General features: G+C 48.4%; 10 protein-coding genes and 2 long non-coding RNA genes across 23 annotated transcripts; 4 read left to right on the top strand and 8 right to left on the bottom strand.

Annotated features, from left to right (window-relative positions):
* The first annotated feature begins 18,601 nt into the window (after positions 1-18,601).
* PARP16 (poly(ADP-ribose) polymerase family member 16) lies at positions 18,602-25,092 on the top strand. Its single transcript, XM_054837162.1, has 7 exons — positions 18,602-18,610; positions 19,254-19,715; positions 20,398-20,532; positions 21,337-21,543; positions 22,696-22,867; positions 23,622-23,763; positions 24,413-25,092. The coding sequence occupies exons 1-7, from the start codon at positions 18,602-18,604 to the stop codon at positions 24,555-24,557; spliced, it is 1,272 nt and encodes a 423-aa protein (XP_054693137.1). The 3' UTR covers positions 24,558-25,092.
* Positions 25,093-29,732: 4,640 nt separating this feature from the next.
* Positions 29,733-34,972, bottom strand: LOC129210645 (gonadotropin-releasing hormone II receptor-like). Its single transcript, XM_054836626.1, has 4 exons — positions 34,384-34,972; positions 32,616-33,128; positions 31,844-32,045; positions 29,733-31,565 (listed from the first exon to the last, which is right to left on the bottom strand). Exons 2-4 carry the CDS (start codon positions 33,120-33,122, stop codon positions 31,156-31,158), a joined length of 1,119 nt encoding a protein of 372 aa, XP_054692601.1. The 5' UTR covers positions 33,123-33,128; positions 34,384-34,972; the 3' UTR covers positions 29,733-31,155.
* A 10,054-nt stretch (positions 34,973-45,026) lies between these two features.
* On the top strand, positions 45,027-56,696 carry CILP (cartilage intermediate layer protein). Its single transcript, XM_054836623.1, has 9 exons — positions 45,027-45,113; positions 46,832-46,955; positions 48,179-48,262; positions 49,265-49,318; positions 50,482-50,667; positions 51,816-52,130; positions 52,258-52,366; positions 52,826-52,983; positions 53,624-56,696. Exons 2-9 carry the CDS (start codon positions 46,898-46,900, stop codon positions 55,963-55,965), a joined length of 3,306 nt encoding a protein of 1,101 aa, XP_054692598.1. The 5' UTR covers positions 45,027-45,113; positions 46,832-46,897; the 3' UTR covers positions 55,966-56,696.
* LOC129210646 (uncharacterized) lies at positions 50,070-52,819 on the bottom strand. The gene is made up of 3 exons (XR_008578600.1): positions 52,435-52,819; positions 51,805-51,943; positions 50,070-50,920 (listed from the first exon to the last, which is right to left on the bottom strand). It is a non-coding gene; the product is annotated as an uncharacterized LOC129210646 (long non-coding RNA).
* On the bottom strand, positions 52,862-57,563 carry LOC129210647 (uncharacterized). The gene is made up of 3 exons (XR_008578601.1): positions 57,435-57,563; positions 54,409-54,513; positions 52,862-52,974 (listed from the first exon to the last, which is right to left on the bottom strand). It is a non-coding gene; the product is annotated as an uncharacterized LOC129210647 (long non-coding RNA).
* A 6,107-nt stretch (positions 57,564-63,670) lies between these two features.
* MTFMT (mitochondrial methionyl-tRNA formyltransferase) lies at positions 63,671-69,519 on the bottom strand. Its single transcript, XM_054836625.1, has 9 exons — positions 69,000-69,519; positions 68,271-68,483; positions 67,723-67,845; positions 66,801-66,903; positions 66,165-66,240; positions 65,606-65,697; positions 65,009-65,090; positions 64,424-64,506; positions 63,671-64,100 (listed from the first exon to the last, which is right to left on the bottom strand). Exons 1-9 carry the CDS (start codon positions 69,146-69,148, stop codon positions 63,900-63,902), a joined length of 1,122 nt encoding a protein of 373 aa, XP_054692600.1. The 5' UTR covers positions 69,149-69,519; the 3' UTR covers positions 63,671-63,899.
* Positions 69,520-73,551: 4,032 nt separating this feature from the next.
* On the top strand, positions 73,552-81,767 carry SLC51B (solute carrier family 51 subunit beta). Its single transcript, XM_054836218.1, has 6 exons — positions 73,552-73,765; positions 77,291-77,396; positions 78,557-78,931; positions 79,235-79,378; positions 80,230-80,320; positions 81,129-81,767. The coding sequence occupies exons 2-6, from the start codon at positions 77,357-77,359 to the stop codon at positions 81,346-81,348; spliced, it is 870 nt and encodes a 289-aa protein (XP_054692193.1). The 5' UTR covers positions 73,552-73,765; positions 77,291-77,356; the 3' UTR covers positions 81,349-81,767.
* RASL12 (RAS like family 12) lies at positions 81,721-90,157 on the bottom strand. 7 transcript variants are annotated; one of them, XM_054836212.1, is made up of 6 exons: positions 86,597-86,728; positions 85,526-85,642; positions 85,359-85,415; positions 84,147-84,220; positions 83,874-84,064; positions 81,721-83,030 (listed from the first exon to the last, which is right to left on the bottom strand). In XM_054836212.1, the coding sequence occupies exons 2-6, from the start codon at positions 85,632-85,634 to the stop codon at positions 82,646-82,648; spliced, it is 816 nt and encodes a 271-aa protein (XP_054692187.1). In that variant the 5' UTR covers positions 85,635-85,642; positions 86,597-86,728; the 3' UTR covers positions 81,721-82,645. The 7 variants fall into 7 exon arrangements, with proteins under 7 accessions (XP_054692187.1, XP_054692185.1, XP_054692191.1 ...); XM_054836216.1 differs by lacking the exon at positions 86,597-86,728 and adding an exon at positions 90,145-90,157 and having other exon boundaries at positions 81,855-83,030; XM_054836214.1 differs by lacking the exon at positions 86,597-86,728 and adding an exon at positions 87,444-87,551 and having other exon boundaries at positions 81,855-83,030.
* On the top strand, positions 87,873-90,074 carry KBTBD13 (kelch repeat and BTB domain containing 13). Its single transcript, XM_054836202.1, has one exon. The coding sequence runs from the start codon at positions 88,275-88,277 to the stop codon at positions 89,655-89,657; it is 1,383 nt and encodes a 460-aa protein (XP_054692177.1). The 5' UTR covers positions 87,873-88,274; the 3' UTR covers positions 89,658-90,074.
* A 2,111-nt stretch (positions 90,158-92,268) lies between the features above and the next one.
* On the bottom strand, positions 92,269-106,617 carry UBAP1L (ubiquitin associated protein 1 like). Of its 5 annotated transcripts, none has more exons than XM_054836206.1 (6): positions 106,514-106,617; positions 102,902-103,056; positions 100,265-100,993; positions 98,593-98,802; positions 94,678-94,779; positions 92,269-93,675 (listed from the first exon to the last, which is right to left on the bottom strand). In XM_054836206.1, the coding sequence occupies exons 2-6, from the start codon at positions 103,031-103,033 to the stop codon at positions 93,541-93,543; spliced, it is 1,308 nt and encodes a 435-aa protein (XP_054692181.1). In that variant the 5' UTR covers positions 103,034-103,056; positions 106,514-106,617; the 3' UTR covers positions 92,269-93,540. The 5 variants fall into 5 exon arrangements, with proteins under 5 accessions (XP_054692181.1, XP_054692180.1, XP_054692182.1 ...); XM_054836205.1 differs by having other exon boundaries at positions 105,640-106,580; XM_054836207.1 differs by lacking the exon at positions 106,514-106,617 and adding an exon at positions 103,267-103,342 and having other exon boundaries at positions 102,902-103,053.
* A 140-nt stretch (positions 106,618-106,757) lies between these two features.
* On the bottom strand, positions 106,758-111,170 carry PDCD7 (programmed cell death 7). The gene is made up of 5 exons (XM_054836204.1): positions 110,314-111,170; positions 109,166-109,304; positions 108,624-108,860; positions 107,931-108,018; positions 106,758-107,542 (listed from the first exon to the last, which is right to left on the bottom strand). The coding sequence occupies exons 1-5, from the start codon at positions 111,079-111,081 to the stop codon at positions 107,425-107,427; spliced, it is 1,350 nt and encodes a 449-aa protein (XP_054692179.1). The 5' UTR covers positions 111,082-111,170; the 3' UTR covers positions 106,758-107,424.
* A 217-nt stretch (positions 111,171-111,387) lies between these two features.
* On the bottom strand, positions 111,388-133,751 carry CLPX (caseinolytic mitochondrial matrix peptidase chaperone subunit X). 2 transcript variants are annotated; one of them, XM_054836200.1, is made up of 14 exons: positions 133,568-133,751; positions 129,185-129,345; positions 127,526-127,643; positions 122,269-122,423; positions 121,276-121,435; positions 120,021-120,062; positions 118,707-118,883; positions 117,685-117,849; positions 117,251-117,339; positions 116,543-116,707; positions 115,334-115,633; positions 114,747-114,839; positions 114,403-114,509; positions 111,388-113,290 (listed from the first exon to the last, which is right to left on the bottom strand). In XM_054836200.1, exons 1-14 carry the CDS (start codon positions 133,635-133,637, stop codon positions 113,200-113,202), a joined length of 1,893 nt encoding a protein of 630 aa, XP_054692175.1. In that variant the 5' UTR covers positions 133,638-133,751; the 3' UTR covers positions 111,388-113,199. The 2 variants fall into 2 exon arrangements, with proteins under 2 accessions (XP_054692175.1, XP_054692176.1); XM_054836201.1 differs by lacking the exon at positions 120,021-120,062 and having other exon boundaries at positions 133,568-133,729.
* Between the last annotated feature and the right edge of the window lie 331 nt (positions 133,752-134,082).

The following is a 134,082-nucleotide window of genomic DNA, read 5'->3' as shown; positions in this document are numbered from 1 at the left end:
TGCCCCGTCCTCCACACATGTTTTTCTGATAATGGCCAAACCTAAATCACTTCCCTTTCTCCTAAGTGCTGGGCACCAGCTGTCTTGTGACATTTAACTACAACAAGTCCTTTTGCAGGACCTCCAGGTTAGTTCCTGGGGCTCCGGACCTCAGTTCCTGGGTCCTGGCTCCATCCCGCATCCGGGCATCAGATCTGAGGCATTAGGGTCACAACAACCCCAGGCAACGTTACAGGCTTGGGGAAAGCTGCCTGGTGGAAAAGGACCTGGGGGTGCTGGTCAACAGCCAGCTGAATACGAGCCAGCAGTGTGCCCAGGTGGCCAAGAGGCCAACAGCATCCTGGCTGGTATCAGGAATGGTGTGGCCAGCAGGACCAGGGCAGTGATCGTCCCCCTGGACTGGGCACTGGTGAGGCCACACCTCGAGTACCGTGTTCAGTTTTGGGACACTCACTGCAAGAAGGACATTGAGGTGCTGGAGCGTGTCCAGAGAAGGGCAACGAAGTGGTGAAGGGTCTGGAGCACAAGTCTGATGAGGAGCAGCTGAGGGAACTGGGGTTGTTTAGTCTGGAGAAAAGGAGGCTGAGGGGAGACTTATCACTCTCTGCAACTCCCTGAAAGGAGGTTGTAGCCAGGTGGCGGTTGGTCTCTTCTCCCAAGAAACAAGTGATAGGGCAAGAGGAAATGGCCTCGAGTAGTACCAAGGGAGGTTTAGATTGGATATTAGGAAAGATTTCTTCCCCAAAAGGGTTGTCAAGCACTGGAACAGGCTGCCCAGGGAAGTGGTTGAGTCACCATCCCTGGAGGTATTGAAAAGATGCGTAGACAAGGTGCTTAGGGATATGGTTTAGTGGTGGACTCAGCAGTGCTAGGTTAATGGTTGGACTTGATGATCTTAAAGGTCTTTTCCAGCCTAAACAACTCTATGATCCCTGTCCCGTGGGATTTCCCTGCTTGGACTCACCCAGGAGGTACATTGAGGAAAACCTGGGAAACGCCCCGGTTCTTGGTGCCACTGGCTTTGCAAACCAACATCTCGCTGCATCGGCGGGGATGATGCTTGAGAGCACGCACGATGCATCAGCTCGCGCTGGGGTGAGAGGTTCCCCCAAACCTGCGAGCGTCACGTTGCAGAGCAGGTTCAGTTTTGGCAGGGAAAAAATCGGGGGGGGGGGGGGGGGGAAATCTGCTTCCAACGGTGTTTTTCCTCCCCGTGGAGCTTAGCTCGTAGTGATCCATCGAGGTGGATTTAAAGCTTCCTGAGCAGCATGCTTAAACGGCCAATTTGACCAAAAAATGTGCTTGATTCACAAGCGTTTCTCCAGTGCTGAGAAATCACAGCTATATTTCATTATTGTTACTAATTGCTATAAAGTATTACGGGGAGGTGATGGCACAGGCAGAAAGAAATATATACCATTTGCAGTATATTGACCCTGGAGAAAATTTCCCAAGCTTGCTTAGGGGTGCAGAAATCGGTGCTTGGTGCAAATAAATGAGCAAACGCATTTTCTGAAGGAATTAGCGCATGGCACAAGCAAATTGCAGCAATTGTCTCTCTCCTTTCTAAGAGCTGAATTGCCTCTACAATTCCCCATCATTTAGTTGCATAAATCTTGCACAAATAAACCGGCAATTTGCATATGCACAGAAAAGAAATTATAGAAACACAAGGAAAGAAGTTATATTTTTTTCCTTCTTGAGCTGGAAATAAATATGCATTGCTTACTGCCTAAGCTGTGTTTGGCTCAGCTCAGAAATAAAAATTTAGGAAACCCTTTAATTTTCAATAATAAATACATATCAGAGGATGAAAAAAATAATTTGTGGCATACAGAAGCCCACAGTTTCTGGGTTGTTGCATCACGAAGCGCGACGGCGGTGGCGGCAGAGGATGCAGCATTACGGGCGATACTGATGCCCTTCCTGAGCGTGGCCAAGGGCTGCAGCTCACCAGTGGGGTAGCGCAGCCCCACGGCTGATGGGAAGAGCGATGCTCTGGAGTGCAGATCCCTCCGGAGTGGTTTGATCCAGCCCTTACCAAAATAAATGGAGAGGCTTTGGGGGAAGCCAAGGTCTCTTGAAGGCAACGGGCCTTTACAAATCATCTCGATTTTCAGTCCATGAAATGCCTATTCATTGCAATTTTTGCAGAGGACTTTGAGGTCTTCACTCCTACAGAAAGCCCAGAGTCAAGCCCAGAAGTAATTAAATTATTGAGCCATAATGCACCGGCTGGCCTTAGACCCCACGGGGGGAAGAAGTCACTAGTGGGTGGTGGGAGAGACTCCAGCAGTCCGACTGTTTGTCATGGTGGTGGAGGCAAAATAGCTGTTTCCGATTAACTCCCTGTGTGACTGATCTCATTCTGGAATAAGAGGGGGTTATTCCAAAACACCATAATCCTCTTCCAAATGACTTAATCGCATTCGGAATAATGTGCTTTTCTTCCAAAACATTCATATAGGGGGAAAAATGGGGAGGTTGGGGGAAAAAAAAAAAATCAATCAGAAGCAGCCCTTTGCAATACCATCTCATGCAGAAGAGCTCTCCGTGGGGACGTGCGATACTGCGCTGGTTTACAAAGATTTAATAAATCACTGTTTGCAGTAATTTCTGCAGGCTGGGAGAGCGGCGCAACCGAGAGGCGCGTGGCATCTCCTCCTTCCTCACCGCGTCTCCAAAGCTATGGAGCTCCAAAGCGATCCCTCTATGGATATTTTTTTAGCGCTGGTGCTTCAAGCACCCACCCGTGCCCCTCGTGGTCCCTATGGGCCATATAACGTGGCACGTCCCCACGCCACGTGGCTGCAGCATTGCTGCAAACCCGCTGCTCGGGGATGCGCCAAGTCGGGAAGCTAAAAGAAGGTGACATTTTAGCCTTGGAGGTGAAATGAATTACACTTCTTTAAAGTAAAAGATCTTTGGAGAGAGGGAGAGAGAGAGAGAAAATTCAATTTAAACCAGTAGATCTTTACTAAAGCCGCTCGTTAGCAATTTCAGTTGGTGTAATGACACTAATGCTGCGTGCAGATGAATGTCCCACGGACCTATCCGGTTTGGATGGGCACAGTGGGAGCGACGTTCGTTGCCCTGCTCAGCGGGTTTGGCCGAGCTGCAGGGGCTGTGTTGCAGATGAAAGGGCCATTTAAGCTCCATGGCACTGGTGGAAAACAGGAGAAAGACTTTATTTCATGAAGGGAAACATGGCCTCCTGTGCTGTCCCCTGTACCAGGTCCTCACGGTTTCACTGCCACGGACCAAAGCAGCGTTTCATTTCACCTTCCCCCTCCCCAAAATCCTATTGCCAACTGTGGCGGTGCCACCGGGAAGGACCCAGACTGTGTCCCCAGGAGAAGGTGCCACCAACACCTGCTGGGTCCCGTCCTGGAGCCCATCTCTCGCTCTCCTCCGCGTCTCCCACACCGCCGGCCGGAAAAGCCTTGCGTCGGGGAGGAGGAACAAACAGCGACCCGGGATGAAAGCACGAGCTCTCACATCTTTCATCCATTAACTGATCGTTCCTCCTGCATGACACATGTGCCAATTCATCATACGTGATCAATACCTTCCTTCAGGCCCCAGGATGATGAACGTCTCTGCTGATATTCAAAAGACCTTGAGAAAATGGGGGCAGCTCCCCCAGGCGCAGGTCAAAGAGCCAAGACTGAAGCGCTATGTAAGGCGATACACGGTCCCTAGATCATAAGGCACAGAAAAATATTTTTGGCTAGAAAGCTTCTCCAGCAACATGAGGGAAGATTTTAGCTCATGCAGAGGCTGGAAGCCGACACTGGACCAAGAGGACCTGGATTTTGTGTGCCAGGCTGGAGCAAAAGGCTGTGACACCCGCCTGCAAAAGGGCAACGTGGTTCCCATCTTGCCCTGTGCTTAAGGTCATCTCACGGCATCGCTTTGGGTGCAGAGGTGGAGTCAGAGACTGCGAGCTGACCCAGTACCACCGTTCTCGTGTGTTTGTGTAGACCATCGGCCCCACGTGCTCCTGCGTGGTTCCTCTCCGGGGTGCAGTCCCTCGCTCGATCCCACGCCCAACCCGAGGTCGCATAACGAGCCCGTGGCAGGGTAAGGACCAACTCTCAGACTCTCCAACTCCCCGTGCTAACCTTCATCTCACCAACTCAGCACGACCCAGGGGCTGCCCTTGAACTACGGGAGGAATTGCTGTCTTCGGCCACGGGGCTCTCTTTTGCCCATTTCCAGTGGTGTCACCAGGAAAATAAAACCCCAGTGCCCCTCCACAGGCAACACAAACACGGCTCAGCACTGCGGGCTGCCTGTGCACTACGACACATGGGGTTTACGTTTCTCAGAGAGGGGGAAAAAAAATGATAAAGCGAGCAGTATCTCCACCAAAGTGAAACCGACCCTTTAAGACAGCTGTTTGTCCCGCAAAGCTCTGTTTTGTCCCCAAAATGATAATTAAAAGAAATGTTGAGAACCAGCAAAGCTCCTACAGTAGTTGTTTGCGTGATTTAGGTTAAAAATAATTGCTGTCCAGACATATCTGCCTGACATAAGTAATTAGATAACAGAGCACTTATAAGCTGTCATTTCCTATGAGCATATTTTAACATGGCCTTTATAATTTGACCTTTATATCTGCAGCGGCTTCATCCACTCCCTGCCCCTGTGATGGATTTATTTTTGAAGATCGGACGTATGCTTGCCAGTCCTCGGGCGAGGATGCGGCACAGGAGACACGTTACAGACCCAGCGGTTTCTGCAGCGAGGAGGAGAGACCCTTCTCCCAGCTGCTCGTGGTTCTGCTGGTGGCAGATGTGCCAGACCCGGACCCCGCTGCAGCTCCACCAAAATTAATCTACAGGGGTTAAATTTATTGTTTGCACCAAGGGAAATTATATATTCGTATATCTCATATAGTCATACTTTCACCCTAAAAGTATTCATACTTTTCCCCCCAAAACTGGAGAAGCCTGAAGATCCCTTCTCGTACATCTCAAAGAGCAGGAGCTGTGCACCTACCTGCCCCCAACACCCGAAGGATGCCAAAAGCAAAATGCTGAGAAGGAAAAGGACCCAAGAGATTTAAATCACCGTCACTATCTTCAGACATCAAAACAGCTACGGGGAGACGCCGATGCCCACACACACCAAACCCTACAGATGCACAGCAGGGACTAGAGTCCTTCACGGCTGAACGGCTCTGAGTAAATAAAACCCCCCAAAATCTAAGACAATGTAGACTCTTTCCTTTTTTATGAATCCCAGACTTGGGGAGGCTCCCTCTTCCCGTCAACGTCCCTTGAGAAGCAATTTGACTTTGCTGGAGTTGTCAGATTTCTAAAATAAAAGATTTCATTTTTACACCTCACTCAATATTTTTTATCAAACCTTCCTTCCTTTTAAAAAACATTTTCAAACTCCCCTCACGACTGATGGATTTGTTTTTCTTTCATTGTCATAACTTCCTTAACGACATAAAGACCTTAAACTTGAAGAGTAAGCAGGGATTGCTAAAAAAGATAGAGTTTGTATTGATTGCAGTGGTGTCCGGGAGGCTGCTGCTAAGACAATACTTCTTTGCATCTTAAAAATCTACACGTCGACCAAAAGGCATGAACCTGCTATGGGAAACCAGCCAATGCATAGCCATTTTCAGATTCGGTACTCAAAAATAAATTCTCTATTTATTTGTTTTGCCTCTAAGAAAAAGCACCAAAAGGTTAAAACAAGCCCCCCACGATTAAAGAGCAAATCACAGGAGAAACCTGGGTTAAACCCCAGACCGCCACGGTGCAAAGGGCTCCAAGGCTTTCATGTCTGAGGAGCTGTAGTAATGCAAAATATTGTTATTAATAATAAACTCCTGACTTAAGCAGGGTACAAAACTGTGCTTCAAGCGAATGTGGATCCTAATAACCTCCTCTGGCTCCCTGGAGCCCGACCTCCACCGTGTATTATTAAGCTTCCTCTCTGCAAGGCTCCTCTTTAATCCCAGGCACGGGAAGACCTGGGTATCTTGACAGAGAGAGGTGGTATTTATCTGAGTTAGGGATGTTTGTTACTGATTTTATTTATTCATGGGAAATCAGCAGCACTGTTACCACATTTTTCTATGAGAAAGGAAAGACAACGTGTTATCGCGTCAAGAGAAAGAAGGCCACCAAGCACCCGTCAACCACAGAATCCTAGAATGGTTTGGGTTGGAAGGGACCTCAAAGATCATCTAGTTCCAACCCCCTGCTACGGGCAGGGACACCCTCCACTAGACCACGTTGCCCAAAGCCTCATCCAATGCAGCGATCCTTTTTCCTCGCAAACCAAGAAGCCAAGCCAAGATGACAGCGTTTGCACACGCAGTTTTCGATGGCTGACGACGCTGCACCCAGGTACGTGAAGGGCACCGAGCAGCCTTGTCCTGGCCATGCTCAGCATCTCCACACGGTCTCGGCTAAATGTGTTTTGCATCAGGCTCCTCTGAGAGGAGTCAGAGCACCAGCTCAACTCCCACCAAGGTTCACCTTCCAGTTTGGCCACTGAGATGGCTTTCGTGGGGTTTGCCATGGCACCCCTGGGTCCCTTGTTTGCTCTGTACCCAACAAAGCAAGGGAAAGGATTTCACTGCTCCTGTTTGGGTGGATGGTGCTGGGGCACGTGGTTGGGACAGATGGCCTGGGGGCACGGAGCTGGGAGGGAAAGAGAGGAGAGGGGGCATGGACTGACCTGCCCATGTCATGAGCTGTGGAGGGCGCAGCATTGGCCAGGTTGCTGGTTTTGACATTTCCTCAGCCATAATAAGCAGCAAATATTCCCTCTGCAGCCCCTTTGCTAAAGCAGAGCTTCCCAGGGTGGTTTAAAGGGCCTGAAACATCAGGTCTTACAGTGGCTTTAATGTTCGCAGAGCCATTACACATCTCCAAGGATGGAAATCTCTATGTTATGAAACTTGAAAGCTTTAAAGAGCTCTGTCCCTCTCTTCAGGCAGATAAAGCCAGACACCAGGGTCAGAGGTATTTTGGGAGGAGGACGCATAGACTAAGAGGTCTGACACACAGACTAAGAGGTTGTCTTTAGGGGACCAAGCTGAAAATTCTGGAAGCTGCCAGCCAGGTACTATTCCTGCTGAGATTCCTCAAATTATGAAGCACAACAATAAAGCTGAAGCTCACCTCCGGCTGGCAATGGTGGGAGCTCTCCTGCCCAGCTCCTCTAGCACTCCACACCTTCAGGGTACATGGAAAACCCAATGGGGCAACTCATCCCTTGGCATGGATAGGACCTACCTTTGATTGAAACGGTGCTACATCACCCACTCAACCAGCCTTTCCACCGAGTGCTGCCATCCTACCACATCTCAAGCAAGCCCCCAGTATATTTGCCATGGTTTCCTGCTGGTAGCTCAAGGCGGATTTGATGAACTGAGAAGGACTCTCAGTCCCATAGAAAAGCCGGGGGGCTGTGTTAGATCTTCAATTGCTTTCAGAAGCGGTACAGATGGAAACGGCTGCTGCAAAACAGAGCTGCTTCCCATCAGGTAGACAAAGCTAAGGGTCTCTTCCGAGTTTTCCAGGAGTTTGTTTCATCTGTGAGTTTGTCTCTTTTCAGGGGAGGCAGAATAGCTCTTAATAGGATTTCAGGACCGGTTTATCTATCAAGGACAAAATCCCACAATGAGACAATATCACGGAGAGATTATCCTATGTTCTCTGAAGGAGAGATCACAAGATTATCCTGAAACGAGGCTTGTTTATGTTGAGCTAATGACAGATAATTGGTAACCCCCTTTGCATAGCTGGGTGACCCAGTGAGCGCTCGGAAAGTAGAAAAGCAGCAACATTTCCAAAGGGAAGGAATCCAAGGTTTGACGAGGATTCAATCTGAAAGAAAAACTTCTGGAAAGGATCAGGGCAAGGCCATGAATTTATGAAGTAGTTGTTCGGCTGACTCTAATTTTTAAAGCATTATTATCCTTTTAGCGGGACTGTCGGGTAGATGGAAACCAGAGCTTGGCGTGATGAAGAGCAGCTGAATAGCGATTTGCAGCAATTCCTGCCTTTCACACTTTTTTTTTGCAGAGCGGCGAGCCAAATTGCTTGTAAACAGCTTACTGCAGCCCAAAATGCTGCAAAAAAGGGAAATTTCTGGGCTTGTTGTGTGAGGAACGAAGGGGGAGAATGAAAAAGGAAGAGAAACACCAATGGCAAGCCCTGAGATCCACCTGTGTTCGAAAGCCCGAGGCCAGACAGAAGGTGACGGGAACATTTACTTGAAATCCATGGAGATTCCTTCTAGACTGACCCAAACGGGGCAAACCAAAGAGCCATTTCTTCAGATTTAAACGCAATCTGTGTCCCCTTGCAGCAAATCCTCGCCTTGCTCACGACCGTATCATCTGCATTTCTCCTCTGTCGCGTACGTGCAAAAGCAGCTCAGGCGGATGCTGCATCTCTCTAACCTTCCAGGCGCTCAGATGCCACCTTCCAAGTAATGCAATCAAAACAATCCAGCTAAAAGCATTTCATCTGGCCTAGACTGACATGAATTGTTTCTAATAAAACTAAAGCTCTGTGGGACGACTAATGGGTGCTTATTAGTACAGGCAATGGACTATTCAATCAACCATATAGGGAAACTAATGGGGATTGATGACCAAAATACAAGATGAGGACTTACCTCTTTAAATAAATAGCTGATGGGCTGGTGATTGGATTAATCTTAGGTTTCTATGGGGAAAGTTTATACCTAGCTAATAAAGAGAAAAACAAAATGTGTGGAAAACAGCATCGCCGGGTCCCTGGAGGTTTTAATGTTATTGCTTTTGCAGCCGTGGCAGCAGGTGGGTTTCCAGAGACACCCATCGTTCCAAACAGCACTAGTTTGGGAGAGAGTTAGCAGGTGGTGTAACCCAGATAATGCAAAAAATTCACAGAGCAGCTGGAAAACCTCTCCCAGCTTTTTTAGGTCTCTGACTGTTCTTTTCATCTTCACTTGCAATGGTCCTGGGAGTCACTGCCGCAACCTTTGCACGGGGATCACGAGCAGCAGGCTCTGGAGACGCGCTGGCACGCGGCGTGCTGCAAGGGCAGCCTGGGGAAGGCAAGCTTTAACCTCGCTTCATTTTGGAAGTCAAAGCCTGACGTGTGCAGGCTGCAAGTGGGGCAACACCCCTCTCCAGGCAGCACTTTTATTTGCTTTCTGTGCTGCAGTGGTTTGCACCAGACCTCAGAGCTTGGTTGATCCTCTTCAACTCAGACATCCCACATCTAACCTGGAAAGTCCCTGAGCACAATGGAGGCTGCAGAGCACACCAGGAACACCCTGCATGTCTCTCTTCTGCTTTATTCTCCTCTGAGCATCACCCTCATCTTCTGCTGGGGAGAGGGTTCAGGTCTGGATGAACCTTCACGTGTATGGCCTTTTTTTTTTTAATCACCTTGCAGACAATCCTACTTTTCCCTGCTTCATCTCTTCCTTTCAGCAAAGGTTTCCCAAGATTTCTCCAAAACACAAGATTTTTCCACCTTTGTCCTCGAGCTGATGGAGGAATGGAGTGATTTGCAGAGCTGAAGGAAGGACACGTGCACCTCTGGGGCTTGCAAGTCCCTGTTCCCTGCAGCAAACCATTCCTTGATCTCCACCCTCCCGTTTCCTTCCCTTTGAAAGGTCTCCAACCGGATCACAGATGGCAATTCCTAAGTGACACATCCTAATGTCATTATTGACGACCGACCAGATGTCCAGGGAGACATATTGCTCCTATTAATCCAAAATTCATCAAGAGCCTCACCTTTGTAGTTTAGGGTGAGTGTAAAGATCTCTTCCTGGGAAGGCGTGGAGGGAGCACACATTATTTTTTTTTTCCTTCTTGCCTCATTTTTCCTTTTCCTTTGAGGAGGGGAGATCTTTGCACAGCATGGCTGGAACCCGACACCAAAGAGGCCCTGTTCTCAATAGCAGTGTCATTAAAATGCTACAAAAATCTCTCCTGAACTTTACAAGGACGCGGGAAGGGATATACGGTTTGTGTGGCAGGGTATGTACGCACCTTGAGCCGTGATAGCATGCTGCCCCTGCTCCTTGCTGCATCTTAGGTACCTAATTCCTAGTCAAGAGAAAGAAATCATTCCTCTTTTGGGTTACGGAGCAATCCTGACTCCTAATGTATCGGTTTGCCTCCCAGTACTCGACAATACCTGGCTGCTCTCCGTTGGATGTAAATCAGATCTAACACTCACTCGCAGACACTGATTACGCCAGTGCAAAACTGCTCAGAGACTCCATCTACACAATCGCCCTGCACGTTTTTTCTTCTTTAAATCACACAACTGCAGTTGTTGTTGTGAAGGTGCAGGCTACTGACCTGGCTCATTTCGTCTTTGCCTGTCAGCCAAATACGACGTATTTTTCCTGTAGATTAAGCGCCGCACAGCTCTCCTGCTATCGGGCATGGCAGTTGCATAAAAAGGAAACTACGTGGGATCAGCCGTAAGTGGGAGATGCGGTGAGGACCGCAGCTAGTTAGCACCAGGTAAAAAACCACAGGTGACTTGTTTCCACTAATATTTTCAAGCAAGAGCTCTCATGCTCGTTATCTCTCTTAGAAACAGGGAAAAAAATCCCAACAGCCTTTGTGGCAGCGAAGACAAGGCTTTGCTCGGTGGGAGATGTCCTGTACAGCATAATGTACGCCGGGAGCAATCCTGTTGTTTTATGGGCCCGGTTAGTGTGAAGTGCAAAGCAGGCTTGGGGCTGAAGCTGCATTATTCATGGGGGAGCTTAAATATTTCAGCGTGAGGCTGAGGTGGGGAACAACAGAACAATAGCGTATTGTCCTCTTTCTTCCCCTAAAATCGTTGGTTATGTTTCAGAAGGCAAGAGGGGAATATTCTTTTCCTTTAAACGTAACGCCACGCACTGACACATCCCAGGGAAAAGCAGGATAACAGCGGGGCAAACCCCACGGCCCCTCCAAGGGAGAGGGAATCGCCCCGTCGCCTCCCGGCTCCCGAGGAAATGTCAGTCCTGTCTTTACAGGAGGAACGACTCGGCGCCTGGCATTTGTTTCTGGAGATGATTCATCGGTTCTGCTGCGCTTGAAGGGGACAAATCAGCAGGTGGGTGCACAGACAAGGAAAGTTTCTCGCAGTTTTTCCCCTCCGAAGCTGCAGATTTATTCCCACGCCACTCTCCGATAACGCTCCTGTGCACAAACTTATTTGATGAGAGGCAACGGCCGGTTCACACTAGGGCAGCGGGAAGCCGCGATATAACCCAAAGTTGCGATATTTGGGACAACGTGGTCAGAGCAGCAAAGGGCAGAGGCATGTGAGCAGGCAGAGCTGCCTGTTGCAGCCCTGCCTGCCTGGCCCTGCCTGCTCCGTCGCGCCGTGCAGATGCACTGCTGCCATCAGCCGGCAAATGGAAACCAGGGCACGATCCCTGGTACGGGGAGAGCTAAAGCAAGCGCGACACACGCCACTTAACGTGCCAAACCCTCCTTTTGCTGTTTTCACTCCGAAGAGGCATCCTTCGGCGCAAAAAAAGAGCAACGCAGCAGATGGGATGCTCAGACGCAGGGGGAGGCTGGACTTCTCCAAGCAAAACTCACCGATAAGGGCCGCTTCATCGCAGAAGCTTAAGGGTGGAGTGAGGGTGTGAACAAGCCTCTCTGGGTCCTGGGTTGGGTATTTTGGAGCTCAGCAGAAGTGGGATTGCTCGGGCAGCTCCCTACACGCTGTTCACGCAGTGCTGAGGTTGCACCAGAGCTATGCACCCCATCTGATACAGAGAATAAACAGTCCTGAGAAACAAGCAGGTTCAGTCATCTTCATCAGTTCACGGATCTTTCGTTTAGAGGGGGTTTTTTAACTCATTCACTTTCTATTTTCCAGTTCCCCTCCTCTGTCACCTCCTGCCGAGGCCCGCAGGACCCCGCTGTCCCCAGGAGCTGCCCCTTGCACAGGCTTATGCCCTGTGAAATTGCTCACCGTGCCACCCCACCGCGGGCTGGCACCTCCAGCCGACAGCACGAGTGCTCCCCGTGCCAGCAAAAGTGCCCACCTCCCACCGCTGACTGCATTGAGACCTCCAGCTCCAAACGGAGGCAGTCCAGACTGCTTTTCAGGGCTCAGAAACCCATTTTTTAGGTGCGGAGTCCCCTAGCAGACAGCCTGGGTCTTGCCATTTATCTCTACACCTCTAGCCTGACGTTGGAAATCTCGTCCAGAGAGGGGTTTGGCCAAACTTCAGATAACCAGTTATTTCAGATAACATGATTTTGGCCAGAACTACATGAGATTCCAGACCTTTCTCACTTCTGTTTCCCTTTCTGCAAAACATCGCACAAAGATAAATCTTGGCAACTATCTCTTGTACGAGATAAAACAGAACCAGCTCCCAGATCTAACACAGTCGAAGTGCAACAAAATCCTGTTGTTTCTGTTCTTTTTGGAACCACCAGAAAGAAACTCAAGCGACTTCCCCAGCAGTAAGAAACCTCAAGCTTTTCGGTTCTCACATTTAATTTGTTTCTCTCCCACGTTCCTTCTCAGCTCAGATTCAGGTTCATAGCCAGAAGTTCATATTTCATAGCCAGAAAACCTTACGATAATCCATTGTGCTTGCCGTGAGCTCGGTTTATTTGTGACCTGGTACATGCGCCGCAGAACTGTCCCTTTGGAATCAGCCCTCCAAAGGCGGGGAGACATAGGGCCTCAAATATTCCTCAGTAGACAGCCCTTTCTGATTTGTGTCAGGGTCATGGAAAAATAACACTTCAGAAGAAATACCCTGGGGCTGTACACAACATCCTCAGTTTGGGGCGTCGGGCAGTGCCACACTTGGAGGACGGGCAGGGTGGCCATGAGCCCCAGCCCCGGGGCTGCAAAGCTGCATTTCCCATCCGGGCACCTGCAGCATCCAGGGTCTCCTGGGCATGGACAAATCCTTGCCACCTCTCTTTGCCTCACCTGCAGCAGGAGCAGGTGATGGAAAAGCATTTATGGTTATCCCCACGTTGCCAAGAGTAGGCTGGAGGGGCAAGTTAGGCAAGCTTCAAAGCAGCTTTGTGTCACTGGGCTCTGCAAACCGTTTTTATCAGACGGTGGGAATCTGGGAACGCTGTCACCTCGTGCCGTAGCGTGGCAATACCAGACTAAAGAGCGATGTATGGAGCTGCCCGACTTTTGCCAAGGAAGCAGTCGGAACTGCACCTTGCCAGGAGGTGCTGCTGCCTGCAGGACAACTGTTGCGCAGTCCCACAGGTCTCTTCCTGCAGCACTGATACGACTACTCTCAAGACATCTCTTTTGTTTAGATTACCTGATAAGCAACAGGCACAGCTCACGTTGCATTTCTGAGAAGCCGGAGGAGAATACAGAGATTGCAGTGAAGGGCTGGGCACGACCTGCATGTGTCCCACGCCAGAGCACTCAGCTTCCCCCAGCCAGAGCGTTCCTGAGAGCCGAATCCTGATGCAGCCCCCGTGCTGCCCCGGGCATGCCCCACTGCCTGGCTAGGTGCAGGATCAGGGCATTCATCTCCTTGGAAAAGCTGCTAAGCTCTCATTTGGGAATGGGGAAGAAGCAATAGGTCCCTCCTGGATTCCGGGGGTTCGGTGGCGGGTGGCAGCGGCCGGGCGGCCCTGCAGACCCGCACTCCCCTGTGCTCACCACGCAGGTGCAGCACAGACGTCGGGGGTGCTGCCATCCCCAGCTCCCACCAAAGGTGACCCCGAGGCTCGCTCCTGACCTGGCTTGGATTGGAGCCCGTGACCGAGAGGTGAACCGCTCTACAGCCCATATCCAGTCTCCCACTGAGTTTATTTTCTAGCGTGGCAGATCAAAGACTGCTGTAAGGAGCAAATCTATCAAAGGCTCAGCACCCTAAGATAGATCCAGCTCGCTTTTATGTTTACTTTTAACAAGCATACTCCTTCCTATTGTTTAGCAATTGCTTTAAAATGGATAATTATCAGATTTCCCTATTAATGGGAAAAAAATCAGGTGATCATAAATCTTAAAACGTGCTACTATCTGCACACTGCATGTCTCACATTAGGGAAAAAACAATCTGTGGAGCAAAGCTATTACCGAGTGACCGCGTCTTGGCTCAGCAGCTGGTTTTAATTTCAGCAGGCGAACCCCTCTGCTTCCCAGCAACGCCACCAGCTCTGCTCTTCCCACCGCCTCGCCGTAAACGCTGCAAAATTCCAGGGTCAGCTTGCACATCATATGCTAAAGCAATTCGAACGGGGAGAACCTATGCATCTGAGACAACGAATGCCAGCTCATGACTGCATCTGCCTTGCCTTTCTATACATTGCAAGCCCAGCTCTCTTCACACGCCGTTTTTTTAGTCAAAACTAGTCTCGCTTTAGCGGAGTTGTTCCTGAATTTCACCCGAATAACTGAACAAGGCTTCTCTGGCTGTCTGATCACAAACACAAGCCATCAGAAAGCCCTGCAAAATTGCCATCTAGTGGGAATTAACTGACAGCACTTTCTGTCCTCTGATGGGTTTGGAAGAAGTGAAAACTTCCTTTATTTCCCCTATCTGGTGACCTAGACAGAGCTGAACACGGACCCAAAAGGCTGGTGGAGACTCCACCTTTCACGTCCTGCTATCTTCCTTATAGCACAAAGAGCAAAAGAATAAGGGAACGTGGGCCAAAAGATGAGGGACAGCCTTGTGGTTAAAACAGCAGGCTGGCAGTCAGGAAATTTGAGGTGAGATTCTGGCCCTTTCCCCCAAAAAGTGTTGGAATCAACCGTAGCCTTGAGAACTAAGCCGAGTTTTGCTACACATGATGAGCAGCTTTGGGAAAATTGCTTAATCAGCCTCATTTCCCACTCCCCATGCTAGCTGGGACACTCGTGCCTGTTTTGCTGGGATGTTGCATGAATTATCTGGTATTTGGGAAGCTCTTAAATCCATGTAACTCACATGTAGCAATTAAATGTGGTCCTGCTTTTAGATCAGAACTACAATAATTCAGAGCTGAGCACATTTTGTTTTGATTTTCTTATGACTATATGAATTCACCACGACAAGCGACAGAGAGATGTGATTCATCACATTCATATGACTATTTCCAAAACAGTTCTTACTTTTATCTGAGCAACTGGATAAATGTTAAAGGCAAGACTATTTTACCCAGCTGACTTAAGAAGGTTGTTTTATTCCATATTTCTGTTTTCAATAAATCTCTCAGGACAAAAACATCCCCTGCAGCATATATATGCAAAGGACAAAAAGGCGTTAAATCCTAAGGGAGGGGGAAGAGATAAATAGTTTACTTCTATTATCTTTACCATATGTTCTATTCCAACTGGATACACATAAACAGCATGTAATCTTCAAGCTCAGCTTTAGACTCTTTGAAGTGACCTGAGCATACTACTGATTTATTTCAAACTAACCTTTCTCTTTGAACCCTAGGTCAAGGTTAATTCTATAATAAAACATACCTTATACAGCTGGCTTTTCCAGTGGTGCTAGCAAGTAACAAACCCCTCAGTCATAAGCATTTGTTTCGCTGACTGTAGTATTGTATTTCTATTTTCCCTTCCCTATATTAATTTCCTTCACAGACCCTAGTTAAGAGGAAAAAAAATCTCTTTTCCGGTCCATGAGATCAATTTTAAATACACTGGAATTAAATTAAGACATTTAAGCCACACTTCTTCACTGAAATGCATCCACCTACACCAGAAACTATTTTTATTACAGTCTATGTTAAATAATCAGATCTTCAAATTCATAAGAAGCCATACAGCTACGTTATTCAAACTCCTCCACTAGCAATGACCCCGTCAGAACCTTTTACAAAACCATCTTTGCACTGAACCATAGCAAACCACCAAGGATAGCTTTCCTCTCTAGGAAAATAAAATTGGAAAAGACAAATACATTTGAAGGGCACTCCTCAGAAAAAAAAAAAGAAAAGAAAGAAAAAAAAAGAGCTTTTTGCAAGTGCCCCCAGCCAGTCTTGCTTGCCTGTAGGTATCAAAGGGGAGAAGCTCTCCAAGCAGGGGTGCGCAAGTGTGCAAGCGAGCTTGGCAGCATGGGATGCAGCCGTTAGGAGATGCTGAGGTGCACGCCGTATTGTTCAAAGGCTGCTGATCGGGTTGTTTTGAAGAGGACTGGAAAGACGCTTTTGAATCTCAGCCACCAGCCCACGGCACATACTTGCAGCACTTAATTAAAAAGCAGCGACGCACAAGCTAAAACAGCAGCTGTGATGTATTTCTTCTGACTCCAAAGCCTTGCCAACACGGTGCCTGTTAGGGCTGTGGGGAGAGGGGTTAGAAGAGATCTTCTGGGTTTGGGGCTTCCATGAGGCACAGGCTGGAAGACCTTTTCTGCTGTAGCTGACACCCGGGGGGAGTTGTGCTTCCCCTCCAAATGATGCCTTTTTCCTGCCTTATCCTCACACAGTTTGAAGGCCTACAGCAGGTTGATGTTCAGCATCACCAGCACACAAAGGTGCGGCTCCCTTAAAACCGGCACCAAAAGCTTTCAGTATTTATCTCTGGCTTAGCGGCTGCTTTGTAAAACAGGGTTTTAGTCTGGTGTTAGATGAGTTTCATCAGACAGCACTCTCGGTCAGCGTCGATAGAGCAAACTTGTTATCTCATTAATATCCGTCATTGCCTAACTCGGCTGAGCTTGCCGTAACGGAAGCGCCATCCATTTGAAATCCCAGAGGCAGGCATCAGTTTTGGATCAATGCTCTCAGAATCTTCATTAACTATTAGGATGCCAGTGATGTTTTACAGCTATTTTAGGTTCATTTCTTCATGCCAGGACAAGTCCACAAAAGGCCTTCACACACTTGAAGTGCTACGTGAAGTGTCTCTGCCCATCCCAGGGATATCAGAGGTACTCTTCCTCTCTTCTCCACCACAAGTGGTATTTTAAACAAGGGCACTGGAATTACACCAAGAGTTCAAAATAGCAATGTAAAATTCCACCCAAAGGCGTTGAAAGAGACATCTCTACCATTTTCTAATATTGTTCTTTAACAGGCGCCGAAAATTATTACATCTAATGATTTATTAGTGAATGAAATCAGCCAATTAGACAGCCAACGACTGATTTTCAAAGGGATCGCACAGAACAATTTAATATAATGCAAGATAATAAACATGTCCCGAGCTGAATCACTGAATGATGTCGCTAGCAGCCTGTCAGAGATACCAGATATTTACAGCAGAATAAGGCACCACATCAGATAAAGTAAAATACATCCTCTCAAGGATATAGAAATATGGAAAAGAATCTCTCTGGCTGGGTAATTTACATAACTCCTGAGAAAAAGCTTTGTGTGGTGCTAAACCTCTTAAAAATCGCCCATCCATGCTGGTGGTGTGTGGGAGACCCTCTGGACCAAGTGCAGTGTGGCTGCTACCCAGTCTAAGAAAGCCAACAGCACAAAATACAGCAGGGAATTGGAAATGTGCTGGTTGTGCCACTCAGAAAGACCTCTATCGTGCGAGAAGTTCCACAAAGAGCAGACAGAAACTAGATTTCACGGTTTCACCCAAAACCTGCACAAAATAATCCATTACCAGTATGTCAAGAAGGAAAAAATAGCAAGGACCTCAGAGGCTGGATAATGTTTTAAAGATAAAAACATGTACAGATATCTAGTAAATCAGGTAACCTAAACCAAAGGTATCTTTAAAATCATTTTGTCTACGTGTCACCATTAAATACGACAGACTCAAGTACGTATTTGCGCTGTCCTAGAATTGATGGCTTCATATTACAGGCTTGTTCATGCAGCTGTTATTGAAAGATACGTTTTTGATGAAACGGTAAAAAGCAAGTAAACAAACCTACAACTCAATTCAATTTATGTACGTCATTGTGAAATCATTTTCAATTTAATGTAACTGTGCACAGTCCATGATCTATTCAGTTCTACCCAGAATTACAAAAGCTCCTTATACTCCCAAGCCATTTAAGTGGGTGAGTAAGAATATGAACTCTGCACTTAGGAATGAAGTTCACATTTTGTTTGCTTTGATATGTTTGCTCTTAGATGGTATTTAATATAGCTGGTGTTCCAGTTCGTTATGAGTAAGGCTGCAAATTACAGCTCAGAAAAGGAACAAGACGGTCTTTGGAGACCCAGCTGCAGGATGAGAGCCCGGTAACAGGTATCCACAAGTGACCTTAACATTTTTCCCAGCATCTGCAATAGTCTACATGTGTGGCGCCTGTATCAGTTACTCCATGGATACGTGCAATATCCCTCCTGAATGAAGAAACCAAGAAAGATGTTAGAAGATATCTAGTATGGCTATACATTTCCAAACTTGGTCTGCCTAAATAACTTGCACTCAGGAGATCCAACAGTCAGGGTTGAGGAGACCTCCGCCCCGTTGATGGTGACTTCTAATCCATCGTGGAACTGGAGACGTGCTTCAGAGCGCTGCGCCCGTATTTCAGAGGAAGATCAAGCCCCAATCTCAGGCAATGTAATGAATGCAACCTGGTGAAACCACTGGTAAGAGGTTCAATTAAAAAGTAAATCCCTCTCCTTTAATTCTGCAACGCCAGCCTGCAGAAGATAACTCGAACCTGGATTCATTCTTCGAGCCTACAAGCTTGGATGATAAAGGTAACAGCTAAGGACTAATGGCATCTATGTGCTTCTGACTTACTATCACGTAACAGTCTGTTAAAATCAGAGCTACAGAACACCAAATTTTATGTGAAAAGCAGTCTTCCTGGATGAGAGGGCTAATCCCATCTCCATGAATTAGCCACTCTGGCTAACCAGTGTTGCTGTTTCACGTGAACGCAATGCCCGAGCTGGGAGTTTGCATCTGCCAAGGCCCAGCGGCCGGGAACAAGGGCCTGGGACCCTCGACACCGTGCAGGGGATGGGGCACAACCCTTCTGATGGGGCCATGGTGCAAGTGGCATCCCAGCCCAGTGCCGCCATCCCTGCCAGCTGCCATCCCCTGCCTCGGGGTTGCGATGGCATGGTGGGGACGGAGAGTGGGGCTCCCCTTCCATGTTCCCCCTGCCCCACGGACCTCTCCCGGTCTCCTGCTGAGGGGAAGGCATCATTTCTCCCCGTACCCCTCTCCCGGTCTCTACCTGAGGGGAAGGGGCCATTTCTCCCCCACCCTGTACCCCTCTCCCGGTCTCTACCTGAGGGGAAGGCGCCATTTCCCGCCCCGCCGCACCCCTCTCCCGGTGCGTACCCGAGGGAAAGGCGCCATTCCCCCCCAGGCCTCCCTCCTCCCCCTCCCCAGGAAACAGGCACAGCCGCCACCCTTACGGCCCCAGCAGCCCGGCCGTGCAGGGCACGCAAACCTTGGCGGGGCGCGGGCAGGGCAGACCGAAGCTCCGGAGCGGCACGGGGCAGGCGGAGGCGGTCGCCCGGCGGCGGGGCGGAGCGGAGCGGCGCGGCGGGGCCAGGCCGCGGCCCCGGCGGTGAGGCGGAAGGGGCGACGCCGCCCGGGTGGAGAGCTTTTGCCTCTTCAGAGCGGTCACCGCTCGACAGCCCCCCGCCGGGCATGCCGCCGCCCGGCCCCGGCCCCGGCCCCGGCGAGGCGGCCTCCCGCGTCAGGGAGGCGGCGGGGAGGGACCCGCTGGCCGCCGACCTGCGGTGCAGCCTCTTCGCCGCCGCGCTGCAGAGCTACAAACGCGACTCGGCGCTGAGGCCCTTCCCGGGCCGCTACGCGGGCGGCGACGCCAAGGACTTCGAGGGGCTGGTGAGTGCCGGTGCCCCCGGCCCGGGGGGGTGTATCCGGGCCGGTATACGATGTTCTGCCTTTGGGGTGAGAGAGCAGGCTTGTGAAAGGGCGGGTTAGGTGGGGGAGCCCGGCCTGGGCTGCTCGGGGGGAGAAGGTGAGGTTGCCCCTCTGAGGTGAGGGCAGCGGCGGCCCAGGGTTACAAATAAAGCAGAATTAATTGTTTATCCAGTCAAGGAATTCGGTTTTTAAAGTGCATTTGGGATTCTGACCTATAAGCCCGCACTTGAAAACTTCCAAATCCGGTGTTGGGATACAAAGCATTTTAAGAGCTTGACCAAAGTGAAATTCAAATTCATTTTGAAGGGTTTGTATTATATGGCCTGAACACCCTCTGTGTTTATCCCACTGCAGATGCTGCGTTGTGGTGGCTTGTTTTCTTTCAGGAGCTTGTTTGGTTATTCTTACAGACACCTTACAGATATTGTTGGTAAATATAACTATTTTATAACTTGTTTGGTATTTGGTTTTAGGAAAAGTGACAAACTTTCCCACAAACTGGATACAAATGTTTATATCTCACAACAGAAACTGATTTTTGGTTTACAGCCTATTAGGGTGAAATATTGGTTTTTTTTCACTAGAGGTCTCTGTTTAATCATAATGAAAAGAAGGAGCTTGTACTAAGTGCCTGTCTTGTTAGCTTGCAGATACCCATGCTCTACCAAGCCTGAAAGAACTAGAGTCTGTTCCAAACACAGAGAAAAGGACCTGGGATTTGTTTAGTTGGATTTTATCATCTAAGGTCTTCGTGATACAAAGTACTAAGAAACGCGAGGTAAGTTTTGAATTCTGAAAGTCTTGATTAGAATTTGTCTTTTAAGGCAACCTTGCACTTCAAAGAGTATTTCCTCCTGGCAGAAGTTAGTTGGTTGTTGTGAGAGCTTGACAGTTCAACCCAAGTGCATTTATTTCTATATATAGAGAGGGGTTTTTTTTTAAATAAAATTTTCAGGAACACTAGTTGGAAGAAATAGTTACCACTGTCAGTAGCTGATGATGGGCAGCGATTGTGGGTAGTTACTCCCATTAATGTAGCATGTACCTGCATGTTCTAGCTCAAGATAGTCCAACTCGGGTGTCATGGAGCTAGGTCCTGCTTTTCACTGAGAGAGACAACTTTGTATTTCTGCATTCTGCCCCAAAAATGGAAAGATTGAGAGCCACTGAGGTACTTCTGTAACAGGGATCAAAATAGTTGTGGAGATTAGTGGCAAAATGAAAACAACTTCTGTTTTCACTTTTTTTCCTTTTCCAAGATCAGCTGATGAATATATCATCTTAGTAGCCAAAGTGGCATGGTAGAATTGTGATACTGTCCTTACATCATCAATTAATTCATAATCACAGTTCAGGTTTTTTTTCTGTAAAGAAGAATTGGGATTTAGCTTTGATGGAATGAAACTGTCAAAATATTTACTGTCCACTTACTCCTTCTGAATTGTGACGGTGTTGAATTCTAATGCGGAAAGCGTAATCAAAATATGTAAAGCAATATGAAAGCCTAAGGGACAGTAAGCAAAATTTCCAGTGAGTAAGCTAAACCCATAAACCAACACTCATATTTGTTCCCGTTTTTAAGTACGAGAAGATCCAAGAACTGACAGGGATGTCTGGGGCTGCAGTTCCTGCTCCGGACTACCTCTTTGAGATCGTGTATTGCGATCAAATGAATACCAAGTTTGCCGAGACCAAGGGAGAGCGGGATCTCATCTATGCCTTCCATGGGAGCCGCCTCGAGAACTTCCATTCCATACTGCACAACGGCCTGCACTGCCATTTGAACAGGGTGAGGCTCCTGGTGTTCCTGCTGTTGGCACCATCTTCTGTTGGTCATTTGTAGCTAGTGACACTTTAAAACTAGACCCAAATTCCTTTAGGGATATGAAATGCGCTGATGATTTTATACTGCTGTTTTTACTTCAGTGTAGGCCTTTGTGGATGGTTGTGTTGGATTTTTCTAGTGCAGCCTGAGGGTAAAAACTGGAAGCGGCGTGAAACCCTTTTCTCCAGCGTGACGAATTATGGCTATCCTTTGCTGCTTTGTAAGGAAGTGTAATGCCTCTGAAAATACTGGCCTGTCTGACAGCCTGCAGCTGGAAAGTGCCTGTGCACAGAGGAGGGGGATAGCGACCCAGGCAATGCAGAGATTCTATCTTTCTGCCTGGCCTCAGGTTTAGATCAACTAAGTTTTAGGTGCTACTTGCAAATGGAGCCTTCTTTAAATGTCCTGGTTAAGGGAGACATCCTGTAGGATTTGCACCTCTTCCGATTTCAGCGGAAGGGCAGTTTTGACTCCTGGCTTTTTGTGCCATCTGTAAAGCAGCTTTGATGCGGCAGCTGCTTAACCTTCCAGTCAGCCTGGACCATGTTTTTCCCCCGTGTTCTTTATGAGTAATGGCTTATCAGGTACAGCGGACTTACTGGATTAATAATTTTAGCCAGTGTGGCAAATCCTCAGATTCAAGGTTATTAAAACAGTTGCATTTGAAAGGAATTCACAATTGAAAAGTACTTCCCTCTTTTCCAGTAAAGCATGGATTTAAACGCAAGTAAAGCCTTGCCTTGTTTTTGGAGGCTGGATTATTTGAATGATGGCAGTCTCAATAAATCAGTGAAATGCTTCTAACAGCAGTGCAGTCATGTTGATATAAAATACTTATGCTGGCAAACTAAATCCAAATCTGGGAAAGCATGAATCTGTCCACACCAAGGGCTGTGCCAAACAGCTAATTTGAGGGATGGGAGAGGGCAGCTGCCCCACCCCGGGGAAGTTGTGCCAGGACAAAAACAGTGCGTGGACCAGGCCCAACACGGATCAGAAACGCCTTTCTTAATTTACCTTCAGAAACAGAACTGCCAGTCAGAAAGTAAGGAACACTTGTGCGCTGTTTTTAGTTTGCACTACGGGATTTTAGGATCTATTTCTGCTCCGTTTCAGACGTCCCTGTTTGGTGAAGGTACCTACCTCACCAGTGACCTGAGCCTGGCTCTCCTTTATAGCCCTCATGGTCTTGGTTGGCAGCGAAGCGTGTTGGGCTCTGTCCTTAGCTGCATAGCTGTTTGCGAGATCATTGACCATCCAGATGTAAAGTGTCAGGTGAAAAAGAAAGGTGAGCCTGTTGCAGTAATAATTACATGTAGTTCATCTCTTAGCACTTCTCATATTTCAGCTTTGTGCATATATTTTACCATATACAAACAGTGTAGTGTATGGAGTGTGGATACCCTTCAGCAGAAACTAGCTTTTTCGATTGACCCCTCACCAAATGCACAACAGCCTTGTTGTCTGTGAAGCTTCTCTTAAAATAGTATATTTAAGGGTGGAAAATATTTTGGTGGCATCACTTGTTTTTTCTAGTTTCAGTAATACTAGAAAATCTTGTTCCATAATGCCTGATCACGTAACCTGTGATGGTGGAGCAGAAGCATCACAAACCTATCAAGAATGAGCTACGTTAGATATCTAGGAAACCTCTGCTCAGATCGTTCTTCTGCTTTGACTGCTTCCTACTTGCAGGGCTCAATCAGTCCTTCGATGTTGTTTTTCTTTCCCTGTTAATATTAGCAGCTCCTCAAACTTTGTGTGGGAGAGCCGCCTCCTTTTCACCCTGGTCTGGGCCGTAATGCCATCCATACCGAGGATGACTAGGAGTGGTATAGCCTCATGCAAACTTCTCGGTCTATTCTTGGATGCTAAGGGATTCAGGGGAATACCAAGACTAGATCTTTGGTTATCTCATTCCTGCTCTTGTGATTGTATGTGGGGGGGGTGTTGGTTGTTTGCTTTTTTTAGTTACGTGAAGTTGTGCTTTTCTTTTACTTTTCTGTTCCCCAAAAGACCATGTCTGTTCTCTTCCCATGCAGATTCAGAAGAAATAGACAGAAAGAGAGCGAGAGTGAAAAACAGCGAAGGGGGTGACGTACCACAGAAATACTTCGTTGTCACAAATAATCAGCTCTTACGAGTTAAATACTTGCTAGTATATTCACAGAAACAGCATAGGAGGTAAGAGCTCAGCTGTCTAGAGTGATGAGCATGCTATGACAGCCAGATAAGCACATCTCATTTTTGAAAAAAAAAAAAAAAAAAAAAAAAACAAACCAGAAAACAAGCAAGAAAGATATGCTGCGCTGCCAGAATCTGGTTTTAGTCTGTTTCCTGTGAAATAAGGCTTACACCATCATGTTGCCTCTGTCTCACTCTTTGACACTCCCAGGCTCAGCTAAATTTGCTTTTTCCCCAGACCTGTAAGGACTTCATATCTTTCAGAGCCCCAATAATCTGTTTGTGGCAGGAAACAAAGAGTGATACTCTGCCGAGTGCAGCTCTTAAAACCAGGGCAGTTTTAACTCTGCCCTTAATCTGTCCTGCGTGGCAGCATTCCCCCAGCTAATCAACATGTGTGTGTACAGGCCAGGCAGTCACAGCTCCAAACCACAGGGAAAGGTGTGAACATGGGGAGAAAGGACAGGATTGTGCACGGAGACGTGGGGAAAAGGGATGGGGAATCAGGCATTGTTAGTTACGAGGATTGTGGAACAACTTTCTGGTTTTACGGCATTGGCTTAACCATTTAAAATACCAAAACCTAAGATACTCTTTGCCAAGGCGTTCGTGCATCTCTTACAGAATTCATGCACTTTTCCCTTTTCAGGCCTTCTAGTCAATCTTCCTGGTTTTACACCCACCGTTTTGCCGTCATGATGATGCTGTACCTACTGCTGCTAATACTGATAGGGGCCAGCAACTCGCCCACCTTCATCTACTACTGGCACAGAATGTTTGACTCGGAGAGATGAATTGCCCAAGATGATAAACTGTTATTTTCACCACGTGCCTTAATAATAGCCAAATCTGCAATGCACTGCATCTGTTCCAGAGCTCTGGAAATAAAGGTGCCTGGAGCTTTCCGGTTCTGTCACCGATATAGTATCCTCGTGGCATCTTTCCATTTATTCTTATTTCTCTCTTCCAGTGATTCATGAGGATGCCCAGTACAGCTGAAAAGGATCACAATGGTGCAGCTTAGCATGAACCAATTGTTAAGGGTCCATGGGGAAAAAAAAAAAAAAGAAAACTAAATGTGGAAACACTCAGGTGTAACTATTTTTCTGTCAAACTGAGGTATGTCTGCACAAGTTGCAAAGGAGGGTTTTTCTGCATGTCAGGCAAAGCAACCAGTCTGTTTACAGAAACTGAATTTCGTGATGTTTAGTATGTAGCGATGCAGATGGGATCACTTTTAAAATTGACTTTGGCTTTGGCCAGTTTTTATATTTGAGCATAATGATTGTAAGAAAACAACAAGAAATAAAACAACCACCAAAACGGAAGAAGTTAAATGGTTTCTCGTATGTCTGGGGTTTTTTCCCGCTTGTAAAACATCTACAAGGTTTGTGCTCTCAGCCATGATCTACCTTGTCCTTGGTTAATGTGCAGATCAGAGTCGGGCCCTTCAGCATCAATACTGAGTAAGGATTATTCCTACCAAACCACCTTCCACTTGTATTTTCTGCACCAAGAAGAGGGAGGGTGAAGGTTCCACTTACACCTGATGGGCTTTTTTGGGGTTGTGGCTGCCAGGGTTTTGGGATCTGCTTCAACATTTTTACCAGTATTGAATTGTTTTCAGCCTCCTTTTACAAACAAAGGGACTGGCAGTAACATGCCAACTGTTACCTAAAATGCCTTTCTAAGCAATGGAGTAAAATGGCAGCAGAACTACTAGGGTTGTATTTGACGTCTGTGAGCATTTGTAGTACAATTACCTGCACGTAGACTTTGCTTAGGCCCTCACATGACAACTTGTGGAGGCACAATACTATATGTTTGTAAGATATGTTGTCCACTCAAGTTTTCACAAAGAGGTTGAGCTTTCTGTGGTCAGAATTATGGCGGTTACACTGTTTGTGAAGTGCTTTGGCTTAATGCTGGCGTGTAAAACCTCAGTATATCTCAGATTCATCTTTTCTGATCTTGAAGAAGGGCATTTTTTGGGGGGGTTGCTTGAAAACACACATATAGGTATACGCAAGTTAGTTGTGCAACACAAACAGGGCAACACTCTCCCCGCTCCTGAGTCCTTTGATTTTGCTGCTGTTGCAAAGCAACCTGCAACTGAAAAAGGAGCAAAGGACCATCCTCTGATGAGTGCCTGGGCATGGGATAAACCTGATGAAGACCCCAGGGATTCTAGGCAAGGAAAAGCTAGATACATGCCACAGTTTAAGCTTGCAGTCCGGCTTTTAGCAGTAGACTTGATAAACGCAGGTTTTCATTGCACAGTGAACCCTAACCACAAAAAGAAAAGAAAGAAATCTCATCACATATTTCCAGCAAATGAGTCTACAATTACTACCTTACTCGTTAAAATATTTCAAAGAAAATCTCTTATTTCTCTGATGTTGTTCTGGTACCTAATTGCCAGAAATAATGAACTAGTGATCAGGTTTTTCTAACTCAAGGCTGAGAACAAGTTCATTTACAGCACCCCCTCTTCTTGGGGGATGGCACTAGAAGCATTTATTCCAGTTAATTTTGCTGCCAGAACAAATTTATTTATTCACCATACAGCTTGCAAAACAAGAACATTATAATCCAATTCCCCATTGCCTTTTACAGTCCATTAATAATGCTCACTGTTAAAGCACATTGCATTGCCTCAGCCCAAGAAATGTATGTGCTAATTATAGCGTTGATTTGCAATTAAAATATACATAAACTAACAATTTATTGCACAACAGATTCAACTTTAGTAGTTTACTCCTTGATATTCCAATGCAGAGACTTGGGGTTTGAGACTGTGCATGGGCTTCCTGGGAGAATTTGCTGATTTTTTTGGTCCACCTCAGCACGTTATATATAATGTGCCATGTACGTGTCAGTTTAGGGTAAAACCAGCCAGAAAACCTAGAGATATTTGATGCAAAGGGTATCGTGGTGTTAAAAGGCGTGTACATCTGCTAACGAAACATCTTTTGGAACAGATGGGCTGTCGGAGGGGGTGTCCTTTGGAAAAGGAGGGGGCTCGGCAGCAGTCGTGGGATGGCTGGCTGTTTGCGCTGCGGGGAAAGGTCCAAACCTGGGAGTCAGAGGAATGGAACAGATGGGGAGGAACGCAGCAGGGGTTCGAGGTTCTTTTCTTAGGATTTCTTTGCATAGGAAAGTTTCTGAAGAGTAAGCAAAAGGAATGAATGCAGAGCGGCCGTTCAGCGCTATCTCCTAATGTCTGTCTGGGCTTTTACTTGGCCTTAAGCCATTCAGCCGAGTTCTCTTCCAAAGCGCGGGGCAATAACATCTGTGGAGGGAGCTAGTTCCCAAGCTGATCTTCTGCACCGCCTGCTCCAGGCTATATCCCCAGGGAGAAAAGTATTGTGGGGGCTCTCACGGCAAACATGCACAGTCCAGCCCTGCAATTAAATCAGCAGGTATCAAAAGAAAGAAAAAAAAAAGCAGCTTTTTCTGCTTTGAACAGTTTGAATAGACCCAGAAGAAAGAGGTGGCTGCAGGTAGGGGCTGAGTCCTGATGGACATGTCTCAAGTGCCCCTCGCAGGGCTCGGAGCCCATCCCTCACCCTCCCAGGTCTGCAGGGATGCTGGGCACAGCCTCCCCCGTGCTTCCGCCCCACACCTGCGGAGCGGGGTAACGCCATCCTCAAAGGCAATGGGTAAATAAATACGTTTACGGCGCTCAGATTCTACCTTAGCGGGCCAGCAAAATACTTCATATCCTACTCCCAGGCTTGTTTTCTCTGCTCCCTGCTGATTTCAGCATGTGTTCCCCAACGTGGGGAGATGCAGTCAGCTGAATTAATGCGAGTATTGTGCCGAGTAACTAACAATATTATGAATTAACCCAAGATTCGCGTTAACCTCTTAAGCCACTTGCGTGGCTCTTTGAACATGCCCAGTACTATAAAAAATGCTAATGGGGAATGAATCAGAATTTCCTCCCGAACAAAGGACCGCTGTGTCTGAAGCAGGCAGCCCAGGGTGAGGTCGAGGAGTTGTAAAACATAGAGCTACCTGCGCTTATTACTATGTTCGTTGCATTACTCTGGTGAATATTAAGGAACTGTTACAGAGTCAGACAAATCTGATCCCGCTGTGACTGCAAGGAGAAGCGTGGCAGCTTGTGTTTCCTGGGGGGGAAGGGGAAGATTTTGGGGAAGTAGGAGAATTTTCCTCCTGTAAGGGGAAATAGATAATATATATATATAAAAATAATTATTTTTATATGGTGGGTTTTTTTAAAATTTTAATACGTGTGTGTATAAGTGTGTGTGTATATATATATGGAGAGATCTTAGGAGCCAGCTGAGGAGGAGGGCAGGTGCTGTTGGAGACCAGGGGTTCGAGGCGATGTGGGGAGAGAGGGAGCCACCGCAGAAAGCAGGACCACCCCCAGGGCGAGGCTCCGGGTTTCACACTCCTGATGAGAGATGCGAAAATCTTTTGCTCTCTAAAGTACGAACAAATTTAAGAAATGCAGAATCAGAAATGCAGGGACGTTCAAACCAGGCCTGAGCTTTGGTCCATCTCTGGATGATCCCCGGTGACCTGGAGAACACCTGCCCCAGCTCCCCGGGAGGTGCTGCCCACCTGCCCGCTCCCCCTTCCTGCGTACGTTGGGCTTGGCAGCATCCTCTTCTCGTGACATTTTCCTTCTATCATGAAATCTGTCACTTTGGGCACCTTGCCCACACTCTGGGCTTCCCAAAATGTCAGCCTTGAGCACCAGCAACGGGAGGGAAGGTATCCAGGGGCAGGCGGGAGGAGCAGCGCTGGAGTGCCTGCAAGCATCCCGAGGGATGTGCCGTGCTTCCCCCAAGGACCAGGGTACATATCCTTGCCAGCATCCCAATTTTTCCTACTCCTTACCTAAAGCCAAACCTCTTCTGCCCTCTCATCGTACCCATGGGGTGTAACAGTGGTGGGTCTCTCCCACAAGGGAAAAAGTGCTTCTTGCTCCTCAGAGAAGGTCTTCAAGCTCTCCTGCTGCTGTACAAAAGGGGACAAGTGGCCTTAAGCGTGTGAGCAACGCTGGGCCTGTTCTCTCCCACTCAACAGAAAGCAGATGAAGAATGTTTTCAGGAGATGAAAGACGCTTTCCTACTTATTTGAGACTTGGCTTGCCAGAAAACCAACACACCTTCAAGGTCTGCCTGCCATTAGCGATCATCAGTAATATAAACAGAGACACCAAATGAGTGTCTGATGAATAAATTAGCTTCCCCTCCACAAGTCATTCCCATCACCTTACGAGAAACTCTTTTTTGCACTGGTTGAGCCGAGCCAGCCTGGCAGCAGCGAGCCCCGCTCCCGTTAGCGTTGCGTAATTAACCTCAAGCAGAACGAGCCCAGGAAAGCCAAACGGCAATTACGCATCTCATTGGAGTTTGGACGCTGCCTAAAGGGCTCACACTAATCCCCACCAGCCAGTCTGGGCTCCTGCAGCTCTAATTGATTTTTTTTTTTTTCCTCCTTGGGCAGCATGTTTAGCATAAATGATACTTCACGTGGGGAAAGGCGAGTGTTCGACACCCGTCCACAGGTTGGCATCACCCTGAGCACCGTACCCTCACTGCCCAGCCTCAGTCAACTTGCAAACATCGCTTGCCACCTCTGCAATTTTAATAATTTATTAGCTGGGGCACGGGGAGGGCAGTCCGGATCCTTTCTCTCCTCTTGAAGACAGGGTTGAGAAAGCCCCCTCCATGCCCAAAGGAGATTTGCTTTCTTGGGGGGGGGACGGACATCTCCCAGCTTCTCTATGCACGCAACCACGGCAAGTCAAGAATTGTTTTTAAAACAAAGCTCTTTCATCCTGATAAAGTCCAGATGCTCATTCAGAACTGCAGTCACCACAGAAATGCCTGGGGAGCTGCCTCCTGCCAAGTCCAGAGCTCCTGAGCTGCCCAAAGATTTCACAAAAACAGAAGAACCCTCACCTGGCTCAAGACTAAATTTCTCTACAAAAGCAAAAAATGTGTTTAATAACAATCAACAGAGAATGAACAAAGAAATAATCTACTATTTCTAATTACATGGAAGGGAACAACGCAGTTGAATAAAGCCACCTCTTCAATCCTCACCCAGAGGAGAGGCCTCCACCTTCACAAGCAACATCTGGCATGGTGGTGAAAAGCAGAAAATCCATTTTACTCACCACAGCTCAGTTGATCCCCTCCAGCAGCCTCCCTTGCCCTCACAGTGCAGCCAAGGACCATCAGCACCCACCTGGCACCCATGGGTGCTGATGGGCCCCTCCACCCACAGGTGGTTCCCATCACCTTCCTCATCGGGACACCCCAGGCATCACCTGTGGGGTGGCTGCACCCACCCTGCTCGGGGCAGAGATGAGGTGCTGGTGTTGGGTCAAGCCATTAAAGTAAAGAAAACATGTATAAATGAGAGAGGGGAAAAGAGAGAGGAGAAAATGTGGGGTTTGCTCCCATCAGTCTGTGCCAGGTGCTGGGGACACCCTGGCCTGTGGCCTGAGACCTGCCAGCTCATGCCCTGGAGAGGGGTTGGGCTATGTCACCTTCTGGTTACCCCAAATTCTCTCTCTCCTGGTCAACCCTCTGTCCCAGAGAGCTGCTATGTAAGGATGCGTTCCTACCACCCCCTGCCTGCCAGAACAAAGCAGCAGGGACTGTTTTCCCTTCTGACTGAGTCCAAAAGGGAGAAGAAACCCTGTCCCATCCCATCGTGTCTCTTCATACCCCTCTTGCCCAAGCCCCTCCATCCCCACATCACCTTCTCCCTTCCCACCACAGAGGCAGACATGGGGGACTGATGCCCACTCCCCAGACATGTACATCCTTCCCAGGGCTTCACATGCAACCGTGGGAGAGCCAGGTAGGCTCTGAGCCAGCAGAGCCAAGATTTCCAGAGAGCCTTTCCTACGGCGGATGGAGAAAATGGAGTAAAACCTGTGATCGCACCTTTGCAGCCTCTCAGGGTGACACCACATAGCGCTGTGCATCTGTGCAGCTCCGCACTTCGGTGTAGGTGCAAAGGACGCTTATAGATTGGCCACCCTGGGAGATGTGGCCCTGGACCATGGAGGAGCCAGCGTGTCTCCTCCCAGGGGTTGATGCTGGAAGTGTGGCAGATGCTTGATCCCAGAATCAAGGCTAGAGCACGTGTAGGGTACGAAAAGGATGGTTTTCTAGTTGTCACGGGGCTGCCAGGATATGGAAGAATGACCAAAAATACCTCCAAATGTTTTTTTTACCCTGAGTACAGGCAGGAGACACAATCCCAGTTCCTGGCCAGAGACCCTCACCCACCAAAGCTGTGCGGCAAACCTCCTTATGACAGTCTCCAGAACGATCCTATGGGACAAAGCAGCCCCCAGAGCTGTGGCTCCCATCTCCTTGTGGGTATGTCTCTTCAGCAGACCGTGTTGACAGTTGTCCCATTTGAGCCCCCTGATGCCACCCCACCATTTACAGCACCATCCTTGATGTTGTTCTCCAAGACTGAGACAGGTTTGTGTCTCTCATGCCTGGTAATGGCTGTTTCAATGCCCCTGAGACACAACTGCACATCCTCCCGAAAGGAGGGGGTATACAGTCCATAAATGACAGGGTCAGTGCAGGTGTGCAGCAAGCCAAAGAGAAAGAAGCTGTGGTTGACATACTCCGGCATCTTCTGGATCATGGCTGGCTGGAACCAGTACCACAAGCCCAGGAGGTAGTATGGGGTCCAGCAGATGATGAAGGTGGCAACAATCACTATGGTCATCTTGAGAGTCTTCATGCGTGCCTTGGAGATGTGGTCATTTTGATTTCCTATCAAACCTGCCAGGGAGAGTCAAAAAGATAGCTGGAGATGGGAGAAAACCAGAACATAACCATTTATGACTGTGGTTCTGCCAGAGAGGGGAGACCATCTCATGGTCTGGTCCATGGCCCACAGGAAGCAGAAGACAGCAAGGAGAGAGGTCAAGGAGTTTGTGTAAAATCCCTTAGTTGGGTTACCCTTCAAAGGGTGTTGGGACAGACCCAGCGATGCTCCAGGCTGGAGCAGGTTCAGTCATAGAGTCATGGTGGACACTAAAGGGCTGGGACCTGCTTACCTTTGTTGATCTTCAACTGCTTACTGATCTCCCAAATGATTCGGATGTAGCAAACGATCATGACGCTCAGGGGGGTGATGTAGAGGGTGGTGAAGGTGAACATGTTGTAGACGGTTTCCTCCCAGTGCGCTCGGAAGCTCCCATGAGTAACGCACTGGGTGAAGTTCCCTCCCGGGGCCGTGTGCAGGTGAAAGAGGAAAAGCTGAAATGGTGAAGCAAATAATAACTCAGAGGGGCTTTGGAACAGGGCACCACGTCCTGCAGATGCTCCTGGCTGTGCCCGGAGAGCACGTCCCTGCCGCAGTTGGACTGGGAGAGGCGCTCTGGGCACCCAACTCATGGCTATGGCCGGGATGGATGGGGTCTGACGGCTGTGACATCCCATTTTCTGGCCATGCCAAATGTTATTTTGCTCAGGAACTGCTCAGGTTTGTCTTCGTCTGCTCCAACATGTTTTGCAGTGGTGCAGTGATGCATTTTTAGGAGAAGATAACCAGGTGCCTGAGGAATAAAAAAATAGCGGACACAATTTTTTCCCAGCCCTTAGCATAACACCCTGATGGTGTCACAATGAATGGGTGCTATAAGGAAGGTGCAAATTGGTGCTGAGCACCCACCGCAGCAACCACGCTACTTCGTGCAGCAAAGCCAAGCCGGTGGTGGTGGAGCCCATGGATTGGGATGGACTTTTTGGGGCTGCCGGGATGGGGATGCCCTTCTCCAAAACCACCCAAGCCTGGGCAAACCAGACGGGAAGGGCACCCAGCCCTACCTGGGGTGAAGCCAGGAGCACGCTGCCGGCCCAGGCAGCACGGAGCAGCAGTCCATTGCGGCGGCGAGCGCGGGAGAAGGGATGGAGGACGGCTGCGTGCCGGTCCAGGCTGATGACCACCAGCACCAGGGCGGCCGCGTACATGGCGAAGAGCTTGAGGAAGTTGAGGAGCTTGCAGGACACGTCCCCTCCGTACCACTGCACTGTCACGTTCCACGCTGCGTCCAGGGGCATCACCGCCACCGTCACCAGCAGGTCGGCCAGCACCAGGCTGAGGATCAGCGGCCGCACGTGGGATTTCCTCCTCTTCCTCAGCAGGCTGCCGAGCACCGCCGCGTTGCTGCCCGCCGCCAGCAAGAAGAAGATGGCCGTGACGATCACGCGGACCCGCGCCGCTTGCGTGAACCGGGGCTCAACCCAGCGCTCGGGGCAGCCGGATGCTGAGACGTTGGTGTCCCCCTCCGTGGTGGGGCAGCGGGGAGCTGCGGGGAGCTGCTCGTCACTCATCCCCCGCTGAAAAGCAAGTGGCAAAGTGAACCCCCGCTGAGGGGCTGTGTGGTGTGCTGCAGCTTCAGTGTGACGAGAAACGGGGAGAAGATGGGATCTGCACCGAAGGCACCAGCAGCGACCTGCCAGTCCTGCCTGTCCCTGCCTGTCCCCTCCATGTTGCCGGTTTTGCCGAGCTGCCGCATCCCCTGGCCGCAGTGACGCTGCCCGGGTGCCCTCTTTGGCTCACCCCCTGCCGTAGCTATAGCAATTGCTCGCACAGACATATATTTTTAGCTCTTTGCAAGGCAGTCGAGCAGCTGGGAAGCGGGAGCGGTGGCCAGGACCACGGGACGAGCCGCTGCCCGCCAGCACCCAGACGGGAACGGGTCACGCCGGAGCTGGCTGCGCCTGTGCCGGGGCAGCTGTGCTGGGTTCAAGGACTCGTCCTTCCAAAGGGGCTTTGTGAGCAGGGCTCAGTTTTTTAAAAAGCGATTTCCACGTGTGTGTTAAACCTTCATGGTCCACCTCCATCTCCAGCGCCGGACCCAGGGCAGCGGGTGGGAGTGCCTGGGGGTGGCCCGGAGGGGAGAAGGGGCATCCCGTGCTGTCTGGGGACTGACCGGCTCTTGGGAGAGGATCACGGTGGCATTTAGGAGCCCGGACCTTCCCAGGACCTGGGCAGCACCAGCTCGACACCTCCGTCCCTTTGTCTTCGGGAGGGGAAGCAGGAGGAGGTGAAGGTAGAAACAGACCCACACGGGGGGTGCTGGGGGTGATGAGCGGCGTGGTGCTCCCCCAGGGCTTGATTTAATCGCCCTTTTCCCCCGAGCACAACCAGCCTGGGGACAACTCACAGTTCAAGGGCAAATACTTCCAGCTTTCAGGGACGCGAGCTGTTAACAGTCCCAGCCGCGGGCAGGTCTCTTACTCTTTCGAGCACCCTCTGGTTTGCTGATACCGAAATAATTCATCCCCCACCTTCGCACAAATAAAACAAGCCGCAGAGATCTAAGCTGTCTCCCCAGCTCTGCGGGGTGGAGGTGCCGACACCTTGCAGCAAACCGCCCTCCTCCAGCCCCACCGCCCGCATCCCGTGACCCTGAGAGCGAGCCCTCTTGCCGCCTTTACCCCCCCGCACACTCCCCACGGACCAACCCAACAAGCAAGCAGCGAAAGGAAAAAGCAGTTAAAAAGTACTGAGCCGCTTGCTGGCTGTCTGGGAGAAACAAGGGGAAAGCCATGCCCAGGTCTGGATTTGTCCCAGCTGATGGGAACGTACCTGGCACCAAGAGAAGCTGCTCCTTGTCTCTCCCTCTGCGTCTCCCACGGCCGTGGTGCCAAGTCAGGATGCTCCAGCGCGTCTTTGCATCACATCCCTGCAACAAACCTCTCGAAACAGCAAAATTTCCTCTTGCCGGCGGCCGAGCCGGGAGCTACGCTGTTTTTAGCGCAGGCGGATGCAGGCATCTGGAGATGGCAACGCTCATGCAAACATCCCCTGCACCGGCGAAGCAGGAGCGGGGCGCGCAGAGGTGGGCACCCCCGGGCAGCCTGGCTCAGGCAGCTGCTGGGGTTTCACCCCTGGGTAGGGGCCGGCACCCCTGCCCTTGCGGGCTTAACGAGCTGCTCTCTTTCGGGCTTAATGAGCAGGCAGCGGGGATGATGACAAAGCCGCCGTATTGCGAGAAATGGCCACGATTCAAGATGTCGTGGCCAAATGTGGCCCCGTCAGGGATAAGTGCCAACACTCCCTGCATCGGTTTTCTATAAATACAGGAAAAAGAGTTAATTATCCCTGGAGTTAGTGATGAACGTCCCGTTGCTCAGACAACCAGGAGACTCGCAGTACACACAGACACACAGACACACACGCCCCAGCGATGTTCCTGGATCGCACAGGTCCGTGGGAGCATCACGGATGAACACAGGTACGTGCCTGGACTGGAAATGCTGTACGGAGGGAATTAATAAGGAGAAACTTGGGTCATTTTGCCATTTTAATGAATATACTCTTTCCTCTGCGCTCTCATCAGTTCCCACCTCGTTCTTTTTGCATTTCTTTCAGCGTGACGCAGTGACAGCTTCGATGTGCGGCACGAAACCCTGGGAGGGCCAAAGAGCTCACGAGGGCTTAAAAAATACAAGGTGCGATGCAAGGCAGGCAGGGAAAGCGAGGACACCCTGCTCCTCCGGCCAGCCAAAGGACAAGAGCTGTGGGGATGACAGAGGGCCAGCCCCGCCGGGGCCAGCGCCAGCAAACACGCTCCCAGGGGCACCACGGGGACTTTAATGACACGCAAACGGACCCGCACATCTCCCGGTCTATTGAATTAAGAAATACACGGCGTACAGGGGGGCTGCGGGTCCCAGGCTGGTGGTGGTGGCTCTGCCTTGTTCCCCAAGAGGATGAGGGTTCATTTTCTGGGAGAGGTGTTGGGCGGGGGGGGGAGGTTTGCACCATCTTTGAGGCTGCTCTGTTTGCAGGAGTGCTCCTGGGCACAGCAAAAAAGGAGGATTTTTTTCCCCCTTTGTGAGTTTAAGAGTCAAATTGTGTGGCGGAAAGACCGGATCCTGAGATCCAGGAGATGCTGCAGGCGCTGGACCACATCCGCCCTTGAGGCATCACCATCCATCGGAGCCCCCTGAACCCTCCATCACTTCTGCATTTAACTGCCCCAAGGGATCTGGAAACTCTCTGCTCAGAGCCACAGAGAGCAATGTATGCGTTCAAAGCGCTTTCCATCCGAGGGGAAAGAGAAAAGCAGACCCACCCCCGGCACTGCCAGCCCTCCACCCAAAACGGGGTCTCACGAGCTGAGAGCGAAGGGACATCATCCTGCCAAGACCCAGTTTCAAAGCTGCTTAACAGCTGGCATCGGCCGCATCCCTCCGGAGGGGGATACCCGCTCCCCCGCTCCTGCCGGAGTCTGCCTGGATCCCCAAAGCCGCCGCGGGCAGAGCGGGAGGGCAGGCACTGGGCAGGAGGGGACCGTCCCCATCGTCTCCTTACCTGGCAGGGGCATCGCCCGCCGGCGCCACGGGAACGAGCCTGGTCCCTGGGGCGGGGGGGAAAGCACAGAAACCACAAAGAAGTTGGGTGGAAGCCCATTTATTACAGCAGCCGCCTCCTTCTTGCTTCAGACTCCTGCTTAAAGCTGGGATTAATTCGGCCCCACATGCTCATCCTTATTTTTCCTTTCGTTTAGCTCTTTGCACCTGCACGAAAGCAATTAAATAGCAAGTCAGGAATGTATTCCCTGTTTGTCCTCCTTCCCGGCTGGCTGCCTTTTTGTCTAGAAATGTCCTCTCCATCCCCAACTGTATGATGCAAGAGAGGGACAGGATTTTTCTTGGGAACCATAAACCTCACTCATGCCACAACAAAGCCTTTGGTCTCTGTTCAGAGAAGATTTTTTTAGCGTGCCATCACGCAGAAATGTCCTGGGCATGCATTAGCAATAAGTCTTATTTTAAGGGTGGGGTCCCTTATTAAAATGACTATTTTTCTCCAGCGTTTGCACAGTTACCCCCTTGTGGGGTTTTTTTTTTTGGTTTTTTTTTCCTTGTCTCCTCAAAGGTCAGCTTGGATGTTGTCTGCTCAGCAGCCTTCGGCTGAATCTCTGAACGCTGGTTTAACGATCAGAGGTTTTTGGTCCCCAGGATTAGGAAACAGTGCTGGCAGGCAGGGCTTGTTTCCATACACCCCGGCTCGGCTTTTTCCGAAATCCCTTCCTTTTGGGATGCTGCCCCAGTACATCCCCAGAGCTGCTGCCCAGCACTGGGTCACAGGGAGTCAGAGCATCTCCAGGCTCCTCAAAACGGGACTTTTCTCCCCAAATCCATGCAGATCATCCCAGGATGCCAGAGAAAAGAGAAACCAGAAAGCCACACCAGGTAGCACAGCCCCAGCGGCAATTTTTTCGCGCGAGCAGACCCTGAACAGAAGTACAAACGTCGTGTTTTTCCACCAGACACCCCGTATAAGTTGGGATCTCATGCAGGGAAAGCAGCACAGGATATAATTTCCATTAACCTAGTGCAGGCACAGACAGGGAGCCTGCTGTCGTTTATCCCAATAAATCACAGCTGGGATCTTGGCTTCAGAAAAGAGGAAAAAAAACAAAACCCTTGTCTTTTCACCTCTGAGAGAAACTCCTGCTGCTGGGCATTACAGGGAGGTAAGGATGGCTCTTCTTCGAGCAGAGCCACCCTACAGCAGCACCCATCACCTGCACCCTCGCCCCCAGCACCATCACCCCAGGCAGGTGCTTCTGCCGGGCTGGCTGTCCAAAAATTCCCCTTGGCTCAGAAAAACCTCATGATTTCAGAGTTTTTAATGCTGATTTATTTTTTTTTCCCCCTCCAATTCTTCTTCTCCTCCTTCAAGCCTTGAATTGTCTCAGGAGCAGCTCGTCCAAGGAAATTTTTGTCTCATACTGGACTCGAAACAGAAAGTCTAGTCAGGGACATCTGACATGCAGTGTTTTTGTGAGTAAATACCAGCGTCCATGAAGTCATTTCCCGGGGTTAGAAATGAGCTCACCTCTGGAACGGCTTCTCTTCTTACCCAAAGTTCACAAGACAAGCAGTTGTGAAGCTCCCGGTTTTTATCCTTTTCATTAAAAAAACCCAGCATCGGGGCTGCGCGCGGCATGGTGCCGCCTCCGACTGTATGCTACAGACGGACCCTGGGCATCGGCCGTCGCGGGGCATCACCCGAAATTCCCTGAAATCTTTGCAGCAAAAGGCACAGGACCAAAGCTCAGCGGTCATGGGGGATGAAGCTGCGGCTCATTCTGCCTGCTCACCCGGCCCTGGCCGCTCTGCCGAGTCTGCCAAGAGGGACGATAATTGCTGTCCCTCGTGGGGATAATCTGGGTCATCCCATCCCCCCTCCTAAAAGTCCTCGTTTAAAGTGGAGGGAGGGATCTCTCCTGCCCACTGGGCTCAATATCTTGGTAAATTGTATTTTTGGATGGTTTCTTGGTGAAATAACATGCTGTTTCTGACTGGAGACCTCGCCGGTACGAGCCCTTCTCCGGGGGGTATCACACCATGGGACAGTGGTGCTGAGAAAAACATGCTCCCAATGCTCAAACCCACTGCACTGGCCAGCTTTTAATACCCTGGCTGGTGCTCCTGGTGTTGCTGAGTCCAGCACATCACACCGGACATCTAAGACACAGACCCAGCCAAGATGATGTAAAGGACAAGGACGCTGCTGGCAGGGGAGCCCAGATGACCAGAGCTCATTCCCAGAGGTTCCTCAAATTTACATCTTCCCATGCGGAGCATTAGCTTTCAGGGTCTTTCCTCCATCTTTCATCAGGACGTCCTGACCAGAGCAAAACCCTCCTTCCCCAGCTCTAAACCAGACAAGGGAGAAGAGTGAATTTATCACCCTAGACCAAACCTTGAGGTCAAGCTCCAGAAAATCATAGAATCGTAGACTGACAGACTGGTTTGGGTTGGAAGGGACCTCAAAGGCCATCTAGTTCCAAGCCCCTGCCATGGGCAGGGACACCCTCCACTAGACCATGTTGCCCAAAGCCCCATCCAACCTGGCCTTGAACACTTCCAGGGATCCAGGGGCATCCACAGCTTCTCTGGGCAACCTGTTCCAGTGCCTCACCACTCTAACAGTAAAGAATTTCTTCCTAACATCTCATCTAAATTGACCCTTTTAGTTTAAATGTGGTGGGGTTTGGTGCCGAGCCCCGTCCGCTCACTGCCAAGCCATACGACCTGGACGCATGTGTGCATCGCCGCTCCATCCACAATTCATCTTTCCCACAGCAGCTTCGCTTCCTTGCCCGGGCTGGAAACCCCGGCTGGGGGATTTATTTGGGAAGTCTCACCCGGCACCCTGGTCCCGTGATGCTCCTGTGCCCAGTAAACCAGGAAAATCACCCAGGGGGTCGATGGAGGGGCACTGGGTCCCCTTCGGCTCCGGCACACACGACCTGGCCAGGGCTTTTGCTGCCCTAACTGGGTATTTTTCTTGAGCTGGAAGAAATTATGAAATCCCAATGTTTTCATTGTGACTAACCCATGGAAGTGAACAATTTTGCCCTTGTTTTTGGATATGTTTTAGTTGCTCTCCTTGTCTTTGCCTTTCATGCCCTCTTTTATCCTCTGGTTTTTTTTTTTTACTCTCTGTGGGACCTGCACATCGTGTCGCTCCAAATATCAGATATCCTCCTCTCCCCACGCTCCCAAATTGGACTGTGTGCCCCAAGGCCATGTTTCAGCTCTCCCTTTGGATGCTCCTTCCCAAACACGGACCAGATTCAAGGTCTGGTTCCCTCCGTGTCACGGGGAGAGAGGTGAGATGTGGGGAAAGCTGAAAGCCCTGTGGGACCCTCAGCAGCTTTACTCAGGGCTTGCAGGAGCAAGAAGCAGGGAAAACCTCCCCTGGCACCTCTTTCCCCTGTGCTTGGTACCTCCAAGGAGTTTCCAAGGCTTAAAAAAACCTTTGGGTGAGCTCGATATGGCGACACGACTGCTTTTAGGAAAGGATCAGTGGCTCGGCGGGGACAGATGCCGTTAATGCTGAATTAAATGAGCTGGAGGAATATAATTTCTGCTCCCCCATCCTGTCTTTCCCCTCCTGCAAGAAGCCTGCTCCTGGCCGAGCCCCAGGACCACAGGACCCCAGCGTCCCCTGGGATGAGCATCGGTGCTGACATCTCCCCCTGGCTGGATTTGGCCTCCCGAGGAGGCATTTCTGGGAGGCGGCGCTGGATCTGATGCCGGGAGCTTAGCGCCGAGTTTCTCTTGGGAAGCGCTTATCTCCCATGCCGCCTTCCCAACCCGCTCCCGGTAGTTCCCATCTCAGCCGATCCAAGGTGCTGACGCCGGGCAGCTGCCAGCCCTTCCCTTCGGCAACCCTCGGCCCCCGCCGAACGCCTCTGCCCGCACTGCCGGCACACACACTTCTACCCTCCACCGAAAACCGATATGGCCACAACCGACCCGGGGGGAATCCCGGCAGTGCCGGAATTAGCTCAGCAGAGACTGGTTTTTCTGAGCATGCCTTCAGCGTGATGCATGAGGTCGTGAGATGTTTTACGGCTCCGGTCGCCCCCATGACCACAGGCACTCCGGGAAGGGGAGGCGTTGCCGTGTCCTTTTTTACCAGCGCAGATGCTGGCAAACTCTTTCGGAGCCGAAATTCGGAGGCAGATGGGTCCCGATTACCCCAGTCCAGGCTCAGCTCCACGTTGCTCAGTACAATAATTAACCTGAAGTAAATTCACGCATGGTTCAATGAGGAGTCCCCGCCACTCGCCCGGCTCCATCCCTTGCACATTTTCTGTCCATCCCAAGTAGATGCTCATCCGCACACGAAAAAGCAGCTTTTAGCCTGATGCTCCGGTTTCGCTGCTAACACCGGATCCCCTGGTCCAGCTTGCACAGCCTACACCTCTCCCACGTGCTGGTGTAAATCAGTTGCAAGCCTGCCCACCTTGACGTAGTCTACAGCAAAAAAAATCAAGGAGGAAAAGGCACGGATGAGACCAGGGACCTCCATCCCACGGGTGGGAGGCTGCCCTCCCTGCCAGCATGGGTGCGCAGCCCAGAGTGCATCCGAGCCCAAAGCTAATGCCCGTAAATAAGCGCAATAAATTAAGGATTTCTTCAGGAGCAATTAATTGCCCAAAGCAACATGTGCTTCAACACAGGACGGTCTTTGTCCGCCAAACCCTGTCCAGGGCTAAAGCAAACAGCTGGCGGGCTGTGGGTTGGAGCTCTGCTCCCGCTCTTCCTCTGCGGTTTAAACGTCCCCATTGAGGCGCTGCCCTGGCTCAGACCTCACCGCGTTCCCATCGCACCCGTTCACGTCCTGCGACCGCATTTCCATCACCCATCTGACATTACGCAATAACCCGGGCCCTGCCGCCAGCCTGCATCTCCCAGCTGCATGTTCCTGGCAAATATTGGCATCGCACCGGCACGTGGCACCGTGACGCTGCCCTGCCAGCGTCCCCGAGGAGTTCACGCTCCAAGCATGGGGAGCTGGCTGGGATGCGCTTTTACTCACGGAGGGCTTGAAAATAACGGCCTTCTCCATCTCGCGGAGAGTTTCTAAACAAGCCAGAGTACTTATCTTAATTTCCCCAGCTCAGCAATGTAATTAAAGAGGGATTCACTACCGAGACACTTCGGGCTCTCTCATAGCATCTCCCATCTCTGCTCTTCCGAGCTGTGATGGGGAAGGAGAGACGGCAGGGACAGACACAGCACCCAGAGGGGAAACCCCGGCGGGACCCCTTGGCAGCATGGGACACCCCGGTGACCGGTGAAGCCCCCTCCGGACAAGGCGGGTCTGGATGCGGGGCTGTACGCACGCAGCAGGGACGCAGGTAACAGTGCCTGGGCGCTCAGCTGACAGCCATGCCCTGCAGAAGCACTAGGAAAAGCTCTTTTCCTTGGCAGATGTGATCACAGAGCAGGGGACACCCCCAGTTTTACGTGCCGGGGCGGGGGGGTCAGTGCTGTCACGCCTGTGCCAGCAGATATTTAGGGGCTCCCCCCATGGCCGGACCCCACGAGCGACACGGCCGCAGCCACATGCCCTCCCCCTTTCACCCCTCCAGAAAAAGCCTTCCCAACCTCCAGAGCTAAAAATCAATCTTTCCCTGGCTCCGGCTTTCATGTCGTCCCCCCTCTCTGTGGTGCTTTTAGCATCTGCTGCATAAATGATGTACGTGGAGCTGAGCGCCGCTGAGCCGCGGTCGAGGCTTTAGCTCCTAAGCAAATCCTTCCAGGGGGAAAGGTCCGCTCACTCCGTTTCTCCCAGCCACAGCCTGTAAATCCTCATCCGCACAATCAAAACAAACTCCAGTAGTTAATTTTGCAGGCTCTTTTCCAAAGCTTTCAGGCAGCTGGAGTGCGATTTTGTGCTGATGAAGCGGTGGAGGAGGGCTTAAGTGAAACAATATTGCGGTGGCTGCGAGGTTTGCTGGTGGTTCAGAGCTCAGAGTGAGCCCCGGGGACCCACCACATCTCCAAGTTCTACAACCCATAGACATCGCCAGTCCGGCTCCTGGGATAGCAAAACAGGATTTAAAAAAACAACATTAGCCACCCCTGGAGCATGGCTGGAGAAGTGCCGGGAGCCAAGCGCTTAATGAAATCCCATCTCCCAGCTCACCCTCCTAAACCATGCAAACTTCCCCAAAGCGTTCAGGATGGAACAAAGTCATCAATCAGTTATTTTAACTCCCATCTCCGTAAACAGGAGCAAGCCCAGAAACACACAGCAGGGGAAAATAACCGTCAGCTCCCTTCGGCGGAGTGAAGAGGGCGCGGGGAGGGAGGACAGAGGCGGCTGGCAGGGAGCTGAGCGCGCTGTCGGCCCCAAAGGGCATTTCGTGGTCCCCACGGGGTATTTCATGGAGCCCATAAGGAATTTCATGGAGCCCACTGCCTGTCAATCCCACGTGCAGCCCTGAGAGCCGCCCCACCATCCCCGCTGCCCTCCCGGCACGGTGCACTCTGTCGACTTTTGGTGACAGTCACTCTGCCGATGCCGTATCGGAAAGGGTGGGAGGCACAAATAGCTGGGATGAGCATCACTAGCTGGTTTTCCCCTGGATTTATTAGAGGGACATGAGGAGAGCGATGGAGACAGCCATGAAGGAGCACGGAGAGGGATGTTGCACCATCGCAGTCCTCTTATGCTGCCCCAGCCTCGGCACTGGGAGGGGGGGAGGCATTAAGCATGGCAGCATTTATATAAATACATTATGGCTTTGTAATTATGCATCGGTGATGAAATGATGGAAAAATCCTATGGGAGCCAGACAGGGCCCCTGGGGGTTGATCTGGGAGGGGAATGCATCTGTGGGGCTGGGGCTGTGCTGCACCGATGCTTTGGTTGGGAAACACCAGCCTCGGACAGCTGAAGGGTAAGAGCAATTCGGTCTGGGTTGCATCCTTCCCCGCCGGCCAAGGCTGCTACAGCCCTGCAGAGGAACTGCCCTGGGCACGGGGCAGCACCCTGCTTGTCCCCTCCACCCCACACGTTGAGGCATCGTCCACCTCGGGCGGATGGAAAGCAGCTGAGCATCTCCCAGAGCCGCGGTGCAGCCAGCGGTGCTCAGCGCTGGAAACATCTGGGGCTCTGTTCGTGCTGCTCCATCCAACGCCAGCCACACGCCGTAGCTGCAGCGAGGGATGGCCAAGCCAAGAGAGAGATTGCGCAAACGGACTGTTCTAGAGACTTGGTTTTTGCATGAACTCACGTGTCCCAGACCTGCTCCTGAATCCACAGACGCGTCTCCTGAGCTTGTCTTGCAGGAGCCACGCTGGCGAGGAGACACCTATGCAAAGGAGGCTGCAAAACCCTGTGCAGAAATGCCTGTGGCTGTGCTGGGCTAGAACTAACGCCTGGTTTCCATAACAGAAAGAATAACATCTTCTGCCCTTTGCAGAAAAGCATGTTTCTTTACCCTGCAGTGCCACCCACGCAAATCGATGGCCAGCGCGTGACAAGCAGCCGGCAGGACCAGCGCGGCTTGCCGAGGCGTCGGTGCTGTACCAGGCACAGGCCGGCCACGGTGGGAGATAGGTGCCGTCTGGGGAAGATTAATTCCTTGCTTTCAGTCTCGGCACCTTTCCCACATCTTGTCTTCATCTCAGTGGGGAAATGTGGCCAAGCTCCATGTTTATCATCTCACAGGTCCGGGGCCTCCAGCTCACCAGCACTCCTTACCCACCGGATAAATATTCTGCCATTTTTTGGCACATCTCAGGTGGTTTTTTTCCTTGTCCCTCGTAAACATAAACAGGAGCCGGTGCAGGCCACCGCCAATTATTTTTTATGTGACACCTTGATCGATGTTCCTCTCGCTCCCTCTGGCAGCGGGGCTGGCGAGGATTACTAAGAGGCAGCCCAGGACGCTGCCGGCACATCCCCCGGCTGCCCGTCCCCGTCCCTCAGGGATGGCTCCCGCCGTGCGCTGCCCGTGCTTTCACACCAGGCTCCGGCAGCAAACCGGCAGCACGGCCCCACGGTGCCCGGGGCTGCGTGCACGGGTGGTACCTGCTCGCACGTGGCCGCACGCTTTGTGCGGCACCCGAGGGTCCCGAGGCAGGACCAGCTGCCCCCAGTTACCTGGGAATAACGGGGCTGCAGAGGGAGGAAGGACCTGGGGGGGGGGGCATTAAAACCAGCCTGGGGCAGGCGGGGAGCTCTCGTTAGGGGTCGTCGCTAGATCTTCCCACGGCTGGAGTGAGACGCAGTCACATTTATTTGCAAGGGTGGTCCTGCCTTTGCAGCTCTGCGCTACCCCGGGTGTCCAAACCAATCCAGCTGGCTTTGTCCCACACCCTCGCATCCCCACAGCATCCTCATCTGACCCCTGCCAGAGCCAGTGCCGGGGCAGAGGTGAGCAGGCAGCGTGGGCAGCGCAGGCAGCACAGGGCATGGCACCAAGCTAAGCCCTGCCCCACGACTGCGAAACGTGGGAACCCCACGGGCAACGCTGGGTGGGCACCGTGGTTGTCCCGGACTGGGCGAGAGCCAAAAAGCATCCCCAAAACTCATTGCACCATGTGCCTGTATGCTGTACCTCCATCTTCAACGCTCAGCAGCATCTATTTGGGATCCAGACCCAGGGCGAAGCCCTAACAGTGACGGTGCCGTGCTCGGATGCGGTGCCCACGCCGGGATGCGGTGCCCACACCGGGATGCCGTGCCCACGCCGGGATGCGGTGCCCACACCGTGCCCTGCCCCACCGCTGGCAGCACCCTGCCATGCTGCGGCATCGCCGCCAGCCCCGGCGGCTGCTGTTTCGCCGAGGGTTTGTGTTTACCATCACCTTGTTAAGGGATTATTCAGCCTGCGGTTTCCTCGCTCGTCCGATCTGTTTTTGCTCGGCGGCCGGTGGCTCGCTGCCATCCCCTAAGCTACACGCCGGGCTATATAAGCGACCTCGCCGCCTCGGCTGCGGGGAGGCTCGCGCGCAGCCCGGCTCAGCGGCGGCACAGGGGAGGTTTTGGTAAGCTGCAACTCTCTCTCTTCTTCCCAAATGGCTGCGAATCCCTTAACCCGCGGCTCACGAGCCCTCGCCTTGCCCCCCCGGACCGCAGCTTGGCTGGCGGCTCCGCAGCGAGAGGATGAGACTCTCCTTAATTGGGGTTTTTATGGTTTTTGTAGGTAAGAGGGAAAAAAAAACCCAGAACAACTCTGCTAAGATTTTCCCCTTCATCGCAGCGGTTATATAATTTTGCTGTGTTGTTAAGGTGGTGTAATTAAGAGCGGCTGTGATTGAGGGCGAGGTGGAAATTAATTGATGGGCAGATGAAAGTGCAGAGGCTGCGGGCTAGAAAACATCGGTGGGGATGCGGTTCTCCGCGTCCCGCTTCCCCCTTCCTCGTCCCAGCTAATGGGTTTGGGGCAGGGTTATGGGACAGAGCGGGGGGGTTCGGGAGGGACGGTGCTTTGCTCACACGGGGCTGTTTGATCTCCCGTGGCTCTGTCCCCCCCCAGACAGGGGACACGGGTGATGTCAAACCCTCCCCGTCGCCAGGATCCAGCCGCATGACCCCCCCTCCTTTCCCAGCATCGCGTGTCCCGGGGAAAGAGGGATGCATCCCGTCCCAAACCCAGCACTGAACAAGTCGCAGCCAGCTCCTAAAATAGCCGCCAAGTGGGAAACAGGCTTTCAGCCTGGATTAATTTTTCCTGGTTATTGTCTGGCTGCGAGTTCACGACCCCACCGTAAGCGCACAAAACACCGCTCATGTGTTGCTTGTTATTTTTGCTTGACTGGGATTTGCTGAGCCATAATCAAAGTATTTCCTAGTCCCACATTCCCTGGTCTCGGAGGGGATGGTTAATACAGCTTACAAATAACAGAGTGTTCCTGCTGCCGGCTGCTCTTTGTCAGCCTCATTTTATGAGTAAACTGAGGCACTGAAAGGCTGAGGCAACATTCCCCCCCCCCTCAAGTTCATTAATTTGGGGTGCATAAAATAAAGTACCTGGAATTCCAGCTGGTGTCAGTCCGGATAACACCAGCTTCACGGGTACCTCCAGAAATGAAATACCCAAATGCTTGAAGCCGCAGGGCTAAGGAGCTCACTAAAACAAGATCTGAAGTCACTGAGCTGGGGAAAAGCAACACAAAGCCTCAGTCCCTCATCTCTGCGTGCAAAAAAAGGAAAATATTTGGCTTCTTGCTCACATTTGCGGTGAAGGCTTGGCTTGTGCACGGGATTTTCCGCTTTCAGAGGAGCTCCGGAGCCTTTCCCCTCCCCACGCTCCCGGGATGTACTGGGATAAGATGCTATCACTGCTCTAAGCCCAGCTTGCAGGCAGAGGGATGGAGGCACGAAGACGTCCCTGCTCACATGGGGGGGGGGCAGAGCGGGGTACTAGGGGGCCCAGGGGGCCACGTGGGCTGCAAGACCATCCCTGCAGAAGTATTTAAGCTGTTAAAAGGCACTTTAAGGAGCTGGCATTACAAAGCAGCGCTCTGCAGAATAGATTTGGGCCCAGATGTGACAGCAAGAAGCAGAGGGGATGCGTGCACAGATGTGGAGCCCCTGCTGCTCCCCCCTTGGGGGGTAAGTGGGGGGCTGCCATGGGTGGGTGGGTGGGCAGGGGGTATAAGCAGCCCCGCAGCATATTTTGGACTGGTTCAGCCTGGGAGAAGCTCCCCGAAGGTGGAAGGACACCGGGTGAGCCTCAACATGGCCGGGCTTGTCTCCGCAGGTCTGGGGAAGGCGCGGGACAGCTGTGCGTACTCCAAGAAGCCTCCGGTCACCTCCAGAGACAACGATGGTCACTGCAAAAGGATGGATCCTCCTCCTCCTCCTGGGAGCCACGTCCGTTTTAGGTGAAGGTTAAACGTTTCTGTTCCCGTCACCGCGTTGTCCCCTGCCCGCAGGCACGCCGGTATGAAGGCACGTCCGCCGGTGGCGGCTGAGCCAGCAGACACAGGCTCGACACCGATGCCGGCGCTGCTCTGGGTCAGCGCAGCGTTTGCCCAGCCAAATGACTTCCAGACGAGGGCTGGCACCCATCCAGCCCCCAGAGCACGGGCAAAGCCCGTCTGCGAACCAGCCAGCCGCTGGTTGACCAGCCATGAGCCCCTCTGCCCCCTGGCCCTGCTGGGACCATCCCTGCCTGCTGCCCCCGAGCCCCCGTGGTGTCCAGCCTGCACCCCAGCTCCCATCCCAGCTCCGCTCTGCTCCGAACAGACCCACCCTGGCCAGAGCTTTTTCCATCACCCAAGCACAAAACAACCCCAGCCTTCGAGCCGAGCCCTCGGGAAGCAGCAACATGGCTCTTCTCCAGAAGATGCTCAGGAGCAGCAGGATCTGTCCGCTGCTGGCTCTGGTGGGTCGCGCATACCAAAGCGCTGAGCGATAAGCAACCTGCCCCTCTGCTCCGTCGGGTCTCGCAGAGAAAACGTGTTTGCAGGCTCTTTGGATTTGTTTTCCGAGGCTATAGAGGAATTTTGCCCTGAAGTGCTCTGGCCAGACGCCCAGGGATAAGAACAGGGAGAGTCAATTTGTCGCTGGGGAGGTGCCCAGCAGCCCTGCTGAGTCCCGGGGAGCTGGGCAGCTTCAGGCTTAGCTCCCCAGTTTAAATGGGACTGGTCCCAGCAAGCACCCCAGGAACCAGCCACAACCACCGGCTCCCCTCGGGCACGCAGGCAGCCAGCAAGTGCAGAAACCAGTCCATGTCCCATAGCGACAACCAACCTCACCCACCTCGCATTCATTTCTCCCCGCGCAGGGAGAGGCAGGATATATTTTCTATCTCCAGCTATAAAAAGATGATTTGATCTGAGGTGCTCCAGCACAGAAAGCACAAAAAAGTTTTTCTTGGGCGATAAGGAAAACGGCAAATTTGCATCATACCTAGCTGCAGTGATGCTGTGGGACATCTCCATCACACACTTCACTCGCATCTCCTGCTCTGCATCCCACAGGAGCTCTAACCAGCCACAGCCCCGAGGGAAATCTGAAAAAACTAAGCTTAAGGATGCCCAGTCCCTTGAATCTAATTAATTTATTATTAATTTAATTTAATCTCTAATTTACTGATCCTTAGGTCAAAGGCTTCTGAAACCAGCCCTCAGCAGGATCCAGATAGGACAGAAAACCTTCAGCCCGCTGGTAATGCTCAGCTTGGAAAGTAAGTTATTTCCAGCTCGGGCGGTTTCCCTCACCGGGACAAGGGGTGTTCGCACGCGTATTATTTTTTTCAGCCTTAATTTACAACCCAACAATATTATTTGAGTAGATGAGGACGTTTAGGCAATGGAATAAATGTTAATCATCCGCGACCTCCTGTAGGGTTTTGGCTATCGCTGACACACGCTGTTGGCTCCTCTCCTGGAAAAGTGAAGGTCAAGTGCGTGACCACAGCCCCGACTCCCGCGGGAGGCACGCGCGGCTCCTCGCCGGGCTGGGAGGGCGAGGAGAGCCCAGGGATGGGCGAGCACGTGCTCCGACCTGCCTTTCCCCTGCCCAGCCTTGTCCCCATGCCCAGGGCAGTTCGTGACACCATTGCTTTAGAATGAAAGCCCGTGGGGCATTAATTACCCGTAGAGCCCACTTTGCTCGTTAATCCCCAGGAGATACCCTGACCCCTCAAGCTTTACTGCCCAGGGCTCGGGATTTAAATTCCAGTAGGCACTGAAAGGGCTGGACGTGCTGATACCGGAGGCGAGGGATTAGGGGACTTTCCCAGGCTCCTGTCCCGCTCCCAGCAGTGCTCTCAGCTGCTGGGGAGAATCAACGCAGCACCGAAACCACGGACACTCGGAGAGGTCCCCTCCACCCGCTGAGAGGTATTTTTAGGAAAACTGCCAGGAAAATTGTTTTCCCCTCAAAGTGGATGGCACAAGGCAGCGATGCTGAGGAGAGGGCTTGCAGAGCAGGGGGAGACTCCTGCTTCCCTGGGGAGAAATAAAGCAAAATCTCAATGTTTTGACCAATGGAATTGGAAACTAAAGCACCTGCCCTTGGCAGCAGTGAGCTGTGAACTCAGTTTTTGTCTCCAGGAGAGGGTTTGCCAAACCTGGTTGGGTTGAGCAGCCGGGCTCGGTGCAGCCGTGCCGGCAGGAGGGACCGGTGCTCAGCCAGGGAGCAGGCAAACCCTGCCCGAATCACCCCCCACGTCCTCTGCCCACAGGTACAAGGAGCAGCTCTCGCAGGGGAGACCCGACCTTCGCCTATGCCAGACGCGGTACGTTCCTGCCGGCTGGTGCCGCGCAGTAGCCCCATCCCTCCCCACGTCCCTGCCAGCCCTCGAGCCCCTTGGCTTCTCCTTCGTCCCCTGCTTTCTGCTTTTTCTGCTGTCGAGGTGCTACCCAGAGCCATCTAATGCCATTTTCCTCCGCAGGACTCCCCTTCTCCTTTCTTATCATCACCAGCCCTGCAGATTAAAACGAGCTTAGGATCTTACTGAGACCCCACTTTAATCTGTTGCATGTTAAATTTTGACCATCATTATCGGAATAGTCCAGCCATGTGCCCGTCTGCCTTTCTAGGAAATAACCTGACCTGGTTTATTACAAATCGGGCAGAAGAGTAGGTGTGGGAGATGACACAGCACACATCTCCAAGAAACCTCATTTTTAGAAACTTTAGTCACAAGCGCATCCTCGTAAACGTTATTAGAACATTGTCATTTAAAAGTAAACCCAAACCACAGACTTGGAGTGGATCTCACCCATTCAAAGCAGCTTAAATTAATACCATCTAGTAGCCCTGTTAAAGAAACTCCTTTAAAAATCTAATCGCATATTAAACTCTCAATAAACCTGCTTTGTGTTTTACAAATCAGCTGGCCCCTAACATACTCAACCTGCTCAGTAGCATCTTAGGCTTCTGTTTGCACACAGCAACACTGGTGCTCACAACAGGACACACGCTTCCTGTATAGAGAACATATGTTGAAGTATGGTTAAAGACATTCAACGTGATCATACCAACAATTTTACCCTCTTTTTTTTTTTTATTTAACCACATTTGAAATGCAGGCGAGCGTTGCCCCTCAGACAGCATTTAAATGACAATGTGTGTTTGATTTCCTTTAAGCCAAAGTTATTCAACGCTAAGCATGAGCTGCGTGCACTTTGCTCCCCTCAAGTTTATTTTAATCATCCTGAATTCGGTAGCCTGCAGGGAATTAAGTCAGAAGCCTTCAGATGCCTTCTTGTGCTTTATTTCCCAGCTCCCTGAACACGCTTTGAGTTTGTTTAAACCATGTGGTGCATAATATCCAAATGTATAGTCTGAGTTATACAGCAGCTTCTGTATAGCAGCTTCTAAGACACCAACTGCCCGTTTTCAGGCAGCTGTACGTGTAACACGCGTCTCAGTAACACACTGCTGATGTTATTCAAGGTCCACTGGTGCAAGATTCCAAAAGGTTTTTGTCTCCATGGTCGGAATGGAGTGAGTGCTCAGGAAAGTGTGGCCAAACCGGTGTGCAGAAGCGTACCAGATCCTGCCTAGCTGAGCGCCTCTGGGGCGTGCACTGTAACGAAGCAACTGAAGAAGGGCGGCTCTGCATCGGACATGTTTGCTCAGGTGCTCCTATAACCTCACTTACGGGCAAGGGACAATGTCCTGATCTCACCAGTGCGTAGGCGTTGCCCTCCCTTCGCTGCCGTTTTTCCCATCCTTCTCTCCCTTGCCAGAATTCCATGATGCCGGTGCCTTCCAGAGCAGGGCTGGAGTACTAAGCAGTACTAAGGGAGCAGAGCATGGGGAGTTTATAGCCAAATAGCACAATAAAGGGGGGGATCCAGATATGAGGAATCATCGGGGACCCATAAAGATCCTGGGGATATAGGAAAAATATCATTAATCTTGTTATAACAGCAGCTCTCAAGGTGGAGTCAGCGATTGCAATCAGCCCCAGGAAGGAGAAGAGTGGGAATATTGAATTGGCACAGCCTCTGCTGAAGGGGCTTGTAATTAATTATATTATTCTTATAACCCCCTTTTAAACAAATCACTCTGAAAAGAGTCTATGTTTTCTCCAGGAAAGTTGTTTCAGGTTTTCCCTGATTTTTTTTTCCATTTATTTCCAGCTATAAGAATAATTATCAGGTAGCTGCTCTACAGGGATAGTCTGTGATTGTAAAATGACCTCAGTCCCTGCCTTGGGAAGAGACAGATTATTTAGGATTAATCACTACAGGTCATGTAAATCTTTCAGAATCGCTATTTGGGAGACCATTCGTTAAACCCATCGGACAGCGCTCATTTGGCAATTAACCTGTGGCTTGCCCAAGCCAGGACACCATCAAATAAGGGGTGACAGCTTTTAAGATAGACCAAAGTCACGATGTTTGGGCATGAGCTGGTAACAGAAACCTACAAAGTTTAAGGCATTGGGATTTGTAATTTTGCCAGGGTTGAGCTAAGAGCTCACATGCTGATCTAGATTCAAGTTTCCCCGAAATTCAGCCCTTTGGGGAAGGTAAATAACAGTTCTTAGCTGTAATTATATCCACGTGGCTGCTTTCTACTAATTGTCAGGTTCAAAACGACATCGTCCCTACGTTTCTAATGCACAGCTGTTGAAAATCAGTAAAAATATGTTTTGGATAGAATTTATTCCTTATGCAGTATCTGCCTTATTGCATCTAAATTAAAAGCAGATGCAAGACCGTGCCGTGAGCATTATGGGGACCTGGGGCTGTTTTCTGACCCACGTACCTCTCCTCCAGCCTGCAACATCACCTGCCTCATGGGCCGCGTCAACGCCGACTGCGATGCCTGCATGTGCGAGGATGCGACCCTGCACGGGAAGGTCTCTCTCGAAGATGGGTCACCTGCTGCCGATGCCCGGGTCTACCTGCAAGCCGAGAAACTCAAACTGTTGACAACGGCCGATAACAGGGGCATGTTTAGGATCCCAGGGGTTTGTCCAGATGGCAAAAACACCCTTAAAATAAAGAAAGCCAAATACGCAACTGCAACTGTCACTGTGCCCGAGAGCAACAGAAGAAACCTGGCAATCCAAGTGCAGCTGCAAAGATCAGGTGGCTCCAAAGGGGGGGAAGGCGGGAGGCTTTATGTAGTAATCAGATATAGACCATGATTTTAGGAGGGGAAGAGTAACGAGATGGCCCGGAAGAGTAATGAGATTGCCTTTTCCTCCTCCTGCAGGCAAACCCTACATTTTCAGGAGCCCTGAGGACAAAGCCAGGAGAGTGGGACAGAGCGTGTCGCTATGCTGCGATGCCCTCGGGAGCCCGGCCCCCGACCGCTACCTCTGGTAAGGAACTCCAGTTTGATCAGGCAGAAGTCTTACCTGTCCCACTGATTCAATTTTTATCTCCTTACCATCTCCATAAAGGTGTTTTTTTAGCTGTAAACCAGCTAAATAGGCCAAGAACTGATTGCTGGAAATGATGGTTTCCTCGAGATGTGCAGAGCTGGCGTTTCTCGCAGGTGCGGTAATGTCATCTGCCGAGGGACTTACTGGAAAAAAAAATACAAATAAGAGTCTGAAAAACCTCAGCAGGCACGACTGGCAGCTCTGCTTGCCTGTCAGCCACATCTCAGTACTGCCTGGGGAAGGGGAATCTTTTTTAGGTGATGCCACCTAGCCAGATGACAAATGGGGAAACTGAGGCAAGAGGTCTGGCAAAATCCACATGGCAGGATGCAGGATTAGGTCATCACTCTGCTCCCGTCAGCCTCTATCTGCTAACTGCCTGCCTGTTCCTGGCAGGTACCACAACGGCTCACTGCTGGATCCCTCCTTATACAAATATAAAAACAACCTGATTCTGAAGAACTTGAACAGAGACCAGTCAGGAGAGTATTTCTGCAAGGCCAGCAGCGCCGGGGGGTCGGCGAAGTCCCAATCTGCCAAGCTCACTGTAATAGGTAAGAGAAAACGTGCGTTAGGTCATCCAAGCAGCTGGGGAGGTGGCAGGAGGCAGAAACCACAAGTTGCGATACGCACAGGAAAGACAAGTCGCAGGAAAAATATTTGGGATTTATTTCATGCACCCGTTAGCAGATAAGCTTGCGTGAGCTGGTTATGAACCAGATGTTCTCTACAAACTGGAGCTCCAGATTGCAGGTGACCTGCCAAGTTCAATCTGTTGGTTTCAGCAGATTTCTCACTGTACTTGCTGCCTAACATGTGAATATTTCTGTTTGTTTGTTGGGGTTTTTTTAAACCCCGGGACACATTTTAGTCTGTCCATAGCCAAAAAGCCAGGCGGCTGCAGAACATCTACCTGAGGCTGGGTTGGATGGTAGTGGTGGGTAAGCAGGACCTGGGACGTCTCTGCAAACAGCACCGTTTTAATCAGGTACCTAAAGCTAAAGCTGAGCACCTGCTTCACCAAAATGGAGGCCAGATGAATTCAGCTAACTAAAATCCTGCAAAACATCTGGTTTTATTGCTGCAAAAGCCTTGCTGTTATTGGAAGCAACGTTTAGCTCAGAGGGTTTCAGACCACATTGCAATGACTGTATAATTATTTCATGCTGCTCATTAAGAAATCCTATTCAACAGGAAGACAAGAGGCACCCTGCAACTCCCAACCCCAAAGCCACCTCATCCGACTTCCTCACGACTGTTTCCAAAAAGCAACCAACTCCTTCTACTACGACGTGGGCAAGTGTCCAGCAAAGACCTGCACTGGGAAGCTGGATAAGGGACTCCGGTGTAAGGACAACGTCGCCTACTGCTGCGGGGTGTCCAAGATGGAAACCAGAGACATCTCCTGCAACGGGTACACGCTCCCCACTAAAGTCATAATAGAATGTGGCTGCAAAAAATGCACCGAGACCAAAATAACGGTTCGAGGCAGAGCCACAGCAGCAGATAACGGTGAGCCACTGAGGTTTGGCCACATCTACATGGGGAACAAGAAAGTGAGTATGACTGGCTACAAGGGAACATTCTCCATCCAAATCCCAGCAGACACAGAGAGACTGGTTCTAACTTTTGTCGATCGGCTGCAGAAGTTCGTGAACACAACAAAAGTTCTGCCCTTCAAGGAAAACGGAGGTGCTGTATTTCATGAGATCAAGCTACTAAGAAAGAAAGCCCCTGTTACACTGGAATCCACTGAAACCAACGTGATTTCCTTGGGAGAAATGGAAAACGATGATCCAATTGCCGAATTAGAAATTCCTGCTGATGCGTTTTATAGGAAAAATGGAGAAGCCTACAGAGGCAAAGTGAAAGCCAGTGTGACATTTCTGGACCCAAGAAACATCTCAACGGCCGCTGTGACACAAAGTGACCTGAACTTTGTAGATGAAGAAGGAGACGTATTCCCCCTCCGTACGTACGGCATGTTTTCCGTGGACTTCACTGACGAACAGGGCACCGAGTCTCTTAATGCAGAGGACGTGAAGGTCCATTTGGATGCTGCTCAGGTCAAGATGCCAGAGCACCTGCAAGAGATGAAGCTTTGGTCACTGAACCCAGAAACAGGATTATGGGAAGAAGAAGGGGACTTCAACCTTGAGAAAAGCAGACGGCACAAAAGGGAGGAAAGAACTTTTTTGGTTGGGAACATGGAGATCAAAGAAAGGCGGCTTTTTAACCTAGATGTCCCAGAGAACAGACGGTGCTACGTCAAAGTGCGAGCATACAGAAGCGAGAGATTTCTGCAAAGCGAGCAGATCCAAGGGGTTGTGATTTCTGTTATAAACACAGAGCCAGAACCAGGGTTCTCCTCCAACCCCAGAGCATGGGGCCGTTTTGACAGTGTGGTCACTGGTCCCAACGGCGCCTGCGTGCCTGCCTTCTGCGATGACCAAAACCCTGAGGCCTACACAGCTTATATCTTGGCAAGCATGGGGGGTGAAGAACTTGAAGCTGTGTCCTCTGCTCCCAAACTCAACCCTAACGCTATTGGGGTCCCACAGCCGTACCTCAACAAACTCAACTACAGGAGAACAGACCACGAGGACTCTAGCACTAAGAAAACAGCATTCAGCATTAACATGGCCAAGCCAAGCCCTAATTCCCCAGAAGAGAACAACGGCCCAATTTATGCCTACGAAAACCTAAGAGAATGCGAGGAAGCTCCACACAATGCTGCTCACTTCAGGTTTTACAGGATAGAGGGAGACCGATACGACTACAACACTGTTCCCTTCAGCGAAGATGACCTCATGAGCTGGACCGATGACTATCTGGCATGGTGGCCCAAGCCCATGGAATTTAGGGCCTGCTACATTAAAGTAAAAATAAACGGACCCCAAGAGGTGAACATAAGGTCTCGTAACATGGGTGGGACACACCCACGTACCATCGGCAAGCTCTACGGCATCAGGGATGTCCGCAGCATTCGTGACTCTGAGCAGCCGGACGTGTCGGCAGCCTGCCTGGAGTTCAAGTGCAGCGGCATGCTCTTTGACCAAGACCGTGTGGACCGCACGCTCGTAAAAGTGGTCCCACAAGGCAGCTGCCGCCGAGAGAGCGTCAACAGCATGCTCCATGAGTACCTGGTGAACCACCTCCCAATGGCTACGAACAATGACTCCAGCGAATATACAATGCTGGCTCCTCTCGACCCACTGGGACACAACTACGGCATCTACACCGTCACTGACCAAGACCCGAGGATCGCCAAAGAAATTGCGCTGGGCAGGTGTTTCGATGGCACATCCGATGGCACCTCCAGAACCATGAAGAGCAACATCGGCGTTGGGTTGACTTTCACCTGTTCAGAGAGGAGCGCAGCAGAGCAAAGCATCTTCCAGGCTCAGAGGAACTCGGGCCAGCAGACCATACTGGTTCTGCCAGGGGAGAGCCCCGCATACCGAAGGCAGCCGGCAAGCCGCCGAACCACCCAAGGCAGAATCCCGATGAGAGGTCAACGTTCTCCCTCATACTAGAGCTGTATAGGAGCCTTGGTAAAGTCGCTCGCACTTGATTAAATATAATTTAAAAGCAACATCTACCTGCTAATAACCTAATTCAAAGCTGGTAGGTATCATTATTTTTGAGACATAATTAAGGTGCACTTTTTTTTTCCCCCACCAGAAAAGACAGACATAAAGCAAAAATTGGGGGCCAGTAGCAGTAGTGGGTTCATGTCTTATTAAATGCATCCATAAAAATCTTCTTTCTGCCTGACATTAAACAGCTTCACATGATAGCCTAAAGGGAAGACTAAACACATAATTCAGTCATGTACATAAAACATTCTCCTGTTCTGCATCTGCAGACTTTGCCAGCCCAAGTACCTGTACAGTAGTTGGTAACATGAAAAGGAATAAACTGATTTCTTCATACTGAGTTCAACTGCAAGGTTTTGTACTTGAAATGTAAGTATTTTATTTATTTCTAGCTTGGTTTAGAATGACTGTATTCAAGCTAAACTACCGGCAGCTGCATTTCTAAGAACTCACATGCCCGATAGCGTGGAGCAGCCATGTGGATTTGTAGGCTCCACATGGATAAAACTACAGTTTTCTCTTGCTTCTTGCATTATTTGACAAGAAAAATCCATGCTCTAGGATAGGGTAGGTTAATAAAAAAAAGTTATTTTGTAACTTCGACAATACTGTGTTGCTTTTGTGTTTGAAATACCCAAGTAAATAAACCATGCGTAGAGCTGACCAAAGAATAACCTGCAAAATTTCACCTTTCTGTTCACAAAACAGGTCACAGCTTTACCAATGCGAGACTGGGCCTGGGTATGGGTGAGGGGTTTGGTGGGTAGGTGGTGCTCCCCCAGGTCCAAGGCTTGGCCGTGGCATGCTGCCATCAGGGAATCCGTCCCCAGCTCGAGATGTGGAGGGGCAGCAACAGCGAAGCGGAGCAGCAGGTCAGGGCAAGGGATGAACTAAGGAGAGAGCGGCAGGGCTCCCGGAGCGGGACAAGAAGCAGGGAAAGAGGGATGGGAACCGGTGCTTTGAGGGTGGTAGGAAACCGGGCAATGTACAGCAGGGCTGGGAGGTGCAGAGACAGGGAGAAGACAGGACGCTGCTGGGCGAGAAGCTGCTCTTAGCTGAAGGCGCAGATGGCCACAGAAGGGGTCAGACAGACAGTGATCCATCTCCAAGTGACCTATTAATTTGCCCTATCAATCCCCCCCACTACCTCTAGAGCGGAATCGAGGGACTCACCAGCACAGAAGACATTCTGTGTTTATATCCAAACACTGGCAATAAATTTTTGGGGTGCAGGCAAGCCGGCAAGCCTCCAACACCGAAATTTCCACCGAGAGCAATCACAAAAAGGTGGGCAGTGCTACTGGATGAAAACTGTAATTCAAACACATGCTCAAGCGTGGATTTCCTTCTCCTACCTGATCCCCTCCTATGGGAACGAAGCCCGTTCTAGGTCTATGCTGTCTTACCTACAGCTCGTCAAGGACATAGGGGATCTTTCAACAGCCTTTAGCAAGCTTCAGAAGAGGTCCTCAGGTCTGACACAGGGCATCCCAGGCATTAAACACAGAGCTGTGCAGGACTGCGTGCCTACGCAGCATGAATTATGCTGAAAAAGGTAAAAAAAAGACCTTAATAATCCCTGGTTTTATGCAAATTCTATCAAATTATCTATTCTATTTTATCAAAGAGAAGCAGAAAAGGAAGAGCTGTGGAATACTCTGGCACATCCTCTTCATACCAATGAATTTAGACTCTGTGTGTTTTCTTTTGTGTCTAGTCTGCTGCAAGGGCTTGGCGTGAGCTGGGGCCAAGGCAGCCAGTGGGGAGCATTAGCTCGGACCTTCCCACAGAGCTCTTGGCTTGCGCTGCAGACTCGCAGAGAAATGTCTCTTCCCTCTGCTCCCTTCCTCTTCTGCAGACAAACAGCCAAATCCCGAACTTAGTTTCATCACTTCGAGGGTGAAGCAACACAAATGACTTCTACAGACCAACCCAGGAGATACACGGATGAAAGCAGGCTCGGGATCTGGTCCCTGTGCTGCATGTGGGCTTGCCAGAGCAAAACACAGCAGAGTACAGGGCTCTTCTTTTGGGGAGAAACGGCTGTTTAACAGCAATGAAATGGTCACAGCCCTACAGCCTGAAATTCTGCCTATCCATGAAACGGCAAGGAGCTCTCCAAGTTTCCCCAAACTGTCCCCCACTGCAGCTTAATTCCAACTTGGAGGAACAAACTAATCTCTGCACTCACCAAGTCCCTGAGCCCTCAGAGGAGGCTGCTGGCAGAGTACATTGGATACAGAGCAAGACAGAGAGGTTTCAAACACGGGTGTTTAAGCACCATCAACAGAAAACAACCTTGGCCCAACCACCACCAACTCAGTGCTAACACTTCGTCATTGCTGACGAGCCACCACGCCAAATACATTAAGAAAGTTTATACAGGAGAAAAGCTACAGCAGGTCCTGGCCTCCAGCCCTCACACAAGTTTTATGCTACAGTTCAATGTCAGTTCTGATTTCTCCAGCTCGTGTTTATGGTCAGCATACGGCAATGTCCTTCCTGCAACCTGAAACCTAAGCCACGCTCCCACATATCGGAGGAGAGCATCAGCTGGAGGAATGCAGAAAGGCTGCAACTCCGCTCCTCCCTCGGCCTCAACCTTTGGACCACCAACCTTGAGAAACAGGCTGAAGCAGGAGACCTGGCTCCTAAATGTCGGCAGGTTTGCGGCTAATGGCAAAGCATCTTCCATTAAGGTCACTTAGTTTCCAACACTCAGATAAATCCAGTGACCTATCCCCCCTCCTGTTTTTAAGAAAGGGAAAATATTGTTTCCCAGAAGCTATCCAGCTGTCAGCAGCTAGGATAAACAAAAGGAGAGATATTCTTGTCTAGTCTCAACCTTCAAATTATTCAGGGATTTTGCAATGAACTTTTTAAAGACTCAAGTACTCCTGTGATTAATCACTTACACTTTTTGTTTATTTGTAATTTATTCAGCAGAAAACAGGAATAAAGACGTTTCCTAGGAAGCAGCGGGAGTAGTAAGGTTTCAGATTGTGAAACAGATGCCTCTGACTGCGAGTCACCAGCATCCTAGGAAATATCACTCCCTCTAACATTTATTTGAAATCCAAGATGAAATCATCCCTATCCAACACCAGAGCCCTTCTGGTGCCCAAACGTTTTGCAGTTCTACCAATAATTTGGCTTTGGTGATCTCGAACTGTAGCGGATGCTGGGGCTATGAATACCTCCGCTACTTTCCCTCTCTCGTCCGAGAGGAGGACAGCTGTTTTATTTTGCTAGTATCACTTTCCAATTGCTAGGGTGGCTGTGCTTGACCTCAGCAGTGGTACTGGGGATTAAATCACCATGTCTGTGTTCCAGAGTCAATCCTGACATGCTATTCCACACCTCATCAGTGAATGCCCCATTTTTGTTTAGTCTGTTCTGCAAAAATAATCAGATTTTCATTACCTACCGAGTTAAATCCCTACAGAGCTAGGTGAAAGCAAAGTTTCCAAAGAGACATTTTGGCTAACAGCTGCCTGGAGAACACAAATTCCCTTTAAAGCTTCTCTACCATGTCTAAAATAGCATGCCAAAGATATCCTCCATAAAAAAATTAGTTAAACTTACCCTCTTTTCCTCTATAAAAGAACTGGGCTAAAGCTGTGTGCACTCAGAGCTAGGACGTTAGCTATTAAGTGACAAAGAACTGTCTAATCTTTGATAACATCTTGCATAGAAAGCAATTCTGAGGAGCCTTAAAGGAAACTCTGCTCAGATCAAAACATTAAATTACATGTATAGGTATCCTGGCTACAATATGGTTTAGACATTATTTGGTATTAAACAACCAACTGAAGACGTTCTGTACTAGATTTTCACCATCTTCTGCCCAGCTGACCTTGGTTTTCACCTAAAAGAGATGCAGCGAGCACCATCTACAGGGTTTCTGAGCACACACCACCTCAAACTCCCCTAATGATGCAGGAAAACTCTTTGCTGTTGCTTTATGCTTTAGTTCCAACTGAAATTACCACCTGCCAGCAATGACTAACAGCCTCACACAAGGTACAATCTAAAACTGTCAGTGAGAAATGCACAAACTGCCCTACAAGTTCTCTCCGATGCAAACATCTAATACACACGCTGCTGGCTGGAAGCTGATATTCCAACTACCAACATTAAAGCCACCCAGCAAGAACATTGTTTTGCTCTATGTCATTTTGGAGATGCAAAGGATAGAGACATATAGTTCTTCTTTGCTATCAACTTTATGATGTCAGAGCACATTCAAAAAAGCAAAGTTTTCCTCAAAAGTAATTCTTAGAACACAGCAGTTGATTTAACAGTTTGGTCATCTAAAAACTTTTAACCCTAAATTGCCTGAACTTTTGATATTGTTTCTGTGGGAATCACATCTCACCGTTCATTTTGCTCAGGTCATAATGAACCACAATTCATTTTCCAGTGCCTGGGGACCTGGTACATCAGAAAAGTTGGGTCCACCCATGCTAATAGATAACTAAAATCTCCTAAGTCCAAAATTCTGTGTCATTTGTGCTTAAAGTTATCTATAAATTGTGGCGGTGGGTTGTTTGGGGGTTTTTAGTATACTCATTTCTTTGCTAATTCAACTTCTGATACAATCCATGCCTGAGGCCAGACTCCTACCACACAGCTGATTAGGGTCAAAACCCCTCACTGTCTGTGGAGAAGACACTTCAGAGAAAATATTCTTATCCTTGGCAAACACTGAGTATTTGCATTCCAATGATGACTCTGAGTTTCTTTCAAAATAACCAATTCCCAGAAGCTCCAACTGGGAAAACACAAAGCAAGCAGCCATACAACTGAGACCAACGATGTAACAAACCCCAGAAAAACCCCAAACGCACCCTACCATCCCCACAAAAATCCCACCCACCCGCCCCCCCTTCCATTGGCATGATAGCTAACCCGTCCATAAACTGATCTGAACAGAGTAAGAGCAAAATGACTTCACCATCTTTACTTGCAAGTAGTAGGTAGGAGGGAGCAAGGCACTGAAATAGATCATTTGCTTAGAAACAAACTTGCCAGGTTTTTAGTTTTTGCAGCACAAATTGCAGCCTTGAGTCTGCGGTCAAAGACAAGAGAAATTCTCCACGGGAGCCTGGCTTCCACCTTACTGTCACTTCCAGCTTTTGACTCTGATTCACAGGCTTGGATTTCTTGGAGGATCATGTGTTCTGGAAAACCCATCGGAGGCAGATTAATTGTTGGACCAATGGCGATGAAAGAAAAATACTGCAGCATCTGCTTCAACAGATGCTTCTTCAGAAACATTTTAATCCATGTTATATAACACGTTTTTCTAGATTTTCTTGCTTTCTTTCATTGAGTCACACTCAAACATGTCAAGCTCCTGTCACCTTGATATGTCTCATGAATTCAACACTTAAGCTTTAAGTTTCAGACCTGAGTGCTTGAAAAGACATGAATGCATTGAAAAGTAAGAAGAGCCAAAAGGACATGTGGAAGAGGATGAGCACGAGCAAAACAGAACCATTCTAACACCAACCCCACACAACTGCCGTAATTAGTTTTCTCCTTTTGAGGCTTTTAAAATTTCAGTGATAATGCTGTAAATATGAAGGTAACAGAACAGTGCCTCCCCAAGTCTGAAAAGCTCCAGTGGCCCTGCTTTTACTTCAGCAGTGTTCAGGAAAAGCAAGAATAAAGTGAGCAAGCAACACTAGAGCAGCTCCTAAGATCTGGCCGGTCTTGGTTTTGCAGTTATTATCCTCACAGTGCTACATTACATCTAAGGAAAGAAAGGGAGAGAGTCATCAGTTTTGGGGTTCTTCACATTAAATGCTCCTTCTTGACTCAGTAGTGTTAGGTTTATGGTTGGACTCTATGATCTTAAACATCTTTTCCAACCTAAATTATTCTATGATTCTTATATATGCCATTAACCAAAGGCAGAGTGAAGAAAAGCTTGGATTAGATTAACTCCTCAACAAGTAAAAACTTCTCTCATCAGAAAGTATGACAGCAGAACACAAATTTTCTGGATGGATGGAACACAAATATTAATTAAGTGGGATATATTATAAGATATGAAAACAAAAAGGAAAAGATGATAAAAAATATTATTAAATAGGAAAGGTAAGAAATTGACCAGAAAAGCTAAAGAGATCAAAGAAAAATATCTACTGAACAAGGTGAATGACAAGTTTATAGATCAGAAACAGAATCAATGAGATGAAAACAAAGTCACTTGTATTGAAAAGCAAATATACATAGTAAATTTTTCTTTTCCTAATTTAAAAGGAAACAAAATTATGTGCTCACATCACATGCAGGTCACTAAAACTATCAGCTGGCATTCATGGATGACATTAAACGGTATCTACTATTTACAGCATTTTCAAAGTCAACAGGCCCAAATAAACATGTTGGTCCTAAGAGAACTGGATGAGATCTCCGATTAGAACAGAATAGGAATAGTCCCTTTATTCCCTTTCTAAATCTGAGACTTAGTGAAACTGAATTCCAGCATTATGGAAGTGTCGGTAGACTAAGACTACACAACAAGAATATGCAGGAAGACACATGTAATTAAGCAGTTGGCAAGGATTGTTGGATTGGGGGGGGGGGGGGGGGGAAGATAAAATTTCATTTAACTTCCCATCAATCAAGAATGAATGTAACATTTCACGTGACAAGATTTAACCCCCCCTCCTTAGAGTCAATGGCAAAGTTATTCAGAGGGATTAAGAATAGAAACGATTTAAACACAGATACAGATGAGCTCTGATGTGGATTCAACTTGTAGCACTACAGGATATTATAACTAAAGGGATCAACAACATGTAGTATCAATAAAGCGCATTAGCCAATTCTTTATCCAATTAATTGAAACATCTAGTAGTGCAATATGGAGGAATTCTGCAAGATCAACACAAAGCTTGAAATTAAGCTTGTCAAGTAACATTATTGTTGGTAAAAGAAAATATATAATCAAGAATAGAAAACAAAAAGGGAAAGGTTGATCACACCGAAAACCCCTCAGAAACCTGCTCATAAAACTCCACCTAGCAAACAACTCCAAAAACTGCTTATGACCAACTGCACACAGCTCCAGGTATGGAATTATATCAAGACGTTGTGTCAAATTCCAGTCAGAAGGAAGGGATGTTTTTTGTGTTAAGAATAGTTGATTCTTAAGAATCAACTATCACAGACAAGGAAAAGATTCTCCAGATGCTCCCAGCTGAGGCTCAAGTTATTCATCTCAGCATGGGGATACAAACGCAGTTTAAGGCTCTGCAAGAAATTCAAACCAGACAATCTAAGAGGTAGAGCAGATATCCTCAACAAATTCCATCCATTAACTTCACTAGAAAATACTCCACAGATAAGTATTGCAAAGCTGTAAGAAAAACACTGCATGGACTCTCTTTTGCTAGACACCCTATGACAGATGAGAAGATATTTGACATAAATTATTCAGAAATGCAACAGACTTCTGTCCTTAGAATCTCACTTTTATGAAACCACGTATGAATTAAAGAAGCACGGCTTTTTAACATTTCCAGATTAAAGTAACTGCACCCAACTTGTGCTTGAACAAAATTATACCAATAGTCCTAAAAAAAAAAAACCTGAAAACATTGTATAAAAATAAATTTATTACCCAACAGTGGAAACAGGAATTTATTCACTATCTTCAGCATTCAGAGATTCTCTTCCTTGATGGGGAAAGAGAAATAAGTATCACCAGGAATCCACGATGAAAACATGCAGATGACAGTAACATCAAACGTTTTGGGAGGAAACCCCTTAACTAAGTTGAATGTTATAGGCAGGCACTGAAATATTTTATATTACTATTAACTTACAGACATCATTTTCTACATTTTAAAATACATCTATTGTTTTACATCCTGTGCCAATATTTCCCTCTCCTTCAGAGTCTTTTTTGTTGTTGTAAGTTTGAGTGTTTGAAATCTGCATTCCTGATGAACTGTTGTTGTGTTCTCCTGGAACCAAGAATGCATATATCCATTGTAGAAGTCAACTGCTGTAAGCTTCTTCTTTAGTACGACTGTTTTGATTCCGATCCAGCCTTCCTAAAAATAAAGACAAAAAATTGCCAGTAAGCTTCTTCCACGTTTTAAAATGATCATCTTTAGTTCTTATTAGGTTAGCTTACAAAATGTATTTTATTTAATGTCATCAAGCGTACATTACAAGTCAAATATTCGCTTGCAAGTGAAAAGCCTGTGAGTCAAAATTAAAAGTTCTTCAAGGTATCAAAAAAAAAAAGACTGATGCCAATATAAACTAATTCAGCAAATAACAATGGACAATTGAGACAAAAGTTCTGTAACAGACCAATGCTAGAAAATTCATCTTTAGGGCAGTGAATATGAAACAAATGGGAAAAACCCACCTTACAGCGAGCTATCAGCATTTGAGACACTTTATGGTATAGTAGCGAACCAGGAACAGCTCCATGGTCGTTTAATACCTGATCTAAAAGCAAAGAAAGATTGTCTTGCATCTTTATGCCAACAAGTACAAAAAAGTTTGAAACTCTTATGTCTCTTTGAGGCATGATAATCATCTTGAGTCACTATTTTGCTCAAAAATATTTTATTATACACAAATGAGCAGGGGAGAATCAGAACAGTCACTCTGTGGCACTGCTCCCTATCTGATCCATAAACAGCCATCAAGCCCTGGGTGCTCTGGCACACCGCTTGGCCCACAAGGCTCCCAGACTCACAAACTACAACGGAAAATGCTTTAAGCGATACTACACAGGGAAAGCTTTCCTCGTGAGAGATCCCCAGACAATGGCATTAGAAGATCTCCTAACTCATTTGAGGATTAAAATCCTCCAATCTCAGGATTCACAGGACTAAACCTGCTGCTCACTCAAAGCTACAGTTTAGTACAATTGTGTATGATGTCCGAAACAATGTTTGAAAAGACAGGAAAATTTAACTTAACAAATTAATTTAAAAGTAAATACCAGCAAAACCGGGGATATTATCCACTTCTACAAAATCCACAAGTTTAACAGTAGTACCCTTCCAGAGCGTCTGCAGAGGAAACTGGAAACAGAAGCAGATGACACAATATTGTCACAATTTCCAGGTTTTTTAATTATGCAAGATACCTGTGATAATAACATTAGGGGAAAAATCTACATATATGTCTAGATAAGAGACTTTCCTTATTATATCTAGTTTTCCTTGTTCTTCCTCATCTCACTGACATGCAAACCATTAGTATATGCAGCAATGAGTTAAGCAACTAACTACAACAGCTGTTTGCACTGCTTACTGTCACGCAAAGATGTCGTTATAGCGTTCTGCAACCCTCTCAAATGCATCAGTGGGAATCTGAGCTAAGGAAACAATACAAAACTATTGAGCTGATTTCACACTTGGGATCAAGTTCATGAAAATCCTCCTCCACATTAATTCTACCTCGGATTTTAAAACACATGCTAGGTTTTAGATGCTAAAATAGCTAAACTTGAGGTTTAGTCATTAGTTAAAATATCCACACCAAACTCAGACATGCTAGAGGATAGAAAAGGGTTTAAAAAAATCCACTATCTTACCATATTTCCTATTGCACGATGCAGTTGAATTATTTGTGCGGCCGTTTGTTCTTCCCATTTTATACAACTCTTAGCTATAGATATTTTAGGAGCTGATGGGGAAAGAAATTAGAAAGCTTCATATTTTGTTTTGCATATTTTTGCAAACAAATAGCTGTACTATTTTATCCTATTTTAAACCCAATTTTATCCTGACCAATGGCAGATTTACCGTCTAGCCATAGGTACCTTACACAGAAACTGGAGAAAATCCTCAATTTGGATTATTTATACTCTATTCTCAGTTGTCCTCTTATTTACCCATTGCACTGCAAACTGATAACATGTATTTATGAGCACAGCTGTAACGCTTATGTCTGCGTTACAACCACAAAGAATAACAAACACTCTGATTTTGTGACATCATTAGTGATTTTAATATTGTACAGGCAACTGGAAAAAGAAACATTAATGGAGTAAGTCTGAAGAAGACTTAACCCAATACAGTAGGAAGAAACTTAGTTTTCTAGCTGATAAAAGTAAAAATGAGCAAGTTACATTAAATATGATGTGTACCTACCAAATGTTACTCCTTCTTTTGGTTGCTCTTTTTTATTTTTTAAACTTTCAGGCAAGTTTTTCAAAACTGATATCAGCTGCAAAATTAATTTTTGTACAGAATATTAGCAAAGCTAAGTAGACTATATTTATTATCAGTAACAGTAAATCCAAGACATACAAATACAGTACTTAATTTTTCATCAGTGAAGCTTTCCTGTGAGCTCTTAGAAAATTGGGTCAGTATATTCAGAAGACTTGTATCATACACACAAAAACACTAAAGGCATCACAATTTAAAAAAAAACCCAAGTATTCTTTTATGGATTATCTCCTCTCTGATATTAATCCTAGAGCAGGACAAAAGCTGATTATTAAGACAAAACCAGAGACATTCACTTCAGTGAAAGAAGAATCAGCACTGTTTCCATACAAAGCTCTTCACTGAATAGAAACAGAACAGCAATGCACAGGACCAACGCTGACATCACATACCACTCAGCTTTCCTCTCAGCAAGGCAAAGTGCTCACAAACACTAAATTTCAGTTCACTCTCCTCTTAACAGCTGCAGTCAACTCAGAACAAGACTAAAAAGAATTCTGTTTACACATGCTAAAAGGTACTAATCAGAAGTGACACCAGCTTGCATGACTTTACCATGTTTGCACCCATCTTTGATAACAACGCTTCCAGCTCCTTCGCAGTACAGTGGGGAGGCACAGCAAACTCTTCTTGCTTAATAATTGGACCTACATCAAACCTATAAGGAAAAAACCATACAACCTTACTGGAGGAGAAGCTATAACTCAATTAGCAGTTCAAAAGTCTACATCCAATACATTAACTCAGTCACTAATTACCCTTTTTTCCTCTAAAACTTTATTTTTCACAATTATCAATGTTTGGTTCATACGACAACACAGGGAAAAGAGTATCAGATATATCTTGGCAAGCAAGATTCATCTCAGCAAGCTGAGATTGATATGATGCACAATTTACAGTTCAGAAGCGTAATAACTCAGAAGAAACAACCTGAAGTACTCAGAAGAAATTTGTTTCGCACTTTCCTGAGATCTATTACCAGAAAGGCATCTAAGAAGGAAAAGATAACCACAATAATGTGTTTTCACAAGCCTTTTAAGCCAGAATTTGTGCTGAAACCAAAAGATACAATCTCTCTGTCATTCCTAGACAGGCAATTTCTCATCCTCTGTTTCACTTACAGGAGGTTACAGGTGACTGAAGTCTGAAAACCAGTTCTCTTCTTCAGCCTACCCATTTAGCTGTGTGACTTTGTTCTCTGCCTGCTCCCTGTAGCAACGCTAAGAATTAGAGAACAGGCCTAGAGTCTAGAGTGCAAATTACACACTCGCTAAAATACTGCATTTGTGGCAAGTCTCATATGGTCAGATGAAAGCTTCTAAGTGTTTTAAATTTTAATATTAAACACAAACACACATTAAAAAAAAAACCCCACACAACTGATTACATAGAAAGATTTAAATGATGACTTAAGTGGTGATGATTTAAAGTCCTGAGAAGAAGCCACGAGTTGTTTTGGGAAGCATTTCTAACATACCTTTTTGGCCTTATTTCCATAATTGTCACCCCAGTCACTTTATCACCATGAAGCACTGTGTGGATTATTGGTGCAGGACCACGCCATCGTGGGAGACAGCTGGGATGGACATTCAGCATGCCACTGAATTGAAATATTTTAAAGTTAGAATAAGAACAGTACGTAAAGCTGAACCCATACGTAAATGTGTGTGCAACATTTATTACACTGAAACTACTTTAAGAATTACCTGCTCAGACCTTCTGAAATATAAATGTATATTTAAAACAGTAAAAGGAATATTCACACTATATAATCGTTGTTTTCTCAGTGAGCACAGAAAGGAGAGGAGTGAAGGTAAACACATTATGCTGAACATTTGCATAGATCTCCATCGACACGTTAAAGAACAACAGCGAACCTCAAAACAATAGAAGTAGGGCTCAAGCTAAGCAGATGAACCTAGGGAAGAAGCTGACCTCACCTGCTGCAAGTCACACGTGCTGACACAAAACCAGAGTCTAGCTTTGCTAACAAAGCAACAATAGAAGTCCTGTCAACTCACTTACTATGGGAACTGCAGAATAAGGTCCTCACTTAGGAGACGTCCAAATGATGCCACCACACCCACATCAAACTGCCCCTCAGGTCCCGTGTGCGGCCACTCGTGAACAGGCAGCCGGAGCTCCCGGGCACAGCTCCTCACAGGCAGATCCCCAGGCAGGCGGGACGGCAGGGTCACCACCTCCAGCCTGGACACGAGCGAGTCCTCGCTGGGCTCCCTGGGGTGCACAAGGCATTAAAGGCCTCATGTAGGCAGAGCGAGAGAGAGGTGAAGGCCAGGTCACCCTCACCCCTTGCTGTGCCCTACCACAGCACTTGCCCCTCCAACTCCCACCCCTCCTTTGGTCCCCAGCCTCCCTTCACCGACCCCAACCTCCCAGCCCTGCTACCCCCCAAGCCCCTCACCACTCCCTTCAATCCCAGACACTCACCCCCCCACCATGATTCCCCTCCATCGACCCACTCGTGACACCAGGGGCCCTGTCCCACCCTAAGGCCCCTTCCCCCAGCCCCTACCAACCTCTGCCCAACCCAAGACCCTGCCCCCCGACCCCAGCTCATCCCCCACGGCCCCCGAGCCCCATCACCAGCCCCCCCCCCCGCCCCGGTGCCCAGCTCTCCCTCACCCCCCGCAGCCCTTGCTGTCCCCCCTCAGTCCCCGTCCCCTCAGCCCCCCTCTCATGGCCTCGGCCGCCTCCCCGCAGTCCCCAGCCCCCCCCGCCAGCGGGCCGTACCTGGCCGCCTCCAGGGCCCGCAGGGCGGTGACGGCGAAGCGGTCGGTGCCGAAGAAGAGCACCCGCCATGGCGGCGCCCCGGCGCGCCCCGCCGCCCCGCGCGCCGCCTTCACCCCCTGCCGCCAGGCGCGCAACAACCGGCCGCGCATCGCGGCCCTTCCGGCGCTGGGTGATGGCGCTCGCAGGCGCGCAGAGCCCGCCTCGGGGCGGGGCGAGGGGCTTTCCGCTGCCGGCCCTCGGGCTGAGGTAGCGCCGCCATCTTGGTGCGGGTCGGCGGGGCGTCAGCGTTAGTGCTGGGGCAACGCTCCGAGCTGCGCTCCAGGGCACGGTGCTGCCCCGCGGGTAGCGCGTCCCCGGCCCGAGGCTGTAGCACCGCGCCGAGGGAAAGGCGAGCGGTCCCGGGGAGCACAACCAGGCCTCTGCCTCAGCCCCGGTCTCGGCAGCGCACCCCGAGCGCGGCCTCCAGCCTCGGCTTCTGTCTCTCCACAGCGTTGGTGCTGCCCGAGCGGGCGTCTCCCGTTGCGATGGACCCGTAACCCTGGCCCTCGTGACCGTAAATCGGCCGCTCTGCCTCAGTGCGGAGATAACGCGGAGAGATGTCGGCCAGAAAGGGGTGTTGACACCGCAGCCACTGATTTTTCTGCTGGCTCTGATGCAGCGTTTGAAAAGCTAGTTTCTGTGTCTGCCTCTGTGGACAGCTTTGTTTTAACAGTGATTATAATTTAAAGAATGTTTTCTTGTAAACGATGGGGTCAGAGTAACCACTTAGAGAACTATCTACTCCCATAACATAAGAATGAAAATATTTTATCATTCTGCTAAGAACATTCTTTTCCATCATGGGAAGATGGTTTATTTGTGTAGCTTTTCATTTAATGTAAATTACATATGCAAATGCCCTATGCATTTAAATCACAGTATATCCTACAGTCTTTGACACTAGGAATTTCTAAAACATGGAATGTGAGAATCTGGAAATGTTTCCTATATGCCAGTGATAACATGTAAATTACTTGGAAATTGGATGACAGAATTTACGTCAGACGGATACACGAGGGAAGGATCGCTAAGGAAAGTGAAATTTTGTGCATATTCATTGCTGCCTTTACATCTCTTTTGCCCATCATTGGGGCTTTCTTCTCTCAGGGAAGATGCCTCCATCTCCAGAGGTAGAAACAAAGGAAAAATAATGAGAAAATGCTGTTACAGGTTAAAAAAAAGAGTCAGGCCGTCCTAACCAAGGTGCTTAGATCTCTACAACCTGAGAAAAGGTGAATACGCTGCCAAAATACCGAGGTAATTTCCTAGCTGAGAATCAGTACATAAAGATCAATTGCTCTAGAAAATGTAGTTATTACTTCAGGAGCCCCATGAAAATCCTCATTTCATTTGCATGCAGGACACGGCAATTTCAGCTGCTTCATCTCGGGGTGCATAAATGAAAGGATATGGTAAAAAATAAAAAGAGGGTAGCAAGGATGAAGGAATGGCTCTTGCTCGAGAAGAGATTAAAGCAACCTGCGTAGTTCGTCTTGGAAAGTGGGCATGAGGAGAAGGGCAGTCAGTCTTATCATAGATAGTATGGAGCAGGTACACAGGGAACAATTAGTTGTTGCACAATCACTAAGCGATTACAGGCGCTTACGGGTATCGGGCCCAAAGAGAGGAAGCAGTGTTCCACACTGTGTGTAATTTGACCACTTATCTTGGATGCTGAAAAAATTTGACCACATAATATCTCAGATGCTGAAAAATAATGGTTTCCAGAAGCAGACAGCACAATTACTGGAAGGAGACATCCTGTGCTGTGCAGGAGAATACCAGCTCTCTGAGGTCTTGGTTGAAACCCCGGATTTATCACCAGCACCTCAGAAAGGCCGGGGGCATACTGCGTGTTGGATGGCCAAAACATTGCCCAAAAGCTGGGAATTCGAACCTGACATCCGGCTGCTGCTTGGTGTTAATTTCCAGGTATTGGATCCTGGCGCAGGATGCATTAAACTGTGTGCGGAGCTTCATCTGCTACTCGTCAGGGGACTTAAACCCTGGAGAAAGATTCTCAGTTCTGCCCATAGTTAAGGCTCCTGGAAATACTGAAACTCCATGCTGAGTTTTTGCCAGACTTGCACATGAAGCAATTAATGTTTCATTTGCAATGAGTTTATGAAGTGGGCTTAAATTCACTCCAGTACACTTGCTCCCAAGTAATTCATCCTCAGCTCTGATACAACTGTACAGTTCCAACAGATTACGGCTATTATTTAGTAGTATGCCTTGGACACAGTGTACATGAATTTTAACTGAAGATTTATTTTGAGGTAAATTTCTCCAGCAGAATGAAAGCAACAATCTGATTCTTTCACAAAAAAAAAAAAAAAAAGCTCACAAATCTTGCTTTCCTGCTGCATTTGAACTCTGCTTTTGTACATGGAAAAAAAAAGAACAACCCTGAATGTTTAGTTATTCTGTAACCAGGCATTTCGGGTCAAAGACACAGGAGGGATCAAAAAAGATAAGCAAAATTAAAATGCCAAGGTCAGACAAGTTCTTCCTAAGAGTAGTGAAGACAAATCTGAGGAGGAAGCAGAACACAAATCAATGTCCTATCTCCACTTTGCTTCCTAGCCAAAGACACTGAAAGTGTCTCCAAGAAGTAAAAAGATATCTCCCGTTAAAGACTGCCAGTGTTGTCAGGGGAAATTCGAACTAAAACACAGCCGTTGCTGAAGAGATTGCTCCTGAGCACGTTTGTGGTCTTCTGGAGAAGGAGAGGATTACTGGGCACAAGGGCCAACTGTAAGCAGTGGGAAACTGGTTTTATTTCCACGTACGCTGAGTTTTAAAGGCATCTCGGCCACCTACCTGCATCCTGATGCTATTTTTGGGAGACATGGGGGGTGGAATGGGAACTGCTGTGCTGGTGCACTAGGGCTTGTCCCTGACCCACGCCACTCCGCCCCAGGGAGGCGAGCAGAGGGAGCCCATCACTTCACCGCTGGCTGTGGGACATTGGACTTGCAAAGGCTGCGGTAGGGCTTTGGGGGTCTCTGGTGTGACAGGAGCTGTTGGACACCTCTTCTGCAAACAACCCAAAGGCAGGACTGGACCCAAATGACCACTGAGGAGCCACAGAGCTGCCCGTGACTTCTCAGGGGCTGCAGGCACTCTGTCTCCTCTGATCAGGTTACTCCACCTGGTTTCAGAGGCTTCAGTGGAGGGAAACATGGGTTATACAGTAATGTCCAGCTTCCACACAGCAGTTGGGGAAATTGTTTTTTATTTAATTAAAATATAGATACATAAATCAAGCCATGTAGGAACTTGGGATGAAAAGGGACCTTCTGGGGCTTTGCAGTCAGCCTCCTTCTGTTACAGCCACCTCTTCACCATGGTTAGCATCTCCATTCCTCTACTCGGAGATTGCGCTATGTGGAAAAGGCATTTTCTTTGCACCTTTCTCAAAGGCAGTGAGCCAGAGGATTTGGTTGTGTAGCTTGTGAGACCACTTGCCTGTCAATGTACCTCTTCCCTGGCATTGGAAAGGTCACAAGGACACTAGAAAAGCGTTCCCTAGTGTGATGGCACTTTTCAAGTGATCCAACTTGAAATGCGGAGGAAAGGCAGCACAATTTACAGCATGGTGTCGTGTCCTGGCTTGACCTGCCTCCTCCAGCAGAGAGGAGCTCTTGTTTCCCAGAGGATGCACTTCTGAGTGTGAGCTCCCATCCGATCGCTGCCAGGCTGACGTTGAACAGTAAGACATCTCTGTTTGCAGAGTATGCATGTCTGCTGGGTGAAATTTCACAGGGGCAGCCAGAGGAAGCTCTGAATTGGATGTGAGGTGGGATTCAAAGGATTAATCACACTGGAACACAGCTTCAATGCCAAAGACACTTATTTCAAGCTGGAAAACACCGAGAACAGGACAAACATATGGACACTGTGCCCATCTCCCATTAAACTTAAGCTAACCAGTGCTAGCTGGGTGCTCCAAGCCCATTACTGAGAGATGTCTAGCTTGCTTGGAGGTACGCAGCTCCATCCATGGATCAGGTAGTTCAGGGAGGAAGAATCCTTCTTTCCCAGGGTGGCTGACACAAAGAGACAGCACATCAGGCACAAAAAGGTGCTGCAAAGCCTCTTAGCAGTCTATTGACTTAGCCAACTGTTGCCAGTCCTGTGAAACAGGGATGGCAAAATCTCTGATGGGTGTTTTGTGCTTTGCCTGCAAAGTCAGTTGCTGTTGTAAGATGGTCTGAGAGCCTTAGAATGACCATTCACTTAAAAAAAAAAAAAAAAAAAAGAGTAATATCTGCTTTATCAGGACATACTTCCTTTATGCAATGAGGACCGAGCCAGGCAGAGTGAACATTATCATTTATTTTAACTCCAGAGTAACTCATTACTGAGTGTCATTCTACTTGGTGTGCTCTTTTAATACTGATTAGGCCAATAGCTTGAGCAAATCAGCTGGAAGTTCCTATGGTTCATTCTTTGGGAAAAGGTCATTCACCTCATGCTGTAAATGGACCCACTAAAGAGGTGTGTTTTTTTCAGGGGCTGGAGTGAACCTCACCTGTTGGACTGGCCTTCACACATGACTCAGGAGCAGAATGAATCACAGCTCGTAGCATACCGAGAGTAGGAGAAAAGGCAGCCTTGACACCGTAGTAAGGTGCTGACGGGTGCTCAGAGGAGACATCTTCAGACAGCAGAGCTTAAAGAAGAAATGTAGCTTCCTCTCTGCTGGGAACTGCATGTTTCTGGTGAGTTAGCGGAGATTAACGGACATTCCTGGTGCACTAGCTGGTGGGTTAATTTATAGCTATCTGTAAAGAAAGGCTTATTTATTTATTTCAGTTAGAAAGCTCGGATCCTTGGAAATTTTAAGCAAAGGCTGTATGACTTGTTTAAGGAGAGACTGAATGGCAAGTGAGAAGCAGGCTGGGGTAATTCCTGCATATAAACAGCCTGGAAAGCAGTCAAAGGAAAATATTTAATATAACTCAAATTTGTTCTTTAACTTTTGACTTTACAAAGGTTAAAAAATAGTACAGACTGCCTTCTTGCTTTAGTATTTTAAATATTAAACATCTTTCTTGTGTTCTTTAATTGAACTCGGTCCTTAATGTACTTTTATAAACCAATCCATCCATTTGTATCTCCATGGTGTGCCACTGTATATCCTATATGAATCCCAAAGCCAGGGCATCCCACTTTTATAATATTATTTGGAATAACTGATTAATTTTAACACAATCAGTTAAGATAAGATAACTACCAGAGAAAGCGTCTGAATGACAAGAGGAGACTACGTTACAAGGACTGGGACGTTTTAAGTGCATTGCCCAATATTGTGTAGTGAGTAGAGCGTCTTTTTTCCCCCCATCTTTACTTATATCAATATAGTAAGTATCTCAGGACTTCTCATTTGCAGAGTGAGGGCAACATCTGGCTTGGTAGGCAACCTCAAGTGTTAGACCTGATAAGAGACAGAGCACACGGTGGTTTCACAGCACCATGCGCTGTGCCCTGGCCAGAAAGAGTCCACATGCAGCTGGGGACATGTGTGTTCCTGCATGGGACAGGCCCCTCTCCAGGTTATGCCAAGTTTTAGAGCACCAATCCCTCAGCTCTGCCTTGTGCATGTGGTGGGTCTCATATCTCCAAAGGCTTCCATCATAAGGAAGGATTTTACCATTTAAGTGCTGGGATCAATATGTAGAGCAAAAAGCAGTCACTTGCCATTTTTCTGTACTTTCTTGAGATTTCATAGGATGCCACCAAAGTCCACAGATCCTCATTTTGAACAAAGGATTTGGGACAGCATTGACGAGTGACTCTTTGTTCCTGAAGTACGCACAGCATATAAGTTTTGCAGCTTTTATTGTGAAAATCCCATTTGCAAAAAGAAAGAAATTACAAAATTGTTCAGGTGTAAATATAAACTCAAAATAACACAGGTAAGATGTTTCCTTGAGAGGTGCTGGCCTCTTTGATCTTTCTACTTCCTTCCATACAAGCATAAAATGCACGAGCTTTCTCTCATTTGAGCTTTCCGTGTTGTACCCAAGATGGGAAGCAACCTCAGAAGGGTTTTGGGTGTCTTCAGAGGGCTGGGAGACCAAAGTCCACAGCTTAGAGTTGTCTTAAGACAACTTGGGGAAGAGATCACCCATGCTCTCTCAGCTTGTTTGGTGGAGCAGTGTTCACCCACGTGGGATGTGGGCAGAGCTGTGTGGGGGAAGGTGGAGGAGATTACTTTAAAAAGTCTCTCAGTCTGGAAGGTCCAAACTCTCCAGAGCACGTCCAGTTGTGAGACTTGCTGTTTCCTTACTGGGGAAACGTGGTACAGGCAGTGTTCTGGATCCTGCTCAGGCTCTCTGCTGGGGTAGATACCCTGGCCTGAGAACACTTTGTTTTGTAGCTTTGATGAATGAAACTTCCAAACTAGTTTGGTCAGTTTGATGTAGATGTAAAAGATCTTTAAAATAGTGGGGGTTTCCCTTAAAAGCTTTTACCTAAATTTCCTGTTAACACAAGATAAATATCCATTTTGCTACTGTATTGTACCTGAGACGTTCCAGCCTCTGACATGTGGGGGAGATCGGGCGATGCTGAAGACTTTGTGAAGTAGCAAGGTACTTGTAGCAGCTTTCTAGCAGCCCTGCTGTGCATGGCAGCTTTAGTGCGGATGCCAGGAGGTGGCCCACAAGTTATGAAACACCTTAGGAGAAAATTAGCAACATGCATGTCAAATATTCCTGTTCGAGCAAATGATTAGACAGAGGCCTTGCACAGCAAGATTTAACACATTCAAGTGGCACTTCTTATTAGGGTGTAACAGACTTGTAACTTGATTTCATTGGCACCAAGACTTTATTTCCTCCTTTTTTGTGGAGTGATTCCCGTGAATAAGCTAAAGGTTGCCTGGATGGTAAGGCAATTGGCATACCTAACTGCAGGGAACAGCTTTACCCATTTTTTCTGAAATACAGAGTCAAAGTGGACCACGTATTTAAGAGTTCCATCCTCAAAGAATTGCTAACAGGTGGTTTTCTGGCAGCAGAGAGCCAGCCTGCATGCCTGGTTGGCTATAAAATGTGAACTTTGAATTGTGAAGACATTGAGAAGGGGGGAAAATAGTGGCAATCATTAGGTCTATAACCGATAGGACAAATGCTTCCCTGAGGAGTCAGCAGCAGCGTTGTTGACACGCCTGGTGCAGTGGAACGTTCTCTTGAGCGATTTCCAGGGAACAGTTTCAGACAGTGCCAGGCCACACTACAAAAGCAGGTAAAAGTTGAGCATATCATACAGTTATAAAAGTCTAAGTCTTCATGTAATAATTAATGACCTGTGGGGCCAGTGTGTCTGAGGGATGCATGTGTGTTGTGCTGTCATTCAGCTGTGAGTCAGTGACAGTTATGATGAGGCCAGTGAGCAGTGGCTGAGCAGTGGGCTGGGGAGAACCAACTTAACCATCTCAAACTAACTCACAGTGGACAGACAGGAACCCTCTGCTCAGATCAGGTCCCTCCAAAGGAGGCTGAAGAGCTGAGCTGGACAAGCAGCCATAAAAGTTGGATTGATGCCACTCACAAATGAGGGACTAAAGGTCAAGGAGGAGCTTTCTGCTTCCCCGAGGGATGGGAGATACCTTTGCCTCAATGGCAAGCCAGCTTTTCCTCCTCTTGGAGCTGAACCTTCCACTTCCTCATCTCCACACCCTTATTCCGCCACCCGTGGATTGGCAGCTGGTAGTGACTGTCCGCAAAGCCTGTATTCTCTAAGGATCATGGCAGGGGAGCAGTGAGGTTAGTTGGGGAGGGGCTGGTTCTCAGCAGCTGAGCTCGCATCTGCATGAGGTCACTTAGGCAAGGGGTCCAACCCCAGGCAGCAGACCCTGTACCAGACACACTCTACTATCACCTCAGTGGCTCCCAGGAACTGCTGGCAGCTCAGGCTCACATTTGCAGAAGAAAACAGATGCCACAACTGCAAGGGTACATCAGGTTCCCCCTCTGAATACAGAGCTGGAGCCGGGAGGGGAATCGACATGAGCACTGAGTCATTTAAAAGGTCATGACTTCTATGTGGTTTTGTCTCCTTTCATCTACTGTAGACACCAGAGGAGAAACATGCTGGCCTGCTGTCTCCAGTCCCTCTGAGCAATAACGTGTGTTAACTTTCAGGGCTCCCACTGATGAAACCACTGGCACTGTACAGTGGGAGATAGCAGAGGACACTTCGAGGTTATCCCTCACCTCTCGTCTCTCTCTGTTTCCCAGGCATTTGCGCACTGAAGAAACACTGACGGCGTGAAGGCGTGATCCATCCCAGCTGCACATACAAATATGAAGTTCTTCTGGATAATCCCATTTTTCCTGCTGCAAGGTAGAGTCTTGGCTAGGGGATAATGGTGTGGGTGGAGTAGGTCACCCGTGCTGAGGCTGTGCCTCTTCACAGGCTCTCACCCACGCCAGGCTCAGCAGGGGTTACAAGAAGACATTGTCTGCAGGGCAGGTGGATGTACATGTGCAAGAGTTTCCAGCATTGTTGTATGACCTTATGAACGCCTCACTGGTTGAGGGCAAACACATACAGATAGTATTATGGCAAAGGCATGCATTAAAGACATTAACTTTCTGGAAATATGGTTTCTTCCTCTCCGTGGGCCCATTCTCCTCAGTATATGCCAGCAGCAGCCTTGCTTAACTGTGGGGAAAGTTGCACCTTAAGCCTGTGCTTACAGCACTGTTGCAATCTCTTTGACACCAAAGAAGACACCTAATTTACGGAGATATAATTTTTCTAAACCCAATATCAATGTCTGTCAGGACTATCTGCACCTCCATCGTGCAGAGAGATGTTTCAGCTGACACTTTAAACAGCCAAATTGGAAAGACCTGAGCCCCAAACCCTTCCGCTGGTGGTTCCCCAGAAACAGAGGCATTGGAGACAGTTCCTAGTTCATCCAGCTGGAGCAGGACATCAGGGTGTCTGTCCCCGGAAGGAAAGCAGAAGCCAGCAATGAGGCTTACCAAAGGGTCTGAGCCTCCTCTGCCTCTTGGAAGGACCCAGGAGAGCAGCCTCCCACCTCCCAGGAGCAGCAGGAAGGGGCTAAGCATGGGCCAGGCTGTGCGGCACTGTGGGCTGGCACCAACCAGCACACCAAGGGGCCCAGCAGAGCGCGAGTCGAGGAGAGGAGCTTTCCATCATCTCTTCTCCAGGGAACAGCTATGGATACAGCTTCAACCAGAGCTCAGCATCAGTCGCAAGGACAGTCTAGCTAGGCTTCCCAGAATACACTCAAAAGGAAATGCTTGAGTCATGTTTGCCGAGAAGCACAGGTCAGGGAATGCTCAGCTACGAGCCCAGCAGCTCTGGCAAAGAGAAGCTGGACTGGAGGCAGTTTGCATCTTGAATGCCTTTTACCCTGTGCTGACTTCCCAGTTCCAGAACTGGGTGCCATTCCCATCTGCCCTATACACTGTATGTGCATATATGTCCAGTGCTTAGGGGATGGCCACACTCATATGCTGGTTTCTTTGCAGACACTGAAGCTTTTCTGATGAAAAATGCTAAAGTCAACCTGTGTTTACAAGCCAGCCCGACGAATGGGAATTTACTGCTGGAGGACTGTAATCCAGAGTCAGGTTTCCAGAACTGGTCTTGGCAAGGTGATTCTTTGATGAATCACGGCACACAGAGCTGTCTCTCCGTGGTGGGGGCCAACAGTGTGCAGACAAGTCTCTGCGGCAGCGTGGGCTACACGAGCTGGGACTGCTCAGATTCACTGCTCTCTCCTCTGGGCAGCAGCCAGGGCTACCTGGTGGCAAACAGGAAAGGAGTTGTTCTCAAAAATGTAAGAGGCCCCAAGGCCCAATGGCAAGATGTTACACAGAGGAGCGTGTGCGAGAAGAAAGCGGGTAAGTGCCGTGCACCCGGGGACCAGTGGTATGCGCGCACATGCTGCTGGGGAATGTGGAAAGGCACAGTCAGTGTCCTGGGGTCTTGCCAAGCCTGGGTGCCCCACCATAGTGGGATCTGCAGTGGGAGCCAGGAACGCTCTCCACTTCTCCGTGCATGAGATAAGGCTGTGCCCACATGGCTGTGTTCTGCCTGCTGGGAGGGACGTGCTGGGCAGCCTTGGGAGCCAAGGGGAAGGCTGTTTCTGGCCCGACGTATTGCAGTGAGCCACCATTGCATCTTTCTGCTCTTTTCCTCTGCAGCTGAGACAAAGCAAGACAGGTACTTCCCTGCAGCCCTTGCCAGCACACGCGTGTACGACCACACAGCAGGCAACGCGACCCTTGCGCTGGGTATAGCTCAAGAAGAGCTGGAGGAGCTGCTTTGGTTCTTCCGCAGAGAAGACCGTAAGTCCCATTGACGTTCCTGGGTTGAGAGCTGGAGTAGAGATACACAGTCCTTGGCTGTTAAACCTCCTGCCTAATGGAGATGAGTTACCCGAGGAGGTGATTTACCCCAGATACATAAACCATGAGTCTCACCTCCAGAAGAAGCAGGCCATGGGTGGAGACGGGCATGAGGCTTTGCTGAGGTAGTGTCTCCTCCCAGAGAGGGAGGCTAAGCCTCTCTCCAGGCATAGCCTGCCAAGAGAGCAAAGGTCTGGGATGACCAGTGATTTTGGCAGGGTGGAGGGAGCAGATCGATATGAGCAGGTCAGCACCCTGAGGATCAACTTCAAAGCCACAAAAATCAAGGACAGAGCATCCACTGCCATCTGTGCTGCACGCCCCAGCCAGTGTTCGAAGGCAAAAATCTACCTGCCTGAGCGCGGCAGCAGCAAGAAAGGCTGCAGAGCAGAGGGGCCCTTCCAGCAGTGCTCATGGTGGGCTGCTGCAGCTGTGAGCCTTGCTCCCACCCTCGGGCACAGCCGCTCCCAGCTCTCAGGCAAGGCTGAAAAGCCTTGTGAGGCAAATATGGTCAGTGTGAGAGAGACAGAGCCCAAGGCAGGCGGCTGTGACAGGCAGAAAGTTGTGTAAGAAGTCTCCTGCCCAGGGAGGGAGAGTTGCTTTAGGTTATCTGCAAAAACGTGACCTGGATGCTCTGCTCTGGGTGCTGAGCTGGACACCAGCACCTCTGCCCTCATCCTGCAGCCATGCCATGGCACTCAGCTTGAGGATCCTCAGAAAGCACCTGGCCAGGCTCTGTGGGCCACACTGCTATGTGCACGCTAATGCTGCCTCTCTGTGCTTTCCCCCAGCGTCAACGTGGAATTACTCCGTCCTTGCACTTTCCTTTGTGGCCATGATTTTGGGTCTTTTCCTCCTGGGCATTAACATTGCGCGAAACAGGTGAGTCAGAAAAATTTGAGGGTCTTTTGGTGTGTGGTGGCATGCCGAGACCCCCCAGGGCAGGCAGACAGGTGGGTTTGGCAGGGCGCAGCAGCATGCTGAGACGCAGGGCAGGAATAAGCCCTGAGTGATGGGGAGAAGAGCAAAGACAAACTCCCTTTGAACCGTGCTTCGTTGTAAAACCTTGCCTGACTCACTGTTCTCCTCGTGTGACACTTTGAATGAGCCACTTCACTTCTCTGGGCCCTGAATCCTCCCCGGTAAAGCGTCTGCAACAGCTCTGCCCAGCCCAGTCGGGAGGGAAGCGGCGTTAAATGTGTGATGCGAGGGGCTCTGGAGCAGGACTCCCCAGCCTTTCCCCGTCTGCATTCCCACAATGTTCCCCTGGGCCATACTGCTGCACAACAACCTTGCAGCTGAGGAGCAACTTGCTGTCTTCTACAGCGAGAAAACTTACATCTGGGTCAGAGCTTTCATCTTAAAAACAAGAGAAAAAGAGCTGAAGTTACCAGTCTGCCGTGCTGTCATTTTAATGATGGCTTGCTGGGTGTTGCTGCCTCGCTTTGGGCGATGCGGTGCGCTGTGTGTTCTCCGAGTGTAAACCCCGCGGCTGTGTGTACTCAGACACTTCAGACCACTTACATGACAGAGTGCAGCTGGCGGGGTTTGCCCGTAAGCAGCTAACGTGTTCCCAGGGCCAAGGTGTGGAAAGATGGATGTAACCATCACAGGGGGTAGCCGCCAGCCCCCAGATGTGGGCTGGGCTCGCTGCTTCACTCCTCGTTTCCTTTTCATGCCTTTCCTGCAGGAAAAGGAAGATGCACATGTACAGAGGAGCGGAGCAAATCACGCAGCAGGCTGAGCTGGAGGCCAAGCAAGCCCTGATGCCTGTGCAGGAATACAGCCCGGCCGAACCACAAAAGCAGGAGCTGGTGCCCCAGGATCAGAGATTGGGAGATGTGGTGGTCCAGTGGAAGGACGGGACGGTCACATCTCTGTATGCAGAGAGGTCTGAGGATGCCATATAATGGCAGCTGAGGTTAAACCATTTAGGGCCTAAGAAATGTATCAGAATGTCTCAGTTCGTAGTGATGGATGTTTAAAAATGCAGTTTAGCCTGGGGAAATGAGGAAAAAAGAAAGCAGTGAAGCTGCACCCATGGCCGTGGCTCTGGACTCGAGGCAAACTCGTGCCTTCCCCATTTCATCTCCCAGCTGGCTGGTCTTCACCCGCTGCTCTCTTCTCTCCCCCAGCTTCGCCCCATCCCACAAACGGGTGGGAGCCGAGCCGGGGCGGGAGGCCGGAGGCCGGAGGCGGGAGGCGGGAGGCTTTTCCTGCAGCCAGCCAGGGAACGTGCCATCAAGTCCCTCAGGAAAACAGCCACGCTGAAGTGGAGGCGCTTTTGTTCTTTTCAGAAATTGTCTTTATTAAAATACTTTCCAAAGCAGCTGATTGAAATCCCATCTTGAATCTCTCTATCAGTAAGGTCATATATATATATATATGTATATATGTACAAATATACACGTGGATATTTTACTCTGCAGAGTAACTGCGACTCCAGGGAGAAGCAGAACATTTCACCTGATACAGCAAATGAAACGGAATGTGCAGCCCTTGGCCCTGGCTTGGGCACAGGTAGAGCCTGGTCTGCCTTGGGATTCACTTCACGCCCTGCACCAGGCATGTGTAGAAGTCATGACATCATTTAAGACATTTTTGGAAATACATCAGTCATTTAAACAAAGGCTTTTCAGAGTGTGTCCTTGTCAGTGAAGCATCTCTCCTTGCAAAGCCTTTGAAAAAGAACACTATGGTGTAAGAAGTCAGTTAAAAACCCAGCTGTTTTGGTATGAATTATTTCGATGCATGGGAATCAGTTTTAGGACACCTGAGGCCTTTAGTCAGCTGAAACCAAGAAAGTCACCTTTCTTGTTCAGATTAAAAAAAAATAAAAATTCCTCCTATTTATTGCTCAGTCAGGGGACCCGTGAGACAAATGAGACGGGTGCCTCCATGCTTGATTAATGATTAATTCCCCCTCCCTGGGCTCCCATCGCTGTGCGATCGCCCAAGCTGGGGGTGGCCCTCGCCCTCCCGGTGGTCCCCGCTGCTCCAGGAACTGCCCAGATCCACACGGAAAGCCGGGCTGGCCCCCGGTGCTGGCAGCAGGACAGGGTGCAAATGCCGGAGACCAGGGCCACCATCAGGCAGCGGCTGCTGCCATGCCGTGCCGGTGAGTCCGTCGCAGATGGTCTCAGCCCCTGCGGAGCTGGGGGGACGGGGGTCTCTCGCTGCCCCCTCCGCAGCCCGCAGGGACGCGTCCTAAAATATCTTGAAACCTTTCAGCAAGGTGAGCGTGGGAGCTTTCCTCTTGCTCTGAGCCCGCGAGGACTTGACAGTGACCAGCTTGGCCTGGGCCACCGAGGGGATCTCCTTGTAGTTGACGGTGGAGAGGGTGTTGAAGGTGCAGCTGGCCAAGCCGTGGCGGGCGGGCAGGGCGACCGGCGTGGCCACCGGCGGGCAGGGACGCTCCTCGGTGATGAAGAGCGGCTGGACAGGCAGGCTCTGCTCCGCCTGGCGCCGCACCTCCCGCACCGCTTCGTGGAAGACATGCTGCACCCCCGCGAAGTCCTGGCACGCCGACACTTCATAGAAGAGGCACCTGAACCTGCTCGCCAGGGACATCCCTTCGGCTGCGGGCACCTGCCTGGCGAGAGCAGAGGGGACGGGTGCAACATCCCTTGGGGTGCTGCAACCACCCAAAAAGGGGAGCGAGGGGTGTAGACGGGGAGCAACGGAGCCTTCATCCCATGCCTGCTGCTCGGTGAGCACCGGGGCAGCACCCGCTTGTCCCCCCTCCTGGAACAAGCAGGGGGCACAAGTCCAAAAGGGTTTTGTCTTTCCTGAAATCCCAGAGCAATGAGCCGTGCGGGAGCCGTGCGGGTCCCCAGGGAATCGTGCAGCCTCCCGTGCCAGGGACGCAGAGGGCTGGATGCGATGGCAGCACGCTGGGAAGTGGGGAGGAGATGGGGCAGGTCATCACCGTGGGGAGGGGGAAGGGTCTGTGCTGGGAGCATGGGGGGGGTCTGGCAACGCACGGGGAGGTTCTGCAATGCACGTGACTCAAGGACCCGTGGGACCAACACTCAGCACAGCCCCAGAGCGGCACAAAAGGCCAGAAAAACACACTGGGGACATCAAGTCCTGGCAGCGGGGATGGGGCGAGAAAGGGCTCCAGGGAAAGGGCACATCCAGAGGGGAGCGAGGAGCTGGAGCGGGCTCAAGCCCTGCCCGGGGATGGTGACGCTGCCTTACCACGCAGCTGAAAAACATCCCACTGAAAATACCAATGGGCTCAAAATAAACACATCATCCCCCGGGCAGGAGAGCAGGAACCTTGGAGATGTGGGAGGATGTGGGAATACCGACGGGGGTGGAAATAACCACAAAAAAATCATATTTGGGTTTTGCATCCCAGCCAGAGGGATGGGGGGTGATCTATGAGCTCTCCCTCCCCCAGGAAAAGACAGCCTTGCCCCACACCCGATACCTGTACTGCTCCATGTCCAGCTTGTTGCCCAGCAGGAGCACGGGGCAGCGGCGCTGGCAGCCCCTCGCGTGCAGGGCGAGGACCTCCAGGTAGCGCTGGCAGCCCTCGAAGCTCTTCCTATCGTCGATGCTGTAGACGACAAGGAAGGCGCTGGCCCAGCGCAGGTAGCGCTCGCAGTTCCCGGGGCCGTCCTGGGGGCGAGAGGAGCGGTCCAGCCATGGTCCAGCTGGGTCACGCCGGGCATTTGGCACCAGCGGTGCCCCGGTGCCTCACCTGGTCGGCGGTGTCCATCACCTTCAGCAGCACAGGCTGCTGGTCCACCAGCTCCTCCGAGGCATAGGTATCCTCTGCAAGGAGAAGGGGGATTGTGAGGATGAGCTGGGGTGTCCCACCTTCTCCAAAGCCAAGCAAAGCCCTGGATGCCTGGAGCACCACAGAAAAAGCTCAGCCCTCGATGAAGGGCACCCTCCACCAGCACCTCCCACCTCACTCCTTCCTGAGACAACGATATTTTGGGGGGGGCTGGCAGTGATGCCACTGGGCAAGCCCATCTGGGAGCAGTTATCTCCCCCTGCATGCCGCAAGCGTGGGCTCCCGCAGGAGGAGTGAGGGGAAGGAGCCCGGCGCGGCCATCGCTGCGCCTGGGGCTCGGCTCTTATCTGGATGCCGTGACCTGGTGAGATAAAGCAAGCTCAGGGCTTGACACTGGGGCTGTTTCCCAATAAATCAGGCAAAAGGAGCACCCCTTTCTTCTGGAAGGAGGACAGGCAGGGAGCGAAGCTGAGCCATTCCCCCGGGAGGAAGATGCCTTCTCCCAGCCGTGTCCTAACGGATGTGTTTCGGAAAGGTTTTGACGTGGGAAGATGAAACCACATTCCCAAAAAAGATCCGAGAAGGAAAGCATTTATCCTTCTTTCCTAAGAGTCGCTGAATTATTAGGGGTTGGAGTCGGTTCCTGGACAAGGTCCATATCTCCCTAATGTCCCCGATAAATCATTTATGGTTCTTCCCCATGCCCTGGAGTCAGGCCTAGGAAAATAGTTATTAATTACTCAAATGAGTGGAAAAAAAACTGCCCAGAAACGCTCACTGCAAAGCGCAGCCCCCAGGGCCGCCCGCTCTGCAGCCCCCACTCACTGACCCAGCCCTTCCCCTGCCCGACACCCCCGCGAGCGAGCAAGAGGCATGAGATGCTCCCCAAGGACCCCCAATAATTCGACTTTCAGTTTCTCTGGGGCGATGCGAGGAGCCGACGTTCCCCCGTGGGATATGCCTGCGGAGAGAGCGCTGCTTTCACCTCTGTTTTTACAGGCGGATTTGGGTCAAATCCAGTCCTTCCGTTGTTTTTCATGTAATTTTGGGTGGGGATTTTTTTTCCCCCTTAAATGCCATATTCGTGGGAAACATGGGAGATGGGAAGGATGCTCCGTGGGAGCTCACAGGGGGTAACTGGGGGAGGAAACACCCGCGAAGAAAGTGTCTTACCCAAGTTCGGATCATACTCGCTTATGAACCTCTTGGTTAGAAACTTCACGGTCAGGGCTGCAGGAGGTGAAAGAGGCAGGTGAGGCAGGTGTCCCCCCCACAGCACTGGCACCCCAGCACCCCCTCGATGCCCGGCCATCCCCGTGGTGGCGGGGCGCCCATCTCACCTGACTTGCCGGCCCCTTGGCACCCCAGGATGGCCACGTTGCACTCGGCGAGGGGGCTCTGGGGTGGCCGCTCGCCGCCAGCTCGGGGTTTGCCGAACATCGAGGACATCCTCCGTCCTGCAGGAGAGAGCGGGGGGACGTGGGGCAGCCGCTGCCATTCCGGATGGGGACCCTCTTGCCGCCTGGATGGGGAGCCTCTCGCCACCCGGCTCATGGGGTGCCCCAGCCTGGGGAAAAGGGGGGCTCGGCGGCACCGGGGAGGGCGATCTGCTCTCCTCCATCCTCCTCCTGGCATCACCATCCCACGCCGGCAAAGATGCGTCCCGCCGGCCAGCACCCCACCCAAGCAAAGACAGGGACCCCCTCAGCCCTCCACCCACCCTTCGTACCCCAGAAAGAGAAGAGAAACGCAGCCTCCCACCTTAAAACCCGCCGCCGGAGGAGACGCGGGGCTCCCTGGGGTTGCGGGACGGGGCGGGGGGGCGGGGGGGAGAACCGAGGCCGGGGGAGCAGCGGCCCCTGCGCCGCCGGGGCTGGCGATGAATGAGGCAGGCGGAGGCGAGCGCGGGTCCCGCCGCCCGGGCCGCAGCCAAACTCCTTGTAAGGCAAGCTGCCGCGCCGGCGCCGGGCTGGACACGCTGCTCCGGGGCCGGTTCCCCCGGCAGGACACACGCCGGCCCCCCGAGCTCCCGGGGCTTCGGGCGGGGACCTCTGGCACCGAAACCCCGTCGCGCCTGCGCTCGGTAGCCGCCACGCCGAGCCCCCGGCAAGCAAAAGCCCGGTCCCGCTCTGTTGGCTGAGGCCGGTGCACTCATCGCACCTCCCGCGGGCAAGGAGCGGCACCCGGGAGTGATGCTGCCGGCACAGCCGCCCTCCCGCCCGCCACTTGCCCAGCTCATTTAAGCGCAGCCACCTTCTGCTGCTGGCAGAGACTTTGCAGGGGTAAAAAAAAAAAAAAAACCCAGAAAAACCCAACAACAACAAAACCAAACAAAAAACCCCAAACAAACGCCTTTTTTCCACCCAAAAGGCGCGATCCTGAGGGGGGAAAGGGGACCAGGGAGTACTCACCGCCGCTGCCCGCCCCGAGCCATCAGCCAGCACCCAGCGGGCTCGGAGCCCGAGGAGGTGGCGGAGGCTGAAGTCAGCGTTGTCATGGCGATCGCAGCCACTTGGGATGGGGCTCAGCGCCCGGGACCGCAGGATGCGGCCCCCGGGCCGGTCCCGAGGGGGTTCGGGGCGGGGGGGGGGGGGCGTACCTGGGGCTGGGGGGCGAAGGGTGCTCCGTGGCCATGTGGGGCTGCTGCACGGTTGGGATTATTGCCCGTTAATGCAGGGAGGATATTTTTAAACCCTCCCAAAATAGTCTGGGAGTGTGGAAGTCCCTGTAAGCCCTGGGGATGGGGAGGATGATGAGGAGGGGGTCACTCCGCTGCAGGAAGCAGAGCCCCCCCCCCCGGGGACCCCCGACCCCCACACCCCCTTTGGACACAGGTCAAGGATGTTTAAAAGCAATCAGAGCTAAATGTGGTATTTTAAGGTGGGCACCCATAAGGATCAATGACAGTAACACAAGCACAAAGCTTTCGCCTTCTCCCCTAAATTGAGACTTTTGGGGGAACCTGCTGGGGCCACGATCCTGGGGCAATGACTTTGGCATCACCCCGTGAGCCCCAGGCTACTGGGATGAGGGGCTAAGTAGGGAGGAAAAAATTATACCTTTGGCAAAGTGGGCTGCTCGGATTAAATCATGCATCAAAAATAAAGATCGGCTGGAGGTGGTGAGAGGGGAACTCAGGGGCCCCGTTGCCATCCCTCCTCAGCACCCCACAGCAGAGAGGAAACGGGATTTCTAGCCAGAAAAAGCTGTGAATAGCACAGAAACGAGCGACACGCCACAAATAACACTTTTCTTCACCATCAGCCTCTACGTGAGTCGGGGTGGGGGTTGTCTCTGCCCTGCGGCCGGGTGTTACGGGGAGCGGGGTGAGCCCTGTGGCCGGAGGGGACTTTTCCAGAGAGATGGGGTTCGCTGCACTTCACTTTTCTTGCCCCGGGATCCCCAGATGCAGCACAGGCTGGTTGCTGGCTCCTCATGCCGGGGATGGATGCTGCCCAGGCTGCTCCATGCCTCCTACCTGGGGAGGGGCACAAAGGGAACAGCCCCGTAAAGGTCTCTCCCTGCCCGTGGCCACGCTCGGGGGGTGGCAAATCCCTTTTTCCACGGCCGGGCTGGGCGGCACCGTGATTTGCTGATGTTGGTTACCTCCCTGTGGCCATAAAATCCACTTTTTTAAGGGGAAAAATAATAATAGTGCAGCAACACGCTCTTCCCAGCCATGCAAACACGTTGCCCTCCCCGTGGGCAGGGAGGGCACGGCAAGGAGGATGCCCAAGAACAGGGAGAGCAAAACCCATCTCCCCCCGCGCAGCCAGGCATCCTCCGTGGGACGAGCCGCGGCAGAGCTGGGCATCTCTGCCATGACCTGCGCTGGCCGGTGACACCGGAGCCCTGCCTGTGTTTTGGGTGGGCAGCTGAGCTCGGTGGATGCCTTTGAAGGGCCCCGGTCACGAGCTCGGCTATCTTTAGCAGAAGGTATTTTTATTACAAGGCAGCGGCGTGGCGGCGGCCGGGCAGCGCAGCAAAGGCATCAAAGGGTGGTGGAGGCAGGAGGGGGCTGCCCCGGGGCACGGCACGGAGCATCGGGCGCCGCCCCCCTGCCAAGAGCCGCTGAGCCCCCGGGTGAGGATGACCCCGGAGGAGGAAGGCTCCCGGGCAGGGCCGCCGGAGCGGGTGCGTATCCGGGTGGAGGAGCAGTCGTTCTGGGTGGAGAAGACCTTGCTGGTGGAGAGCAGCGAGTACTTCCGTGCCCTCTTCCGCTCGGGCATGAAGGAGAGCACGCAGGAGGAGATCGGGCTGGGGGAGCTGAGCGCGGCCGGGTTCCTCGCCATGCTGCGGGTGCTGGCGGGTGAGAGGCCCATCCTTGGCAGCGAGGAGACCTTCCAGGCGGTCGAGTGTGCCGCCTTCCTGCAGGTGAAGCCCTTGGCCAAGTACTTGATCCACTCCATCAACTCCGACAACTGCATCTTGCTGTACCAAGCTGCCGCCATCTTCGGTCTCCTGGACCTCTTCCACTGCGCCGCACTCTACATCAGGGACAGCTATGCCGAGCTGAAGGAGTACCTGGACTGCCTCTCTGCTGACCTGCTGGCCTACGTGGAGACCCTCCTGCCCAGCACCTTCGTGGCGGTAGGAGCCCACACGCCCACCTTTGAGTTCCTGGAGGACCTCTCCAGGACCATTTGCTACCTGGATGAGGAGACCAACACGTGGAGGACCCTCTCCTGCCTGCCGCTGAGCGCCAGCACGTTCCTCGCTGGCATGACGACCATGGATAATAAGATCTACATTGTGGGTGGCGTTTACGGGGCCAGCAAGCAGGTGGTGGAGAACAGCTTCTGCTATGATGCCGATGCCAACGTCTGGAGTGAGTTCCCCAGCCCTCATCAGCTGCGCTACGATGTCAGGCTGGTGGGCCACGAAGGCTACCTCTACGCCATCGGTGGGGAGTATGAGAAGATCTCCCTGAAGTCTGTGGAGAGGTATGACGTGGCCTCCAGCACCTGGACGTTTGTCTCCGACCTGCCACAGCCAAGCGCAGCGGCACCCTGCGCCCAAGCCATGGGGCAGATCTTCGTTTGCTTGTGGAAGCCGCTGGACACCACCGTCATCTATGAGTACGAGACCCGGCAAGACGTGTGGCTTCCCGTCACTGAGCTCAAGCGGCACCAGAGCTACGGGCACTGCATGGTGGCCCACCGTGACAACCTGTATGTCATGCGTAATGGCCCCTCGGATGACTTCTTGCGTTGTGTCATCGACTGCTTCAACCTGACATCACGGCAGTGGACGGCCCTGCCCGGGCAGTTCCTGAATAGCAAAGGAGCCCTCTTCACCGCCGTCATCAGGGGTGACACCGTCTACACCGTCAACAAGATGCTGACGCTCCTCTATTCCGTGGAAGAGGAGACCTGGAGGTTCAAGAAGGAGCGGGCAGGTTTCCCGCGCAGCGGCTCCCTGCAGACCTTCCTCCTGCGTCTGCCAAGGCGTGACCACGATGTCGCGACGTAGGTGGCCCCCGTCCCACATTGGGATGCTCTTCCTTGCACGTGGCCTCAGCTCCGAACCCACCACTCCCCTGGGCTCCTCTCCTCCTCTGCGGAGCCGTGCCCAGGTCCTGGGACGTGTCACATTGGCCCTTGGAGGTGACGCTAGAACCTGCCAGAGAGAAAGGGGCTGCAGGCAGCTGCTGCCTGCCTCTGCCTGCACTGCACAGGCTGTGTGCAAAGTCCTACCAGACGTGGGCTCGTGAGCCAACCACGTGCAGAGCTTCGTGGCTTCTGCAGAGGACAGATACCAAAGAGACGCAAGTACTTGTTATATTTATTCTGACCGCACTCTGAAGGTGTGCAGCATCCCACCTCCTCTCTGCTCCGATGGGAAATCATTCATTATATCCTGGAATTAAAAGGAAAGCTATAAAAAAACCCCAACCCTGTGTTTTTCCATTACTCTTGGGGTTTGGGGGTTTTTGTTCCCCCTTTCTGAAGGGAAATACCTCGTAACAGGGGATCCACGTCAAGGCTCGCTCCTGCCCGCTGAATGCTTTTTCAGCTGCGGCTCCGTTTCAGAGCCGTACGTGGGAGCGCAGTTCCCACGCAGCCCCGCGCTCCCCGGGGAGATCTCCATGGCCGCTCCCGGCCACAACGGGGTCCTGGGAGGAGGAGGGGAGATGGGGGGTGAAGGAAAGCATCTCCTGGGCATCGGGTGCTTGATGCACTGAGGGGTTTCTGGGACCTGGGAACCATCCGTCACCCCCCTGCGTGCGTTAGCCAGCTACCGGCTCCTCCAGGCTCATCTGTCAAGCCCCAGCACAGACCCAACGGGGTGGCAAGTGCCGGTGCTCGTCAGAGGGTCTTTTGAGGACATGGCAAACCTTGGAAATACAGAGGGTGCAAAAAGGGAAGGAAGGGAGAGAGACCACCACCATGGCATGGTGATGCGGGTTTGCAGAGGTCTTCTCTGTTAGCAGAGCTCCATGACCAGATGAGCTGTTCTCATGAGGTACCACAGCCCAGTGCCGAAGGTTGCTAGTCCTCAACACCAGCTCTGGGGACGGTTGGAGAACGTAGAGCTTGCCTTTGTGCCCACAGCGCTGCTGGAAGACCTGCGGGGACCAGGGCAGCAGCAAACCCAGACCATGGCTCAGCTGGTTTCCCGTCCGTGGGGCAGGCTCCGGGCTGCCCGTGCCGTCCCGGTCGAGGCAGAGCGGAAGGGAATACCAGCTGGGATGCCTCAAATACCTCCGCTGCTGACCCTCGCCAAGTTCTCAGCATTTTCACAACAGTTCCCGCATTTGAGAAAAAACCCACACAACACAACCACAAACCAAAACAAACAAGAAAACCCCAGCTCGCCTTCATGTCCAGATTGAAAACCACTTTAAGTGCTTTGTCCCCGTCTGCCCTCTGCCCCCGGGCCAGGCCACCACCCCGCTGTCACCCCCGGGATGGGGACCGCAGCCGGTGGAGGTGGCATGGGGGGGACCTCACCCAGCTCCACCCCGTGCTGCAGCATTAGCTGAGCGGCGTTACTACCCTCGGGTGGACCGTTAGCAGAAAGCCCATCAAGTCAAACCCTTGCTCCCTTCCTAGACGAAGCCAATTAACATGTCACGCTGTCTTCCCCTAACTGAAAGCAGCACACGGAAGCACGCTGCTTTAAAACCATTTTAAGTTGAACAAACAGCTTAAACCCTCCATTAAAATAAAGTTAAAATAATTCTGTTACTAAAATATTAATGACGGGCTCCTGCGGCTAAGCCAGGCCAGCTGAACTTGGCAGGCTCTCCCCTTCCCTCCAGCTCTGAAACCACCAAGCGATACAACCTCTCCCCACACCTTCACACGTTGTTTTGGGTTTTGGGGTTTTTCTGACAGTTCAGGGGTTTACAAAGGTATTTGCCGACAAAACGCAAAAGATTTTAAGTTTTTAAGTGTAGCACCTAGGGGGGAAAGAGCAGGTCTTGGCAGGCACTGCGGAGCGTGGCATAGATGCTCCCAAGAGAGGAGCAATTGCTTGCATCCATCAACCCAGCCTGCGATACAGAAAGTAACACGAGATCATTTTAGGTGCACGGGGAGGGAAAAAAAGATACAGGTCTTACCTCTGCAAGCAGGGGGTAAAAATGATGAGCCAGGACCAAGGAAATCTCTAACGAGAGTGAGAGGCTGCTCAGCCTTTGCACAGTGAGGGCACGACGCTGCAAATGTGCTTGGCTCCACCAGAATTCAGCCCTCAATGTTACACGTTATTGGCACCAGCACAGCGCCGTTATCTTCCCCTTTCAATCTTCATGGCGTTCACTCCGCCAAAGATTACAGTTTGAGGCGAAGCGATCTATCTAATCACAGTTTAACCTTTTGCAAGTCTCTTTTTTAAGGTGACATCATCTTGGCAAGGCTGAACGTAACGAAAAGCTGTCTGTAGAACGGACTTGCCTTATAAGGGCCGTATCAAAAATAAAAGCTTGTATAACCAAGGGAAAGCTGGAGGAAAAACAGGGCTGGGAGCTCCAAGAAGAGCCTGTGAGCTCCCCATGAATATCTCCCTTGGCCTTTTCCTCTTCAATACCATTAAAGAAGAGAAGGTATAAAGCATCCTTGGGTACGGACGGGTCAAGTCCCCCAAAACCTGGCTGCCAAGTTTCCTCGTTGCACCCAGAGGAGGATGAAGGCAGCCATGGAGGGCTGTACCCTTCCACCTAGAGATACACGGAGAAGGGACACGGTGGTTTAACTCGATGGCGGTACGTTGGGCTGGGAGATCGTTTGGAAGGACACAAGGGAAAAACGGGACTAGTGCAACTAATTAAGGGTTTTCTCTGCTAGGTTGCGCCAATTGGCATTTTCACAGGAAGAGACGCAAATACATTTCAGAAGAACCCCTCCAACCATCTTTACTCAAAGAAATTACATCTGTATCTAATTCACAGGAAAATAATATACTTTTATGTGAAAACACTGTCCGCTGTTCCACTGCCAAGCCAAGAGACACATCCCGTGAGGTGACCTGCATCTCCCATTCTCCATCCTTCAGTCACACACAAAAATCTCCCCGGGCATCCAGATTTTCCTGATCCCCACATTCGTGCTTAACTTCACTTGGAGCCACTGTCTCCACAGGTTAGGAAAGCATCCCCTGACTTTTCCTGATTTGGGCAGAGCACGAGGGCAGCCGAGCCATTCCCCGTTTCTCTGTTCTGATTTCATGAAATTCCCCGAGCACAAGCCATTCTTCATTGCACTGGATGAACTTCACGTATTTCTTGAGCAAGGGCAGCCTGTTTTCTTTTCTTACCCTTCATCGAATTGTGTGTTTTTCTCAAGTTTCTGGTTTAAAAGGAAAAGCTAATTTGATCGGACTGGATTTCGATTACAATATTCAACCATGACTAAGTCGGCTGAGATTCTTCCCAAGTAAGGATCAACAAATGTTGCTGCAGGAGCTTTCAGCCTTTATGAAAACAATCCCTTCTGTTGATTTATATAATCTTTTAAGAATCCACATTTGATTGTAGTTGAAGATACGACACCCGTCACCCCAAGTGAAGGGAGAAAACTGTGGTTTGGGTTTTGCAAAATCTAAGCAGAGGGCGGTTTGGATCTTATTGCATCTGATCTAAACAGCTGAGATGATCGAGGGTGGAGATGCGTGGGCGAAGAGATAAACACTCCTGCTACAAAGCCTTAGCACAGTGACAAACACGCTCATGATGGACGTCCATAACACGGGATGAGACACCAAGCCGGTGCTTTGAAGGTTTGTGCCTGGTGAGCCGTGTCGCTTGGGGCAAGGATGGAGCAGCAGCAGGACAAGCGTGTGCTGACCCACCCGAGTCCTTCGGCGGTCCGGTCTGGAGTGGGGAAGCTGCGACTGGGGTCCAGGACGCTGGTCACTGGGTTTTCATCACGAGCTCTTCCAGCGCCTTCTCCCTCTGATTCCCACAAAGCAAAAGAACTTCTTTGATTTCATTTTGCTGGAAACCCATATCGTTAAACTGAGCTAACAAATGCAAGAATTCAGCTGCCTGGAGGAAGAAGGAAGAGAAAGGAGTGATGTTAACATGGGGTTTTAAGGATGGATTTATCACAGAGCGGCAGCAGAAACAGCGCTGGGTGACGAGGCTGCAGCCAGATGACCTGGCCGGGTTGTGTTACCGCTGACGGGCACTTGCTGCTGCCACTGCCGACAGCAGAGCGAGGGCACACGTACCACTGCTAGCGTCTAAAAGCGTGCCTTTACATCGACTTCTTAAATAAGAAATATTTATTAGTCAGCCTCTAGCTTCACTTATTCCTTTTAAAGTTTAATATGAATTCCACGCAAGTGTTTGCCTGCGTTACGAAGAGACCGGGGAAAGGCAGCGAGTACAAGCTGGAATTAATTTGCCCTGCTTCCCCCCTTGCTCAGGCTGGGCCCCAGCGCCACAACATCTCCCGGAGCCGCGTCCTCAATAAATAACCCCCTGCCTGACACCGACACGCGGTGCCCTCCCGCTGCCGCAGCCCTAACGAGCGGTGAGCCGGCAATCCTACGTGCCGTCGGCATCCCATCAAACAGCGCCAGCCCAAATTGCAAGCAAATTTTCCCTTCCAGCTCTTCGCTACCCCCAGGAGGAGGTCGGTGATGGAGACCAACACCCGGTGTGCCACTGCGGTTCTTCTCTCTGGGGGGGGGTGAAGGCAAAGGGGGAGCCGGGAGGAAGGTAGCGAGCGCGGGTGCTGGTGGGCTCAGGGCGGGGGATTCCCCGTGCAGGGGCTGAGCGAGCATCGTGCTCACACGGCGGGGTGAGAGGATGGATGGAGAAGAGTGACAGAGCAGGTGTCCTTCCCCGGGGGGGTCCTTAAGGTGATGCTGCTGCCCCGGGGGTCTGCCACAGGCACAGGCTCACTGCTGGCAGGGCGATGGGTCCGACCTGCCGGGAGGCTGCGCGAGGGGCAGTGGAGGCGGAGGGGAGAGTGCAGCCCGCTGGAAAAGCAAGCCTGGAGGATGGAGCACAAAGGGCCGGGCTGTGCCACCGCGCTCTGACCTTTTTCTCCGAGTACTGGAACATTTCCATGGCCTCCTCCACCTGCCCTTCCTCGTAGCCCTGCTTCAGCAGCCGGTCACAGGCACCCAGGTAGCTCAGGAACTGCAGAAGACGACGACCGGGGTTAATCCAACCTCGCAGACACGGGCAATGAGTGCATTCGGGACCCCACCTTGTCAGCTTCCAGGGACATGCTCATGGGGAGGACCTGGGCCACCACCGTCCTGCCGGCTCCCGTCTGATGCTCGGCCAGGGCGGTCTGTCCGTCAGCAGGACTCCCACTGGAGAAAACAACATCTCGGTCCCCCCCACTCCCCCAGGGTGAGAATGAGAACAGAGAGAGGACAAGGAGCAAACCAAACATCTGAACCATCTGAGATACAAAGCGATGGTCTCCAGGCTGCGGGGTGAAGCAGAGCCTGTCCCGGTGAGACGTCTACCCCCTGGCCGACCTGGCATCCCTTTGATGTGCCGGCGTTCGGGCGCCTGCGGGTTCGCTCCAGGGTCCAAGCACAAAACCCACCCCAGGGGAGACCCGTGCGCTGTCATTACTGAAAGTAAAGTTATTTTTGGCTTTCCTCGTTGTTCTTGGAGTGCTGACAGTACTATTCCCAGCGGTATCTTTTAAATACCACGAGAATCATTCACTGTCCAAAAACATATGGGACAGACAATAATAAATGAGCTATACAATAGCAGGGGGAATAAAAACATCCCACGGGTCTCCCCGGAGTTGTGCCGTCTTCATCCAAGGAGAAGCTGATTCATATCTCCCCAGATCCACCAGCGCACAGACCTCCACCCTCCCCAGCACCACCCGTAGCCAAGGAGAAGGATTCAGTAAAAGAGCATAAAACATATGAAAAAGCCAAAAAAGTACCTCAAACGTTGAGTTGATCGTTTGGCTAAACAACAGAGTAAGGTTTTTAAGAAATGGCAGCCCTAAGGAGCGGCTTATTAACTCAAAAATGAGACAGTCATTGGTCACTGGCATTCGTAACCTGTTTTTACTCTCCTCGTTACCTGACTAACTAAAAATCCCGGATTATTGCTGTATTTTCTTGCCCTGTCACAGCAGGGACAGCCGCTCACGGCAGAACACAGCCAGTCCTGGCAGCCTGTTCAAGCCCAGCATGAAATCGGGGCTGTTGTCAACTCGATGATTTTTATCATTAAAAATATATATATATATATATCCTCAAGACTAAACAAAATCAGATTTTTAAATATTAAGACCTGCTAACCCCTTTGGTCCGGTACCAGCCCCACCGCTCGCTGGGAAGGAGGAGGTGCCACTCTTCCCTCATTTGCTGCTACTTGAGGTTATGTGCAGCAATTTAGCTTTCCACATCAAAGACGAGCATGTGCAGTGACGTAAAGGAAATCCCCCCCTCCGGTGGGTTTTTATCTTCCACGTCCCCATACCACTTTGGCTGACTCCCACTGGAAAGGCCCATCCCCACGAGGTCCCCACTTCAGCTGCTCCAACAACTGGCTGCTTAAGAAGAGCAAAACCTTACCACCAACCATTTCACCGACCCACCTGGACCATGGACCAAACACTGCCAGCATGGAAAAAAACCACAGGCAAGCACCACCAAAGACCCAAACGCTGATTTCATTTGAGCTTCCAGGGACAGAGGGTCTCTGGGGGGACAGGGAGACCCCAACCAGCAGCGTGGCAGACAGTCCTGCTCAACTCACTGCCGCAAACCCTGCCACCAAGGACGCAACTTCTACAAGCATTGGAGAGGCTCAGGGAGCCACAGCCGGTGGGGACGGCTGATGGCTTGTAGGAAGCGCTGAAGATCCAGATCGCTGCTTAGGGGAAGACAGTAAGTTCTTGCAGAGGAGGAAAGGGGCAGGAGGACACTACAGAAGCACAACAGAGCACATATTTTACCATATTATTGATTTGACAAGAGTCCAACAGTCTATAGGAAGAGACTCCCCATCTGGTCATGGCCAGGTGAACGCCCTGCTCTGACCCCCCGTGCTTACGGCTGTTTGAGGAGATGGATGCTGACCAGCTGCAGCCATTTGTCGATGTTGAGAGGGCGCATTGAGAGTTTCATGGATCAACGATGAGGTTTTCATTGATGAATTATCATTGATCAAGATGCAATGATGCATTTTTGGTTTAGCCCTTGGCCATGACATCCTAGATGGTGAACCTCTGCTGTGTTGGGGCAACTAACCCTGCCTGAGCCTTTTAGAGAGGTTCTTCCACCAAAATGGAGAAGGCATCGCCTCTGTAAGGCAGCAGACTTGCCTTCTCCACCAGGGTGGGCTCTGCCAGTTTGACTCGACACTGCAGAGAAATTAAGCAATTTTTGGCTACCATCTGGTACCGCAATCAATCTTCACAGCTGAAGCTGTCATCGTCACACGCTGAAACCCCGTGTGACACCAGCAAGCAATGAAGAGCGCCCACAGCTCTTGTTTTTAACTTGAGCTGAAACATATTTTCCAGGAAGGTTTAGCCTAATTTGGTAGTTTTGTACTTGTAAGAGACACGCGAAGGGCTACACCTTACGTGTTATCTTGGCTGTTTTGGGCATAAATGGGAAAGATGGGAACTTCTGGTGAAGAAGGCACAGGATATAAAGCAGACCTTATATTTTGGTCATCAAGCACCTCTCCAAGAGGATGGGAGTCCCTGCATTTACACAGAAGGGAGCAGACCGCATCCATTTCCATCCTTAATAAGATGTGCTGCTCCTTCGTATTGGGACAGCAGTTGCTACAAGACACCCTTGCAAGCAAAGAACGCAGGCTGGGCTCTGCCCAGCTCCCTCTTCCTATGAATTGAAGAAATAAAGCTTCCCTTCCCAGCTCGGCTTGCAGCGACGCTCGCCTGAAACACCAGCGAGGGTCTGGGGAGGCTGGTCCAGCCGGGGGTGACTCAGGAGGAGCCAGAAGCTGCAGGATGACTCAGCCGTGGAGCAGCTTCGTGTGCCGACCAGAGGGGTAAGAGCTGGCCCACGCAGCGCAGGCAGCTCCCCAGGGAACGGGAAGGAGACTGACACCCAACAGCGGCTGCTCGGTGCCTGCTCACGCCTCTGCCCGGGGTCTGCTCCTGCTCCCTGCCACGACAGTCCGGTGGACATCCCCCTTGCTAAGCCGTGATCGAGCCCCTTCTCTCTCTGCAAGACCTACTTGGATCATTTAGCCTTATTAAATCCCCCGCTGCGAGGCGCAGGTCCAGCCCTGAGCTTGCCAAGCCAGAGGGTCAGATCCAGCAGCATCCCTCACGGCACGGATGCTCCGAGCCCACCTGGACCAGGGGGGGTTTGTCTGGACAAGCAGAGACCTCGGGAATCGGGATGCAGCACAGCGAGCTGCGATGCGCTCAGATGCCAGGGGTAGGAAGGGGTTGTATGTTAATTATTTTCAATAAATTTCAGGTTATTATAGAGAGTTCCTCTGGAAAAGAGCTCTGGGACCCAACCGCAATGCTTGCATGGAGTCCCTGGTTGCTCCAACGTGGGGACCGTGTGTTTTGGAGAGAGCCCAGGCAAATCTCTGAGGTATTTGTACAGTCCCGCTCTGACAGGATGAGCCATGGCAATAATCATACGAGTCTAACAGCCGGGAAAAAATGATGTGCAAAAAGTTTCCATATACGGGGGCAAAATTTGTACTTCAAAAGGACACCATGCTCCGTACAACAGATTGAACAGATAACGTTACCCGGCCGGTATTACTTGCTGAAAAGCTGAGGGCGACTCATTGCTATTTTATTACAGCAAAAGCGCAGACGTGTGATCTCATGTTAACTGAGGTCTGATACCAAAGTGGGCAACCCAAGGCCATCAGAAGTCCACCCCAAGCCAGACACCCATCCCTTTCTCCACAAAAATCCAGTTTTTCTTTACCAAAAGCTTTCCACGGCGCCGTGCCAGCTCCACCAACCTGACTTAAGCTTTGCCTCCCAGTCTTCTGGAGGGTGAGGATGGCTTTGCGAGCGGGGTAGCCCAAGGCTATAACGGGCTCGATGAGGTCTCGCTCCTCTTGGCTCAGCGCCGAGAGCAGGTCAGCTGCCGAATCCGGCTGGGATCTGTGGGAACTGAGAGGTCGCGCAGGCGTGGAGGCAGGGGGGAGGCAGGCGTAGGGGCTGAGGGACTGCAAGAAAAAAACAAAAAACCCCAAAAAACCAGCAGATGGTCGTCTTGCTCCAGCTCGTGAAACGATGTTAAACGGCGCAGGCTGAAGCAATGCTTTCGAATGCAAGCAGCTACCTTGCTCTTTCCAGAAGAGGAAAATTCCCATACATGGAACAAACCCCCTTGGGCATCAAAGGAACTGGATTTAATTAAATCCAGGCTCAGCTATAGATACAGACCAGAGGAAACCGTGCTCAGGAGGGTTCGTGGGGCAAAACGAGCAAAACCAGCTTCCCTTCCCCGGGAATCCCGGTCACGTGGCCAGCAATAAATGCCACGCTTGTCCTTGACCGGCCGAGCAAGAGGCAGTGCTGCCTGCGGACAGGCGATGCAGCAGGACGATGCTCCCCTGACGCCCCGTTTATGCCCGTGATGTTTGTCAGATGCATTTAGGTTCCTGTTACAAAGCCGGCTCCAGAAACGACCTTGCACACAGAAACGTTCGCCCGAGTATGAGGCTTTGGTATTTGGCACGATCCATTTGTAACAGCAGCCGAGCAGGGTGGGCAATGGATTACTAATTAGTTGCAACAGCTGTTTAGCGTATAAACACACGTGGGCATTTAATCTTTCATTAATTACCCCACATCTAATGCAACTACGTATAGATAACCTGGCCTTTCCTGCATCTGATGGTTTTAATTGTGGGTTTTCAGTAATTCATCTCCTGAATCTCTCAAGTAGCCGGATGAGATGTGATTTCTTAAAAAACATGCCGCAATCCAGATTTAAAGTGATGGAAAGCAATATTTGCTCCACCACTTCACACCACACCAGTTTCTATCATTAAACGATTTGTCTTTCTAGTAGGACTACGAAATGTAAAGTTTCCTACTTTTAAGAACAGCCAGCCAGCGCCACAGGAGGGGACGGCAATATTGCAAGGGGAGCCAGGTGAAGTGGCCTTTTCCAGCGATAAAACAGGGTGCAGGAGGGCAGTGAGCATGGGGACAGGTAATGGGGGAGACCCAGGGCAGAGGGAATGCAGATACAGCCCGGTTTTGTCTCCATTCTTCTCTTCTGGGGCTGCCAGGAGGAGCAGCTGCGATGGCTGTAAGGGGCATTTCCCCATAAACCCCGTTTGTATCTGTTAGAGCGGGGAAATGGAGAGGAAAGAGGGGAAAAAATGATTTAATTCATTTTTTTAAGTGTTTCGATTGAAAATCAAATAAGATGCCTTGCTTGTTGAGAAAAACAGAGATCCTTCCAGAAAGCTTGCCTTTACACCCCAGCAAAAAAACCCCCTTTCCTTCACTTCTTAGGAAAACTTGTCAGCGATTTCTCATGGGTTCAGTGTTCCCAAAGCCCCAGTTCGGTTCCATTTTGCCGGCCAGACCCCAGCAAACGGCACCGATCCAACACCCTCCACCTCCCTCCTGTCTTAGCAACAAGCAAAGGGCTACCAAAAGAAAACACCTCACCGGCACCGTGGGCTTATGCCGTTTGATCGGGGGGATCGGCGCGGCCACGGCCGGAGGAGCCGGCACCAGGGTCCCCAGCTGGGACACGTCCGGGGCTGGCCCGTACTTGACGCTGCGGCTGGTGCGGGGGTGCTGGGGGAGCGGCCGTGGCACCGGGACCCCTCTGCTCTCCGTGGTGGCTCTGTTCAAAGGATGCACCAAAGCAGCGAGCTTCCTCCTGGCCGCTTCCAGCTCGTTCTTCATGTTGTTAAAGATCACCATGGATCTTCTCTGCTTGCTCGGGTCCGGGCTGGCTGGGTTGTCACCATTCTCCGGTGAGGGCTCCAGCAAGCCGGGCGACGTCTTTGGTCGGATCTGGTAAAAGTCGGCACGCGGGGCCGCACTTCTCCCAGCGTTTCTCCTCCTGGAAACCTTTTCATCCTTGTCGTTCTCTTCCCAGGAGGTTGAGGAGTACTCGTCATCCTCCGAGTACTCATCCTCCTCCGAGTGCCAGGTCTCGCTCTCGGTGTCGGACAAGGCACCTCTGCCATCAGCAGCGCTCAGGCTGACGCAGCGCCGCACCGCCCCGTCCCGCGCTCTGCCCCCGTAGCTGTCGGCAGGGTCCACCAGCAGGAGCCAGCACGGCGGAGCCGTGGGGACGACTTCGGAGGTGACCCGATGCCAGGAGGTTTGCTGCTGAGAGGCCACCTCGACCCAGTAAAGCACTTTTCTTTCCAGTGAGAAGTCATGCTGCGGAAGAGCGAGAAGCAGCTGGTGAGGGCATCTGAAACCAGAGCACACGGCATGGAGCAAAGGCTGCATCCTTCCCAGATTGGGTCCTGTTTCCCCAAGCACCGGGGCTGACTGTGGGCACTAGGGCCGAGGATTGGGCAGTGCCAGCCTCATCCCTATAGGGAATCCCCAAAATTTATCCTTGGAAAAAAAAAAATAATCTGGTTACAAACTTATTACCATTCTGAGTTGTAATCTACAATTCTGTTGATAAGTGTTTTATGCTCGGAGGTGGTTTCGTGTCGCTTTGGCTGCTGTGGAAGGGGAGAGGGTGCAGACAGGAGGTGCGAGCATCCTGGTTTCGGGCAGCTGCAGAGAGGCACCGCACCCAGCCGTAGGCAACAGGCTGCTCCAGGACGGTGACAGGGCTCGTTTGTGACCCTCGTTAGTGGTACTGGGCAGAGCCACATCAGGTACGGGGGCTCGGGAGCCACCAAGGGGGGAGATGCCACCTTGGGCAGAGGCAGGACCAGCTGCGGGAGCCTCCGGCGGCGCTGGGGGCTCGGTCGGTCCCTGAACACAGTCATCGTTTCCTCGTAGTCTGGCTTAAAATATAAGCATGTTTGAGACTAAAATCCGAGGGTTTTCCTGGAACAAACAAGCCTTGCCCGTCCCAGAGCTCTCCAAACAAGGTCTCCTCCGGACGGGCAGGCAAGTACATTCACAGCCCAGGAATGCTGTTTTTACTGCTCTGCTCGTCAGCCGTAGACCCAAACCCGCCTCCCCGAGGAAAACACCAGCACATGCCTCCAGAAGGATCAGCCCGGACCACCAGCGCAATCGTTCGGCCTCGGTGGGGAGCACCGACACGTCCCCGATCAGGGAGAAACCTGGGGCTGGGGGTTTCCCGGGGGAGGACGGCGTGGTGGAGCACCTCAGCTGGTCCAGGGGGATGCACACCATCACCTGCCTTCACACAGGTGGCAAAACATGTGTGCATTAAAATTTTCTTTGATTATCGCTTAAAATGAACAACACGGCGACTCTTCATGTTAAACACGTCCTGCGGATTTGGGATGTGTCATTTTTGGGGGGAGGGATTAGCAAGGCTGAGCTAGGGAAAAGCCAGATGTGGGGTTTACTGCTGCTTCACCCATCCCCAGCAGCGAGCAGAGGCTGTTTGGGATCGCCCAGATCGCCTTCCCCCCGTGAAGTGCACTCACCCCATCTACGGGTGAGACTGCTTAAGGCTAAACACGCAAAGTATTGACGTGGTCTTCGACCAGAGCTGTGCTAGCGCTACCCGTAAGTCTGGAGAGCCAACTCCATGGAGAGCCAACTCCACGCCTTCAGGGCAGTTGTACAGGGAAAGGCTTCACAAAGAGCTCCTTCGAATCGCCGTGCCGGGCTTTAACATTGGTGACAAAGCTGTTATAGCAAGAGGTGTAAATTCAAAAGCACTACAGGACTGAGCAACGTGGAGGATCACAAAGTGCCACAGGATATTATAAATATATAAAAAATATACATATGTTGCCAGTACAGGTGCCTGCTTACATCTCTGTTAGACTTATTAATAAATACTATAAATCTTTAATAAATGTTATTAATAAATGAGACAATGATGATTCCAGACTAGAAAGCAATCGCAGAGTAGAGCCTAAAGTTTGTCCTCCTGTCCCAGAAAGACCCAACCCTCCCGCTTGGACTGGATTAAAAAAAACCCCAAACCTACCCCTTCCTCACTCCCACCCACCACCAATCATCCTCACCTCCTCCCACTCCTGCAAACCAGCCAATTAAGAGGAAATCAATTAGGAGGAGAGGTTTCCCTTCTCTCACAAGGAAAGGTAAACACCGCTGCCATCCCTTTGAGCATCCCCCCAGCAGCAAACGTGGGCGCGGACACAAGCAGAGGCCACTCACCATGGTGCTCATGAGGATGTCGGTGCAGTCGGGGAGGTCGATGGCCGGGGCGGTGATTAAAGTGTTTTCTCCTCCTGAGTCCCCGTCGAGGCTCCTGGCTGTCCGGAAGGGTACTTCATCCAGGTAGCTCATCGCCGCCACCTGATTTCTTACTGCTGGAGGAAAGGGTGCAACAAAACTGTAAACTGCAGGACTAGCACCTTGAAAGTTGGGTGGAAGGAGAGAAAGATGAGCTATTCCAAGTGATGCCAGTAAAAGGAACACAGCCCTTAGAGACGCTGCCAGCCGAGTAAAAACTGCTGTGTGCAATGCCCAGATTTGCAAAATCTTAATTACCGATACTGGGAAGATTTGTCTGAACTAACCTTTGCTATTCTGAGCTTGAGCCAGCAGGACCTGACAGAGCTTACAGCTTCATTTGGCAGAGATCCTGAGCGCTTTTCTCCTCCGCTTCCACCTCCACGCACGCCCCGCTGCTTCCATCCCTCCTCCCGCCTCTCCCTCCGCTGCCCATCGCACGTTCCCTTTCCCAAACTGGGGACAGACCAAACACTTTTCCCAGCTACAGAGGCAGAAACCGCAGCTGAGGAGGACACCTCGCAGGTCTCCTCTCTCTGCAGGACCCGAGAGCACCCGCGGTCACGCACGTGCGTGCGGCCACGTGCCGCTAAGCCGTCACACGGAGCAGCCCCGGGAGCTGGGGCGAGGGCGTCCCCCAGACGCCAGACAAGGATGCCGGCACATCAGGCAAGCTTCGGCGTTAGAGGGATGCCAAAGGAGGCATTTTAAGGCCAGATTAGCTTTTAAGAACCAGCGAGTCATTTTAAGTGCGGTGATGTTTTTTTAGATCAGGAATAGCAGGGGAGAGAAAACTTTCTGATGAACCGGGAACGGTGGCATGGAAAAAATTACTGCAATAGCGTAGCCATCAGCTCTCTATAAATGTCTCGATTTAGTAAAAAGCCACTACTTGCTGCACGAAGCCTCAAGTCCTCAGCTTCCCAGCGACAACAGCATGCAAAATAATTTCCTTTATATATTTTCAAGTGGTAAGAGCTGAGGGCGGTCTTCCACCGAGCCCCGGGACCCGCAGCCCGTGCCCGTTCGTCCCAAAGCAGCAACCCTCAGCAGCCGTTCTCAGGACGAGGAGTAAGTACCGGGTGTGACATCCCTAAGTGCTTCTACCAATTTATTTTTTCCTTTAAAAAAGAAATGGCTTCTCTGAGAATGAGGATAAACACTCCACAAAAAGAAAACAAGCAGAGGAATGTATACCAGGAAGAAAAAGCTGCCTGTTTAATGCAAAAATAAAGGTCTAAAACGGGAAATGGCATTCAAGGGAGTTTGCTATGTTAGAAAGGGACTGACAAACCGCTTCCAGACCGCAAACGGTGACACGCACAATCGCTCGGTGCAACTCGGTCGCTCTCATCAGAATTACAAAAGAGTCGTTGCTCGCCTGCTTACGCCAGGAGCCTTTAATACCCGGGGCTGCAGCGCAGGCAGAGCCCGTAACCAGCTTTGCGGCTCCCGCACACGTGCTGCCGCTAACACGTGACACGCTCAATGTGTCCGGAGCCTTGCACGGAGCCGGGCCATCTGCTCCCTAGCCTAAGAGGGCTCAGCCTAAGATACAATCCACGTCAGCGCTGATACAGACAACACGTGAAAACGTCTCTAAGCAGAGGCTCCAACTCCTCAGCATGGCCGTGCAGCCCCTGCCTGCAAGAGGGACGGACCCTCCTCGCAGCTTCTGCTGGAAATCGGCTCTTCCCAACAGCTGTGTGGTACCAAGGTGCAAAGGAAAAAAAGATTACCTCATCCTCCGTCACCTAGAACGGCTTTACTCGGTTTTAAATGCCACTGTAAGGGCTGGAGATGGGTTGTGAATGTGTCTGAAGCCACGATGAAGAAAATATGGTACTGTATCTCACTGCATAAATACTGTGCTCTAAGAAAGGCTCCCACAAGTAATCGCAGTAATTTTTTCCATGCCACCGTTCCCGGTTCATCAGAAAGTTTTCTCTCCCCTGCTATTCCTGATCTAAAAAAACATCACCGCACTTAAAATGACTCGCTGGTTCTTAAAAGCTAATCTGGCCTTAAAATGCCTCCTTTGGCATCCCTCTAACGCCGAAGCTTGCCATACATTGGGGTGAAGAGCGACGACAAAAACCCTACTAGACAAGAATAAGAGGGTCAGTCGTAAACGCAGACTTACACCAGAAAGTAACTCCTACAAGGGTTCTGAGCTCACCTGCTCCACGCCAGCCCTGCCCACTTTCACAGCGAAGATACAGGCTGGGAAACCAGCTGGTTCCTACCAGGAAGGGGACGTGCCTTCAAAGCGTGAGAAACCTGAACTGCGACCAGGGAGGGAATAGGATGCGAACGAGTCTCGGAAACTCATAGCTAACCCCTCTTTTCTTCTGGGCTAGACTATTTTTTTAAAATTTAAAAATAAGAGAAAATACAAATTTGAATCTTAGAGCTGAATACACAAGGTTTTATTAAGAATTAATACCCTGTCTCCATGTATTTTATCAGTTAAGATTTGAAACATTCCTCTTCCACTTGTGGCTTCAACGTCTTCCCCACTAAAAACATTTTAACGCAGACAAGAGCAAATATGTAGAACAAACCCCAGGAAGCTTGAGGGATTGATATATACCTAAACATACATCACCTGCTGGCATTTTCAAGTCCTATTTTTATTAACAATATGAAGTTATCCTTACCGTCAGACGAAATCATGGAGCTCTTCTCTCAGGGCAGAGAGAACAGGGTTGTTTCTACGCTGCCTGCTTATCCGGTCTTTAAGTTCTTGCAGGGTCAGACAAGCATCTAACTTTGACAGTTTTAAGATTATCGTAGCTTAAGTGGTTAGCCTGTCCCATCAGACGTACTGATGGCATAAGGAGCCTGATTATTTAAGCAGAGCATCCTGCGGTCACTGAGCTTCCTGAACTGAACGCGTTGTTTCTGCAATTGTTTTTTCATTCTATTTGAACTTTTGGGTTTACATCAGGTAAGACTCCCTGGGACCTGACCCAGCCATAGGTCTTGGAGTAACGAGATGCTCGAAGCGAGAGGACGTATGGAGAGGGGATGGGAGGATGTACGGAGATGTAAATCAGAACCCCTAACTCCAGGGGACTTCACGGTAATCTGTAATTTGGGGGGCTATAGGTAGGCAATACGCACGTAAGCAAGAACTGCAAACTTCTGCACCCAGATTAATTCTATCAAAAATCACTAGTTTGTGCGCTCTAACAGAAAGCAATGCAAAGCTTCAGCCAAGAAACTAACAACATTACATACGAGGCCCAAGCGTGGAATTTAGGCAATTACATGTTGCCTCCTCCCCGAATTACTGACTGTGATGCAAAGAGATAAGGAACTGGAGAGATTAAATCCAATCCCACACATCAGGGCTAAGCAAGAACAACAAGCGTGGCTCTGGAAAGATGCCACGACAATCTGCATAGACCAGCAAAGCCCCAAACCCAGATGGCCCGCGACTGATCCAAGCAAACCATCCAGAACACGGAAGGCTCTGAAATCAAGACGCCTCCGTCACCTCGTAGGAGGGAGAAGTTCCTTCACACGAACCTTTTGCCAGTAATCCTCTCCATGTTGGAGTCGTATTTGATGCCAAGTACTGGAACAAATCTCTCCCTCGGAGTAAAAATACTTCAAACAAATAAAAAAAATTTTTTTTTTTCTATTTATTCTTACAAAAAAACAACTTAAAAAATAGAGCTGTGGTTTTTAATCAAATATTATCGACATTATCTGTCCCTATACAAAAATAGCTATATAGGCAAAAGCAATAACAGTAGGTTAGACTTCGGATTTTATTGGGTTTTTTTTTTCCAGCAGGCTTATTTATCAAATTTATATATATTCACATGGCTGTCTGACCTATTTCACCACAACTGGGAATTTTTTCCATGTTGTGGTACCAGTTTTAGTCCACGAAAGTAAAATGTCAACAGCTGCTTTAATCAACCTTGGAAAACCCTGTCTTGTTTGTACTTCGGAATTTGTTTAAACTTGCAATAGGTTTGTTTCTACATACAAAAATACAGGAACTGTTTTGACAGTGATGCTTGACATGCTTAATTTAAAAAGAAAAACATGTTTACTAATGATCTCTTTTTTTAAAAAAAAAATCCTTATTTCTGGAGATTTCATCATCTGGAAAGATGATGAAATATAAAGATAAAAGCCACTAAAAATAGGATGTTAATACTGGCACAAATACTCTGTCAGCAATGTTTCTTTATTAAGGTTGAGATTTGTTAACAAAAACTCTCAGCAGGACTGTAATTCCGTACCGCGAGAGGCCTAGCAGCTTTGGGCTTGCTCAGGTATTTCCCCGTGGAGCCAGACAGCAAAAACAGCTCTTACATTTTTCTTCAAGACATTCCGGTACCTGGCTACCAAAAACAGAGGTGAGACTTCCTCACACGCAATTAGGATGAAATATTCCTCCAATGTTAAAATAATTTATTACTAAACTATCTGACAGCAGTGGCCCAAGTGTCGTTTGTGGGGAGACTCGGAAGAACCCATCCTGGAGGGATGCAGCTTCCTTCAGGATGATCAGCTGGCACCAAGTACTGATCCCATTCATGCCTTGAACGGAGAAAGCACAGTTTGAGAGGAGAGCTGGTGTGAACTTGGTAGTAAGATTTATTATATACCCACATAAATATTTTTCCATATTGGTCAATACACAAAACACTGTCAATCGTACTCTGAAACCTGGTTTTCAAAGCACAAATGTGAAAATTACACGTACTACTCTATCAAATGGAATGGTTACGCGTGGAAGTGCGCTCTGCCTCACACGGGCATCTGTGGGATACAACTCTATCAAGCGAGAAGCTTGATCCTTACTGAAAAATAACCAGGACAATTCATATCTGGAAGTTAACGAACCAAAAGGGGCCATAATTTTACAATCTCAACAAACAATAGTTGTCATCTTTGATAATACAATAAAGATTTTGTTTGGTTTTACCTGATCTGGATCAGAGCTGCTACAGAATGCTCAGCTTGTAAGTAATATTCTCTGAAGGGCTGCAATAGATGGGCTAGAGGAAATTCATCTGTTAAAACACAAAGGTAGAAATCCTTCAATAAACCAGAAAGACCTTTGATTCTAGTAAGTCTTAGAAGCCCCAAATTTGCCAACTCATTTGCTGCTCTCCAGCTATAACCTGAAATCACTTCCCTATGTAATATATTAAGGGCTATTTACATGTTTTGCACGTCTCCTCATCAGAGGCAAGTCAAGACTAGCAGAACTTTTCCTGCCTCCATCCTGTAAACAAGGGGAACATACAGACACTGAATCTTTACAGATTACCCAAGTCACACTTACCAAATCACCAGACTAAACCATCTGTTGGGTGCTGGAATTCTTCAATCTATTCTGTTTATTCTCATTTCAGCTTAATCTACAACCTCTTCTTGCAAAACATTCTGTAATCAGCTTGAGATATACGGCAGTCTACAGTGAAGAGCTAAACACTTCTTACATCACATGTGTTAACAGCACACTATGCTTATCCCATCTTTTTCTCAGAGCATAAATTACTCCAGTGGCTGATTTCTTTCTCAACTCTTTTTGTGCCTGCATTTTAAACTCAGTGTCTATGAGGTGGGAGCATGGCGTGAAAAAATACTGTTAAGTATGGCATGCAGAATTTACCTGGATCCCCAAACAGCTTGGAATCAATTTTGAGTTTCTGCTGTAATAGTTTTTCCCTTTCCTTCTTCTGTTTCTTTTCCATTTCTCTCTTCCTCTCCTCCTCCTGTTCTCCCTCCAACATAACTCTTAATGCTCTCTCCTCAGCTTCATACAGCTCTGTGCGATTTTTGAGCAATGTTTTGAGACTCTCCACCTGATTTTCAAATGCTTCGTCTGCTGAGGGGGGTGGACAAACACCTAAACAGAAAGAGAATTAATTTTAAATTTTCAAATTCAGACGGGGCTCTGTTATCAGACTCAATAACCTTGCTAACAACTGTCTTACTGGCATAATTCCTCTATCAAGAAAGAGCTTGGAAACGTAGGAACGCAACCAGCGTATTCAGCATTTTATAGCTATTCTTGCATAACAATGTAACTAAAATCACTAATAAAGAAACAGTTTTTTCAAGCTGCACCTTGCTAGCCAGTGCAGGGTGCGCACATCATCTTATTTCCCGCATGCACAATTAAAAAAGTTTGGTAAAAATCTCGTCGTTAACCTTTCCTGCCAGCAGCCTCTTTTCGCAGTTTCCGAAGCTTTTCTAACGCACGCAGGATGTCGACCATTCTCTTTGTGTCTGCTTGTTTCTTTCGTACTTCAGATAAGACACTGTCTGCAGCAGCCTTGAGTTCTCGTTCCTATGAAAGAAAGAAAAAAAGTTAGGATGTGTGAAATATCCCACGTAGACAAGAATTTGGTGGTACTTTCAAAAAGATTAGCGAAGCACTGGTGATCAAAATAACTTCCTAATAACACAGCCATAGCAAGTAAGGCAACCATCCAACCTTGCCTTTTTATAAAAAAAGCTAAAACGTGAGAGACTTCAGAAAACAAAAAAAAAAGAAGGCTGAGCAACTCAGAAATTTGGGCCAAATGGCTAATGAATTCATAAAACCTGATAACCTTTAACCCCAGAAAGTTGGAAAAAAACATACAATAAACATAAACCATCCTGATTCTACAGCACGGTAGTTAAAGACCATTAACATGGTGCAGTCTGAACACAGAACCTTTCCCAACAGCTGCTCTGGACGATCCCAGACCTCGCACCTGCAGAGGGGAGCTCTTTGGCCAACAACCAACACAAAGGTGCCTACGGCACCTCCCAGCAAGCCTAATTTGGGGTGCTTTGGTTTTGTTTTTTTGCTTTGGAGCTGTTTTACTTCCTTGCGAGACCAAAAAACTTACAAACAAGCAGCTTTACAAGGATGGAGCCTGTAGGCAAGGCTTACAGTTGCTGAAACGGAACTGACCACCACAGGGTAGCTGTGAGCTGCGTGGGGCAGGCTGACAGCTCAGGACCAGAGACAAAGACCTCCACACACAACCGGGAGTTCAGAAACCACTTAAACCCCAACCGTCAAGGCCTGGGACATGACCATGACAAAGCTGAGATGCCCACCAAGGAAGAAGCAGGGCTGCAGGCCTCGGGAACAGCGTGTCTCCATGCAAGCTGAACCCATGCAGCGCCCAGATGGCACCTACAGAACCGCGGGGACCAAAGCCAGGCGCCGGGCAAGCGCAGCCCGCCATGACCCCGTTACCAGCAGGTCTCCCCCGGCTCCGCACGCTGCCCTGCGCCCCAGAGGGACGGGCAAGAGCCCCGGGAGGCCGGGGCGGGCAGGATCAGGCAGCTCGGGGCCGTACCCGGTTCTTCTCCTCCACCTCCTGGATGCACTTGGCCCTCCACTGGTCGATCTTGGCTTCCCGCTCGGCGGCCCGGACCGCCTCCTCCTCCTTGGCTGCCTTCGCTTCTTGCTTCCTCCGCTGCAGGCGCAGCCTCCTCTTCCTCGCCCTCTCCGCCTTCCTCCGCAGCGCCTCCCGGTAGCCGGGTTCCCTCAGGGGCCGCACGACCTCCCGCAACTCCCGCCGCGCCTCCTCCGCCTCCTCCCTCGCATGGGCCCATCCCGCCTCGTCCCCCTCGGCCTCCCGCCGCCGTAGGGCCCGGCAGAGCGCGGCCAGCCGCGCCACCAGCCCCAGCGCCTCCACCGCCAGCTCCCGGGCGCTGCTGGGGCTGGCGGCGGCGGGCGGCGGTGGCGGAGGGGGAGCGGCCCGGCGCCGGCCCAGGAACTGCGACAGCCACAGCTCGTCCTGCTGCCGCTGCGCCGCCGCCGCCTCCTCCTCAGCCACCGGCCGCGGCGGGAACGGAGGAGCCGGCGAGAAGAAGGGGCCGCCGCCCGGCGGGAAGCGCGGCCCCGCGTCGCCCTCAGGCCCGGCCGGCGGCGGGGGCGGCGGCAGCGGCGGTAAGAGGAAGGGCGGGGGCGCCGCCGCTGCCGCTGTCACCGCGAAGGGCCCCGGGCGAGCGGCGGGACCGGGGAAGGAGGCGGCGGGCGGCGGGAAGGGCCCGGCCGGCGGCGGGAAGGCGCGGAACGGCGGCGGGGGGAAGCGCCCGGCGAACGGCGGCGGCTGCGCCATGATGCCGCCTCAGTCCGCCGCCCCCCAGCGCCGCAGCGTCCTCTAGCGGCCGGGAGGAACCGCCGCCCGGCCCCGCCCCGCCGGCGGCAGCTGCCTGCACAGTCGGGCAGGGGAGACGGCCCCGCCCCCCGCCCCTCCCTCCCTGCCCACAGCGGGGAGAAGAGCCCCGCCTGTCCCCCACTGCACCGCTGTCCTTTCATATACATCCATTGAGGAACAGAAAACAAAAAAAGCCTTAAAAACTCCAGCCACCCATAAAATTTCAAATTTCTGGGGATGACGTCAGGGATGACAACTCTCCGCTGCTTGAATATTCGCTTTGTTTTATTCAAACGCCAGAGGTGAAGTACAAACTGTAATTACACAGCATTTTGTTTCCTTAAAAACAGTTCTTGGTTACATAATTCCAAACAACTTTCAAAACTAAGTTGTTGAACAGTTTCACCTAAAACGTTGGGTTTTTTCAAGCCATTTAAAAAAGGGTTTGAATTAAAGGATTCAGAATTAAAACGGTTATTTTTTTTTTTCCACTCTACAAAAAGGAAAGTGAGGACACAGTTACAGATAGTTCACCACAGATTCCCAGTTTGAGGGGACTAAGCTTCTCCTAGAAATATCTTCAACTTTAAACGCAGCTTTTTCCGAACCATTACTGGGTCATTTAACCTGAAAAAACCTGAAATCCTAAGGGAAGTATCTGTTGCATCTGGCTACAACTGCGTGTCACGCTGCTCCTAGGTAAGAACACGAGTATTACAGAAAATTTACATGACAAATTAATGACAAAAATAGGGTCAACACATCTGCAGTATCCCTTCCTGTCCTAAAAACACCCACTAGACTGAGAAGAATGAGGAAAGTTTCATTTAAATAGCTTGAATTAAAAGTTTAGAAAAAGGGGACATAAAACTTAAGTCCACATATCACTGAAGGACAAAACAAAGTTGTAAGCAACAATTTTAATTCCTGAAACAAATCAAAAAACATACAGATCCTTTAGTGTTTTTTTGTTTTGTATTTTTTTTTTTTTTTACAAAGACTTTCCTAAAGGATTGAATTAGTTTTGGTGTAGAACAGAAGAGGGAGGATCGCTCTGCTGCAAGACTAAAAATCAAAGACAAAACCACAAGATGCAATACTAGCATTTGAGCGTATAACTTAAAAAGCACTGTGTCATGTGAACAATCACTACTGATTACATCAAAAATATTACACATTTACTTCTTTCATCTCTTAACATTATAAGATAGGTTGGGCAAATACCTGGCACCAAAAAATTGATGCATGATAGTTCCAATACGTTAAACAAAATGTACTATATTAGAACATTAATATTTAAAAATTTATGTCGACCTCTTGTCCAAATTCAGATGGCTTACCACTTTCTAGAAATCTTGTTTACCTCTCTGGAAAAAATGAGCAAATTACTGACTTTGCCTTCTTTCACAGTATTCAAGGTGACCGACCCTTACTCCTAACGGGGAGGTGAAGGAAAGGCTTTCATTTGATATTGCATTCGAATTACTGTAACAAACTAGTGTCACATTTTAGAAAAATCTCCCAGCAGTGGCATAAAGCGTGTCCCAGTTTTTCAAAAACCCTTTTGCAAGGGCTTCCTCCCCCACAAATGTAACAAGTCACTCCAGCACCCACCGGGTTTCAAACACCAGCAGAAATCTAACACTGACCTGAATGTAACCCCCTCCGTGCGTCGTATGAGGAGCTAATAGTTTATTCACCCTCTACTAATTATTAATCTTGATTTCCCATTTGTAGAGTAACATTATTGTAAAATCTAACTACCGGCAGCACCTGCATTGCTGTTTTAATTCCTAGAAAGAGCAATCCAGGTGCTGCTATATTTGCTATACATTTTAATTGAACAAGTGTAATATACAATTCATATTTGAACATTATGCCATCCAAGTCCACACAATGTCCATCAAATAAATCAATGTGATGTTGCAATAAAATACACAATCTGATTTATCTAATGAAGTTCCTCATTACATATCATAGCCGAGATAGATCCAATGCCTTTAGTATCAGACTGAAGCCAGAGGCAATCGTAAGGAAACAACCAAGTGCGCTTTACACGGGCGAGCATTCTGACAGTATTTAATGGTTTGCAGCATCTGCTTGTCGAGGCCAGCCTTCGTCCTCAACGCCAGAGTCATATTCTTCTTCAGATGAATCTTTAGTGGGAGCCCTATAATTAAAATGAACTGATCAGATACCTTAGAAATTGAGGAAAAGAATGGAGACAGTTTCCATAGCTTCTGGTAAACATGCCATCTGTAAAGTGCCCCAGTGACAACTGCTCTGACAAGCATCCATCTGCTAAACACCCTTCTGATCTGAAAATGTGCAGATTTACACTACTCCCAGGATGCAATCTCATTACTGAATTCAATAGCCTGTTGATTTTCAGTGAAGTCATTTGATTTAATCAGTAAATTTTAAAATTTTCAGCAAATGTGGGTGCTGGTGCTCTACAAAATCACTTAAAGCAACCACCTCTGTAAGAGTAGTATTTTCCACTCCAATCATTCCCTTTGAGATACTAGGTGTGCCAAGCCAAGCTTCAGGCACACACACAGATAAATACATAACATGTACTCAAAAAAGTTGTCAGAGGTGGAAACCAAGCCAGAGGTCCTAAATTTCAGACCTGTATTTTTAACCTGACCCATCCCCTCTCAACTCCATCCTTTGTTCACTAAAATTATTTTTTCTTAAATCCAGATATATCCAGTGCTTTCAGTGTTCCACCACACCATTACCATCATACAATCTTTACAACATGAAATTATTTTAACAAGAGTTCAGCAGATCAATAGACGTGCCTTTGTGGCTCTCCACTGCTGCCAGAGCAACGGAGAAGAAAACTGCAGCAGGCTGGAGCTTGCATTAAAAAAAAAAAAAAAAACACACCTCTGGTAGAAAGTAGAAGGAAGAAGGAAAAAGTTCTGTTTCAGAAATTTCAGTACGGTCACAGTTAAACTTCAGATTTTTACTGTTAACTTATGATGCTTATAATTTACTTCTAATTCTACAGGTATACACACACACAAAAAGCTTAAAGTAACTTCATATACAAGGGTTTTTTTTAAATTTCTATTTAAAAACTAAAGCAATACAAACCCAAAGTCTCTAGGACAGAACAGGCACTAATTCAGCTGTGTACAGTATACAGAGAATTGGATCCTTTTTAGGTTGTGTGCATGGTTTTGTGTTTATACACTTGTTCCTACAGTAAACATCAGAATACCTGTCTAGTGGTATTACTCATCTGTTCTGGTACTTCTGTTACGGCTTTACCTAATGTATCCTGGCTCTTTTTTGCCTTCTACAACATCTTTGTCAACTTCCACGCATACGATGTCAGAATTGGGCACTTCAAACATAGGCTCCAGCAACAGCTTTTCCTACAAGAAAACAGAGGTGAAAAAAATATTTCTACATAACAATATGGTTAGCAAGTGATTTTCAGAGCTAGAGAGTTTTCTTGGAAGAACTCTGAACACCCACAGTTTTAGAAAGAGACATTGTATCCATACAAGACCCAGAACTAAGTGAGGGGTGACTGAAAAGTGTCACAATTGCGTTCATATACACGAACATAGGTAGCGTCATTTACTCTATATGAGACGTAATTTACTCACCATTATAGATCGAAGACCTCTTGCACCAGTTTTTCTGTCCAGGGCCAGTCTGGCTATAGCCTTCAATGCATCTTCAGTTACATTTAATTCACACTACATAGAGAAAAATGGTAAGCTTAGTTAATTATGTCATTTATTACTGTGTTGAGTGCAACAGCACAAGCATTACTGAAAATAACAAACAGTAGCAATTTGTTACAGACCAGAACATTTAACACTTCAACTACATACATAAAGCTTCAGCTACACTTTGGTTGTGACTAACCTTACCAGTATTATGTCCCTTTACCTACAACTACTCTAAGTACCTGTACAGCACGCAAAGTGGCTCTTGATGCCTATTATGCAAGGTCACGGATGTTCATTAGAATGCTAACATGAAGAGCAGCCCGCCTACTTCCAGATTACTTGTCCCCCTTACCCAATCTGAACCAGTCAGGTTTTAACAAGTTAGCTTCCCGCCCCGCCCCTGAGTGGGGAGGTGCACATGTGGAAGGAAAGAAGTGATTTCAATTAATATTTTAGATCGCTTTAACATCGTATTTATAAACAAGAATATTGAAGACTTGTCAAATAAAGATCCAAACCTTATCCATGCTGAATAGTGCCTGGTATTGAGGAACCACAGCATTTCGTGGCTCAGTAAGAATCCGTACGAGGGTTTTCTCATCTAGGCTGTGCAGAGGAACCACAACGGGCAAACGTCCCACAAACTCAGGAATCATGCCAAACTCAATGAGATCCCTGGCTTCCACATGACGCAGCAAACGATCCTTTTCTTCAATATCTTCATGTGGATCGGACTCTCCACTTATATTAGCAAGATCAGCTGCTGCTGCAGCCCTTCTGCCTTTTCCCATATTAGATGGTGTCCCAAATCCTAGGTACTGCAAAATAAACATGTTACGCTTACAGAACTATAATAGTTAAGTTTTCTTTCTCTAACTAAATCCCGTTCCGTGTGCATAAAAAAAATCTGGAGTGACAGATTATGTCATTACATACTAATTCAAACTTAAGAAATTACTTATAGAAAAATTAGACCCCTTGCACACAATCAATTTCTTGTAACACTTAATTCCCTCTAAGGCATCAACACATCAGACTGACTATGAGCAAGTTATTCTTAAAATAAAAAATGTTAGTAACATGTCCTGGTAATTTTACAAATACCAGTGACACTAAAAAGGACTCTCTGGAAGTGAAGCAAACGCATGCAAGAATGCTTACATGAAAAGCTACATGAATCATCATAAACACTAATGATGATAGCTTTTAACACCATTTGCTCAAACTATCCAAGTATCAACAGTAAACTTTTAGATATCGGTAGAAAAAAAAACTTTTTTTTTTTTTCTTCATTTTCATACTTGGTACACTCGGCTGTTCCAACTGAAAGAAATCCTATTATAATTGCTAGAACTGTTTCACATATTTTAAGAAACACAGGACATGACACCAATGTAAGAAGTGTACCGCTTAAGTACAGACAGCAAGTCCCGTACCAATGCTTTCCAACCCTCCCCCCCCCCCCCCACTATTTTTTTTTTCTATTTGCATATGCTAAAAATTTCTCTGTGGAAGCAGAGACCACTGCAAGCTCCTTAAGCCTACTAACAATAGGCCTGTTCTTTGCTCCCTTTCTTAGGCTTGACCTCAGGTTCCCAGGTAACAGATGGAAAACCACTGCTCTATAAACTTAGTGGGTTTACAAATATAACAAGACCTTTAGGAGTCAGTACTGTGAACAGTAATTAAGATAATTTTCCAGTTCAAACATAGCCTGATACACTCACTTTTTCATTTTTCCTCCTGCTGATAATTCTGTCAAGACCATTAAAAGCACCAGAAGCTACAAAGAGGATGTTTGTCGTGTCAACCTGCACTGTTTCTCCACGTAGTTTACGAGAATTCTTTTCTGGAACGTTTACTATTGTACCTTCTAGCAATTTTAACAAGCCCTAGGAAGGAAAGAAGAAAAAAGCAATATAAAATTCCACTATGTAGCATCATATAAGAAGGCACACCTTACTGTGCTTTCACAGATGTACTTACTTTTTTTGCTTCCTTATGCCTTTATAGTAAGTGTCTAAAGAAATCAGTTTTCCATACGAGAGAATCCCACTCAAGAACAAACAATCTTTCTTTGGCATGACTTCCATGCACATTGTAAGGTGCACTTAGTAATCACTTGCTTTAAGAGTTTTGTCAAAATAGAAAATGTTATCTACTCTTGCCTACATTATGCAATGTGTTATCTGAATGCTGCAAAGCCTTTTCCAACTGAAATGTTTCTATGAGGCAGTCTTGAGTTGCTTTTGAGATTTTTTTTTTTTAAATGAAGAAAGTAAAGAAGAAAGATGAAGGTTTCAAAGGTTAATAATTAAGGAACTGAAGAACTATGACTCTATACTCTCCTGTGCTATTTGACATAGGATAGGATAATATGTAGACTTGATGGGCTGCTCGCTTACATAGTAAAATCACTCCACAGAAGTACTTACTTGTTGAACACCTTCTCCTCCAACGTCCCGTAACTGATGAATACCAGGAACGCTGCCAATCTTATCTACTTCATCCAGAAAAACAATTCCTGCAGCCACAGAAAATGGATTTAAGGAAGACTCCACTTTTTAAGAGAAGCAGGAACTTACGCACGGGAAAGAACATAATTTAAGGCAGCAGCAGTCTGTTCTACTTCCTTACTGTAGATTGCAAAAATGTATGCAAACTTGTCCAACTACGGACAAGAACAAAAACTACAATATATGTTTAGAGCTCTTTTCAGGTTTATTATTTCTGCTTTAAAGTGTTACAATTCAGGTATGTGCAACAGGAATCTAAATTACAAATATACTGGTGGTCTCAAAGTTTAGAGCACTTAGGTGAGATTAAGACAGTCTATGAATGAACTTCTGAAACACAATGTAAAGTTTACCTTGCTGAGCTTTTTCTACATTGTAGTTGGCATCTTGCAGGAGTTTTGCAATAACAGATTCAATGTCTTCACCAACATAGCCAGCTTGAGTCAAAGTAGTACAATCACAGATAGCGAAAGGTACGTCTAGGCATTTAGCTAGAGTTTGAGCCAGCAAGGTTTTACCTGACAAAATAAAAACTGTATGTTACAGCTGCCATACTTTTCTCTAGAGCACCATGGGATCTCGTATTTACCATGGGATCATCATTACTGCCATTAGACAGTTTGAATGATGCCAACATGTTCATATATTCACATAAGAATATTCTTCCAAGGGAGCTAGTTGTCATCATCAGTGTATTTTTACGTTGTACAACTATATTTCTGAATTAGAATAATACCACACATTTGAGGCAGCTTGAAATGCATATAGTATCAAAAATAAAATGTCACACTATATAAACTAAAATACATGTACTTGCATAGATTAAAGATTAAATAAACCAGTAGCCCTTTGCAGACACTCAGGTGCAGTGCAAAGTCCAATTGCTCCTCCTTGAAGTTGGGGAGAAACAAAATTAAAATATTAATTAGTGAACATTCTCCCAAATAGTCTGCAAAATGCTATCACTTCAGCACAAACACTCCCGCTTTTTATGAACACACAAATATAATTTTTCCTTTAACCCTCCTGTAACTGTCCCAGAGGTGAAACAACACTTTCTAACCACAGCACCTCAACTTGCCATCCAGAGCAAACTTTAAATGTGTTTTATTTCAGCTTAGTGAAACTTGTACCTTTTAATCAGTAAATAATACAGGCATTAAAAAAAAACAAAACACATGACCAGACCTCCTTCCTTTTCAAGGCCAGTTAGCTCAGCTTGTTATTATGGCATAAAGGCACAAAATCCCACACTGGAATTCACAGTTTAGCTTTTTATACACCAAACTGGTATAGTCACAAAAGAGAAAAATCACTCAGTAACAATCACTTCTAAGAAAAAATCTGACACCTATAAAAACATGCAGCTGTATACCTGATCCAGTTGGTCCAAGCAGCAAAATATTACTTTTTTCAAGTTTTATGTCGTCATTAGGTGAATCTAGTACTTCTCCTCCCCGTTTTTCCTGAGGTATCTGCTGGTTCATTTGTTGCTGCATTGATGCTCCTAAAGCATTACCGTGTGGACTGATTCCAGCAATCTGCAGTAGTTCTGAAGAGAACAATAGTAGAACTGTTTGAGCACTGACAAGGTCTGCCATTACCTTAAATAAAAGCTTGATTTTTCTCTTTTGTTCTGCAAACCTATAATTCTATCTATCTGTAGAGAAGTTTAGAGACAGGACTGCAACAGAAATATGGCAATTATTACAAAAACATGAGTTCCAATCACATTTTTGCATGTATGAAAAGAATTTCCACTGGTACAGTGAATTACCTAAAAGTATTTCTCTATATTAAAAACAAGAGCTAGAGAAATGTTCGGTCCTTTACAAACTGACTAATTTTTACTGTATGTTTTTTTTAAACATAAAACCCCCCCAAACTATTGATGTCTATGATGAGAAAGTACAAGAACCTGCATACTATAACAATTACAAAAGAAATGCACAGGTCTACTCTCAAGAATTACAGACTTGTCTTAATTCAGTTATTACAGGTTTTGTCTCTATCCATGGATGCAGAGATTGAGCTGGACTTTCTTTCTTCAGAGCATTAGAGTTTTAATTGGCTTGCAGGGTAGAATATTGAAGATTAAGAAAACTGGTTTGAAGAGGTATAACTAGGATTACAAATTGCTCTATACTAGAACAAGGAAGAAGTTCAACAGCCAGTGAGAGTTCTGGTAGACTGAAAATAAACATGACTGACCTCACCCAGATTAAAAAAAAAAAAAAAAAAAAGGCATTCTGAGGTTCAAGGTGACAGTGCCTTTTAAGAGTACAAATACCCTACAGAAAACAGTTGCCTAACTTCCCTTATTATCTACCTCCCATCATATCTTGTGTGGCATTATTAATATAATCACACCTCAGATCTAAATTAAAAATAAATCTCAATTTCTACTTGTTCTATTGAGGACAAATCTAAGGACATATAATTATTTAACCAACTTCATAAAAAGTATCTTTACATTTTACTTGCTTTCCACCTAGAACTAGATAAAGAGTCAGATCCTAGTCACCTCTGTTAAAAATACGCTCGATGCCATCAATTAAATTTACTTACAGAAGAAAAGCAAACAGGATTTTACCTAGTATTTCAAAATAGCGGTCACTAAAGACTATTCTACATTAACATCAAAAGGGTAGATATTGCAGAGGAGGACATGAGGAGAGAGTTCACTTACTTGTAAATCTGTACTCATCCTCCCGTCTTCTGATTTCTAATTCTAAGAGAGAGGATGAAAATAGTAATAAAAAGTAAGTTTATAAAAAGCTTATAAATTCTCCACCTCTTGCCCTCTTCTGAATACATCTCATCACTGTGCATGAATGTATTTCTATCAAGAAATCCCCACATTAATTTGTTTCTATTGCTGTCAAATTTAACCCAAAACCCAACTGGAACACTTTTAAAAATGACAGCAAGCTTTCTACTACTTAAAACAATAAGCCTATTATCTCTGATTAGATTTTCATTTTAAGACCACTTATAGAAGGGGAAAAAATGCTACAGCGTAACTTTGTTTTGAAAAGGCTTCCTTAAATTCTCACATTTGTACCTGTTACAATGTGAGATTTCACATATTTCAAAGTACTATCCATTGTAAACATCCACCGCTAGTTCCCCTGGGTGTGCACCAATCTATCTTCCTGTGGAGGGTCAGGAACTTCCCTGTGCCAGGTACACAACTGGTCTCCAACCCTTAACAGAACGGTGCTACTCATGTTTCCCTCTCAGTTAAAATACTTCTTTACATAAATTCAAAAAACAAAGAAGATTTCTGTTTGCTTAGCATACTATTTATTGCAAGACAGAACAAAACCCCTTAAAAAAATAAAAATCAAGGTACACTTTGAATCAAAGACAGTAACTTAATCCTATTTCTAAAAATAAATTAGATCAACATAGCTACACACTTACTCAGTAGCAAAAGTACTGCCAAGAGTAACTCCATCTACACCTGCCAGATATGGAACAATACTATGGTGACCAACAGATGCTGCCAACTGCAGCAAGGGAGGTTAGAAAGCTAACTATTCATTAAATTCACTATGCAAAATACTGCCTTCGTGATCTGCATTGTTGCTTGCAGATTAAGCAGCATATTTAGCCTTAAGCAGTGAATGAGATTAGAATGAAAAATTCAGGAGGCTCACTTTATAAAGTTAAGGAAAATACCTAATATGTGTCACTAAAAAAATGCTAAATATTTAATACAGTAGACAATACCCGTGGCACCATAAACCTCCTGAATTGTTATTTAAATAAATCACAGAAGTTCACATACAGTGAAAATTAAATTTAATAGAAATTCTTTTAGGTCATTTCAATTACAGAAGATCTAGTGTCAAGGTAAAAACTTTTCTCAGCTTTCTTAAGTTAGAGCCCTGAAATGGTAAGTTTTATTTGACCAGAAAAATACCAAACATCATACAAACCTCTTGGTGTTAAAGAAGTCTGCTTTTCAACTTCTGCTTGCTGTCTCAGGTTAGCTGGGATATTATTGTAGATTCTCTTGTAGTGATTGTACACAGCAACTGAAAGCACCTTCTTGGCAAAACACTGACCAACAACATATTTGTCGAGGTAGTTATAAATCTGAAAAATAATTCCATTTTAATAACACTTCTAAAGCACCTTGCAGCAAAAAAGAAAAAGCAGTATGCTGTGCCAAAGATGGACTTTGGACTTACAGAACTGAGAAGCAGAAACCCAACATCTAAAATACAAAATATATCCCTGTTGAGCAGTTTGTTTAAAAATGTGGTGCTTACACAATCATATTGCGTCTGTCAGTTCTCCCCTACTAATATTTAAACCCATTGTCATTTTCACCCACATTTGTAAGAGGAACAGAAATTTCAAGAATATTTAATGTCTCACAGGAGATCTATCCAGGAGCCACAGGCAGCTTCAGAAACCATTACGGTCCACTAGGAACTGAGAAACACTGTAAGCTCCCTCACTATTTGGGAGAGGGAAACCAAATTACTTAAGATGGGTCACCGCTACAAGCTAATCAGCCACAGTTCTCTCCCAGAAACAGGCCAAATAAAAGATTCAGCAACTACAGAAAGGAGCTGCTAACATTAGGCTGCAGAATATGAGGCCACAGCAGGAAATAAAAGATACCACAGTTAGTGAGGGTCGAGGTTAGTCTCAGGGTCACAGGGAGAAAATGAAGGTACTGGACTTCAGTCACAAAAAGCCAGAGGAAAACAAGCCCAACTGCTTTTATTAGATCTACTTGCTCCCTTTATCAGTGCTCTGGTGGGTCATATAGCTCTCAAAGGTTTAATCTTGAGCTAATCATCTTTCTTGTTTGTTGCTCTGTCACAGGAGAATGTTACACACCTGATGCAGATTAAGTAGTAAAGCTTTTCACCATGCTGGAATGCAAGGAAACACTGGGCTGAAATTAAGAACTGTACCTTTTTCGGTGGAGGTGGCGGCTTCTGCTGGAATGCCAATTTCACAGCTTCTGCTGCTGACTCGGGCTCTTTAATGATGCTCTTTTTTGTGTCTGCCTCTGACAGTACAACAAAAAAATGGTGACACTTTTCACACTTCACAAAGCGGGTGGAAGCTGCAGAAAAAGTAAAACAAAACGGTAAGAAGAATTGCTTAGATGGCATTCATTCAACTACCTGGGTTTGTCACACACAGGACAAGCACCTGTAAGACAGCACAGCCACCTCTGTGTCTACACAACACTTCCCCTTCGTTCACCTTAGAAGCTTTAAAAGCAATTATTGGACCATGAAATTTGACACAGAGGAATGCAATTTGCTGAAAAAGTCACAACACGGGGCAGCAACCAAACAAGGGATTAAAAAGCAAAAATCTATTTCATACTTATTCAGTAGCACTATACTCCAAAGAGGAAACTTTGCATCTCAGAGTGATGCAAAATTAATGAGGGCTTCTAACTATGCAGGAGTTGTTCCTAACTCTCAGACTAGCAGGCAAAGAAAAAAAAAATCATAGTAGACTAAAGTTTGGGGAAGCAATCTGCAGTTTCAATCTCAAAGACAGCATGCAACAGGTTTGGGAAAGGATAGCTGTGGCAGCTCCGGGTCTCTGCATCCCACCGGCTGTGGAACACTACGGAGCATGCTCGAGTCACCTAAGGCCAGGACACGGAGCACAGCGGGGCCACACAAAGGGCTCATCCCAAAGAGGCAGCTGTGGTACACAACAGGTGATCAGGACTTTGGTGTTTTGCAAGAACCTTTGCTTATTTATTTCTACTGTCAAGAGTACAACAAATTCCTTTCAAATTCCAAAAGCCAAATCCTCCTACCACTGACTTTGTGAACCATGTCTCAAGAAATCACGTTATCCACGAAGTTTGGTTTCAAAAGCCTGTAAACTAGAACTTGCACTATTTTTTTTTCCCCTTTAGAAAAAACAAAGTTGAAATAATCAAAAAGAGAAGAACAAATTTGTAATTCAAAACAGATCTTTTCTGACTATATTGCTATGCTAGGAAATGCAAATCATGCACAATAGGGCTGATTTAAAGTAAATGTATTGGTAAGTGTAGTAAATTAAAAGCAAAGTAAATGTAGCAAAACAACCACATGAAAAGCATCAATGTCAAAACTTCTGAAATCATAGAAAGTTTTTAGAAAATGGCTTGAAAACTGTAGTACCAGCTGATTTTAATAACAACCTCTAGCAATAAACAAGCTGATTATTTATAACTTGTTGTTGCCTCCCATAAAGCTGGCATCAGCAAAAGAGAAGTGCGGTTCTTTTTTTAAATATTAAACACACCTTAACAACTGTATAAGTAAGACCAGCAGATTATTTTAATAACGTAGCACATAATACTGTGACCATCACAGCTTTATTAACTCTACTCCAGAGAAAATTTGTATAACAGCTAGAAAGTTCTCCTGGCAACATCCCAAAGTAATGTTAAATATCTGATGAGAATGCAATGAAGAACCATTTGCTTGCACCCCTTTTACATAACTTATTTAGCAATAATATCGTAGGGGAAAAAAACCCCAAACTTTCTCCTAATGCTCACTCAAAACACCTCTGATATTCTTAATGACTACAGCACCATGAGGCTGTTGTCCTTCCTTATGCAAAGCTAATAGTCAGCTTTATTGGGATGGAATAGCCACATGAATACTTGCCCCCTTTGCAGATCCACAGGAATGGTTAAAAAAAATAGGAAATAAAGAGCAGCCTATAGGAATACTGCTGTGCATCTTTAAAACATCATTCACTGAAAACATTATTGTGCAGAGTACACTTTTATCAATTACTCCAAGCAGCACAGAGGAAGGTTATTAGAGATCTTCCTGATTATCACCAAGACCAATAGGGTCCATGGTTACGGAAAAAAATGATGTATGGGGTGCCTTGGGGAGGAAACTCAGTTATCAAAACACAACTGTGAAACTGGCCAGTTTGTATCTTCCACACAGCAATCTGGAAAAAAGTATCAATATGAGTTTTCAGGGGGGGTGGGCAGCAGCTTGCTCTGAAATGCAAGGAAACCAAGTTTAATCTACCTCCCTAAAACTGAGCATTTGAAATTGCAAGCAACTTTGCTATTCTTCAATACTGGCATGTTTTTGTATGTTCTTTTAGCAAACACAGAAAAGCACAGCAAAAAGCCTTCATGTCAAATTACCGCACTCTCATTAAGATGTCTGCAAATATTTACAGTGTGGTAAAATGCAAGTCAAGTGCTGTTTTTGATTTGGGCAACATTCATTCCCACAGAGGCTGCATTTGCAAAGAGATTTCTAAAGTCCCTGCGAGATGACCTTGCCAAAGAGAAACACTGGGTTTTTACAATACATAGAGGAAACCAAAACAATTGAAGGATTAATCTTAAAAACACTTGTAGAGTTGAGATAATGGGCTACTATTAAACTACTATAAGGCAAAAAGACACCAGGAAAAAGAGCAGAGAAGGTTCTTGCCTATTAAGTATGTACAGTAGGAGGGAAATCTTGCTCTGGAGGATGGGAGCTAACCTGATGGCATCAGGTGGAGACAGTAAAAGCAGTGCGTGGTTAAGGCTTCTTATGTCAATCAGCTTTAAAGCTATTGGATTTCACTCCACATCTGAGGCTCGCATCTTATTTCACTGATGATAAAACTCTCCTTACAGAGTCTCACAACCCAAAACAATACAGGAACTGCTGAGAAAGTGTGTCAAAGCAAAATTCCTTTTGGTTTGCCTCATTTTCTTCCTTAATTGTTAATTACTGGAAAACCATTGCCAAACAAATCGTTGTGCAAGATTGGTAGATACAAAGTAAAGCCCCATGAGAAACTAACTCCACTGGACAACCAGCTGTCACACTGCCACTCAATGGCAATTAATTTGCTAATAAATGTGGCTTTTATTCAGTATTTTGCTTCCCTACTTCTCTCAAAATGACTGAAAAATCTATTCTTTAAACTGAAACAAATGCTAATTGCATATTTTCCTTTGGATTTAGATATTTACTTAAGGCTCTGTAGTTCAGTAATTCAAATTAGAATTGAGCAAATTCATCATTCTTCCTGGCTAAGCAACATAAAAGACTTATCTGAAAAATCAAGTTACAATATGTTTAATACAACCTGCAACCCATTCATTTTGGGCAGGACAGATTTTTTCTTATTAGTTTTTGTTTTTAAAACGTTTTTAAGATAATTAGAACTTGGCTCTTGTATTTTCCAGCCACTTTGTATTCTACAGTTTGGCTGGGAAGCAGTGTGCTCAAATTAACAGACTAAACCAGAAAGACACAGGTCCAGAGAAAACTTGACTATGACTCACAGGGATTTCTGAGAAATTAGAGCAATTACAATCTTTGGTTTATTTTTTTAAGTTACCAATTAATAAAAAACCTGACAACTGCGATTTTCAAGACGAACAAAAAGTCTGCTCTACTCTGCTACCTGGTGACGCTGTGCTTAGTTTGAACTAGTAACAGACTTCATTTAAAGTCTGTAAAATCCTAAAGCCTCAGAGTAGAACGTGCAAGGATGAGAAAAGTAGATATATTCAATTATTCACTAGCAGACTTCCTCATATTTTGACTTTCAAGCTTCTGACAAATCTGACCAGCTGCAACACTGTTTTGACAAGTAAAAAATGGGTTTCCAGTCCCAAGCTGTTTACAGTACCTGTGCTGTTCTGATGCCACAATTCAAGTACGGTATCACTACTTGTGAATTTGAGATCGCACACACCAGGCATTTTCTCCCATAACGTTAGCATAAGCAAGCCCTCTTCCTAAGTTCTCAAACACCCTTAAAGATTCCGAACAACACTGACAATATACTAAATCACATCTCTGCCTTCCAGGGATACACAGTGACTGTTCCACTCTGGGGCAACGCCTGAATAATATTTCCACATAAAAGCCCAAACTCCAGTAAGAAGGTGAGCGAACACACCAGTGAAGTAAGAGAGTTTCAGAATGTCTCTGTCTACTCATGAATTATCTGATAAGAAGGTAAATGAGGTTAAAAATCCTTCCGCTGTTTTCAACCACACCTAGTCCAGGGAGAGGCCAACATATTGAACACCATACAGGATCATATTTCCAGTTCCATCAACTAATGCCAGCTTTTTCAGAAAGCCTTGTTGCCTAGAGTTTCAAACGAAACAAAACCCCCACTTATTTCCGGAAAAAAAATAGTAGCTGAGGACTGATCCGTTTCTTTAACATAAATAAATATATTGTTATTACAGAATTGTCTTGCCATTCATGATGTTTGATCATTTGTATTAATTAGTATTTTAGATAAGTAGCAGCAGGTAATAGCACATCTGCTCATTATTTTTACCAGTTGCAATATTAACAACTGTCGAACAAGTTTATGCTGACCTTGTCTTAAGCTTCTTAGTGTACAAGTCTGATTATGACTTGATACTTCCGCATTGAGCCCCACCGACTAACAATGGGTATTTGCTTTGACAACTATTTTCTAGACTGGTCTCACTAGACCAAAACTGGTCTAATCATTAGACTGGAAACCCACTTTTTACTTGTAAAAACAGTGTTGTACTGAAATAAGGAGAAACATCTTCAAGTCTCATAGAACCCAAAGCATAACTGGTATTAATTTGGACTGTACTTCAAAAAAAGTAGCTATTGCTGCTGGACATCGGGCATCTGACATATTTTGGATTTTCCAGCCTCCTATTTGGGATGTATTATAGATCTGACTTCGCCACAGAAGACCATTCTAGTAAGATATCTGTCATATACTAATTCCTATGCTGGATAAGTACTTTGGTTATAGCACATGCAGGATTGAAGTTTTATTATTTAGCAAACAAAGGACTGACATTACCAACATACATATATATAAGTATATATTTATACAATGGACAGAAATATCAGTAGTTGAAATGGTTATTGTTTATATGAGCACCTCTTCCACTGCATAAAATGTAACAAACTATTTTAAAACTGCATATTCACAGTTGCAGTCTGAATTTCACTACCATATTCTGCTCCACTACACATCATAGGAAATTACACAAACGTATCCACACAGACAATACATGCTGATGCCAACATGGCCAAAATAAGCATAAGAAAGTTTTTGATATTGTATAATTAGGCAGGCTAAAACTTAACTATCAGGACCACGTTAGATCACAAATATAGTCACATCGATGTCTATTTTGAAAAGGAAATATTCATTAAAACTTACACACAAAGGTCTCAACGTGTGTGCACAAGTCACCACACTTCGGGCAGCGCAGCTGGTTCCCTCCTTTCCCAGAGCTTCCAGAGCTTGACTTCTTACCACCCCCTTCACCGACAGACTTCTAAAAAAGATTTCCAGACAATTAGCCCCAAACAATGGAGCTGTTACATTAGGCATTTAGCAGTGTGTTTACAGAATCCAGTAATGTGAATATTGCAAGAGCCAAATGACAAAATAACTATTGTCACGATTTTTTAAAGGCTTTGAAAACAACAAGTCAAAACAAGAAGTCAAACAACACGATATAAACATTTTGAAGTGTACACACATCTCCATTTCCCAGGTCTGCCAAGTTTTGGATGCCCATGGAAGAGGCATCCCGTATCTACATTAGAACTGCTTGACTGGGACTAGAACAGTAACAAGCTAAAATGTGTCAAGAATGAAATATACCATTAAAACAATGTAATTTATTCTAACCCCAGAGAAGAAAACAAATCATACTTATAGAGAGAGTAATTTCATTATCGCAACTGTGTTGATTCTAAGGGTTTCTGAAGCCACAACTCTTCTCACGCCCTTGACAGATGCAGCTATGCTGGCAGATGGCTGTAGGGTAGATATGGCCTATAAAACAAGCATCTCAGAAATTGCTTGGAAATATTTTATTTTTTACTTCTAAGGCAGAGGTCCCTGACAGACCTACTTGTCCTTCTCCATGTCACCCTGTTTAGCTGTGTTCAAGGTTAACATCTTCTAAATCTATATCCGTTTTATGCCTTTGTACTTTGATTAATAATAAAAGCTATATTTTAGGAAACAGCAAAGATCTCTCTTCCTTTTTCTAAGACAGTTCCCCATTTTTTTTAAACCTTGCTTGTCTACTCATTTCTCCTCACAACCCTTCTCAAGAAAAAAAAAGATTATTAAAAGTTTTTTATCTTCCTTCTTTATTTTAAAAAAAGTTTAATCTGAACCTTCAGAACACACCCATGTCACCTGGACAGTTGACAGATGTCACAACACACCATACTAAAGCTAAGTTATTGCCTGTGAACTCTCAAAATCTTATTTGCTGACTAAAGAGCAGTTTTATTCTCAGGTAATCATTTATCTGAAGAAGCTGTTTATTAACTATAATTATAGAGAAAGACTAGGATGAAAACAGATCACAGTTATTACAGTTTACTAACAAGAATAAAACTAGTCTCACAGACTTGTCTTGCCTAATACAACTACCAAATTGGTGCTGAAAACAAAAACATTTTAAAACATACTTACTTTAAAAAGCCTACTTGTGAGTGACAGGCTTTTGAAGGAGAATCATTCTGATTACTACTCTTTCCCAAGATCCTGAAACCTGTTGTGGATTTATAACATTCTACAAAGTTTTCAAATGTCCCTTTATGCTAGGCTTTATGCTAGATCTATAAAACCAGGAAAAGTGTTACAGGATGTTTATAAGGTTTGTCTGCTAACAAATTCACAATACAATTTATTTTTTCTTTACTGTCATTTGTAGCAATTTGAAGGATCAGAAATGTCAAGATTCAGCAAAAGTGTCAAGAAGATTCTGATTTTAAGTAAGGAAAAAAAATGTACTAAAAACATTTAAGAAACATTTTATATAAACTATTGAAAAACCTAATGCATGGAGATTACCTTGCTTCCATCTCCAGAACTATCCTTGCTTGCACCATCCTTGGAAGCAAAATATGCTGGTGTTTCTGAAAAGTTTCTAAGAGGAATTCGTCTTAGGGAACAAGTTTCAAAAGTCCCAAGTTTTCCTAAAACAGGGATGCGTGTACGACCACAAGTAATACCTAAAAAAGAAAAAAAAAAGAATATTAAACATTAAAAATACTCTAGTTCTAATCCCAATGCCAGCAAACTCCAGAATTTATTTACATTAAATGGAGCTCAAAGGTTTCAGCAACAGAACTCAGCTCCAAGCATCCAAATTTCAGTTATCCAGAATAAATTCTCTTCATCACCATAACATTCATCTCATTAAAAGCTGCCTGGATTGTCCAAAAATGACCCAAAAGTAATTCCAGGTCCTCTAAAGTCAGACAATTTAAATTCTCATTGGGTCACAAAATAGGGAACATCCCAGTTATGAAAGAGATCCTCAGTATAAATACAATCAACATCCAGCACTTATTGTGAAATAATCAACTCCTGAAGTAAAAGAGAGACCTTTGAAGTGTCTCCTTATTATGCAAAAAATTACCAGAGAAGTGCCTCAGACTCACGGACTGCACGTCTGGCTTTGGCTTTCACCTCTGAACTCTACTAAAAACTAGTTTCCTGGAATTTGAGGTAACACTTGACAAAAAAAGTTGTCCTGAGGGAAATTAAAAGGTAGCACCATATTTGGCATGTGCCAACCCTTTACAGACAGGCACAAGTAAATTCAACGTAATCTTAACTTTGTTGAAATAGCTTATTGCCAACATGAAAAACAACCTCATTGAGAAACTAAGCAGCCTTTTCCTCCTCTTGCAACAGCGGGCGGGATTACATTTCATGACTGGGTATGATGTGAATCAACATATGTCCTGCTTGCGATTTCAACATATCTCAACACAGACGAGAGCCTGAAATCCATATCCCATATCTCTCTCTCATTTAAAGTAGCAAATTTCTCATTTGCTCTATGTTTTTGATAAGAATTCTGTGACTTACCAACAGAAGAGCTACATAGCAACAATGACAATTGAAGACTTGCTGGTAATACACATTTTACTGTTAGAGAAGTGAGAGAATCCTACAGAAAACTCCAAAAACTCTTCTAAAAAAGGAATAAAACCAGAAAGAATGGCAAGAGCAGTACAGTTCCTTTGCTCTGAAAGGGGTAACAATGACAACTAAGACATGGAATCTTAGTTAAAAGAACCCATTTAAGAAAAATCACCTTGCTACTGTAACAGGAAAACAGAAAAATAAAGAACAGCATTATGGACAAACCTAAATTTACCACAAAAACTCTTACAGGCTTCTGCAGTCACAACTAAGAACACAACATCAAATGAAATTTGAAGATGTTTTATTAACTTATACGCTGCTTAAGATTCCTGAACTTGAAGATAATTTGCAGTTATTTTTAACATGACTAAAAACGTAATCTTTTAAAAAAAAACCCTATAATAGCATTACTTCTGTGTGTAAAAGTGAGGGAAGAATAATGATCAACGTGCTTTGCAATTCTAAATTCCCATGCTGAGTGCCACTGTAATACAGCAAAACACTCTAGATTACATAGGATAAACTACGAAAATAATACAGTAAACATAAAAATACTGGTTCACTTTTACAAGCAGTTGTGTCCTTTCAACTGAATCTACAGAGAACTCTGAAGGCTATGTGTGCCAAGTGCACTTGTCAGTAGAGAATAAGCTGTGGTGAGTGTTTAAAATTTAATGGCTGTTTTGCATTAACTCCCCGTCTTGGGGGCTTATTCCTCATAAATGGTTCCTTTACTGAGATTTGTTTTACCACTTTTAAAGGGAACTGAGACAGGACCCTGTAGAAAAATAAAAACCCACCTCACCTCCCTGACCAAAACCCAACGTCACAGAACTCTCCTGCAATACAGGAGATTTGGCCTGTGGAGAAAGGACGAAGCACTAATAGAGAAACCCAAATATTTTACCACTAAGCACTGCATGAGGACTAAGGATAGCCAATTTTAATTCAGAGTGCTGCTGTGACACAGAAAACACACTGAAAACTGTATTGGATGAACTATACACTGTGCCAAGTACTGAGCCCGTAAGTGCCACGTTACCGACTGTGCCCACGTATCGATCAGAAATGCTGCAGCTGTGGGGCTTCACCTCCAGTGCTTGGCAGGACACTGGCAGCAGATCCAGGCTAGCCAGCAGCATTACACCCACGCTGTAACGCCTTTGTTGCTGTTTGAATTCACTCTCAGAAAAGTCTTAGCCGGCCAGCCTTTTGGGAATGTCACACTCACCCTGCTACATAAGCCAAACTCTAAAGAGTGTAGGTAGGCTAAACCAGAAAAAAAAAATTAAAAATTATCATATCACTGCTACATCGGCCTATGGCTAAACATGAAAAGCCTTGTTCCTGTGATTATCATGAGGTCTGAGTGGTATTTTTTGACAAAATATCATTATACCATTAAAGAAAGAAGCAGTAAGAAAGTTATTGCAATAAATCTTGCCTAAATAAGCTCAAAGGCAGATTTTCAGGAGAAATCAACATTCCAGCCAAACGACTGGCAACTTCCACTGAATAATCCAGATCCTGATAGATGTTCAAATATGCAACAGCTGGCCAGCACAGCAGTATTCGCTCACACACACAGCTCACAGTCAGAGCTTGGGTGGTTTTTTTTGAAACAGTAAATTTAAAGGACATGTACGTAACATAAGAATGTTGGTAGCAGCAATGGCATCTATCCAGGGTGTCCAGATCCGTGTGTTAAGAAATAATAGGAGGTTCCTTTACACCTTATTAACCTTTAATTGATACTTGAGGAAAGAAATACTGACTTTTGTGCCAAGCTTCAAACATCTTGGAACAATCTATTGCCCAAGGAAGCGACATGGAGACTGTGACAGAAGTGAAATCTCTCTGTCCCACACAACACTTGATCGACTAGACTGACACACACCCTGAATACTCTCAAGTTTGTACCAACCACCAACAGCAAACAAAGTACCTGGCAGAAGACATCATCTGTTGCAACAAAAAAATGCACCAAAATAAGATTTTTAATTTTTTTAAAAAGAACTTTCATGGAAAGCTGATGCATAAATAATCTTAATACTCTGTATGTGTTTTAGTCTCATTTGTTCCTTTACATATCCCTTTTAAATCTTAGTTCTGACAAAAAAAAATAAAATTAATAAACATAGTTCTGAAGTTAATTCACATTGCTTTAAAGTTTATTGTTTCAGTGAGTTTACATAAGGCCAGACAGGCTGGAGCTGAAAGTACTGGTTTAAACCTTTCAGCACAGGTGACGTCAGAGATGCAAACGTAAAGTCAACTGCAATGAGTTAACTCACCTCTTGAAGGCAATAGATCATCTCTGACTTGTCAGGCTATTACTGAGTACAATCATTCAAAATCTTGTTGCAAACGTGGCAACAGCAGAGATTTTCAGCACAATTTGGAGGTGGTCTGCCCTTCACCAGAAGCAGCACGTGGTATGTCAACTCTGGCTACCCACAAGAACATGATGAAAAGGACAAAAGTAGTAAAAACATAACAGCCTCCCTCAGCTTCAACTTCCAGTAAGTGGTTTGCACAGCCTCACGCTTCTACCAAGTTGGAAATAATTACTTTTTGCTAACTGAGCCCCAGTCTTTATGAGAAATATTTCAAAAGTTTGGGTTATTAAAAAAGGCAGGCTTTTAATCAGTCAGCTAATTAAGCTCATTTATTAGCACTGCAGGGTAACACACACCGGACAACCGCTGCTGAAAATCTCTCCCGTTGAAATAAACTATTCTCGCGTTACACTTCCCAAAAGATATTCCAATACGGGCTAATTTTCCAGAACTTTGCACCATGTAACACTGCCCTTAATCCTGACACAACACCTGCCATCCCCTCACACCGCCCAGGGTCACACCAGCAGAAGATTACCAGAAGGGGAAAATAAAAAAAAATACAAAAAAAAAGAAAGAAAGAAAGAAAGAAAAATGCCGAAGCAGCCACCCGTTCCCTGACCGATGCCCTTATCGCAGCGCTGCAGCACGGGCCCCGGGAGGGCTCGTCTCCCAGCCCCGGGAGCGCCTCCGGAGAGCGGCTGCTCCCTACTGACACCGCTCCGGCGGTGACTCGGCGGGCCCCGCTCCCGGGACCTCCCTCTTCCACCGGCAGCGGCGGGCTGGAGGGGCGCGGAGCGGTGACAGCTGTGTGGCGGTGGGAGGGAACGGGGCTCCCCCTCAGGGAGGCGGAAGGGGCCGCCGCGCTCCGGCCCCGTGAGGGCCCCCGGACGGAGGGCCCAGCCCCACCGGGGAGCAGCGTCGGACCGGGCCGCGGCGAGGGGAGGACGGCGGTTACCTCTCCGCGCGGAAGGCAGCGTGGAGCCCAGGAGGCGGGCGGCGGCGGCGCAGCTGTGGCAGGCGGACATGGTGCGGCCGCGGGCCCGGCCCGCTCCCCCCGCCGCCGACTAGGCCTCGCTGGCGGCGGTGCTGTACGCCCCACCCGCGCCGTAAACACCCCCTCCCCCGCCCGGCACCGCCTCAGTGACGGCAGCGCGCAGCCGCCTGGCGTCACCGCGCACACCTCGCGGACTACCGCTCCCAGCGAGCAGCGCGCGGGACGCCTCGCCCGCCACAGTCCCAGCGGCCGCGCGGAGTCTCATGGGAAATGTAGTCTGGGGTGTGGGCAGGGCTTGCGACCCCCGTTGCATCATGGGAAATGTAGTCCGGGCAGCGGCAGTACCGGAGAGCTCCCTCCACCCCACGCTATTTCAGGCGATTGTCGCCTTTTAACTCTGCTTCCTAAATACAACATGAGGAAAATATTTCCCTAAGATGCCAGAACTATTTTTTTTAAAACAAGCCTTTTCTGAA

The sequence above is a fragment of the Grus americana genome, chromosome 10 (genome assembly GCF_028858705.1).
Source record: "Grus americana isolate bGruAme1 chromosome 10, bGruAme1.mat, whole genome shotgun sequence".
Taxonomy (NCBI): domain Eukaryota; kingdom Metazoa; phylum Chordata; class Aves; order Gruiformes; family Gruidae; genus Grus; species Grus americana.
Note: the sequence above shows the minus strand (reverse complement) of the source record. Positions and strands in the feature narration are given on the sequence as shown.

Excerpts from the sequence above, each read along its gene's own strand:
- PARP16 (XM_054837162.1), top strand. Across the intron at positions 19,716-20,397 it reads CCAAGGACTTCGAGGGGCTG|CTTGCAGATACCCATGCTCT; the intron begins GTGAGTGCCGGT and ends CTGTCTTGTTAG. Across the intron at positions 21,544-22,695 it reads TGCACTGCCATTTGAACAGG|ACGTCCCTGTTTGGTGAAGG; the intron begins GTGAGGCTCCTG and ends GCTCCGTTTCAG.
- LOC129210645 (XM_054836626.1), bottom strand. The coding sequence starts at position 33,122 with ATGAGTGACGAGCAGCTCCCCGCAGCTCCCCGCTGCCCCACCACGGAG. Across the intron at positions 32,046-32,615 it reads TGCTCCTGGCTTCACCCCAG|CTTTTCCTCTTTCACCTGCA; the intron begins GTAGGGCTGGGT and ends TCACCATTTCAG. Across the intron at positions 31,566-31,843 it reads GCAGTTGAAGATCAACAAAG|GTTTGATAGGAAATCAAAAT; the intron begins GTAAGCAGGTCC and ends TCTCCCTGGCAG.
- CILP (XM_054836623.1), top strand. The coding sequence starts at position 46,898 with ATGGTCACTGCAAAAGGATGGATCCTCCTCCTCCTCCTGGGAGCCACG. Across the intron at positions 46,956-48,178 it reads GGGAGCCACGTCCGTTTTAG|GTCAAAGGCTTCTGAAACCA; the intron begins GTGAAGGTTAAA and ends ACTGATCCTTAG. Across the intron at positions 49,319-50,481 it reads CTTCGCCTATGCCAGACGCG|GTCCACTGGTGCAAGATTCC; the intron begins GTACGTTCCTGC and ends ATGTTATTCAAG.
- MTFMT (XM_054836625.1), bottom strand. The coding sequence starts at position 69,148 with ATGCGCGGCCGGTTGTTGCGCGCCTGGCGGCAGGGGGTGAAGGCGGCG. Across the intron at positions 66,904-67,722 it reads ATGGAAATAAGGCCAAAAAG|GTTTGATGTAGGTCCAATTA; the intron begins GTATGTTAGAAA and ends TTTTCCTTATAG. Across the intron at positions 66,241-66,800 it reads CAAAGATGGGTGCAAACATG|CTGATATCAGTTTTGAAAAA; the intron begins GTAAAGTCATGC and ends TTAATTTTGCAG.
- SLC51B (XM_054836218.1), top strand. The coding sequence starts at position 77,357 with ATGAAGTTCTTCTGGATAATCCCATTTTTCCTGCTGCAAG. Across the intron at positions 79,379-80,229 it reads GTTCTTCCGCAGAGAAGACC|CGTCAACGTGGAATTACTCC; the intron begins GTAAGTCCCATT and ends GCTTTCCCCCAG. Across the intron at positions 80,321-81,128 it reads ATTAACATTGCGCGAAACAG|GAAAAGGAAGATGCACATGT; the intron begins GTGAGTCAGAAA and ends CCTTTCCTGCAG.
- RASL12 (XM_054836210.1), bottom strand. The coding sequence starts at position 85,826 with ATGGTGATGCCAGGAGGAGGATGGAGGAGAGCAGATCGCCCTCCCCGG. Across the intron at positions 84,221-85,358 it reads CGAGTATGATCCGAACTTGG|AGGATACCTATGCCTCGGAG; the intron begins GTAAGACACTTT and ends TTCTCCTTGCAG. Across the intron at positions 84,065-84,146 it reads TGATGGACACCGCCGACCAG|GACGGCCCCGGGAACTGCGA; the intron begins GTGAGGCACCGG and ends TCTCGCCCCCAG.
- KBTBD13 (XM_054836202.1), top strand. The coding sequence starts at position 88,275 with ATGACCCCGGAGGAGGAAGGCTCCCGGGCAGGGCCGCCGGAGCGGGTG.
- UBAP1L (XM_054836205.1), bottom strand. Across the intron at positions 100,994-102,901 it reads ACATCCTCATGAGCACCATG|CATGACTTCTCACTGGAAAG; the intron begins GTGAGTGGCCTC and ends GCTCTTCCGCAG. Across the intron at positions 98,803-100,264 it reads GGCATAAGCCCACGGTGCCG|TCCCTCAGCCCCTACGCCTG; the intron begins GTGAGGTGTTTT and ends TTTTTCTTGCAG.
- PDCD7 (XM_054836204.1), bottom strand. The coding sequence starts at position 111,081 with ATGGCGCAGCCGCCGCCGTTCGCCGGGCGCTTCCCCCCGCCGCCGTTC. Across the intron at positions 108,019-108,623 it reads CAAGCTGTTTGGGGATCCAG|ATGAATTTCCTCTAGCCCAT; the intron begins GTAAATTCTGCA and ends GTGTTTTAACAG. Across the intron at positions 107,543-107,930 it reads GCAGCTCTGATCCAGATCAG|GCATGAATGGGATCAGTACT; the intron begins GTAAAACCAAAC and ends TCTCCGTTCAAG.
- CLPX (XM_054836200.1), bottom strand. The coding sequence starts at position 133,637 with ATGTCCGCCTGCCACAGCTGCGCCGCCGCCGCCCGCCTCCTGGGCTCC. Across the intron at positions 116,708-117,250 it reads GAGGAGAAGGTGTTCAACAA|GGCTTGTTAAAATTGCTAGA; the intron begins GTAAGTACTTCT and ends TTTCCTTCCTAG. Across the intron at positions 114,840-115,333 it reads CACTATTCAGCATGGATAAG|TGTGAATTAAATGTAACTGA; the intron begins GTTTGGATCTTT and ends TTCTCTATGTAG.